Source organism: Serinus canaria, chromosome 12 (assembly GCF_022539315.1).
Source record: "Serinus canaria isolate serCan28SL12 chromosome 12, serCan2020, whole genome shotgun sequence".
NCBI lineage: Eukaryota > Metazoa > Chordata > Aves > Passeriformes > Fringillidae > Serinus > Serinus canaria.
The window spans coordinates 20,483,056-20,614,988 of NC_066326.1; the positions used below are offsets into that span (position 1 = coordinate 20,483,056).

General features: G+C 44.6%; 1 protein-coding gene across 5 annotated transcripts; it reads right to left on the minus strand.

The window, feature by feature from the left end:
- Positions 1 to 4,066: 4,066 nt before the first annotated feature.
- Positions 4,067 to 100,361, minus strand: WNK2 (WNK lysine deficient protein kinase 2). Of its 5 annotated transcripts, XM_050979256.1 has the most exons (27): positions 99,657 to 100,361; positions 66,008 to 66,180; positions 64,805 to 65,025; positions 61,514 to 61,671; positions 54,463 to 54,551; positions 53,448 to 53,667; positions 49,450 to 49,738; positions 47,155 to 47,351; positions 46,449 to 46,592; positions 44,079 to 44,273; positions 42,570 to 43,055; positions 39,316 to 39,630; positions 36,472 to 36,521; positions 35,666 to 35,831; positions 35,469 to 35,585; positions 35,149 to 35,316; positions 34,896 to 34,941; positions 34,687 to 34,803; positions 33,219 to 34,246; positions 31,519 to 31,570; positions 31,016 to 31,071; positions 30,251 to 30,942; positions 29,532 to 29,746; positions 27,841 to 28,056; positions 19,596 to 19,849; positions 6,667 to 6,811; positions 4,067 to 5,320 (listed from the first exon to the last, which is right to left on the minus strand). In XM_050979256.1, the coding sequence occupies exons 1-26, from the start codon at positions 100,359 to 100,361 to the stop codon at positions 6,674 to 6,676; spliced, it is 6,507 nt and encodes a 2,168-aa protein (XP_050835213.1). In that variant the 3' UTR covers positions 4,067 to 5,320; positions 6,667 to 6,673. The 5 variants fall into 5 exon arrangements, with proteins under 5 accessions (XP_050835213.1, XP_050835214.1, XP_050835215.1 ...); XM_050979257.1 differs by lacking the exon at positions 6,667 to 6,811 and having other exon boundaries at positions 4,068 to 5,320; XM_050979258.1 differs by lacking the exon at positions 6,667 to 6,811 and having other exon boundaries at positions 5,200 to 5,320; positions 19,651 to 19,849.
- Between the last annotated feature and the right edge of the window lie 31,572 nt (positions 100,362 to 131,933).

The window sequence follows — 131,933 nt, forward strand, 5'->3', positions numbered from 1 at the left end:
CCAGCCTCCCGTGGTGGGGCAGGACTGAGGTGCTTTGCCGAGGTCCTCCCCCAGGCATTTTGCCACCACTTTCTTTTTTTACCCAGCAATGCACAGACTCAGAAACTAAACACAGTGAACGCGTTCCTGTCCCGAGCAAAGCGGTGATAAGGAATGCAGCACAGCTGCAACACACTGGCTCTCAGCCTTATCTTAGCAGCTCAAAAGACATTTTCAAAAGACCTTTTCAATTTTGCAAGGAGTTTTCTGGGCAATTAAATGATCAGTGAACTTTGCTTGGTGTTAAGGTACAAAACTCAGCCAAGGAGCTGAAGCGGAGTCAGACTGGATATTTTGGAGGACAGCAGGAATCAGGTCTATCTGATCCCACATATTAGAAAAACAAGGCACAGGGAACAGACTGCTGCTTTCAATTGACTTAATTAGTTTATACACTGAAACTATGAATAAAGGGGCTGTGCAGAGCTTTGGCTTCAGTAGTAACCCTGCAACCATGACAACAGCAAAGCATTGCTGATCACCATGACAAAGAGCCGAGGGCTGCAGTCAGAGAGCCAGCTCCGGCCCATCAGGCATTCCGTGTGAGTGGAAAAACCCACCCTGAAAAACAAGCCCCGAAAACCCCACCCTGCCACTGCTGTACTCCATGCTCTAGTTCTAGTCCTCTGCAAAAATCAGTGTTTGGGAACAGGTTTGGGCAGCTCACACATGTCCATGTCATTTCATAAACAGTAACAGCAGTATCTGCTGAAGCCAGGATGTAACACAGAGGTTTCTTAAAAAATAGAGATTTGAATAGTTGGAGGCCAGTAACAGAATGCTGCACCCCTGCCTGCCCCAAACTCCCAGCCTGTCCTGGCACAGGGGAATTCTCCAGGCTCCAGCCCACATCTTGAACATTTTGTCCTAGATCTGATTCAAAAGGACAATAAAAAAATTCCCTCTTTGCTCCCAACCCTTCCCTCTGGTTCACTCTGTGGTAAGAGACAGGCTCAGCAGTGAGTTGGCAGCCCCAGGGATGACACTGTCACAGGGTGCACGGGCACGCACCCCTCCAGAGCCCAGAGTACCCTTTCCTGCCCTGGTGCTGCCATGGAGCAGCCCCAGCTCCAAGAGCAGCCCCTTCCCCCAGGGTGGGCACAGCCCCTTGGGATGCTGTAGCTTTGCACAACAACGAGCAGAGGAAAGAAAAAGGGGGAACTTTGCTTTTTCATCTGGAAAACATCATCTCAGGCAGTCCCCACACCGGGGTCCAGCAGGGATCCTCTGGCCCAGCTGAGCCCCCCACCCCCTCACCCACTGGTGGCCAGCACAGTCCCACCTGCCCTGCACAGGGGCCATCACTCCTGGGGACACTGTGTTTGTCACCAGAGCCTGAGCTGCTGATACTGAGCACAGCCAAAAGTTTACCCAGAGAGATTAAATAAAGAAAATAAACAGTGCTGTGAGAAAGACATTGAACTGAGGCACTTTCCCAAGAGGACCAACTCCACAGGTGTGCAAATGCAGATGATGCACCCAGGGAAGGGAGGTAACTCAAAGCATCTCAGAGGTGATTCAAAACTGATGGAGAGCCCAGCCTAGCTCCAAGAGGGTCCCACAGCTCTGGGACCCTCTTGGACAGGGCATAGCCCCACTCTGGGCATTTCTAATTCAGCTGGAGCTGGACACAGGAAACCTGCTCACAGTGTCAGCTCCAGCTGAAGTGGAGCATTTGTGTTTTTGCTTTACAGCAATTGTATTTTCCCATGGAGAAACCATCCAGGCAGGTGATTTCCAAACAATTTTCCCTGTCTGCTTTTGTAATAAGAGGTGGTAGAAAACAGTGAAGAATAATCATACAATCACAGAATGGTTTGGGTTGGAAGTGACCTTAAAGCTCTTCTAATTCTAACCCCCTGACAGAGGCAGGGACACCTTCCAGTAGGTGGAAGGAAATAGAAGGAAAAGGACAAATAAAAGTCTCCAACTGCTGAACTCTACAAGTTGCATGTTCCTTTCCTTGTCTTTGCTCATCAGTAAACAGAAATATTCTGCATTGTTAATTGTCAGCTTCTTCATAACATCTCTCACTGTTGAATAAATATAAAATAAATACTGCAAAAATCCTACTGCAACAGCAAATGGGATACTGCCAGTGATTTTCAGGGTGTTCATCACTTCTCATGTGTGAGAGCAAACCCACATGGAGGGTGTTGGGAGGAAGGTGTCTTCCTCCAGATGCCTTCTCCTCTCCCTGCATCACCAGCCAGCATTGGGACACAGAAAGTTCATTCTGCCACCAATAGGCAGTACAGCAGTGCAGAGCTCCACTGATGCCAGTTTATGGGGTTTTTTTTAAAAAAAACAACAATGCATGCTCTAAGAAGGATAATAAACACGAGTTACCTCCCAAAGTATTCCCAAACAAAAGGTTTAGGGCTGCAAAGCCCTATGAAGCCCCCAAGCCATCCCTCTCCCAAAGCACACACTACTGAATCCAGCAGCTCACGTGCCATCAGCAAACATTTGAGAATGATGTTGCTATGTTTGACATTTTTAACTGGCTCTGCATTTCCATGACAGTATTACAAGCCCCTGGAATCCCTGTTAGCATCCAGCAGCCTCAAACATCTCCACATGCCCCCAGGTGTCACATCAGTCTCTCACCAAATGTATTCCTTCTTTTACCTTCCAGATATTCTCCTGCTCAGACAGCTAAAGCACTGTGAAACTGCACAGAAAACAAACCATTTAAACATCCTCTAAAGTCTTACAGAAACTGCAAAAATCCAGAGGGGATTTGAAACATTTCCAGTCTTCCCTGCCCCTCAAAATCAGAAGCTACCCAAACACTTCACTGCTTCAGCAGCCCCTGTGCTTTTAACATTTGCAGGAATTTCCTTCCACTGCCATAAACTCCCAGTATTCACATTCCTTCTTCTCCAGCAAGGAGGCTGGGATGAAATATTGGGATCACAGAATCCTGGATGGTTTGGGTTGAAAGGGACTTTACAAGCCATCCTTTTACACCCCTGCCATGGCAGGGACACCCTCCACTATCCCAGGTTGCTCCAAGCCCTGTCCAGCCTGGCCTTGGCCACTGCCAGGGATCCAGGGGCAGCCACAGCTGCTCTGGGCACCCTGTGCCAGGGCATCACCACCCTCACAGGGAACAGTTTCTTCTTAGAATACAATCTAAATTTCTCCTTATTTAGTTTAAACCCGTTTCCCCTCACAGAATAATGGGGTGGATTAGAGGACTCTTTCAGTAGTTCATCCCAGCAGAGCTCAGGGACCCTCAGCACCTCCAAACTATCAAGCAAGCAGCAAACACAGGGGTGCCCTCCCAGAGGGAGCAGTCCTTCAGAGGAGAGATTATCCAAAGCCAGGTGGGCTGGGCAGATGTGGGGAGCAGCCACCAGCCAGGGCTTGCTGCAGCTTCCACTCCTGAGCTTTAATCCTGGTGCTAATCCTTATTTTTAATCTGAATATTAATAGAATATTTATAAAATGCTGATGTGGAGACAGAGGCCCCTTGGTTTCCTGCAAGTGTGGAGGAGCTTAAGGGTCTGTAGAAGCAGTGAAGAGGTTCAGAACAACCGATGAAGGAAGTTCTGGACCCCAGGAGACTCTGCAAGTGATTTCCCTGGAGAAAGCCATCTTTTAAACTGGGGAATAAAAATCTGAGACAAAGGCACAGTGCTTTGTTTCTATGATCACTGGAGTAGTGACTCATTCCTGGAGAAGCACCATGGGGACATGACACCCCTGTCTCCCCACCCAGCAGGGAGCTGCCCTCCCAGCCAGGGAAAAGAGAACAATCAGAAGAGAAACAGGAGGATGCCCCACTCACCTGGGTCTCCCTTCTCCCCCCATTAGGGAAGGGACAGAGGTTGGTACTTCCTATAAGCAGGGAAGCCCAAGGCCAGCAATGGTTTAGCACTTAACAGTCCCTGCTCCTATGCAGGTGATCCACTCCATTTCCTCAGAAAAGGACAGGGCAGAAGGCACCCAGCGAAGCAGAAAATTAACATAAATATGTATATTTTGGCTTGGGGCTTAAAAATTCTGAATTAACCAAGTGTTTGAATGGTTCTGGAGCTTTACAAGTACCTCCACCTGTGCTCTCCTCACCCCTGCTGGTGGATAGGAGGGGCCATGGTGGAAAGGAACTAGGGAACAACAGCATCAAAATAAGATTTATTATTTAGAATCAAGATTTGGAAGAGACAGACATGGCAGATAACAACAAAAAAGAACAGCTGGCTCCAGCTGCAGGGAGGGCAGTACCGAGAGGCTGACAGGCAGGGCAGGCTCCTGTGGTTGTGGCATCAAAACCAAGAGAAGGGTGAGAACAGGCTGGACTGGGAATGCAGGAGGAGCAAGGGAGGCCCATGGGTGCAGAGGTTTTGGGGCCCAGATGTGAAAGCAGGAGCAGCATTTTCCCACTTCTCAGGACAATGCTAACCCAGATTTCTGAAAAACAGGTGAGTAGTCCTTGGATAAATGGTTTCTCATGAGATTATTGCTATGAATGACTTTGTCCATCACCTCGGTCCAGGAGACACCTGAAACCCACCACCAGTGAGCCCAAAGAAAGAAACCTCCACTACATCGGTTTAGATCACTGAAGGCACTTTAGAGTCTTAAAAATGGCTCCAATTACCCACTCATCTTTGGGAGGACTTTAGTCTTACATTTAAAATCAGCAGTGACTTGAGACTGTATTTAAATCTGGCAGGAAAATGTGGTCAATCTATGAGAAAAAGAGAGAGGTAAAAAGGGAAGTGACAAGCAGACTTATCCTCTGGTACAGGATCCGGAGGTTTTTAACTTGATTTGAGTAGATTTAAAATAGAATACCTTTAAAAAAGAACTGTGAGAAATTTAAATGGAACTGGAACTTCTCTTTCTCATATGCATGCCTAGTTTATCACTTGGAAAATTGCTTAAAGGACAATTAACTATGTGAAACAAAAAGCATTTGAAGGAGTGCCTCCTCCTCTTCCTCCTCCTCCGTCTTCTCTATCTGCTGCTCATGGAAAGCTGGCTCACAACAGAAGGGAACAATCTGAAACAAAATCCTTTTCCCCCAAAATAATTCTCCTTTATTTTTTATTGCATAACATTTTTGTATTTCCAACTATAAATAAAAAAAAATTATTAGAAAGAAGTTACAAAATAGCATTGAATGGACCAGAACAGCACAGAATTCCTCACACATGATAAATCATTTCCCATCTTCCTCTTCCTCCTCCTTGGCCGCGGTGGGGCCTTGCGCTTGGCACCGTAGCTGTGGGGGCCACGTGTCACTCACTGATGGTCTCATTTTCAGAATCTAAAAGAAAAAAATCCACATATGGATTTCACATCTAGGAAAACCCAAACCAAACCCAAAAAGGCCATGTGAGCTAGGGCACCTCAAGTGTGTGAGAGGTGCTGCTACCAGAGCGCACTCCTGGAAACAGGGACAGAGATGGGCACTTGTGCTGAGAGCTCAGGTGTATAAACCATTCTTTTGGTGGCAGAACCTCAGCACCTCACCGGGTCCTCAGACCAGAGCTCTCATTCCGGCGGGGGGAGAGCCAGGCTCCCAGGAGGCAGAGATGGAAAGAGCCAGCAGACAGCCAGCGTTTGGCTCAGTTTGTTGGAGGAGGGGAGATGGATGTGAGGCCGTGTGCAGTGTCAGAGGAGGATGGGGTTGCCCAGGCAGGTCATGGCACCATCTCCACACGCCTGCAGGCTTGGCTCCCTTGTCCCATAGAAGTGAGCCAAGCTTTGGATCACAGGATCACAGAATGGTAGGGTTGGAAGAGACCTCCCTGCAGCATCCCTGGGATGCTGTGCCCCACGCTGGCAGGGATGGGATCCATCTGCTGCCACAGGAGCAGAGCACGGGGAAGGTGCTTGGACAGACATGAAGGGCACAGCAATGACAGGACCAGGGCAAAAGGCAAGGGAGGTGCAGAGAGCAGCACAATCACTGAGGCAGCAGCAGCACAGGGTGTCCCCTTGTGTCCCCAGCCAGCACCACATGCCCACCACCCGTGCTGGCCGTGCTGGGGATGCACTGGGGGCCATGCACCCCAGACAGGCTCCACAGACAGAGAGACAGACAGACAGACACGTGCACGCTGCTGTGGAGGGGCAGCACAGACGGGTCTGATGGAGCAGACGCCTTCGAGAAGCGCTGAGCTCATGCAGGGAGTCCCTGGAGCAGCGGGGGAGGCAGGGGACGCGGGGGACAGCACACGGTGCAGACACTGCCAGCATCTGGCCCAGGTCCTGCTGGGTCTCTGTGGTCTAGGCTGTGTGTTTGTTAGATGCAACCTCAACTTTCTCCCTCCTGTATTGCCTGCTCTGCCTGTTCATGGGAAGAACTGACTTTTAAGGGAAGGAAAATCATGTCTTCCTCATAATTCTTCCCCGAGCTTCTGATCAACGTCAGCTCTGAAAATCTTCCTGGATCCACTTCAACACCTGCTCATGGTGGCTAACGAGCATTTGGCATAGAGTTTCATCCAGGAAAATAGGACAAAATTAACTATCTCCAGGTAACTGGGAAAAAAGCATCTGGCAATAGTGGGTCAGCCACAACACCCAGAACAGAGACAGCGCCCCAGGCACTTAGCTCCCAAAACAAACCCCCACAGGTGCTCAGCCATGGGCAACCACCCCACTTACTTCAGGCTCAGTCAGCCTGAGCTTTTCCAGGCTGGGTGGGCAGCAGTGCTGGAGAGGTCGGGGAGAGAAGGTCCCACGAGTTTGCTTGGTGACAGCAGAACTGTGGGAAAAGGCAGCCATGGCACACCCTGTAGTTGCTGCCTAACTGGGACAAAGATAGCAGATTCAGTCTGTCTAGTCTGATAAACAAACTAGAAATGCTGAGGAACTTTTTACTTTATTTGCAAAGTCATTGAAAAAAAAAATAACACCAGTGTAAATATTTTTTAGGGCTATTTTATGTCAGACCTGAAGAATCCCCATTTGAAAAGGACTGGCAGCTGGTTATTTCTTTCTAAATCTACATTTTTACAAGGTGTCAGGGCCCTAAATGCCTCACAAAAACTGCAACAGGCCCAGAGAAGTCCCCTGAAGAGTGGCTGGAGAGGCTCTCGCCATGTCCTGCTCTTCAAAAGTCACAGTGCCAGAGCTGGCGCCCAAGTGGTGCCTCAGTCATGAAAGGCAGAGTGTAGGGATGTGCTCCTTTCTGAGGGGAAATAAAACAATCCTAACTTTTACCTCTGCCTTGTGACTACAACAATGTGCTCAATATTCACCATGCATTCATCCTGTTGCACAGAGAAATTCATCCAAGTGCTCCTTGCTCACCAAATTTGGAAAAACCAAGAGCTTCTCACAAGAATTTCACTGTTGCAACAGATACTTAATCAAATCATAGGGCATTGTCTATGCACAGCTTCTCCACAGTGATCAGGTGAGCCCTAAAGCTTCCTGAGACTTTGTGTGTCAGACTGAAGGCTCGACCCATGCAGAGCCTAAACTCCTCATAAGAAAATTATTTAAAGAGAGAAGTTTGATAATCAAATATAGATCCACGCGCATAAGCAGAAACAGCCTTGATAGCACACAACTGCCCCTGAGAAGGAAGCAGAGAGGATCACATCATTCCCAACAGCAGCCACCTCCTGGTCCGAGACTGCCTTCCACCTGGATCAGGTGTAAGTGATCTCTGTGCTCACACAACCACTGCTCACACAGTCAGCAGTGCAGCACATCCAGACCCCTCTAAGCAACAAATTCCTTCATAAAGCAGAATTTGTAGCCTGACAGCCCCTAAAATCTACCTCATTACACTGCACTTCTGGAGCCTGGCAGCAGCGTGGTTGGGGCTGGAGCATCCCAGTCCTGCTGGATCTACAGGGATCACTCCACAGCCAGAAATGTTGCCCCTGCCAAAAGGCACACATGTGGGTCACAGCACAATTCCCACCAGATCAACAAACTGGTTCATTTCTGGGGTATACGGACAGGAAACTGACTGTCAGGGATAAAATAATAACAGAAGTCAGCACATCAGACAACTCCACTGAAGCTGAGTCTGCCCAAGCACCAGCCAGGTGCCCAGCACCACGAACCACTGAGGTGCTCCTCAAGGACTCAATCCATGATAAATTATCATAGCCAGAAATAACACACAATCATGGTTTTGTTGTTTTATAAATTCAATCCCATATCAGACATTCATCCAACCATGACAAGAAGAGTGTGAGCTCCCTGTCGTATACTCTGTAGAGAGACCATGCCCACACTGCCCCACAGGAATCACCCAAAATCAGGACAGAGGAGGGCAGAGGAAGAACTGGGGAAGGCAAGGAAACCTTACTGCACATGACACGCAGTCAGAAAATGTTTCATGTGTGATTGTCTCTGAGCCAACAATTTCAACAGCATCCATGGAAAACTTGATGGGAACTAGCTGGCAGCAAGGCAGAAAACAAGGCAAGCTTTTGCCATAATAGCTCCTATCTGATGATTAACATCGATCTCACTCCAAAAGCTTTGAACCTTTTCCTTCATTGCAGTGGGGGTGGTGGGGGGAGTGGGGATGACAGGGAAAGCCATACTGACATCACATACATTTTAGAAGGGAGACTTCTGGTTACAATTCTCCAAAGCCAACTTCCAAGGCATTTGTGAGGACAGATGATTTTCCTGCTCAAACATACGCAAACTGAAAAAAATCAACATGGACCCACAAAACATCCATGGGGCTTCTCTGGAAAAATTCTGCATGTTCCCAGACCTGACAGTAATGCACTGGGATTATGAAAACGGCTTGAAGGGAAAGAGCTACCATTGGCAAAGCCAAGTTAAACTAATGATTCAAAGTATTCGTGATCTCCTTCCACAAACACCAAGCAGCTTCTTCCCTGGAGGAAGAAGCTCATTTCAGGAATCCTGTCTCTTAGCCCCTGTTCCCAACACAAGTAACTATGCAGGAGCACAGAGAATGCCACACCTCACCCATTCAGTCCTTTGTCTTGCCCTCAGCTAATGTCAAGGATTTCAGAGAAAAGTAGAAGGCATAAATGGAGCAGTATAAAGACAGATATGGAGTAATGGTTAAGTAATCACAGAGCCCCAGAATGGTTTGAGTTGGAAGGGACCTTAAAGCCCATCTCATCCCACTCCTTGTCCTGGGCAGGGACACCTTCCATCATCCCAGTTTGCTCTAAGCCCCATCGATCCTGTGGCCTTGGACAGGATCCTTTCCAGGGATGCAGGGGCAGCCACAGCTGCTCTGGGCAACATGTCCTCTTTAAATTAACTTCTTAAAGAATTTTTTTTCTTTTTTAAAGGAATTTAAAAAATATTCCCTCTTTAAAGTTGTGGACTGGAGACCAGAGTTAAACATGCAAACAATCTGCAAGAGCCAGTGCTGCATGATTCTTTTGAGTGAAATCTGTTCCAGGGAGGTTGAATCCAGATTTGCAAAAGAGCCTTAAACCACTGCAGTGTTTCTCCCTACCATCTCCAGTGCCCAGCTTTGCATCCCTGTGGCAGATGAGCAGTGCCAATGGCAGCAGCTCCTCTCCATGTCCAGTCTTACTCCAAGCAAGCTGGGAATGCATTGGGAAAGCAGGATGTGGTGGTCATGCATTAAGATACTCTATCACCACATAAGGCAATCAGAAGGCCAAATAAAAGGCACACAGGCAAACTTCAACTACTTTCCTAACTTTCCAACTGAAAACTGCAAAACTTTCCCACTACTGGGTGAGTGACTATGGGGGTTAAACATTTTTTGAAGACTTGTATTAAATTTCTATTAGTGAACAACTGAAAATCAGAGGATCTGTGAACTCCCTCATTGAAACCTGGTATTTGAAGCTGAGCCTCTGTGCATACGTCCCACATGTCCCCGCAGCACTGTGCTGGCTGGGAATGTTGGGCGATGGCAGAGCTACAGGACATGCACGACTGGAACCAGCACTGCCAGGAATTCTACCAACAGTTTTTGACCCATTTGCTACATGTTGAAGCAATATTCAGTCAGGAATAAAATGAGTTCAATTCTGGGATCTCTAGGGGATCTTTTTAGGTGCAGCATGGACCCGTCAGTTCTGTCTTACTCTTGGCTCACCTTTTGCTCAAGAAGTTGCTCCATTTATTTAATCTCATGTCATTTGCTTAATTGCCACCTAGGTCAAAGCATCCTGTGACACAATCCTCACAGCCGAGAGCAAAAAAAACATGGCTTGAAGTGAACAGCCAGAAAAGCTGCAGCCAAGAGGGCCATCAGGAAATTAAAAATCACGAATACAACAATGCCAGCAACACATTCGGAGCTCCTGCTTGGCCCCAGTGCAACAGGTGGTGCACACCCCGCAAGGCCCTGGAAGCAGCATCCATGCCATGCTCCCCAGCCACCCCACCTCTCCTGGGAGCACAGCCATGCAACGCAGCCACCGTGGGGCAGACGGGCACCAGCGTGGACCAGAGACTTCCCAACCAACATAGCACAGACAGCAAAGCCACATCATGGAGACAGAAGCAGGAGTGTTTCACCTGCATGCCCTTCTCTCATTTCTCCTGCAGCCTCACTCAATGATGGTGACTGCCAAGAGGGTGCTGGCAACAGGACCGAGCTTCCTCACACTGAAATAATGCCAGGATCCTTCGGAAGGGCTTCCCTAGTGTTTGCAGCTCAGGAGAGAGTTCATGGGCCTCTTTCCCACCTACCAAACCGAGCATCCTCATGAGCAGCACCAGCAGCCCTGAGGGAGCCATGTGCTCAAAGGAACCAGCTGAGGCTGCAGCCCCTCTGCTCTGCAGAGCCCAGCCCCAGGTAGGGCTCAGGGCTCAGTGCCCCGAGGTGCCAGCATGCACCCCGGGCACTACTGTGGGGAGCACCCAACAACTCCTGCAGGCACCACATCTGCTCCTGCTACACAATCCAGGGACAAGAATGAGTCTGGAAAACAAACACAGAGTTACCTGGAACAGCTGGAAATTGACACTGCTCTATGTTTTAGGAAAACACTGGGTTTTTCACACCATTTTCAAGCACAAAATGTTTATTTTTCTTTTTATTCTATACAATTTCTTGGGGCTTTTAGTGCCACTGACTTTGTCAGTATACAAGGGATGGACTATACAGGCAATAGCAACATAAACTGTAGGATTCAGTGTGAGCCGAAGGGAACCCGGTGTGAGAACATATTTTCCATGTTTGCTCATGAAGCATACTGACATAAATCTAAAAAACCCAAACAAATTAAAGATACATGGTACAGAGAACAGAAATCTCTTACTGCAGTAAGTATTTTGCCCAGGCAGAAGACTCTGCATAATTGTCTATAAAATTCAATTCTAACTGAATTGATGGAATATATTCAAAGGGTACAAACAAGGTAATTTAGACAGGTATAATGCTTGAAGTACAATAGAACTATACAATTCACAGTTTGGCAGCACAGGACATCTCTGCCCCTCAGCAGAGGGCTACAAAATGTTGTTGTGGGGCCTTTGGGTGCAGCCACACCTGGGTCCTGTGCCTGTAATGCTGCCCATGGTGCTCAGGGAAGGAAGGAGACTTACCATGGCAAACCAGCTCTAGTGGTTACCTTGTGCCTTTACACTAAGTGCAGGTGGAGGCTCTATGCACAGTAAAATAGGAAAAAAGCAACTTTCGAACAGGAGAGAGGTGTCCATGCCACCTGGAGCACAAACTGGGTAAAAATAAAGATAAATATATAAATAAATAAATAAAAAATTCCAAACAGAAGGTGGTGAGACACCAAACCTGAAGTGTCAGATATGAAAAAGAACAGCTTCACATTTTTATTCTGTTGTAGCACGAACACAGCTGGCACACCAAGGAGCAGACATCGCCCTCAAGTGCAGTGGCTGGAGCAGAACCTGAACATGTGCTCTGCTCACACGGGACTCACAGCCACCTGCAGAAACGGTCTGCTAGAATCAACAGCTCCATTACTTGTCTTCACTTATAGAACATGCATAAGCTTCTGAGTTAACTAAATTATAAAAGCCCACAACATTGGGAAAGAAAACGAAATCCAGTGTGCTGCTGATCCAGAGGAAAACAGCATTTGCTGCCTGTTACAGAATTAAGTCGTCATCTACAGCGACTTTACCACAGGCTGGGAAGGAGAATGGAGAGCACTGCCTGAAGCTGTTCCCCTGTCCTTGTATCCACCTTCCTTAGATCACTCTGTAAATGCTCCTACATTACAATGTACACTTCACTACTCCTTGTACAAACACCAACAATTTTACGATCAGTGCATCGAACAAGCATGTCAAACAAACCTCACCTCACAATTCTTATTTCTAAAAGCTTCAGAATTCAACCCGTTAATAAAAACAAAGCATTTACAGCAGAATGAAGCTGATGAGGAGCATCAATTGTAAACCTGCAGTATCTTTGAAATAAAAAGACCTCCAACTCACAAGAAGATTGTAAATAAAATACACCTTTCAAATAATTGTACATCTCTTTCCAGCTGGGACTGGAAAGCTGAGATTCAAGGCACTGAACTCCTGCAGGGTTAGTACAATTTGCTAATTATCAATTCAAGTACAATGATGTTAAGGATCATAAGTGTGAAACAGAACACATAATAAAGTGTCTTCAGCAATGGGACAGAAGCAGGTATTGCCTTGACAACAAATGATCTGTGGTGATGCTGCCTCACAGTGATTGCTTATGCAGGGTATGGCTGTTTCCAGGGCCCCGCCTCATCCCACACAGACCATGGCATGTACAGAGCAAACACTCCAATGTGACGGCATCAAAGCCACCGGGACCCAGGGCAGGGCCACCCACGGCAAGGACGCCCACTGACAGGGTCACCCATGGCAAGGTCTCCATGGGATAGTCCCAGCGGGAGGGTCACCATGGCAGAGTCCCCATGGCAGGGTTCCCGTGGCAGGGTCCCTCGCTAGGTCATGCGCAGCCGCGGGCTGGCGGGCCGGGCTGGGCGCTGCAGCGGCACCGGGTACATGCGCAGGCAGGTCCGGCCCAGCGGCGAGAAGCGCACGATGCCAGGCCCTCGGACCAGCCCGGGCTGCACCACCGGCCCCGGCCACGGCACTCCATACACAGGCGAAGGGAACACGGCTCCGTACTGACAGAGAGGCATCACGTACGGTGTCACCGCGCCGGCCAGGGCAGGGCCTGGCACGGGCACTGGCAGAGATGGCGCAGCTCCAGGAGCTAATCCTGTGGGCATGGGGCAAGCCACTGGAACGGGGCACTTGCTCCCCAGTCCTGTCCTTACCGAACTTACCTACAAAAAGAGAAACACAAGAAGTCTTGCTAGAGGGCACTGCTTTTCCCGTGCCAGCAGCACCCCAGCCCAACGCCGGGCCTTGGGCAGCTGCGGGCACAGGTACAGGGGTGCCACAGTGTCCCTGGGGTGTCTTTTGGACTCATTTCTTTTTTCCTTTTATACTTTTGTTGGGGGGTTGGGTTGGTTTTATTTTTTTTTTTTGGTTTTGTTTTTTTAAAGACAGACTATTTGGCATTTAATAAAAAAGGCTGACATGAGGCAGAGGGGAAAGTTACCTCAATATAACTTCAATCTTTGAGAAGACAGGAAGCATTATTAAACAAGTGAAAATTAACATCCTTACATGTCCAAAGGAACTCAATGTTAACTTGTGCATGAAAGTAAATAAACTTCACTAAATGCAGAATTAACCCAAATCCCATGCTCTACTAGCCAGCCTCAAAAGAACTTCAAAAATTCTAGCCCCTATTTCTGTACAAAATTGTTTTTCACCCAGCCACAGGGAGCAGAGGTTGGCAAGGGTGGCAGAAGACCTCTCGCGGTGCTCACTGCCTGGCGCTGCCGCTGTTCATGCCAGGTGAAACAAAGCCAGTGAGGACACAGGGCTGCTCTGCCTCACAGGCTGCCAGGAACAATTCCAGACGGTTTTCTAAAATTATATTAACGTACACTTCGATTATTCAGCTTTCGCATGCAAGGGGCGGAGAAAGAGCTCTCCTCTCTCAATATGGGATGGCAGAGCTTCCCAAATTACACACTCCATCCTGCATGACACCATGACAATCGTTTGCTACCCCAACGGATTGCAGAATTTCATTACACTTTTCATGTCACAGAATTTACAGCTCCCTGCCAGAGCTCCCACCAGGCAATCACCTATTTATGGCATAATGAAAAACAGGTGTTATTTAATTCTGGGAGTCTCCCATCAATATGATATTTCACATTCAATTGATAAAACTGGTATGAAGGTGAATTTCAGCAGAAAAAATGGATATATGTTTAAGGTTGTGTGGGATGCTTACTCCATGTTTGTGATTTTTATTTCTCTTCTCAATTAACAATAAAGATCACAATGTCCCCCAGGATGTCCTACTTTGGGGCATTAACCTCTGTTCCAAGGGCAATTTTAGAAAAATATGGGACTATTTGATATTCTCCTTCACTTCCCCATCTCTCATTCTCACCTGAAACCTGAATCTGATGGTGAATGGTGAACTAAAGGAGATGCTTCAGGAACATGAATTTTACACCAATAATGTTAAAAACCCCACCAAAATTAACAGAAACCAAAGAACGAGAAACAGAGGAATCAAGGATATATTTTAAAGACCTGCAGACTTCTGTATGCTGTTATTAGATTCTTGTTTTAGCATCCTCAAAATGGTGGTTTCCACCGAACTAAGCACCTGTGAGGAATGCCAACACATGTTTGCGAAAATGCTGCATTTTGGACAACACTCTCAGGCATGTGTGGGGCTGTTGGGATGCCCTATGCAGGGCCAGGAGTTGGACTACACTAGCAAGGGATTATTCAGTGGCACAAAAAATGTGAGGTGACATTTTTGCCCCTTTTAAAAATTAATTTAAAAAGGTTATTTTCAGCTCTTTTAAAGTACTGAGAAATCTGACTCATTCCACTTCTGAACTTCTTCCTTCTCAGCTGAATTCCTCAGTAAAGCAGTGGCTGCATTTAATGCTACATATGTGTGACCAGAAAAAAATTGTCATGCCCCAAACCCAACATTACATATACACATTAAACCTGATAATGTCACAACAAACACACGTTAATGGTTTAAGTTTTTTTCCTCTACCTTCCTCCTATGCTTCAAGTGAGGTAAATACACACTTTAAGAGCCATGGCACCTGGCTCTTGCATCTTCCTCTCGGCTGGAGCCTCTTGTGTATGGCCTTTTTTAACCAACACCTTTTTAACCAGTTCTGATTACTCAACACTAATGGAGGCCACCTCCTCTCCTGCACACACCCAACTCTCCCTGCACTGGCAAACCTCTGCTCTGAGCACCTGTACATGTCCCTGCAGGTACCAGCCACCAGCTCCTGCTTCCCCCACACCTGCCTTCTTCAGACAATTTTTCCTTTGTGGCTGTTTTTCCCCTTCCCCCAAATAATCACACAAACTCATTTAGAATACAAGAATAATACATACACAGAGAACAACATACCAGAAAACAATGGTAAAAATGAAAAAACTTCACAAGAAAAAACTAGGGTAGTTCAAATACCCCAAATCTGTTGTTTGGACTTGTTATAATTTTTCCTGTGCTCTACCAGGCAAACTTCAAAGTGCTACTACCCCCAGTGATACTCACAGCTCCAGTACTGTCAAACTACACAGCCAAGCACTGGGTGTGACTTACCAATATCATAAATACTTCTGGGTTTATATCACAACAGAGGAAACCAGGTAATTCTGTTGCGAAAGCTGACCATAACTATCACAACCCATTTGAAAAGGCAGGACTTAGACAATTTTTCTTTTGCTGGCTACCCCACTAGCATCAGTGTTTTCTTCTGGATGGACCAGCTATGGCTGAAAAAAAACTGAGTCACAGGGCAGAGTCAGAGCTGGCTGCCAACACGAGCTGGTAAGGATGATAAAAGAGATGGATATCTCTTTTATCACTTCTGTCCAGTTTGTAGAAACCCCAAAGCTTTTAGGCCCTTATAGATTCATTTTTTATTATTTTCCCAATCCAACAGAGAGGAAAGACACAGTGAAGGGGCTATAGCTTGGTTTTGGCATCGTGGCCATGTCCAGCCCAGCTGCTCCTGGCAGCACACCCAAGCCCACAAGTCAGGAAATGCCAGCAGAGGTTCAGATGCTGCTGAAGGTGTCCAAGCTCCTATCACCCAGTGACACAGACCTGTGTGTTTTCACAAACAACCTCACTATGCACTGGAAACACATTTCAGCCTTTTTGGAGGTAATGTTTTTTCTGTAAAACCCATGGAGCTACACACAGCATGGAGAACAGAAAACATTTTTGGCAAGGCCCTCATTCTCAGGCATCTTCAGATAGTGTCTTTAAGTACACAATATTCAGTATTCTTTGCACAGAAGGCAGCTCATATTCCTAAACTTGTTCCTTGACTATTGCTAACCAAAATTACCTGTAAAAATGATTATTTCATCATATCTTTACAAAGATCACAGAGAAAAATCACTCAGGCGGTTTGACCTCAGTTCTAATATTTCCTACTGCATTTCAAACTGCTGCTACTGAAAATCTACCTCCATTTCCATGCTTCATTAAACCATTTGAAAAGGTACATTTCAATGCTCCTGTGACACAATTGGATGAAGGCTCCTCCCCCTTTGAAAGGTCTCCCTCAGAATTCTAATATGATCAACTGGGATTTGTAGGCAAATGGACTGGTAACTTCCATAGAAACAAAGCAGAATGTGAAGTTTTCCTTTATATGCCAATTACATTATTGCTGTCTACACTTCTGATGGCAGACGATGAAAAGAAAACCACTCACTCTTATTAAACACACTTCCAGTTTCTCTTCTATTTCCAGCCTTCCTTAAAGAGTAGCTTTCACTTAGTTAAAAAAGAATATATTTTATTCACAGCAAACAAGTTGCTGCTAGTGGTAGAAGAAGTCTTGAGTAAAAAAGAGATAACTCAGGGAAGTGAGTCCTTTCCAGGGGGAAAGGGAAGATTTTGAGTCAGCCACACAACTGCCCTGCATATTTATAACAGTAGGTAAACAGCAAGAGAAAATTTTAAAGTAAAAAATGTATTTTTCTATTTAAATGCATAGTTAACATTTTGGGGGGTTTTTTTGTTTGTTTGTTTAATGTGTTTTTCATCGTGGGGCAACTCCCTTCACTCCTACTCCTGTATGAAACCCTTTAGGGAGGCATTTCTCTTTACAATAATCCCCAGAGACAAGGCAGAAGTGAAGGTACAGATCCTGCCACCCCCAGCCCCTCATTTGTGACCATCACAAGGGACCACTTTTCCCAAAACAACAACAGCTTTTCCCAAAACTAAACCCATGTGAGACAGCCCACCCTAATAGCTCTGTACTAGTTTGTTCCAGTTTAAAAAAAAAAAACACAAAAGGCATAAGAATCACCTTGTTTCCTACTTATCCAGCCTTTATTTCCAACATAAAACCTTATAACCTTCTCTGATGGGCTGGAAATCTGCTTAGTGCTCCTTATTCTTTTCTTGTAAAGGCATTTTTGATCAAAAGAGGTGACAAAAGACGGTGTTACCAGATGAACTGAAGAAGTACAGCCTGAGCTTCAGATTCTCTCTCTCGGAAAGCTATTTTTTCCATCCTTTATGTGATTTCCCAAGTTCTTTTTGTCTTTCCAGTTGACTCAGTTGTGATTCACCACATGGCCATCTCCCCATGGAGCTCATCCCTCCAATACACAGGTCACTTGTCCAGCTGTCCACACTAGGAGTTCTCTCATGCTGCTCCCTTCCTCCTCCTTTGGCCATTTCTCTCCCAACACCATGCATCCCTCTTCTCCCTCAACTTCAATTTCCCAGTTAGGGCCAATTTCAGAGGGTACAAACAGCAAAACAATGCTGAACTCCCAAACCAACCACTTCTTCTATATCATACTTGCCACCTGCAGCATCCTGTGCCATCTTTGTGTCCAAAACATTCAACAAAAAGTACACCAGCAGTGTTTGCCATCTGCCCTTGCATCTCTGCTGCAAGCATGTGCCAGCACGGTCCTTACAAGGACTTCATGCCCCAAACCACCCCAGGTCTCACCCACCCAGGGCTCCAGCTGATGCCACTCTTCCACACAACAAGGAACGATGCAAAATGAAGAGCAGGGAATCCCAACCTCTCCATGCTCCTGGTAAATCACCTCCAAAAAACTTCAGTCAGCTCTGCTGATTCCCTGGAACAACTGCCATGGTGGAGAAAGACACAAACCCTCTAAGATCCAGTCTACTGAGACAGGGACATTCCTGCTGCTCTTACAGTGATACGCTGCCTTCTCCACAGGCTTCGAGACAGAGACACCAAAATTGCAGGAGGTAAAATCAACCCTGAATTGATACTGACAGGTGACCACTCATTTATCCAGAGATACAGGTGGGCAAAACATCCACATCTAATACTTCAAACTTCTGCAGTGGTCTCAGGGGAAAGACACCAAAATGCTGCAAAAAGTGTATCAAAAGAAGTAAGAAGTGACTTAACAAAATCTGTGCCCTCCCTGCCTCTTTATGGAAATCTTTAGTTTGGGTTTACTAGCAGCAGCTTTAACTTATTTTAAGAAAACTGTTAGGGTCTTAAGTAGACTTTGCTTACTTCTGAGCTGGTTAAAGCATTACTGAGTAAAAGAATTATTTACTGACTCAGGAAGCAGCAGGTACCAAAGCAGACGCACTGGTGAGGCTCCTGCTTTGGTACATTTCACCTCACCAACAGCTACAGAGCTACTACTGCTACAGGATTTTTTCCTTCTACATCCCAAAAAGGCAGTGGTTTGCTATCCAGATCTAGTTCTCTTGCTCTTAGGGGATTACAAAACAGCTCCTCACTGTTATTTTCCTCTATTTTGGCTCAATTTGCAGTCTTCCAAGAAAATGAACCCAGGAAAAATTACTAGTCAAAGAATCTCCAACTGTGAGGAGATTTGGAAACCCAGACCAGGGTGGGCCAGAATGGTGAACTAGGATTCTGGACGTGTGCTCATTTCTTGCTGTGCTGCCTCTGTATCAGCCCTCAGCAGCACTGAATGCAGACACGATGCCCCTGCAATGGCTTTGTCCTGCTGCTGAGAACAGAAAGGGAGCAACAGAGGCTTTCCAGTTCCTTATTTGTTGTAGGATACTTTGACAGCATTTCGGAGGATGATAATGTCCAACAAGCAAGGGTCAGCACCCTCCCAGATGTCCCCTCTCCCAGCACAGGACTCACTCCAATTCCACCCAAACAACGGTTCCCAACCACAGAGCCACCGGCCCCTGCTCTGAGGAAGGTTAATATTAAAGATCAAAAAGAAAACTTTAGGAATAGTTGAAACTGAAGTTGAGCAACTGATGATAACAACAGGAGTATTGCTCTGCATCGCTGTTAATAAGCAGTTTGGAATTTTAAAATATATATTTATATATATATATATATATTGCTGCCCATATACCCCTTAAGATTATTCCAAAGGACAATTAAAATTGATTTAGTACTGAACAAAAAGAGCTGGACATTTATAGAAAGCATTTATCTGGAGTAATTTTAGTCTATGTCCTCCTCCACATCTGAGTTTTGCAAAGGCTGTCAGACACATAGCAATAGGTATGTCCTTCAAGGAGGGCCACTTACTCCACATGTCTCATTCTGCGTTTGCATGGGGTTAGCCTTTGGCTCCATGTCTTGCCTTTTTTGGTTCTGCTTCAGTTGGTTTAAAGAAGGTTTTGTCTGTGCAGCTCCAACAGTTTTGCTCGTCCACTGGTCCACCAGCTTGTGCAGGTCATCTGTGAACGTCCCTTTCTTGTTGTTACTGTTGTTGGCCTGAACCTGCGGCGTCGACTGCGGGAGGGGCTCAGGACACGTCACCAGGCTGTTGGTCGAGGATCCTGGAAAATCACACAGAGAGCTGAGATGGTGCCTCTGTCTTAGCCCTGCAGCTCAAACCCCTTCTCACCTACTGCCACTCCAGTGGTGGCTTTTCGGATTTCTAACCCTCCCCCCTCCTGGCTGCAGAACACCTTTGCTTAAAGAAATGGTCCAAGTCCAATGGGTTTGCATTTTCTATCACACCATGTTACCTTGGCTACTAATTTGTCTTGGGTGAAATTAGGGACAGGGAGTGAAAGCTAGGAATGCCGCCCCATAAAGCAGACATCCCATAAAACATCTCCTCAGACACTACCATTAGGAAGAGGGAGGTGGGATGTACTACTAACATTGCAAGCATTTATAAAATTAATTTACCATTTATTTCACTTGCCTAAGTTTACTGTCCTCCTGGAAAAATGTTATTGTCACAGAGGTTAGAGGCAGGGCTGGTTCCTGCTCCTCTGGGAGCCCACCACCTCTCTCGATGATGCCAGGACCATTCACATGGCTATTTGTGTATTTTGGGGGAAAAAAACCCATCAGGACCATGAAAGTATAGAAGAGAGAGGAGAGGCTGTAGTGGGCAGGGTGACTGTTTGAGACAAAGATAGAGAACTTTTGGTATAGATAAAAGCAATCAGGAAGAGTCCTGATAGAGATTTAATTCTGTATGTTCACTTCTTTCTAGAAGAACTAGTAAAGAAAAAATTTTTGTCCTTTTTCTGCTTAGTGACTACGAGTCTGACACAGCAAGCTCAGCAGGGGACTGCAACTGAAGGAGTCTGAATCTGACCTAAGCAGAAAATGTAAAGTAACTTCTCAGCTAACATACTTGAGACAACTAAAGATTGGAAATAAAGACCATCTCTCCAAGCAAAAAGTTCACAGAACTGTAGTAAAATGATTGTATAAGCAAACATGAACATGGAGTATTTTCTCTGTTAAACAGTTACCAGCCAATGAAACCAAGTACACTAATTAGTCCTACAGTTATATAAAATACATTAATAACCTTTAAATGATCATGCATTCAACCTGCAATGTCACTTCTAAGTGAATACTGCTCAATTCCTTTTCCTTCACTTGGGGTAAAAGTGAGAAAAGTAAGGATTTTTAGAAGAAAGCTCTTCAATTGGTGTTTAATATTTCATGCAGCTCAAGGGGGCTGGAATGGTTTTAAGCAATCAATTCCTCCAGCAGAGAACTGCAGTCATATAGAGGTGTGTATTTCAGAGACAGACACTGGACCCAGTTCCCTGGCCGCATGCGTGCACGGTCTCACACACAGAACACCACGACTCTCTTGCAGCATGCAAGGTTCCCAAGACATCATAGCACATGCATTACTCTCAGAGTATCACAATTTATAGTCTAGCTTCCGGTAAGTGCATCAGCTCTCATTATTAAACAACTAGCTTTTAGTAAAAAATAATAATAAAAAAGCAAAGAACATCCCATGCCATGAAGGAAATACTGAGAAACAAAAACGGGATAGTTACTACTACTGTGATCTTTGCCTAGACATAGTCGTTTCAAGGTGGACCCTACAAGGTAAAACAATACAAGACACACAGAATTAGGTAAGACTAAACACAACAAATCAGACGGACAAGCTTCTGTACTTTTAAGCAATCAAAAAGTAGTTATTATGCAAGAAAGGACAGACAAAGTCAGCAGTTCAGGTGAGTAAAGGAAGCCTAAATAACTGGACAGCTCAAACCTTTCTTAATGTGCAGCCATTCAAAAGCTTTGGGAAGTACCACAACATGCCAAAAGCAAGGGCTCGTGACTTAAAGATGCATTTGTTTGGGTTTTTTTGGTTGGTTGATTTTTAAATTTTTTAAAAATTGATTTTATTTTCCTTTTTTTTTTCCAAATTGCCTTGGCTTCCTAATAGAAGGTTTTGATTTGTTTCCTATTAATGCAGGAAATAATGTCAATTTAGTTTGTGATTGGAGGCCAAAAATGCTTTCAGGAACAAGTCAAGCTAGTCTGGCTGCAAAGACAAACCATAAAACAACCCTAAAAATCTTGTTTTACAAGTCCAAAAAGATACATTGTTCTGCAGGTCTGAGGCCAATTGTTTCCAAATAGTTTATTTGTAGGATTTGTGTCTAAATGTGAGACTCTGAACTTCAATTGAATGGAACTGTGAATGAGTTTCCCTTATGACTTGTCCGAGTGCAGAAAAGTAATCCGTCAGGGTAGCAGAGTTTTAATTTAACTAAACTACTTGTTTTTTTCATTATTGTCTCGTTCCACCATTTATCATGATTTTACAGTTTGTTGACAGATAGAGTGCCAGAAGTGTGCCGAGACCCCGACTCGATCTTGCCAGACATCGGCACCATTGCTATTTGGGTGCCAAAATTTCCTGAAAGGTATTTTGGACTTGATAAGAAGAATATTGTTATGGCATGGGGGGAGATGAGTGTCTGACACGGGCTACGGTGGGTTCATTAGAAAGAAGCACTTGAAACCATGAGCAAAATCAGACTGGGGCAAAAAAAGTAAGATAGAGGATGATGTGCTTTTTCTCTAGAGTAAATAGTAGTGTAACGTTTTGTTACTGTGCCAGAAATGCAGCTTTAAACTCAGAGATTGCAGGTCCAGGCTGACAGAGGCCCCGAATGAGTCTTCAGAGGAGTAGGAAGCGATTTCAGTCAGAGACTGAGGAAGAGAAAGTAAGGAAACGAGGGAGGGAGGAAGTAAGGGAGAAGAGATGTTTGTGCTTAGATATGGGTGACATGAGGAACAGAGGACTGCTTTGAAAAAATTTCTTATTATTTCATATAGTTCACATGGATTTCTATCCTGAGAAATTCAGAAGGACATGACTACAACAACACAAGCATGACCAAGTTCAGTTCTTATCTCACAGCCCAGATAGCAAACACAGCCACATTCACAACTCAACCATCTGTCTTGTATTCTTGTATCTTCTGCTCTCTTTTCCCTCCAATATACCTTACCTTGCCTATCCCAAAGTAAGCTACTAATTCACACAACGGAAACAAGTCCCCAGGAGGGCAGTGGCCATGGCAGCAATCCTAGAGGCTATTTCCTGCTATTTCCTGCAGCAACAGGCACTTCTTAGCACAAAAGGGATGCAAATGGAAAGCACCTGCCCGCGAGAAAAAAAGCAGGCACCTGAATGCAGTACATGCTCAAATGTGTGTAAAATCACCTTCAGTGCCAACCCCTCTGCTTCTTGCACAGCCAGGCACAGGTCCCAGCACCTCAGGTGCCAAACCTGACCTGGGGAAGTGACAGAAGCAGCAATACTCAACACACACACAAAACACCTGCATGAGGGGCTCCAGCTCTGAGGAATATCACAGAAGAGTCAGGCACCGAGAAGAGACCTGCTACTTCCAGCAGCATCACTCCAGTGTGCGGCTTGGGAGATGGGAAACTTTCCCTAAGCAGTGAGACTGCCTCAAGCAGGGATTGACAGTTATCAGCCATGGCTGGTTATGAACTCAAATTCAATTAAAAATTCACTTTATAGATCTAATTCGCCCAATTAATTGTATTACTGATAAAATTAACATGTTTAAGAACAGTAAAGTTAGGGAAATTAATTATAATTAAGATTTAATGTAAGATTGTGAAAGTTCAGCAGAGCATTTTACCTCCAATTCCAGATCTCTTATCTGAGGAATTAAGTACCTATTATACAGAACAGAAAAAATCCACTGTCCCATATTTGCACTAACAGCTGCCAAAAAACTGGCAAAAGCTACAAAAAATGGAAATGGCAATAAATGGCTAGACCATTTCCATAATTGCATATGCACATACAGTATATGAATTACTACAAACCCGGCAAAAATTGCATTACACAAGATTCCAAGCCTAAGCCAAATGGAGCTTTGAAAATTCCACTCACAATCAGTGAAAAGCCTTCCCTAGGGCACCCTTGCAGTTTAACCCAGGAAAGAACTCAGGATAAAATTATGCCAAAGCCCATCAAAAATATTTTATATCATGAAACATACAAAGGTGAAGTCAATATTGGACATGGATCAAAATGTCCTGCAGAACACTGTGAAAGTGTTCGAGTCCAATGGATCTTGTAACCAAAACAAGATCCTTGTGATACTGTCTTTAATCCATCTGAACATTTATTTTTAAAGTTGCCAACTTTTCTGCCAGTGCAGCAGGTCTCCTGCTGGCATATCCCACCTCGCCAAAGGGCTGGTTTTCCTCAACCACGCATGCAGATTCGGAGCATCTCCGAAAATGCAGCAGTGTTTCCCAACAGTTCTCAAACAAAAAAAAAACCAGGGAAACTTTGACTTATGGAATAGACCCAGGACTCTGAACTGTCTGGAGGTGCCACTGAGCTGCTGGCACTGGACAGTTATGTCCCAGCCCTGTACAACTGCACAGACGATGGAATGCTACCTTCAACGGTTTGGGCTGGAAGGGACTTTGAAGCTCACCCAGTTCCATCCCCTGCCATGGCCATGGGCCTGGACACCTTCCACTATCCCAAGTGCTCCAAGCCCCCTCCAGCCCGTCCTGGGACACTTCCAGGGCTGGGGTATGGATGCAAACATGTTTAGCACTTAATGCAAATGCTTGGCTTTGCCTGCCTGCTAAGCACACTGATGTCCCTTGCAGAGGGAAAGGAACATGAGCCACCTGGTATTGCAAGATCATCACCTTCAAATAATAGAATCAAAGGATGGTTTACATTGGAAGACCTTAAAAGTACATCCTGTTCCAAACCCCTGCCACGGGCAGAGACACCTTCCACTAGACCAGGCTGCTCCAAGCCCCATCCAGCCTGGCCTTCCTTGAGCACTGTTTTTCCTGAGGCTTCAGACACAGCTGCTCTGGATCCCAGCTCCACAGAAAGTTCTACTGTCTGTCCTGCCCACTGCTGTCCCAGCCCCAGCCACCCTGGGGAAGGACAGGAATGCACACAGCCCCAGTCCTGCACTCACACACACATCCCACATGCTGGGCTCACAGGAAAACAAGCTGGCATAGCCTCCTGCCCCACCAAACCTGCCCACAGCTCTGTCATGGGGACCTGCCAAGTTCCTCAGGTGAGAGGCACCTCAGGTGAGAGGCACCTCAGGTGAGAGGCTCCCCTGGCAGCCAAGCTGTGCTCTCAAGACTGGGACCCTCTGGGGTGACCTAGGATTGCAGTGTCACTTTAAGTGCCTGAACTGCACCCATCTCCTGGTGTGACTCAGGGATGGGGGAGGCCAAAACTCCCCCAGTACTTGCCCAGACCCTGAGAGAGAGCACATGGGTTGAGAACAGAAAGCAATTAGTCATGCTGAGTTATTTAAGCATGAGGAAACTTCATGATTCAAAGGATTTACATATTCCCTTGGTTTTATTCACAACATCCATGCACCCAAAAATTTTAATACGCTGGTTTTTATTATTTTTACCTTTCACATCCTACTGAATAATAATTCCATGGAAGATTAATGAAACATCTTCTGGGAATTACATGTGCAGAAGAAATTACTGTGGCCACTATAACACCAAACAGGAATATTTGGGAGCTGAGAATTCTCCCCAGGTTCTCAGAAAAAATCCCTAAATGCAAAACTGTCTCATGACATCACCAGTCATGAAAAGCTTACATGATTATAAATTCTGTAAACATCAGTCGCCTGAGTGTTTGTACTTTCAGGGAGCTCAAACAAAAAAAAAAAAATTGAGATTATTTCTTAAACTACAGTTTATTCATAAAATTGGGAGGAGTGTATTGGAGTGGTCTTGTGCCTTTGACCTGACCCACTTGGATAGTAATGAGCAGTGCAGAACTCCAAGGGGAGATCTGATACTACTGCAAACCCATAGTTATTTAACCAAACACTTTCTCAAAAGTGTTTTCAGCCCTTCTAAGGTTATATGTAAGTGGCCTATAGTACCTGTTCAGCACAACATATCTTTATTGTACAAGCAAAATCCGTTTGCCTAAAAAGCAGCATCTACAATTGGGTAAAAAAGTCTAAATTTCTTCATTAAATAGCTTGGTATTGTTTGGTAGAATTGCCAATTACTTTAGAAGTCAGACAAATAGGGTACAAATAGAAGGTGCACAGTTATTTGAGACAAAACTCCGGGATCCTAACAATCCATTTCCAAGTATCATCTGAATATCTGATATTGCTTTTTATTTATTTATGCTTTGATGAACTGCTAATTTGACTTCATCTCTGAGGTCACATAAGGTCATAAGAAAACAAACTGAGTCAAGTGCTTCAGCCAGATCAGCTTACACAAAAAGTTGATGGGACTCTCCCTTAGAGTAACCAGATCTTCCTGCGCCTTATGATTCCATAAAAAAATTGCTCACTTAAAGTAATTAAAGTGACTGCATGGGGAAAAGCCCACCTGGGACAGAGATTTGGAAAGAACTAGCTGGAGCACTGTTGTCTCAGCATTTCCACATGCAAAGAGCGGGGAAAAATTAAAGAAAATAGAGTGGATATAAACAGTACTGTATATCGAGTTAATACAGCCCTTGTATGGAAGTTATACCCTCCAGTGACCTTCTAGAATTGTATCAGCTTGCTACATGCATGTCTTCAGAGTCCAAACATGTGTGAAAGAGACCATTCGTCTACAGAAGGATGGATTTCGTTTTGTTGTCGCTGGAACCAGGACAGCAGACATGTATATTTGCCACATTGCAAATAAAATTACTTCAACAGAAATCACATAAAGTACAAAAGCTTTGATAACTCCAGGGTAAAATTTACCATCAGGCTATATATAATAAATGATGAGATCTTCCACACATGCTTTTGGTGCTCAGGCATGAGCCAAAAGCAGTGCAAAAAAAGCTTTCACATGAAAAATTAATATAAATAAGGTGTGTTCATGATGATTACTTAAAAGAAAGAGAAAAAGAAAGAAAAGATGGTTGAGAAAAAGGGGCATCCTGCCAAACATATTAGAGATATAAATCATGGAATTGGAAAAAGGGGGTAAAAGAAAGATGGACTGTGATAAAATACAAAAGAACAAATACAAACAGATGGACAAAGACACAGGTCCACTGAGGAATCTGGTACGAGGTTTGCTACTAGATTTATAGGTCACTCTCTCAGACGTTTGGTGGAAAACCGTCCAGCCTGTAAATGAATATAAAGGGAAGAAAACAAAGACACTTATAAAGTACAAGTAGCTGTGATCAGATGTCCTAAACCATCAGTCAAATCAGCTTTGTTAGTTAAACCTCCACATCTCCCCCTTAATTTTGCCAAAGAGGAGCAAGTTCACTGACCATACACAAAGGATGCAATAACAGCAGAAGAGGACAGATAGATATTTTGTAGATTAGTTTGGCAGGATGTGCAATGAGAGGAAGGTATTTTAATCATCATTGGAACTTCCCATATGCATGGCAACAAGATCAGTCAAAGCCTACGATGGGGGCAATACACAGAGGTCTCAGAACTGGGGTCATGGGAGCACAGTCCTGTGGCTGGCACTCCATTATGCACAAAGTGAACCCCTCATAGAAAGGAAATATAACTTGGTCCCCTGGGTTTGGTTTTCTTTTAATTACATTTTTATTTTCTCTCATGCCCAAGACGGTTTGGTAGTTTATAATGAGGAACTTGGGGTCTACTGGAATGAAGGGGCTAAAAAAATTAAACAAAGCAAACGCTCTCCTAGCCTTTTGTATCTTATTTGTTTTTCATTCATTTTTTCTCAGGAATCTGTAAGGCAGACTCCAGAGAAGGTATTAGGATAAAGCCACTGCTGACAAAACTGATAGGTATTTCTTTCCTAAGAATTAGGGATGTCTTGGGGCATGCCTTCTCGAGTGCTGGTAACACTCAGCAAGATACTTAAATTTTGCTCTTCTGACAATACTGCAATGCTCTTTTTAAGCATAAGCCAGTAATTTGGATTGCCAAAGATTCACATTCCTCTATCACTCCTAAAAGTTCAAGCCTAATGGAAGGGAACTAATTTTAGCATGTGCTGGAAGATTCACGAAACAGGCAGCAGGAAGAATCACCTTGGCCAGAGCCTGTGCTGGCGTCAGCTGCGTCGGGGCCCAGACCGGAGCAGATGTCGGAGGACAGAGAGGCTTTGACAGAGCAGGGCTGCTGGGTCTGCACAGCCTTGCCCAGGGCAGGCGCTGTGCTGGGAGGCACCGTGGTGGCTTCGGGGAAGCCCGGCTGCGAGTTACTGCTTTCTTTGAGGGGCGAACCTTTAGAGTCTGAAAGGTTACCTGAAACAGCAAACAAACACAACACATGCAATGGTAAAAGCTAGGAAAACTCTGAATAAAAAATCCCTGCCTAAAAATAATCCATATCTTGACCCCAAGAGGAACAGCCGTTCCCCATTCTGATGCACTGGATGGAGCACAAACTTTGGGGATAGCCTGCACCAGAAAATAATCCACACCTCCTATCGCTGATCCTGCTTCTCCAAGAAGCTCCTGGAGCAGTTTTGATTTTTACAGTTTCTCCTCTGTTTTCAGGAGCCTCAGAAAGAGCATTGCTGGAATAAAGAGAGCTGCTGGGGTGCTGAGGAGGAGGATGAACACACAGAATGACGAAGCAGGACACAGAGGTCTGCTCTCCCACACCAAAGGTGAAATGAAGCAAATGGAGAAGAAAAAGTTGCAGCAAAGACACAAGGAACTTTTTATTTATAGTTATTTGAGTATAATTGTCATTGCCACTGTCAGATGCTTCTACTGATAAAATCATGTAACACATGATTGCAAAGGCATTTTGGTTTTTAAGCCTCTTTACCTGAGATATTTGTGTAGACAAAAGACCAGATAAAGACGTTTATCTAGATATCTACAGATAAGTATCAATATATAACTATCTAGATAGATGTAGAAGCACAGACAGTATCAAACACTGCTTCAGTCCCTGTGGGCAGGAACACTCAACCTCAGGATGGGCCACAAAAATTATTGCCTCTGAATATATCTGTTTTTCCCAACTCAGCTGAAATCCTCCTCAACACCCTGTCTATAAAGATTGATGCAACAAAACTCAAAGGGGCCCTATGATGCAGTAATATTAAAAACAAGAGCCACCAGTTTTGACATAAAGGGTGAATGCTGCAAAAGCTGTTGCTCCCCCAAATAACAGCATGAACTAAGCTGAAGAAAAATTTTACATATTCTATTCTACATTTTGCTGAAGAAATAGGTACTAGGATTTATCAATATTTCCCAGGTAAATTATATTTTTGTACTTTTCCAAGAGATAAAATCTCAGGACTGTTAGTGCTGTGTGGAAATCTCACACCACTTCAGATGGTCAAAGCATCCACCACAGTTTTGTAAATGCTTTTAACCTCCCATCCTTTGGGGGAGCAAATGCAATCTTTTATATATGGCATCTTGGAGGAAAAAGGAAACAAGACACAGTACCTAATCAATGCAACATAACAGCATCTAAGAAGTGAATACAAACATCAGTAAATTGCATTTGAAGAATGGAGGAGATGTAATCAGGCTGTTTTCCAAATTAAAGTGGAATATTATTCCTCTGCCAAGGACTGTAGGCAATGCAGAGCAGGCAGGTATGGCTTGCCACCATGACCTGGGACAAGCCTGTCCAAAAGCATGCCAGCTTAAAACCGACAAAAATTCCATCCTTTCCAGAAAACCCACACATCACACAGCACAGCCACGACTGAGACAAGCAACAGGAGAAGGGAAGCAGCCAGTGTACCTACTTGTGCTTGATGTTCCACTCCTGAGCTGCTGGACCAGAGGGTTTAAGAGCTTTCCGGCTTTCAATTTGTTTTTGCTGGTTCTTCGGCGCCGGCCGCTCGGAGGGGCAGAATGAAGGAAGCCCAGGTTGGGAGGAAGGGGTTTCCCCAGGCGAATATACAGTGCCTCTATCTCATTCTTCTGCTGTGTCTGCAGCTCAGCAATCTCTTTCATATGCCTAAAAAAATAAAAGGACTGTGCTAGCATTATATTTGATAAAGCACCATATCCTGACTATGTAATTAATTGTAAAAGAAGAAACAAAACAATTGTTGGTTATAAAACAATCAGCTGCTCATCCCTAAGTATGCAAAGCTACAACAATCTATCTGTGGTGACTCCCCATCCCTGGAAGGAGGAGTCTCTGGCTCCAAGGCCAGGTTGGACAGGGCTTGGAGCAACCTTATATAATAGAAGGTGTCCCTGCCTATGGCAGCAGTTGGAATGATCTTTAAGGTCCTTTCCAACCCAACACATTCAGGGATTCTATGAGGAATTCTTCTAACTGGAACTGGCAGAGAAGGCAATGCACAGCAGGAAGGTGGGGGAAGGTCCTGGCATTGCCTGATTTGCCCAGAACCAGTTTACTCCTTACAGTTCTGCTCATCTTATCATCATAAGCTGAGCTGCTGCTAAGTACAGCAACACAAGCTTCCCTTATACCACTTGCAACTCAACATACTTTTCTCTTAGGTTCTGCAACTCTTTCTTCATATCAGCATCTTCAAACTCTGAGTCATTGTCACTGCTCATGTAGGACGACTGTGAGTGGAAGGACGTGATGTTGATGGTAGGAATCTTCGCACCTTGCCCGTTGGGTGACTCTGGGCCAGGGGAGCCACCTCTGGCAGACCTCTGCAGAAAAGCAGCTGCTTTTTTGATTAAGTCTGTGGCTGTGCTGCTGCTGGGGGGGGAGAGCTGTGCAGCTGCAGCAGCTGCCAGCTGCCGCGGGAAGGGCTCGTCGGCGGAATCGCTCGAGGCCTGCTCGCACAGGACGTCCACGGACGAGGCCGTCTGGAGCCTGCGGACAGCAGCCTTCATGTCCGGGCTGGAGGGCAGCTCGTCCAGGTACACGTCTGGGGGGGCTGAGAACCTCAAGCATTGCGGTGCTGCTAAAGTTAATTCGTCCTGCGTGCTGATGACTGAAAACCTGCCAATGGTTTTGGCCGGCATGCCGCTCTCCTGAGCCTCAACCTGTTTTCCATAGGAACCAGAGCCCGGAGAACCATCCCTGTGGAAGTTACTCATTGCCCCATCTGCTGTCACTCGCCGCATTACGCTCTCTGCGTGTGCGGGCGAAGCCATCCTCTCTGCCTCCTCGCTCCTCTGGAAAGTCTCCATCTGTGGAGCTGTGCCTGATGATGAAGGTGCAACCTGGCAAAAATAAGAGAGCTTAACAAAAGGAACTGTAACAATCAAGCAGAAAACTGCTCCTAGTTCTGGTTACCTGAAGGAGGCCTTTTGCTGGAACAGCAGGAGCTGGAGCGATGCTTGTGGCTGGACCTGATTTAAAGTTGGGAAAAAAATATTTATGTCTGGAATGCTTTAATGTAATAAAAGCCAGTGTTTCATTGTGATAAACTGAAGTGTACCACTGAGGAATAATTTAAAAACCCGATCTTTGTAATACAGGATTAAAAATGCAGGAGGCAATAGCAATGGTAAAATAAAATATCTGCAGGTTGGCAAACCTAGTGATGTGGGGAATTCAAATAGTAACAGATGTGTGCAATTTCATTACTCAGTTAAAAATTTTTAAGAAGAAAAACAGAAGAAGAATTAAACCTGCATGGTACATTGGGCCTGAACTATTCTGATGTTCTTGGTGTCTCAGAGACACACAGGGCTGCTGGACATGGACGGGCTGTTGCCCCAATCCCGCCACTGACACCCACTGACACCAAGCAGGGATGGCTGGAGGAGCATTACCTGTTCTGCCTGCCGACCCACCTCTTTCCTGTGAGGGATGAGCGCTCACACCAGTGACTTCTGGCTTGTTCAACTTTCAGTAAAAGGAAAAAAGAAACACAATTTCAGTCTCACTCACAAAGCAGAATGTGTTCTCCTTCCCTCACTTCCCCCTTGCTGCCCTGGCACTACCAGAGAATATGGAACTATTTCACAGTGCCTGTGGAGGTGGCCTTCAAGTCTTGCCTCCAACTCCCCCAATTTTTTCCTCCTTCCTTGAAAGAAATAAAGCAGTGGCAGCATCACAGTTGGAACTGCAGCCCTAGCTACTGAAACCCAGTATATTGTATATACACACATGCTTGGGGCTTTGTTCTGGTTTGCTTTTCCAGCCAGACTGTACGTTCCTCAACTGTATGTCTGTCTTCAGAAATTCTATGTCTCTTTCCTTACTGGCACAGATTTTAATAGGATGAATTCCAATTACTCGAGAGACAGACATAGCACCTTTCACAGAGCGAGAATTTGGTTTGCTGTGGAAAGTCATTTATCATTAGAAAACAACATGCTCTAAAGAGTCACTCCAGTACACAGCTTTCCTGTACCACACAGCACCTCTCAAGCAGTCGATAGGAGTCCCTCCAGCTGATGTTACACAGAACAGGCTCAGCATTGCTAGGGATGGAGTTTCTCCAGAAATGCTACTTTTGAGTAAGATATAGAATCATAGAATGGTTTGGCCTGAAAAGGACTTCAAAGCTCATCCCATTCCCTTCCCTGCCATGGACAGGGACACTTTCCACTATCCCAAGTTGCTCCAAGCCCCATACAACCTGGCCTTGGACACTGCTAGGAATGGGACAGCCACAGCTTCTCTGAGTAACCTGTGCCAGGGCCTGGAACAGACACTGATCTAGCACAGTGTGCTGCAAATCTGATGATTTTATAAACTTGGAATTTTATCTGAAAAAACCTAACATGGGGGCTCAACTGAGAAACCACTGCCCCTGACTGCCTGCTACCTATTTCCTTAGAGGCTTCCGTGGCAGTCTTGCTCTACCACGCTCAGGAGAAGACAAAAGAAACTATAACAGGACACAGAAGAAACTGCTTCCCATGGAATGTCTGCCTTTGGCTGCAGCATGTGGACAAGGCAAAGGGTACTTGAAATGTTTGCTTTATCCAAGTCAACTTCTAAGGCAGTAATTGCAACCACTGCCATTCATTTATACTTAAAATTGAAGCAAAAATCCCCTTCATTAGAACTTTAATGACTGTACCACGCATGTGTTTTACATTCTTAAACTACAAAGAAATTGACATATTTCTGCCTTCTTTGGACAGGACACAAGAGGAGATGAATTAAAGTATTATACCGCTCCTAAACCCAAAGGGAAAGTCTGGCTTTCACTAACAAGCATTTCTGAAAAACAAGTTGGGATGCATCTGACAAGAAAAATTTAAGTGAGCTTTCACGCTGGAAAGCAGCCAGCAGGCAAAGGTAACACACCCCGGAACAGAGATATGAAAAATTTAGGGAATCAAAAGATCTACACATGTCCTACCGCAGGAGAGTGAGTCTTGAGCTCTGATTTGGGGCAGAACAGAGATATGAAAAATTTAGGGAATCAAAAGATCTACACATGTCCTACTGCAGGAGAGTGAGTCTTGAGCTCTGATTTGGGGCCAGCCCTACAGGCTGGCTTTAAGGAGATGAAGGGCAGAGCTGCTGGGAGACTGACCAGCGGTAGGCAAGGCAAGGCCTCCGAGGGCACGAGGGGCACCAGCGGCTCAGCAGCAGCTTTCACCTCCTGGCCGGTGTCAGGGATGCTACAGCCTGGTTCTCTCCCATCCAACGCTGCGGCAGAAGCTTGTTCTTCAGGAAAAGGGGATAAGGTAAATTCACTGTCGCCCTGCTCAGGTGGCACAGAGGTGTCCGGCGTCCCCGCTGATGCCGAAGAAGTCGGAACATATTCCTGGTACAGCAAATTGCGCAGCTTCTCATCAAGGCTTTTAATTGTGTTGTCCACGAAGTCCACCCTGGGGGGGCCCTCGCCATCAGACTCGGCGGTGCCAGGGGGGTTCTGCTGCTGGAGCAGGCTGACCCCTGACCCGGCCACCCCCGAGCCACCCTGCGCCATCGGCAGCTGCTGAGATGTGGCCAGCGGCACCTGCGTAGGGCTCTGGAGCTGGGATCCCGCCAAGGCCAGGGCGTCGGGGCCGGCGGCCGCGGGGAAGGGCTGGCTGCCGAAGGGCCCCGCACTGGGCTGGCCGCCCTCCGGCAGGTGCGGCCCCTGCGGCGCCGGCTGCCGCTCCAGCACCGCGGCATCTGGAGGCGCAGGCAGCGGCCCCGGAGCTGCCGGCGCGGCCGCGGGCGGCCCCACGCTGCAGCAGGCGATCTCCACGTCGGGCACGCACACCGGCTCATCTGCCTGCGGCTGCAGCTGTGGGGCCGGGGCCTCGGGGGGCTCCTCCAGCCCCGCTTCTCGGGGGGCCTGGGGGCCGGGCTGGGGGAACGTCGGCTGACCTCCTCTGGCCACCGCAGGTTCCACGATACTCGGGGCAGACGCCAGCAGGGCTGGGGCTGGGAACTCTGGCTGGCTTGCTATGCTGGCAGGAGCTGCTACAGCAGGAGCTAGTGCCAAGGACGGGGCGGCTCCAAGGGGGCTGTCACTGACCCCTGTGTGCAGGGGAAGCTGCTGGTCAGCCCCAAGCCCAGGTGCCTCTGTCACCGCAGAGCTCACCGGCTGGTCATCTGACTGCTCTGGGTCTAGAGAGAACACAAGCAAAAGGTGAACCTTGAAAGGAAAGGAAATCACTGCCAAGCCCCCTGGTCAGCTGCAGGGACAACCCACAAGCAATTCCCACCAGCAAATAGCGGTTATGTACATCAAACGAGAATTTTCAGATTATGCAAATAATATTTCACTGAAAAGACACTGTAGTGATGAGAATTTCAGCTACCCTGCAGCATAAGGTATAGCTAAAATACTGACACTTTACTGAAAATCAGATAAAGATTCCCAATTTGGTTCAATGCCAGAAACATATGTAAATGCACGTGCACATGAAATGCACAGCTTAACAAAAGCCATCATTTTCTTCCTGTGACTAAATCAAGTGAAACCATCACAGCTGAGTGAGGTGACGACAGAAGAGAGACAACACAGCAGCTCAGCAGAAGACATTTTCTATAAAGTTTGGAGATACCTGGCCCTTCTGTCTGCTGGGCACTGGGAGGCACTGGGGGAGAAAACTCGGGGGCATCTGTAGTAGGGTTTTCCACCACTGGACATATAATAAACCACCTTTTTCCAGTATGCAAAACTAGAATGAAAAGAAAATTACAAGTAAACATATGAATTTCCATTGTCTCCAGATCATGACTTTGTCTTAGTTACACAGCATGGCACTCTTACCATTTTGCTGATACACAGGTGTCTTCATTTGAGACTGACGCTTCTCCTGTAAAGAAACAACCCAAAAAATAGCTGGATCAGTGCAAGAGGACCAGCATCCCACACATATTGTAAGGCTTAACAGAGCAAAAGCATTATTTTTTTAGTTAAGAAACCTTTTTACTTTTTTTAACACAAGATGCAAAAGTTAGTTAACTATCTGGCTGTTAAGAATAAGGAATCAAACTAGGTATCTGTATTTAGCATTTCTTACCTCGCTTACTTCCAGCCTATCTGCATCTTGTTGGGGACTTGTTCCCTGGTCAGAACTTCGCTCTCCTTCTGTATCCTCACTGAGCATATCTTCTGCTTTATCAATGATATCCTTCATTTGCTCAATAAAAGTCTCTTTTTCACTTTGCAAGATGAATTCATTCTCCACCTAGAAGGCCACATCAAAATAAAGGGGAAAACAGACATTTTTTTATGAATGCCTCATTCCATAGCTGCCAGGCAGCTCAGGCAACAAGCACACACAAGAAGATGCCTGAAGCAGCTGGGAGCACTGAGAGCCCATGGGCAGACATATCTCACCATGTAAGTAGCAATTTCCTCCGGCGCGTCACCATCCAAGTCAAATTTGAACGTCACCATTTTGTGGTTATGGGTTTCAAGCTGGCACTCCACCATCTTATCCCCTGTGTTACACACCTGAATGCAGAGATTAACAACCCTTATTCCTGGCAAAGCCAAAGGAACCCTAGAGATACCCTCCAACAGGTTCTACTTGCATTTAATATGGTCAGTTTGGGTCTGTTGGACTTCTCCTGGCGCGAACGAGCACGTGTGGATTTCTTATGCTTCTTTGAAGATTTTCCTTCTTGCTTTCCACTTCCTGTTGCTCCTTCCAAGCTGTCACTCATCTCTCTGCCAGAAGCAACATCTGGACTCATGTAGCTTCACAAGAGAAAGGAAGAACAGCCCCAAAATAAAGGCAGAGTCACACACAGCATAGTCATGCATCACACATAAGCTTTAAGAGAGGCTGCAAAAAGGGGCACATTTGCACTTTTTTTTGGCCCAAACTGAGTAAACTGGAAAATACTCAGGGAGTGAAGGGCACAACTCTACACCAGGCACATACTCTGGCTACAACACCTACCAAGAAATTATCTATTAATGTTTCTGGCAATAACAAAACAAAAGTCTCATCACTCTGAATATATCCCTACATCCCCTAGTCCCTTCACTTAAGGGGCCCTGACAGTCCCTCCATGAACTGCACTAGTTCCTACTTTCCTAAGGTGAAGTTTTCTCAGGTCCTGTCTTTCTGCCCTCCCAGCAGAAGGGCAAACAGGTTAGGTTTGCTGTAGAGGGAGGAAAAGAGAAGTTCCATACAGCTGTGCATACACCAAGGCTAGGATGCTGCACCCAAACTAAGGAATTAAAAGAGCTGCAGGGGCCAGAATAGGCACACTGCACACAGAACACTGTCAGCTTCTCCCTAGACATGCTCCCAGTCCTTCTCCTTCTGTTCATGTCAGAAAAAACAGCCTCCAAAATGCAAGCATTTCTTACGCCAAAGAGGTGATAATACCTTTCGCAACTCTGGGACAGAGCTTGGAGTTTGTCCTGTATTGCCAGATCCTAAAATGCAAGAAAAAGTAGTTTAAGCAAACACATTATATTAGCAGATGAAAAACACCTTTAGGAAAGGGTTGGCACCAGTAACTCTAAAACCATTCTGCTTAACCAGTTCTTGGAACCTAAAAGTAAAATAAATGTCCTCTTTTACCCTTTCAACATCACTGTTCAGGGCACCACTTTCTCAGGCAGAGACATTAACCTGCCAGCTCCCTTCCTTTGTCCACAGCAGATGAGATGGTGAAACAAATAAAACAGTTCTCACCACCATGGCAAAACCAGACTGAGGGACAATTCCACATCAGCACCCACTGTCTTTTATTTTTGAATGTATCTGTATTTTATTTTTGAATGTATCTGCTAATTTGGCTCATTGCTTTACATAGTTTCCTGAAATATGCTCAGTATTTTCATTGTTTTTGGCTTAGTGGGAAAATTTCAGAGGAACTTACAAACAAAAAAAAAAAAAAAAAGATGAAAATTCATCATTTAAGAACACCACCATCATGTTCTCTTGTCCTCTACATGAATTTTCCCCAAAAGTTTCCCTCTTCACTGGCTGCAGCTCTGGGACAGACATCATAGCATGATTTTCACATTGGGCAGACCCATTCTCATAGAATTTGTGACAATGCTGCAGGCCCTGCTGTAACAAACTTACCATGTATGCACAAAGACACACACACCTGTACAAGTATATAGCTGTGTATATACACTTGCACCAGATACACCCATAAATAGATATAATTTTATATGTATTTATAAAAACACATCTATAAAATCCTTCTATAGACGCAGAGCTAGAAACAAGCCCTTTGACTGCCATCGCTACACTGAGCACTCAAGCAGTGATGAGCTGGGGTTGAAAGCTCAGAGGGGAACTGGTCAACATCACTGGTTCTCTGCAGCTAACCAGCCAGCCCGACTCCTTGGCTGTAAACACCACACATAAGCCATGCCAAGCTCAAATGCAGCTTCAATAGAACTGCAACATCAGTGAACAGTGAGAACACAGACATAATGTATCGACATTATGGTAAAGCACTTAACCAAGTGCCTTACAAAACATCTTTTGCCTGACTGGTTCAGGTTGGTTTGGATGCAAGTGCTGCCAGTGCCTAAATACAACAGAAGAGATAAAAATGTCATGGCAGAGTAGCAACAAAATGTAGTGGTTTGATTATATAGACAGGTATGAAACTTCTCTTACACCCAAGGAAACTTTAGCAATGTATGTCAGAGAACCAGCATGGAGAGGATGTGGATTGGTACTTGCTTCATTTCTTAAAGTGAATGAGAGAAAGGGGTTAACTTAGAGATGACGTGAGAATGAAATTAGCAAACTAGTAGTTAAATGTTCTGAGGGATGTGAGATGTGAAGGACAGATGTGTGCCTCAGTGGCCATGAGCTTCGCAGAAGAACTTGTATCCCCCCTATCACAGTGCACAACAATGAGGTTTGTTCATATTTCCAAAATCTCTAATGGAATGGACCCTGCACTGAAGGCACCAGCACTGACTTTGCCATGAGTTGTGTGCATTCAGAAAAAAGACAGCTGGAGAAGGAATACCTTAAGTGATGGATATGCCTGACCCAGCCCAGCGTTTCTGGGGAGTCTGCAAGTGAAGCACTGCAGACAGGCTCTGCCATTCCTGCTACACTTAACCAACAGGATACAGACATTCACCAGGAAACATCCTACATCACAGCAGGAATGCTGATACAGTAAGAATTAAACTGCCATTGACAGACAGGAAAAATGGGGAACTAGAATCCATTTTTAGTATTAGCACAGCCCTTCTGGAGCATATTCTGGAGGCAGCATTGAGTTGTATTACCAATGGAATTTCGGGCTGCACTGGGGTAACAAGGCATCTGACAAGCCATGGAAACATGGGCAAAACCAAGAGATTAATTTTGAAAAAGTGAAATTCATACTTTGTGAGGAAAGATAATTCAGAGCAGAGACTCAAGAGGAACCACTCTGAATGCAGAATCACAGAGGGACATTTCCATCCAGGTGGAGAAAAAAATTAGACTTATTTCCTGAAAACAGGTAGACATGCCAAACCTTTCGTTTTGTTTTGTTAACAGGCAGCTGAAGAGAAAAATGTTCTGTGATGTTCTGTCAAGACTGAAGATTAAACAATTATGGGAGTAGAAAGAAAAGTCAAAATAGCAGACGAGGGGCTATTTCCAATTCTATAAGGAAAACAATAAAAAGCATCCTGTTTCTATGACCACAGAGAATTGGGAATGACTATCTTAAGAAACAAAAATCCCAGGGCTACAGCAGACATCAGGCAATACAGGAGGATACAATGCTAAATGAAATGAGAATAGGGCTCAAACTGAAGAGTATGAAGGGCTTCCACAATACAAAGACTCAGATTGTGAAGTAGTTTCTTAAGGCAAGTGATGGTTGGTTGAACAAGTGCTTGAGACATTCAAAACAAGACTGGACAGAACATGGGTGAAACTCTGCAGAACAACTTCTAACTCACCCACAGTGAGAATTTCTTGATTTCTATCTCCGTGCTTGTGCTCAGCTACAGACAAGGACGGGATTAGTCCTGCTGCCTCATGAATTCAGTGAGATATTTCCTGAGCTGCAATATGAGGTTTCATTTGGAATAGCCAATTATTTGCTGACCCAGAGCTGCTGGCATCAAGGAGCAGCGGCTCGACACACTGAGGGGATAACCTCTCTTGTGCAACAAGCCCACTGGTTCACACAGGAGTAACTAAGAAGATTACGGCTGAGGCTGGTGAGTTACTTCAGAGGAAGGACTCTACCTCTTGAGATGTCTCTGTGCCTGCCACGACAGCTGAGCAGGAAGCTGGGAGCTGCTGGCCCAGTGGCTGGGAAAGATCAGGCTGGAGCTGCAGCAGAGCAGAGGGCCGGAGAGGCAGGCCAGGTTCTATGGGGGCGGGCGGGGCAGCCGTGGCAAGGCTGCCATGGACCTGGGCAATGCCTTCGGCAGCGACGCGGGGCGGCACCAGCTCCGGCTGCAGCTGCAACGGCGGTGACATGACCATGGAGGGCTGCACTGGCAGCACAGGCACCTGGGCTCCAGCTTCCAGAGCAAACTGAGTGTGTCCAGGCATGGGCTGCAACACAATGAGAGCTGTTAGCACACATCTCTGCGCCAAGGGCTCAACACGTACGTGACAAGGGAGCAAAGTCACTGGTGTTCGTGAAGAAAGGATGCAAGCTTCGCAGTGAGATTGGGTTTGGATGCTCTCAGTAACAACTACAGAGATACACTTCCTATGAAATAACCAAATAAAAGCTAAGGATTCCTTCTCTACAATTATGACAAGGTGCATTGATCGCGTACTAGTTTATTAGTAGGGACAAATCCAGATTTTGTTAAGAAAGGAAAATTATGGAATTCCAGAATGGTTTGTGATAGATGGAACCTCAAAGCTCATCTCATTCCACCCCCTGCCATGAGCAGGGACACTTTCCACTATCCCAGGGTGCTCCAAGCCCCATCCAACCTGGCCTCAGACATTACCAGGGATCCAGAGGCAGCCGCAGCTCCTCTGGGAAACCTCTTCCAGGGCCTCCCCACCTTCCCAGCCAAGAATTTCTTCCCCATATCCTATCCCACCTGTCCCTGTCCTCTGGCAGTGGGAAGCTATTCCCTGTGTCCTGTCCCATCACCCCTTGTCCCCAGTCCCTCTCCAGTGCTCCTGGAGCCCCTTTAGGCCCTGCTGGGGGCTCTGAGCTCTCCCTGGATCCTTCTCCTCTCCAGGTGAGCACCCCCAGCTCTCCCAGCCTGGCTCCAGAGCAGAGGGGCTCCAGCCCTCAGAGCATCTTTGTTGCCTCCTCTGGACATGCTTTTAAGATCTTAGGTGATAAATTCATTCTCCTGAATACTTTTCTCTGCTTTCAAGAATTCCACACTGTCCATGCAGAGAAAAACACATTATACCCATAACCTAACTTAGGATATTTTAAGAAATCTGCCAGATATGGAGAACCAGGACCTGGTACAAATGACACAATTAATTCTTTCACTGAATATAGACCAGTGTCTTACTTCACTTTAATGCAGTTTACAAACTGAAGTCCTAACTTAAACCTTGATGTGCTAAGCCCCAAGGCCCCAGTCCTACCAACACGTCCATGTGGACAGAGGGAGTTTCACTTTTCTCAGTGGATTTCTCCAGTGCATTAAAATAACTCGAGTGCGTAAGCACTTGGTGGGAACCAGACCCAGGCGACAGGATGCCAGCTACCTTAGAGACTGGGTTGTTATTCTGCATAAGAGTCCTTTTGGGTTGTACATTTAAAATCAGAACATTCTCCTTTTAGGTACATCATGTATTTTTCCAGGGGGGCTGAGGTTGTGGAAAGAGGAAGAAGGAAAGAAAGAAGCATATGGAAGAAAAAAAGACATTTAGTACTATGTAAAAGTGTGCCCAATTTTAACTTTTTTTGAAGTATCATCACATAGAGACTTAAGGCTATTGGAAAATACACTAAAAAAAATAAGACTCAGATGGGAACTAGGCCACATGATTTCATTGCTGCATGCTCTCAGCAGGTTCTGGGTAAGAGCCGAAACTATTATTCCAGGTTTTAATGTAGATAAAAGTACAGACAGGATGTGCTTTACAGCACCTCAGAGTTACATGGGTGCCCGGGAGGGGGCTGTTAGACTGACAAGTATGGTGTAATACCACAGAAGGGTGGTTCAATTTTAAATCTTTTATAACTAGAATAATTCACAAAATATTTCAATGTCAAATCACAGAATATTCTGACTTGCAAGGCACCCACAAGGATCATCAAGAGCATCTCTTAAGTGAATGCCCATACAGATGTACCCAGCCAAAACAAAACTCAGAGGTGCTAAACATCAATTGCAAAACCAGCATGGCATTATATACCAGAAATACCTCCAATAGAAGTCTTCAAATCAAAACAATGTTTTTTAAAATATTCCTCTGCACATTGTAATAGCTATTTTTTATCCTAAATTCTTCCATATGCAATTCTTCTACACATATTTGATAGCTAATGACTGTGTCAGGATGGTTCGGGAACATCAGCTCTTGAGTTCTGGTATTTGCCATGCTCACTGTGTCCAGTGTGCTTGATTCCATTCCCTCTAAAGCCACAGGGAACACTGAGTAACATTCCCAAACTCCATGCTGCTGACTTTCTCAATGGTAATCCTGTACGAAATATATGGCTGAAGAGAGAAATTTAAAAACTATGTGCTGTTCTGAAGAAGCCATGACAGGTTGGGATGGGATGTTACAAATTTTAATTAGGGTGTTATGGTGAAGGGATGTGGCAGAATACAGATTTTCCAAATGCTTTATTAACAGGTTGAATGCCCTCTCCTGCTCTGGTCAGACTGTGTTTCATGTTGACATATCACAGATGTGGCAAGAGAAGTATTTACAGACTCTGTCAGTCCTGAGGCAGTTTCCCTGTAAATACTGCCTGAGGTCGTTTATGCTTTGTTTTTTTCAACGGGGAAAGGGTCTGCAGCTAGAATCCCTCCTTGCCCTGCAGGTCTGACAGTGCTCTTCCACAGAGCTTTCCAGAGTCCTTACCAGAGGGCCACTTCCCTTTGCCATTTTAAATATATTCTACACCAAAACAACTCCACTGCTCCCGCCAGCTCCCCTGTATTTACTGTGTGTACCCAGCAGCCCCTGCATCCTACATGGACCAGCTACAGGCACTGGCAAGGCTTGGTACACCCTCCTGACCTGGGAAAACCACAGCTCACACTTCCCAAGATCTGAGAGCAAGAAGGAAGAGGAAATTCAGAAAGCGCTCCGCTCATTTACTGTCCAAAGCCAGTTGTCTTATGCCCTATATCCTTGACAACCCCTGTCCCTGGCTGAGGATATCACCTGCTACCCCACAGCTCATAGCTTCAGCCACCACCTCCAGAACGGAGAGCAAGAAGTCAACAAAACCTCTCAAGAGCAAGGATTAATGTTGGCGAGGAAGAGAGCCCCAGGACGGGCAGTGCCCCGGAGCACCCTGCAGCGCACAGCCCCGCTCCCGGTGGATTTACCTGATGAGCCGGCTCGGGAGGGTGGATCACGCTCGGCTGCAGGGCTGGAGGAGGTGGCTGTGCCTGGGTCACGGCCTGGGAGCTCTGTGCGTGGTGGGGCGAGGGCGTGTCGCTGGGCAGCAGCGGCTGGAAGGCAGGCTGGAACACGGGCTGTGGCGGCAGCGGCGGCACCCCCGGCGGCGCCACAGCCAGCAGCGGGATGGTGGCTGCCGGCATGTTTGGCACCATGGGCTGGCAGGGCAGGACCAGAGAAGCCACGGTGGTGTGAGGCAGGTTGACGGCCTGCATGGGCAGCGCAGGGGAGTTGGGTGCCATGGGCAGCGTGGGGTTCATGGGCAGGCTGGGCAGAATCACGGCTGGAGCAAAGTACTGGGAGGGAGCAGGAAGGGGGGGCACATTTGCACCAGGGATGTCAGACAGGTTTGGAGGAAGGCTGTCAAGCCCTGCCAGAGGAGTAATTGCAGGAATGACAGGAAACTGAGGAATCTGAAAAAAATATAATATTGCATAAACTGCATCAGTGCTTTCACTGATGGTATAGAGCAGTTTCATTTGCCACACAAGTGCCTAAAAACCACCTGTGCCAGGAGGATAATTATGTCTGTTTGTTAATCACTTCCATTCATTCCCTGAGCTTCGCAAGCAGAAATAAAAACTGACTTACGCTTAAATCACTAGTAAAAGCAAAAAAAATACATTTGAGGGGGACGCTTTTATACCTCAGAAGCTTAGAACTACTTCTAACACCATCTTGAAGCCTTCAAGCAACATCCTAATTAAAAGCTGCTTTCATTTTAACAGAAATTAAAAGGAATTGGGCCAGACCTAACACAAAACTCTTTCATGCAAAATTAAGTGGGGCAATTTAAAACCTAGTTTTCAAACAAGCTGCAACTCAGGCAGCACAGAAGAGCCCAGAAAAAGGGTTTTTACAATCAAAACCTCCCAGTGATGGAGCAGACTGGCATCACGGCAGCAGCTTGCTCCTGCTCTTTGGCACAAGCTGCTTCACATTATGGTGTCTGTCACTACCAAACACAGCACCATCCACCTTCCTAGGCCAAGGGAAGGGTTTGTCCCTGCTCCAGAGAACAGACCCAGAACAGAACAATACTGACATGGCTGGCAGGTGTTGGGGGAAGTGGTGAAGTCAGGAGGTCAGAAAATAGTAACAAAAACAGGGAACTGCTCATGCCCTCAAGCCTGGGATGAGGAAGAGATTATGCCAGAGGGGACAGTGCAAAAGACCAAACCAAAACCACCCCCAAAAAATTATTGCCATTTTGAAACTGCGTTTAACTGCATGGCATAGAGTTGGGCATAAAGGAAATTTCTGATTCACCAAACAAATTAAAAAGAAATATAAAGGAATTAGGAAAGAGCAATAATATTCTTATCACCTAATTAAACTGGCATGTAGTCAAAATAGCCACACAAAACCTGCAAATCATGTTAATTATTAGCTGGAAGTTTCTCCTCAAATGGCTGCACTCACATGCCCTTCCTTACCTGGGAAGGGGCCACAGGTGGGAGCTGTGGCACGGTGGAGATCTGCAGGGGCTTCAGGGGGGTGCTGCTGGCGGGCATCTGCGAGCCCTGTGCTGGGAACGGCGGCAGCAGGTGGGGGGCTGGCGGCAGTGGGCACACGGGCTGGCTGCTGAGCACCTGCTGCAGGGAGGCTGCCTGCGAGATGGGCTGCTGCTGCTGTGGGGACAAGAAGGAAAAGGTTACTGCCTGTGTACTGCAAAACAACAAGATGGCTGGCCATGCACCCCATTTCTCCCCAGCTCACTGTCAGGACAGACCTGGTGCTTGGAGTACAGAATCACAGGCTCATTAAGATTGAAAAATACCTCTAAGATCACTGAGTGCAACCCCTAACCCAGCACTGAAAGGTCCACCATTTCCCCATGTGCCACAACAAGATGTTTTTTGAACACTTCACAGGATGGCAATTCCCCCACTCCCCTGGGTAGCCTATTCCAATGCTTAACCACTATTTCAGTGAAGAAAATTTCGCTGATATCCAACCTAAACTTTCCCCGCCACAGCTTGAGGTCATTTTCTCTCATCCTGTCCCTGTTCCCCGGGAGCAAAGCCCGACCCTTCCCTGGCTGTCCCCTCCTGTCAGGGAGTTGTGCAGAGCCAAAGGCCCTCCCTGAGCCCCCTTTTCTCCAGGCACGGAGCCTCTTTCCCAGCTCCATTCCTTGCCCTGGTCATGCTCCAGCAGGGACAGCTCCCAGGAGAGACGAGCATTCTTAATTCAAACACTGCACAGAAGCCCACACTTAAAACACATTTAAATGCAAGATATATTACCTAAAATGATAAGTACTAATTGTCTTGAAGAGGCTATTTGTAATGACTCAGATTCAGAGATTGTTCCACTTGGTCCTGTGAAATCCCCACGCACTAACTTACAAGATACAGTTGATATCCAGCTCATCCTGGCAAGCAGAAGTTGCTACATAATGGAGCAGGCATGGAAAATACAACACTTATTACCGGAGATACAATCAACCACAAAAATTGCAGTAAAAGCTAGGTTCCAGATATTTCTGATGTACTGTAGTGACAATGTCATAGCCAAAAAAGTAGCTTTACTTTTCCAGAGACGGCAGTGTTCCCCTGACCTGCCAGGGCTTTAGACAGCAGAACAGAGAAAAAGTTGCATTAAAGCTGTAAATCATCAGTAACAACCCCCCACATTTTATGTGCTATCAGTATCTTCTTCTTCAGTTCCTCTAATTAGTTCTGGAAATACTTAGAAAACCCTTCTAGTTCAAAAGGATGACCCTGAGGCATAGTCTGGCTCAGGGTGACTTACTTGGGATCACAGGGCTGGTGGCCTCACCAGGCCCTGCAGCACACAGAACCTCTGCCATCTCATGTTTTGGGAAAGATGTGGCATCTCCCCGGTTACAATCCCAACCGCACAGGAACTGCAGTGCAGGGGCTGGCCTGGCGCTGGTGATGGCACAGAGCAAACTGAGGGCCAAGGTGGAGGCATCTGACCACTGTCTGAAGGATGGAGGGGGCCCACCTGGGATGGGGAGGGGGGACCCCACGCACTCCATGGAGGAACTCCTGCAGGACCAAGCCCCAGCTCCGGGGTGGAAGAGCTGCGTGCCCACGGCACTGGGATGGAGCTCATAAAGCTGCCAGCTCCCAGAGCCAGCTCTGCTCTTGCACCTCAGCTGGGTTAATCTGCAGCTCAGACAGCTGCCCATGGTTCACCAAGGGGACAGAGGGCACTGGCACTTGTGGCTCAGCCACCTCCCACTCCAGGAGACATTGCATTACAGCAAGAAACCTGTGCTCAGGGAATGAAGCTGCTTCCTAAAACCTCCCTCTCAAATCCAGCTTGTGTCTTAAGAAATGCTTTTGAATTGGGTAAGGCACAGAGGAGGGAAAATATCCAGGTAGATTAGGTAACTTTGGCTTATTATAACTTTAGCAGCATAAATGCACAGACACCCAAATTGGAAAAAATATATAAAAGTTAGGAGATACAACATTGATTCCATATGTCTGATACACCAGTGCATATTGATGCAAGATCAAAACAATTCATTCTGTAGGTAAGTGAATTTGTCACCCTAATTTCCATTCTTCTGCTGTCCTGCCCTACCCACCTTAGCATGGACATTCACTGGACACTGCTGTCTCTGAGGAACACAAGTGCTCTGGGAAGTTGTGCAAAGAAACTTGGGACACCTTCCACTGTCCCTGGGTGCTCCAAGCCCTGTCCAACCTGCCCTTGGACACTTCCAGAGATCCAGGGGCAGCCACAGCTTCCCTGGGCACCCTGTGTGAGGCAGAGCAGCCACAGAGAAGGGCTGAGATGGACACGGCTCCATGGCAGAGCCCAGCTCTCACCTGCTGGCCAGCCAGCACGGGCGGCGGCGGCTGCCCCAGTGGGAGTGAGGCCACGGTGCTGGGGACCACGGGGAATGGCATCGCCGGCTCCTGGTAGTGCTGGGGCACCACGGCGGGCGTGACTGGCACTGCGGGCAGGACGGGCTGCGGAGGGACAGCAGCATGAGGGACAGACACTTCCATGGATGGAGCAATCACTGCTTCTCTGGGAAACCTCTTTAGGGCCTCCCCACCTTCCCAGGGAACAATTCCCTCCCAATATCCCATCCATCCCTGCCCTCTGGCAGTGGGAGCCATTCCTGTGTCCTGAACCTCCACCCCTTGTCCCCAGTCCCTCTCCAGTGCTCCTGGAGCCCCTTTAGGCCCTGCTGGGGGCTCTGAGCTCTCCCTGGATCCTTCTCCTCTCCAGGTGAGCACCCCCAGCTCTCCCAGCCTGGCTCCAGAGCAGAGGGGCTCCAGCCCTCAGAGCATCTTTGTTGCCTCCTCTGGACACACTCCAACAGGTCCCATGTACTTCCTGTGCTTTGCTGCAAAGCCACTAATGCCAACAGACCAATAAGGGACTGAGCAGGTCACTATGTGCAGAGGTGAGTGAGGAATACATACACACAGCCCTGGAACCCATACCCTTTGAGAACAAGAACATAAATGATAATATGAAATATGACCCAAGATACAGAACTATTTTAAAAAGCTTTGGACTTACTGCTGAGGGCTGCTGGTAGTGGCCGAGCTGGGGGAGGCTGTGGGGCACAGGCTGGCCCTCGCTCAGGGGGGGGCTGTATACCCTCTGGATGGCAGGAGGGACAGAGTCTGGCAGGGATGAGTAGACGACACTTTGCTGGCTGCTCTGTGAGTCCGAATAAACTGTGGAGCCCTGGCCACTGTCAAACGTGCTGTCAGCTGGAAGAACAGTAATTTTTATTAAAAGTTCAACAGCTCCCTGTGTTCAAGTGATGACCTTAGAGCAAAGTCACCATGGTTTATGTAATTAACATTTTTACTACTCTAGCTCTTTCTTTATATAAATAAATTATACAACACCAATGTTGTTCTCTACAAAAGGCACACACCGCTTCTTTTAAGCCTAAACCCATCCCCATGGATTTTTGCACACACTGATATTTCAGGCACTTTACTATATCCTTTAAGGGGCATAATGTTGACATTCAGAATAGCAGATACTTATAGAGCTTGTACGATAAAAGGTGAGGAAACCCCAACTGTCATGTTCAGAGCAGATCATGGGGTCTTTTAGAGTTCCATCTTCAAGGGATGCACTGACTTTAACACTGCTTTTATTTCCAGCCCTGAAAATTACAGAAGTCTTTATGCTGTATGACTTTGGTTCAGCAAGTCAGGCTCTGCTTGAGTGTAGTGCAATTAAGGTCAGACACAAACCCCTCGGCAGGTTCCAATGGGTTTGGCACACGCAGATCCGTGGGAGTTTCTCGTGGAGCATTTGTCCACTTAACCTATGGAACTGCACAGCTACAGGCACTGGGCAAGCACTGGGTCCTTTGGGAACTGGAAATATTGGTATTACTGACTTTAAAAAATCTTTTCACAACTTTTAAAATGTGTAAAATACAAGTGCCCAACTATGTTTGAGCCTAAGTTACTGCTTTCTTTACTTGAGAAAGAATGTGAGACAACCAGACTGCAGTTAGATGTATCCCAAGGACAAATAGCTTCTAATGGGGATTTAAAATTCTAAACCGAAAGAAAACTACAACAATACCATCTTACAGCTAAGCTTAAATACTATTTCTTTTCCCAACACCTTCCACTGTCTCTTTTTTCCATATTCTAAATAAAGTTTTACTTATTTGGCTTTTAAATAAGAAATTATTTTTTAATAGCACAAGATAACATTTCTCTTCAGTACTCCCAAGTTATTCCCCGAGCTGTTTCTCTTTTCCAAAACTAAACTCCCCTCTTTATTTATCCAATTCATTTCTGAAGAGCCAACATAACCCTACTCTCATGATGGGATTTCTGCTGCATTAACATTCTGTTTTATTACAAACAATTATTCAGGACCTCAACGGGGGAAAAAAAAAAAAAAAAAAAAGGGAGTCTAATGGTAGAATGCTAAAGTAAAAGCTGTGAGTCTGTCTCAGGTTTTTATAGAATGTATATTGCACACATTAAGTTATTAATTTCCACATTTACATTTAATGTCAAATTATATGAATAGGTGCTACCCTAATTTATAGAGGTCCTATGCTAAGAAAATGTTCAAATAATCTGATAGCAAATTGCCAAATAATACCAAGTTCTGGTTAAAAGTTAAGGAGGAGTAGGAAATAAATTGTGGAGTTTATATTTAGTATAACATTTTGCCAACTCATGGCCAGCACAGCCACAGGAAGCACAAGTCACTTCATTGCAGCACTAGAAACAAAGAGCCATAATTGCAGTGTTCCTCAAAGGAATTAGCATGAAATAAGTATATGATCCAAAAAAATGAAATGAGCTCATTTTAGCTTCAGATAAAAACCTTTGTGAATGTGGCAATATTGTGAATGTTAATCAAATGTAGCTATTTCTCATATCATGTAAAGGGATTTTTCCTGTACAGGTACACATGGATATTTCAGTATTTAAAGCAGACCTCGGTGTAGCCCTTTAAAAAATACCTGAATTGAAGCAGCAGCTGTCTTGCTAAAGGTAATAAATCTTTTACTTCAATGTGCTTACATTAAATGTGCTTACATTAAATGTGCTTACATTAAATGTGCTTACATACAAGTCCAGAACAGTAAAACAGAAACTCTGTGATAACTGTTTAGTAGCAAAATATATAGAGATATCTATATAATACTGTTTTCTTGAAACTTCATTGCTTTCAAAATTGTCATGGATCTGTCCCAGATCTTTGTGGGTTTTGAGCTACTGTGCAAAACCACCTGCATCAGTTCATCTGAGCTCAGGTCAGTGTGGGTTTCCCCCTCAGACATTCATTCCTGTGTGCCCACGAAGCCAGCAAAGGACTTACAGGCGACAGAGGTGACGCTGGCAGGCAGGTTCTGCTGCAAGGGGTGCTGGTCTGCCTCCGGCTCCTCGGGCTCCGACAGGATGTGGTGGCCCGTGTGTGACAGGTAGGTGACCTGGACCTGCTGTGCCTGCGGTGCCTTCAGCTTGTCCAGGCATTCCGAGTCACGGCGTTCCTCCGACTGCATCCTGGGCCAGATGCGCTCCCTCCTCCAGAGGATCAGCGCCACTCGGTCACGGATGGACTTGGCCACAATCTTGAGATCGTTCTCGTGGAAAAAGCCCGAGTCAATCTGCAGAGGAGCACATGCTTAGCAAGGTCCTGAGCACGTGGCTGGCATGCCACAAGCACACACACAATACTGGAACCTCTTCCCAACAAAGAAAACATCCACTTGAAACAACACAAATTTATATTAATTTATTTTTCACAAGAACAGGAACTCAAGAGCTTGATGGAGTGGGGTTCTTTCTCAGTAAAACTTCTATTCCTAATGCATTAAAAAACCCCAGGATGTAATGTCTAAGACCTGAATATATACTGGCTCTAATTATCCACCACTAAGCATCCATTGAGGAGAGCAAGTTTAATGGCAGATGGGTTTCCCTCTTTTTTTTTCTCCTTTTTAACAGTAAAAGAATAGACAAAACAGGAAAAAGAATCTCTAAAAAATGCACCCGGAGTGAGTCAAACTGCCCCTAAATCTGAATTTATTGTCTTAACCTGTCCAACACACAGTTATCCAAATTGCTCTGCTTAATAGCACAGCAAATCACGAAGGACAAGATGTTAACAGAATCATGTTTCAAATTAACTTCTCTTAAATAGTGAAGTCAGTCAGTATTGACTGACTTTCACAAAGAAAAAGCAGACTCTTCCCATTTGATGGAAAAGGGGATGAGGTTTCTCAGAACTCAACTGCTCAACAGATAAAATGGAAATTCATCTTTGTGTTAGTTGTTTGCATAATCTCCTGCAGTGCAGGGTACGAATTTTCATTTAATAATGAGGTACCAGAGCTCTGTCTGCTCTCCCTACATTCTTAACATTTGACAGATTTGAAAGCACTTACATCCATGGGGGAAATCTTGAGGCTTTCCTGCTTTGCTCTTGCCCAAACATAAGAGACTTTCACAGCTTAGATTTTAACTGTGAAAATTAAAATTAATGGGTGCAAAGCATCTTAAAACACAGCTTCAAGAGCTAACTTCACTTTCCAAACCCACTAGAATGCTTCCAGTTTCCTTTGCCCATATTGTTTGGGCAAGTGGGATTGCCTGACTACCAAAATCTCATCAGTAATGATAAATAATTCCCTGTACTCAGAAAGTCTCCTCCATTCTTCTCTTCCACAGCACACAAAGCAACAATCCGATGAAAGCACATGGCTTTGGTGTTTCACAATTCATAAGGACTAGAAAAAGACATTTAGCAATGAACATCCCCTTTTTCTGCCCCTGCAACAGCCTCAGGTTTGAAAGCATTTAATGGGCAGTCTCTTATGTACGCATTAATGTAGAATACAGATTTTTCAATTATTTAGGAATAGGTACAGTGTCACTGTAGTATGGGCACAATCCTTTTAAATATACTTTTCATGAGAATTATTTCCTTTTCAAAATAAAACATCACAACTGTGGACCAAGCAAGTAAGAGAACTTTGGAACTCCAAATATTTCCATCGATATTTAAATGTAAAATATAACAGTAAGTAATGGTACCAGAGCAATTTTTAAACTAAATGAGTTCTGTAATAATATATTGCTGGAAAAACATTGGACCTACTACAAACTAACGACAAGAAGACAAAGGAACCTGAATCCCTCCCACTAAACTTGGAGTAGATGGTGATGAGTTCTAGCAGAGCAAGGCAGCATTACCAAAATGAGTGCCTCCTGAGTAGAACAGGAGTGGTGATGACATCATTAAATGGGATCCCTAGGGATTTAGAGTCTAATAGGAACGTTTCTGCAAGCACAGGAACATTTCTGCAGGCACAGGAACGTTCAGACACTTGGCTCAGTGCTTACTGACCCTGAGCCTCCGTGACATTAGAACACCAAAGCAATTGCAGCAAAGACACCCTTAAAATAGGAGTTCAAGGACAATATGGTCAAAATGGAACACAGATTCCCTAACAAAACCCCACAATTATAAAAATACAGAAATTCAGCAAGTAAAACTTATCAGTTAAAAAATCCAAAGCTTACTCCTAACTCAGTGAATCCAGTTGCCTATCAAAGTTTGGGGGTGGGTGTCATCGTTTGAGCCTGGCACAATGCCAGTGCCCCCACGAGAACACCTACTTCCATGGCACCTACTGTGAGATATGATCAGAGACAGAGCAAAGCAGGCTCCAACTTAAGGTTAAAAGGAAAAAAACATTTATTAACCTACAACTACAAAGGAAGACACACAAAACACAATAGAACATAAGATGAAAACCTTCCAAAATTCTTCCTCCTCCCCCCACCAAATTTCCAATTTCATTGCCACTCTTCAGATAATCGATTCTCAGTCTCTCGAGGAGAGAGGAGTCCCTCTTGTGCCACATGACTTCCATGTCCAGTGCTCTCACCACTGCACATGGATCAGAGCTGCTTCTAGGGTTTTTCATTTTAAGGATACTTTGACCAGTTCCAAAGGGAGCACAGTCCTTCTCCTTTTGGGACACCTGTCCCCCCCAAATTTCACCCCCTGGGGCCAAGGGGTCTCTTGAACAGAGATCATCTTCTTCTTCTCTCTTCTTCAAAGCGGAGGGCACCACCACCACCCTCCTCACCCGTCGTCTCTGTTCACTCCTCCACATCACTGCACTCTCTTGGCTCTGAGCCATTGCCTCCCCCTAGAACGCAGTCTCTGTGGCACAGGAACACCAGTGGTTCTGCTGTGGCTAGACAAGAAAAGTCCAGCCCAAAGCCACTCCATCATCTCCTCCCATCTAGAATTTTCCTCAACATCTTCTCAATCTCAACATCTTCTCAATCTCATCAACTTCAGGAAGACTCAGCTTTTGCAAGGTTCTCATCTTCCTCAGAGGGGTTAAAAGTCCCAGGCTCCCTGCCAGTTTGCTTCATCAACTCCCACGCTTGGCTGCCCTGCTGGGCACCCCCCCCTTCTCCTTCACGCCGGCCGCGCTATCACAGGTGCCGGCTCTGTCTCTCTCTCCCTCTCTCCGGGGGTGGGGGGGGGGGGGGGGGGGGAAATGGAGGATGGCTGCCCGAAGCCCTTGCAATGTTCTCCTCCACCCTTGGGCCCAGGCCTGGCCTACCTCTCTCTCCGGCCACATGGCTCCCCTCCCCCCCCTGCCCAGCCAGATCTGGGCAAGGGGGGGGGTCTGCTCACTCTCAAGCCGGACTCCAAGAAGAAGCTCCCCTGGGAGATCACAGCTTTTAACCCCTGTGTTCTCAGAGGCGTATCCTGCCCTCAGTGGACAAACCAGGTGCCAACATTAAATCTGAACACTGATTGGCTTGCCCACACCATCACAAAAAACTTCATTTCCTTTCAAACCACGACAGTGGGGCAGCTGACCACACTTTCTCATCTACATTCCTTCTAAGGAACACCAACAGAAAAGATGAGGGAAAGTGTTTTGGAGAATTCAATGCAGAATATTTTGTGATTGAACTTCTGAACTTTTCTAATGTATTTCTAGCTGCTGTCTAGAACTAAACAGATTCCAAATAAATCCCAAGACATTCAACAGCCTATAGGAACTGGCAGAAGAGCGCGCAAAATATAAAAGTAGACCAGACCTCTATAGTCTCTAAGCTATGTAAACTGTGATTTCAGGCATCTGTTTTCAAACAATATGTTTCAATTAGTTGTTCCCCATTCACCCCTTTCTTGCAGTAGTCATTCCAAAGTCAATGCAAAGTGCCTAAACTGGACCTGGAGTGGTTCAAGTGAAATTACTTTACCCAGCTTGTTCCTGTTGTCCTTCGATATTTATGCACTACTTTCTATATATATACATTTTTATCAGAAGTGTATTTTACCATTTCTTGTGCAACATCATCAGGAGTTTCCTTCTCCAGATCAAAAGTAAACTCAATGGCTCCATTATCTTTGGGTTTTCCTTTCAGTTTCTTAGGATCTTCTACCCAGAGTCTTAAGGCAATAGAGGATTTCCTACCATGGTCTTCTTCTGCAAGTTCCACTCTTACCCCAGTATCTTCAGCAAAAAAGGCATGGCTTAATAAATCTTTAATTTCATATCTGCAAAGGATATAAAGAAGAATCAAACACTGCAAGTCAACAATTTTAGAAAGGTTTGTAAAAAGAAACTGCTATTGAAAGTGGAAACATTTACACTGTTTGGTGTTCACCCACAATGAATTTGCGCTCTTTCTGAAAAGATGTGGGATTTTGAAAATGAAGTGAAATTGAAAAAGTGACATTTCCCATTTCTCAAAGCTTTAGCAATATTCATACACCACAAGCACTTAGAGAAATGCAGATTACAGCTTTGTTCAACTTTTCTTAAGTATCTGAGCTTAAAGAGTACCAGAGAAGAGATTCTCTCTAAGCTGTCAGCTGTAGTCTCTAAAAACTGTATTTGTGAAAATCAGGAAATACTCAGCATGAGACAAACTGGCAGAGACCAGTAAAACATTAATTTTTAAAACAAAAGCTGGAAACTAGGAATAACGTGTCTCCATGTCCAGAGGGAAATGAAATCTGCTACCACACATGATAAATCCACCACATCAACTTTTATCACCCTCCCTGCCCACTACAGAATCTTCCCAGTGACATTTTTTGGACTGCTGAAAGAGAAATTGCAAGAATAACCTAGCTCAGCTCCACAGTGATGCTGAGTGGCTGAGACACAACAGCACTGCTTATCCTGACACTGAATGACAGGAAAGCAGGAAATAATTTAGATCTGCACTTCCATGCTACATTTTCGTCTGCACAGGGGAGACCCACAGACCAGAGCAGAAATCCAGACAGTTCTGAAATCCCTGCATACACGTTATTTCATACAAAACTTGATCCCTTGAAACAAACCTTTCTTCTTTGTTTTTGCAGATGCACTCCCCAATTATCTCCTTAATTTCAGGATCAGTAACTTTCTCAAAGCTTGCTGGCTTTATACCCTAAAAGCATAAAAAAAACCAATTTAATGTGAAAAAGAATTACATTATAACTCTTAATTAAGCATATTTTCTCTGCATTTTAAAGGCAACTCAACCCAGGAACTTACTAATACTTTGAAGTTGCTAGCCTTAATGCAAAACTGAGTTAAGGATTTATGGGTACTATACTTCTAAATACCACTGCACTTCAAAATTAATACACTAATTTGCACGAGCTCAGCTGTACACAGGGAAAGTATCCCTTTTTCTTTAACAACCTTTGCAAATTTTACCTTTATATCCTCTGGACTCTAAAGTGAATTTTCAAGAAACAGCTAAGTTTAAATTTCAAAAATAACCATTTTCTGAAATTATTCCTTTTATGTTTTTTCCTCAACTCTCAAAGCACTAAATGAATAAAGACAGATAATCACATTTTTCTTCAGATAGCTAGTACCGAAAATGAGTGAAAAATATCTTGGAATAGTCCGTATTCCTGTTTCCCACAAGTCTCTTGCTTTTCCATCACCCAAACAGTCTCCAACACATTCCCCTCTGCATAAAAAATTAAAGATTAACCCGAAAACCAAGCAGGGAAGTAGGAGACTACAACATCTCTGCATTGCTCCTGAATTTCCCAGGATATTGTTAGAAACCCCTTGGGAATATGTGATAGAGCAGATGCAACCTATAAATCTAGTTAAATCTCTGTCAAATGTTAGCATTTTTGCTGGGAACAGATTTGGAACAGCAACCTAGGAACATGACCTTTCAAGGAGAAAAACCAACTACCCACTGCAGAAGAAAACTCTGGGAATCAGAATCAGCATCCCCACATCCATGTATACATTCAGTTACAGGTGACAAGTGGCAACACAAGAGTTATTCTTTCTATTCTTGATGTCCAGCATAAATCACAGAATTAATTGATTCCCTTTTAAAAACATGTTATTACCTCTACCTACTAAACCAAGATGCACATGAATGAAAATATGACAAAATTTATTTGAGAAGAGATGATGCAGTTGGACCTTATCACTTAAGGACACAAGTACTTCCAATGAAGTCAATGAGAAGAACAAAAAGGGAACACAATTTCCTTTATCTAAAAAACAGAATGTGGTTAAGCACGTAACTGAATGAGAATTGAACATTTAGCTCCATTCAAATCCTTTTAAAGTCTCACTCTGAAATAACAGTAAATAATGGCTCATGCAGTCACAGATAAGGAGCCCTGCAGAGTGGACTTGTGGCTCACCCAGTGGATTAAAAGAAGAAAAAAAGTATTTTCAAAGAAGGTCTGCAAATAATACACTGAATTAAGTATCGAATAATTTTTATGGATGAATTTCAGTGAGGGCTGGAGCCTCTTTCAGAATTTCTGAATATTTCAGCATCAGATTATACTTTTCTCCTTTTATGAACGTTCCGTTGTTATTCAAGCCTCAGATTTTATTTCAAACTTTATTAATTAATAATTTTAGATCAATAACCCCCTATTTGGCTTGAAATTACAGCATGAAATATATAAATTGTAGATTTTGAAAAAACAATAATAAATATACAGAACAGTCACTCAAAGACTCAGCTCCTTGGTTTTGCTTCAGCAGAAAGCTGCAGAGATCCAAAGAAACCCATTTTTGTGAGAACAAAACAAAATAATCTGGCTGGCTTGCTATGACCCACTAGAAAGAATTATTTGCTTAAGCAAACCTAAATCTCACTGATGAGACAAGGGTTCAAATTTTGTGTATTAGAAAAATGTGTCAAAAGGCATTGGAGTGCCCGGGCTGCAAAACCCAGGCTGGCTCCAATGTGCCATGGTGAGCTCTTAGGAGAGCTCTGATACCTGAACCAGAAATGAAAGAAAACAAAGCACCATCAAAATGTATTTTCAGCAGGACTCCTCTGTACCATAATGCATCTTTAAGCTACAGGAGTCTATTGTGTTCTCCATCAGGAAGAAGGATAAATCTATACATTTTAATTCACTGTTGTTTGCTATGAGAAAACTGATTTCCATATTAGTGTGACACTCTCCAGGAAGAAAGCGTAATAAGATCCAATAAAGGCTTTAACCTGAAGAGAGACAGGTTTAGATTAGACATAAGAAAGAGATTTTTCCCTGTGATGGTGTGGAGGCCCTGGCACAGGGAGCCCAGAGCTTCAGATCCCTGATGACTGGTTCCCAATATTGACCTTACAAATTGCTTCCACAAATAAAAAACAGCAACTCTTCCACCAACACTTTATTTTCCCCATCTATGGATGGAACACCAACTCCTCTCCAAATATCCATTGTGTTAATCTGCTGAACAGCTAAGCTATGAGTAAATTACTAAAACAAATGAGGACAAAAATTGTGAAGTACTGAACAGAGCTGATTTGGCAAAGTGTTTTCTCCCTATCCCTCTGCTATAGGATGCTTTTTTTCCTCACTCTTCATTAAACTCTCCAAGGCCAGCTCAGTGGGATGCTGCAAACCCTCCTTTGCAGCACAGTGCCCCTGACAATGAAGGGGGATTCTATTTGCCATCAAAGGGCTCATCTCATGCACCTAAACAAAAGCCTTCTGTCTTCTCTGAGCATTCCCAAGGAAACATGGCACCAAAATTCAAAGTGTATTAGCCAAGAGATTACCTATGACAGTTTGAAAGCTGTACAGCCTCTTATAAACTAAAATAAATTCCACCACATGTGAAAGGCAGGGCTCACTGGGTGGCATAAGGGGCATAATGATAATACAGATTCCTTAAATACTGAAATATATATACACATATATAAACAAACAGCAAAACGAGAGATCAAATTGAGACCTTCTCTGTACCAAACAGGATGATTTATTCTGACTCCCTCACCACCACTTATTTCCATTCTCTTCTTTCTGAAGAAATTAGATTTGTGATCCACTGCCCTCCAGTACAAGACAGCTGAGTCTACAGCCAGACACACAGAGAAAGAGTTGCATCCTTCATGCTGAGGGAAGAAACATGCTGCTTATTCTGCAGGGTCTAAAAACAGCCACTTGCCATCTTCCATCAGCAGAGCACACTTTGGAAGAGCAGCACGTGGTGCTCTGAAGGGACACAGCGAATGCCACACAAGTCACTGGCACGTCTGACCCACGTCAATCAGTGTTCTAGAGGCTTTCCTGGCCCCTAGAAGTGCCCTTCCACCCCAGAGTCAGCCTGCTCTGGGCTACCACTCCACCTTCCATCTGAAGGTAATTCTAGGCTCATGCACCAAAAAAGGTGAAGCCATGTTTCCAACTGAAACTGCACCCCGGCACACACTCTCTGAAGTCAGTGAAATGAAGGTAAAGCTCTCAGTTTTACCAGGATTTTGTTCTATGACATCACTGTGTACAATTATAAACTCATCTCTGTTTCCCTCCAGAATGGTGCTCCATCTTAATGCGAAGCTAAGAGGGTTACCTGCAGATCCTAAGATCTCCAAAAGCCACAAGAAGTCCATGCAATGACACTGACAGCATTATTTGCCTGCTGTCATTGTGCCACAGCATTAATTCTGCCTGTGGGCACTGTGGCATACAGCCTGCGTATGCTTAGAAAACCTTCAACAGTTGATGAGAACAAACAATATGAAAGCTTTACATGCAAACCAGAACACTGTCACAGGGTGGGTTGTTCTGAAGCACAGGCTTGTACCACTAAACCCAAGGAGATGGCCAGGAACTCTCTGGAGATGCAGCTGCTCTGCTGTGCACTCTGCAGCACATGCCTAAGAAAACACTAGGCTGGAGCAGCCTGGGAAGGTCACGGATTCTGATGTTTCATCACTATTGTCTACATCAAAATCACTTGGCAGAATGATTAAACACAAAAAAAATCTGAATAAGAAAAACCATCAAGTTATGCATGAAAAATGAGATTATGGCATCAGAATGAAGGGCACTGCAAATATGCTGGCCAGGAAATCACTTCAAAGTGAACTGTGGTAAATGTGGGTTGGCCACACTGCTTGGGAAAGATGTGTTTTCTATTTATGGTACATATCCATTTTTGAAATGTTTACACTCCATCATTCAGGCTGAAAGGGCAGAGAGAGGTGACAGGTTGGAACAAGCATGTCTTGGCTGGCAGAGAAATAAGCCCCTCTGCACATTCCCAAACATGACCACCTCCTTATCCTGGAAAACTGCAAACATACAGGCAGACACAGAAAACCAGGAATGCAAAAATTAAAGCAGCAATTTAGCCATAAGAATATAGTCAGGCAGAATAAAAGGTCACTGAAATAAATTAAGTATAATAATCTTACACTACAGACATGCAGAATGTGACATATGCTGAAATAATGTCTCAGAAATGTAATGTTTACATTTTCTACACCAGTAAGGATGACCAACATGTGTGATTTGGACAGCCGCGACTTGAGGTGTATCTCATGTCCTAGTACCAGGCAAGGGCATGGTAGAGTGTTAGGACACAGAGTAGAAACTACTGAAAAGATATTATAGTGGCAAAACCCAAATCATACCCTGCCTGTGCTGGGCAGCAGAGGGAATATATCAGCTCAGTGGGACCCAACAGAAGGCAGGCAGTCTAAACTTTTTGTTGGTTGTCACTCCTCGATGCAAACTCTAGCCAGCAATTCCAACCCCTACGGATGTTATCAATACCTCTGGTAGTCGCCACTACAATGCTGAGCCCAAGACAGGAAAATAAAGTTATTTTATTTTATACTTTTTAAATAAAGGCATCAGGCAGCTAGACACAGCAAACACATTTCACAATGCACTGACCCTCAATTTAAACACTAGAAATAGTATTTATATTTCTAGTGCAAAAAAGCCCCAGCTTCATAAAGAAGCAAATGTCCCACTGAAAAGCTGCAGCATTCAGAGGTTCTGCATCCTCTCCATCCAAGAAGGTCAGAGCCACCTTCTGCTCTCAGTGAGAGCCCCAAAACTAATCTAATACTGGAAGAAAACAGTCTAATTCAGCCTCTTGGTTTCAGCCTACATTCCATTTTTGACTATATTTCAGTTTCTAAGCCCCAAGGCTCGCACAAGCTGCTGAATCACCAAACTTAACTCCTCCTCCAAGTGATCTGAGAGTTACTTTGTCTCTTTGTAGTCACTGCCCCAGCTTAGGGCAGACCCCACTGCATGGTGCTGGCTCACGACCCCACACCCCAAACTCCTCCACCTCCTCCTCAGATCCCACAGGCCACTCACGCTGCTCGGAGCAGGGTCCCTTCTGTCAGCAGCTCCCCTGCAGATGCAGCTCCGCTAGAGAAGCTGTTGAGCCCACTAGAAGGTTCCTCCTGGGACAGAGGATCTCCCCCAGGACGAGGCTCCTCCTGCACCCTCACCCCCCCAGAGGTCCACCCCCTGCTCCTCCTTCCTGCCTGACAGTTGTGCAGCTCATGGCATTCGACAGGGCTTTCTCCACTCCACAGGGAGCTGGTTAACCCTTTCCTTGGAAAAACAGTATTGCCAATTTTGCCATCTCAGTGCCTTTGCTCCCACTGCTACTACCCCAGGTTCAGATGAAAACTGCACACCCTCTGTGCTGGTACCTGATGCTTTTGTCCTCAGCTTTCCCTGCCAGACAGTTCTGCTTCAAAAATACCCCCAACAAGGACCTGTTAACAGCTTCTTCACCACTGCTTTTTCTATATGACAAATATCATCTCCCACCTCTCTGAAGCTGCCAGTATAAAGCCAGTTTTACAAAACTATAATAATTTACCATCTAATCCTGAGCTGTGTAAATGTTACTGCCATAGAAAACAAGTTGGCTCAGGCTTCCATCAGTGTTTAAAACAATGGCTACCTAAAGTCTAAAAACTGAAATATAACATCTAATTAGGAATCCTCTGATTAATTATTATTCTTTGCCATCTTGAATATTGCTTTGATAAATGAGGCTTAGGAGCCTTGCAAAGCCTTAATTACCAATATTCCAGATGGCTACGAGGTGTGCACACAGCTTCTTCGGGTACATGGAGCAATGACGAGCTCGATGTTCTCCGTGGCTCCAGGTAGACATACACCTTCCCATTAACAGCAGCTCCTATGGTGATACTGAGTACCTGACTGGTCTCGCATGCAGGACATGAGGCTACAGAGCCTGAAATTAGAAGAGCGTCTTGTAGCCACTCCATGAAGCCCTAGAGTCCAAGGAGGTGTACCCATAGCTGCCCACACTGGTAGCATTTAGGCCGTACCTGAAGGACCATACCAAAACAGAGCCAACATCCCCTGTGCCAAAGCTAATAAACACTGTGATAAAGAACCATGGAATAACAACATGGAGTAACCATGTGGGTCTAGAATCACAGAATGGTTTGGGTTGGAAGGCACCTTAAGGACCATCTCATTCCAACCTCCCTGTAATGGGCAGGAACACCTTCCACTAGACCAGGTAGCTTCAAGTCCTGCCCAACCTAGCCTTGAATAACAGGGATAAAGGCAAGGAACTCCCCTGAGCCATCAAACCCATTCCATGTCTCTGAGAAGCTGCAGCATGGTTTGCAGCCAGCCCATGGTGCAGAGCATGGTCAGCAGCCAGCAGATCCATGGCTGCACACACTCACCTCCCTGCAAAGCCAAGGGAGCTGCTACAGCCACAGGATGAAGATAACTGCACTGCTGAGCAGTTTTTGAGGCCTTTTGTGGGCTTTAAAATTATTTCTGAGTAGCTCTGGGTTGAAAGCAACACTCTAAGAAGAATTCAACTATGACGCATCAGCCCATAGGGCTGTATTTCTGGCCGATGGAGATAAAATCAGTGACAAAGATAACTGAAAATATTTGATGCAGCTGCATCAAAACACACTTCAAGTGTAGAATTGTAAGCTTACACATAAGCCTGAAACAGATTTGTGCAACCCAGAGCTCAGATACCTCAACTTCGAGAATGCAGTATACACTTAGCGGTACCGACACCTCATCAAAATATGCTTTTGAATCTTCCAGTGACAGGATCCAATACCAATAAAGGACGTGTACTCACACAGGTTACTTTTCGGTAGATTTGAGCAGCATTCTGGCATTCTGAGTAAGGGTATTCTGAGGTAGCCATTTCCAGCATGCACATTCCAAACGCGTAGACATCCACAGATTCATCATAGTGTTCCTCGTACATTTCTGGGGCCATGAATTCTGGTGTACCTACACAGACATACAAAGATAATGTTGATTTTTTTACAGGAGTCCAAATGGCTTTAAGCACAAGATTTTTCACCTGTGAGAAGTGTGTCCATTACAACTGTGTATAGGTGCATGCAAGGATATTTCAAAAGAGCTCAAGCATCCCCCAGGGAGGAAATCCAACGTCAATGTATGCACTTCCACGCCCATGGCTTGCTGACAATAATCCAAAGCGGAAAAGCAGGGCAGAGGGGAAGCAGAACGGAGGGGAGGGAGAAGGAAAAGAATGAAAAATTTCAAAAATGAACAAGAAAATGAGCTATGGTACATTTCCTGCCCGTACTGAAGTGATAGAATGGTTTCTGTCTGGCTGGAGAGAAGGCTGTATAAAGGGCCAGGGAGCTGAAAAGGGAAGAAGAAAGGAGAACCTTCACTCTTGCTTTTATCAGTGCAAATTAGCATTTTTGTTTCCTCCAGAGATACAGAGTAACCACCAGCAGGCAGACAGCACTTTAGAAGCCAGTAGTATCACAAATCACCTAGAGTCATGCACAAAACATCAAACCTAATTCTGTCACTGGTTTAGTGGGACAAATCAATGAGGCTACTCACAGAACAAGGTCCTACTCAACAGGAATTAGGATATCAGGAATCTGATGCAACTCAGTAAATATGAAGTGAGGCACTGGGAGACGCAGCTTGGGGACAAGCAGCAACCTCAACACCTGCAACATTTGCTCAGCAAACTACTCTGAAATGGGGGGGGGGGCTTACAAAGCAAAACAGAAAACTATTAACATTTGGGTAATTCATTCCAGGAACTGTATCTCATACTGTAATTAATTTATTTCCTTTCTACATAGAAAAGATGAGGAAGAGAGATAAGTGCAATGGTGTGTCAAGGGACAGTAGCATCAAGCTGTTGGGATGCCAAAAAAAGTGCAGCAGGTCTTGGACCATGAGAAAGACCCAGATAAACTCTGCCTGTCCAGCCTCAGCACCCAAACTGCCCCCAGCCCTGGCAGATCCCATCAATGCTTTGTTTATGTCATCACTAATCAGCAGCAAAAGCGTAACTGTAATTAAAGTAGCATTGTTAACACTATTCAGCAGCAAAAGCACAACTGTAATTAAAGTAACAGAGAATCAGAAAAAGTAGTTCTGGCATATCCTAGGATGGTTTCGATTGGAAGGTACCTTAAAGATTATCCCATCCACCCCAGCCATCTCACCCCCTGAGAGGCTGGGACACCTTCCACTATCCCATGTGGCTCCAAGCCCTGTCCAGCCTGGCCTTGGACACAGCCAGGGATCCAGGGGCAGCCACAGCTGCTCTGGGCACCCTGTGCCAGGGCCTCACCACCCTCACAGTAATGTTTCTTCCTAATAGCCAATCTAAATCTCTCCTCCTACAGCTACAAGCCATAACCCAAGTCCCTAAAGAAACTGAGGGAAACTTCATACCTGAAGGTGTCCCAGGCCAGGCTGGATAGAGTTTGGAGCAAACTGGGGTAGTGGAAGGTATTCCAGCCATGGCAGACAAGATGATCTTTAAGACTTCTTCTAATTCAAACCATTCTAGGATTTTCTCACTTGTCCTAAACTCTTTTTAAATGGCAACATAAAGGACAACCCTCAAAATTAGGGTCTGCTTTTGCACACATTTCTGAAGTAGACTCGACTAAATTCACGAACAAGCATTTCTGTAAAATTAATTTTGCAAAATTCAAGATTGATCTCTTCCCTTGTTTATATTCTTCCACCTTGTCCTTCCACCTCAAAGATACTCATTCCTACAGCCTTATCAAATCAGCCAGACCCGTGTCATGGAGGCTCAGTGTAGTTGCTCTCTCTGGGTGTTTGTTACAGCTGTCACCAAGGCAGAGGCTGCTGCTCAGAAAGGGTTAACAGCTGCCACAGGAAATTATTTTGGACCTGCTGCCCTGCTTAAGAAGGAACACGATTCAGCAGTGAATCTCATGAATTACAGAGCATTTAAAAAAAATCACTGAAAAAGTGATAGCAATAGTCTAAGAAGCAAATGGAATACTTGGCATCATTCCAAAACAGGACAAAAATGACATTTTCCCCCATTCCTTGGAGTGGAAAGGAATACCTACAAGCATCCTTCAACATAACAGCTCAGCTAAACGTGAAGCTGTTAAGCACCCACTCAGCTGCTCTTGGCAGGAGCAGGTTTGCCCTGGCTGGGCTCCCGCAGAGACACCGCAGTGTGCTGATTTCATCCCTTCCAGCCAATGTGAAATGCAGCTACTGATATGCCTTTAGAGCTACTCCCTCTGCAGAGGGGGCAGCATTACTCATCACCAGTGTCTCCAAGCTTCCTTTATTCTCTCCTTGGAGCAGTACTACTCATGAAAATTATAAGCTCAGTTTTATTGCCAAAATGAATGGAGACACTTTGCCAGCATCCTGCAGCCCTTACAGTATCAAATTCCTTTCAGACATGAGTGTATTTTGATGGTGTTCTGTTCGTAACTGATTTTACAAAAAAACTGTATAAGTATTACTAGTATTCTTAGCAATACTGGTATTACTGATGTTACTCCTTGTATTGGTACTACTGATACTATTCCCAGTATGGTATTACTGATATTGTTCCCAGTATTAGTACTTCTGGAATTATTCCCAATATTGGTATTACTTATATTATTCCCAGTATTGTTATTATTCATGTTATTCCAATATGTCCCATGAACAATTGTTACCCTGAAAAAAATTATTTTAAGAAATACTGACCCTCAACAGAGAAAAACACCACCAGTTACTAGAAGTTAAAAATGAGAGAAACTTAACAAATATAAACAAATACCAGTTCATCAAAAAATCAATGAAATTAAGCAGACCCACAGCAGCCAAGTACATAACTGAAATTTCTGCTGTTTTGACTTCACTGGTTCTGGGCTCCCCATCCATTAAGGATGATACAGGAGGAAGGAGAAGAGGAAGTTATGATACCATTACTTACTGATTCCTATTTTTATAGGGGTATAGGGGCAACAGTCCCAAACCCACTTTAACTTCCACTACCAATCTGCAACTTAAAAACCGCTAATGCAAAATGGGAAAGGAAGATGTTAAATAGACAGCCACAATACTGGCCGAGGGAAGCCAAGGAGAACATGAGCATTACCTATGACACTTTTGGCAAATGAAGCTCTTTTGAGTGTTGCCAGACCCAAGTCTCCTATTTTCACAGATCCAGTTGGTCCAGTAATAAAAATATTATCACATTTCAAGTCTCTGTGAATTATTGGAGGAGTTCTTGTGTGTAAGAAAAGAAGACCCTTCAGGATTTGCCGACACCAACTCCGCAGGACTTTAGGTTTCATCACTTTAAACCTCTTCAGATACCTGGAGCAAAACACACACACAAGTAGGTATAAAGGAAGTGAAAATATTTTGTTAGAGATTTGAGGGGCTTTATCAGCATAGCTTAATTTTTCTGAAACTCCACTATGAATAAAAGCCCCTTATTAGATGCTACAAGATCAGCACAGAAATATCCCAATATTGAATGAAATAGATCTTTCCAAAGGAGGAATTAGAGCATTCAGTTTTAGGGAGGGTGATAATAAGCATTTTTGGTGCAAATACAACAAAGTATTTTGAAGTCTAATCTTTCAGTGATTTGTTACATGCAGAGAAAAGCTTTGGAATATGTTCATATATTTTGAATCAGAAGAACACTGAAGTTTAAGTTTAACCACAAACTTAGACCTTTCTACCACACACCTGCATTTCTTTCTATTTACCCAAAGCGCTGGTTGGGAGACGACATTTGGGGAAGATGTAGGGACTGCTAATGCACTGGCAGAGTAGCACACTGGCTGAGTACTGTTCCCATTGAGGCTGAAAATCTGTTCCAGAATTCATGCCAACTGCTTTATACCAGCCTTAACAAGACTGTCAGTACCAGAAGATATTAATTAATATTGTTTGGGAGATAACCTAGAGCACCTTCAGATTCTGAGAGACTCTACCATTCAAGTGCTATTCCATTTGAATTCCCTAACAAAACATGCAAATACAAGCCCAAAAGCAGGCGGAAAACACACCCTGACAAATCCAAACGTCACAGGCGGAAAATGAAACATGCCAGAGAACAGCTTCGAGTTGCATAACTGAAACAGGGAAGCAGGCAGAAAGAGATGGAGGCCAAAATTCTGCCCGTCAAACCACTGCGGTTCAAATGCAGGGACAAATGACAGGCACCAGAGAACAGCTCCATTTTTTGCTTTTATCTGGAGATGGCTTTTTTCAGCATACAAAAGTAGGATTTTGCTATAAATGTCTGCTGCTATTCTTAGCCCCTTGCCAGGAGTACAGTACTTACGTCTTCAGCGTTCCAGAGGTCATCAGCTCGGTAACCAGCACGATGCATCTTTTGCCTTTTGCACAGGATTCCCAGAAGTCATAAAACCTCACGATGTTTGGGTGCTGTAGACCTTTCAACATTTCTGCTTCCTCTTTAAATCTCTGCCTCTCTACTTTTGTGAGTTTTCTGTCCTAAAAGCCAAAATGAGACATTATTATTAGTGATGGACAAAAATAAAGGCCCTGCATTGCCGGGGTATTCAGAATTTTAGATTTGTTTTATGCTTATGTCAAGAGCAATTATAAAATCTTTTATGTAAGAGAGCAGCAGCATTATGAACAAGGGCACTTGGCCTAAATCCCACATCATGAAGACAAAAAGATGCCTGTGTTACGCCATGCTCATGACAGCACTAATATTTCAGGCACCATGAACACACCCGTGGCATGATGGATCAACCCTCAGCTATTTCTTTATGTTTGGGTGTCAAGAGGCTCCTCATCCAAGGGATTAATACCCACAGGATGCCATTTCCAGGTATGGATGTTCTCACAGCCAGGACAGCTCGCACTGCCCTCAGCTGCTCCTGGGATGCGCTGGTACAAAGCATCAGCTGAGGTCCGTGTTGCTCACCACACTGGGTTCTGCAGCCCAGTCCATCCTGTTTACCTGAGGCTAAATTAAAACCATGTTACCTTCCAAAAAAAATCCAAACACATCAATTTTTTATGTCTTTGCTGTTCTGCTTCATTTTAGAGACTTTTCCCTTCTTTTTGGTAAAGGAAGTATGTGCAGCTGTCCTTCAGCTTCTTGCATAGGCTGCATATGAATGGAAATTCTTTAGATTAGAAATGTGAAAATGTCATGTTCTACTACTCCAGATCTCCTGGGGAATTTCAGGGCATTTCCCACAAGCTCCGGGCTGTGACATGACCCTGTCCAGAGCATGCAGAGACTCTCTGTCTCTCCCATGGCTCAGAAGAAGCTCCAGGGCTGTGTGGACCTCCCCAGCACATGGACACCTCAAACAGGCAGCCTGGACACTTGCTCCAACCTCTTACGATGATGAAACAGAGCAGCAGGGGAGTTCCACCCCAGACCCCACCATCATGCCTGCCTGGTTTGCCCCCCTTGGCCAAAGCACTGCCCACACATGCCCTAGAAATTGAGCTTTTGGGATCTTTAGAAGGTGCCCTCACTCAGAAAGCCAAATCACCAAGATTACTTAGTTCTTAGTTATATTTTGACCTCAGACTTCTTTCTTTCCTCAAGTCAGTTAGGCACATCTATAGGAGCTGCACTCCTATGCACACAGAGTGAATTAAATGGGAACACAGCTGACTTGTAGCCAAGATGCAAAAGAATCAGCCACTGCCATTTCCACAGCCTGTCCTCACCCACAATCCCAGACAGTTCAAGACGGGAATGAGAATTCCCATGGCTACAAACACTTCACACGGAGACTTTATTACAGGAAACACAGGGCTGGAACCATGATTTGGCTCCTGGTGGATGACAAAACCCTGCCACAGTGCTGTGCGTGCACAGGGGAAGCATTCCCATTGGTCCTGGGGCTGTTCAGGGTGCTCTCTGTTCACTCTGAGATCCGTGGAGCAACATCAGAGTAAACCCTGCCCAAGCAGCAGCAGCAGCCCTGGGGCTAGGCAGTGCAGGATGCCTGCAGTGACCCGGCCTGGGTTCCCAGGGCAGGCAGAGCCCCCCATGCCCCACAGGGATAGCAGCACATGGAACACCCACAGCCGAGCCAGGCAGAACCTCTGCTGCTCTGCACCAGCTGCCTTTCTTCTAAAGCAAAAAAATAAAGCCAAAAAAAAAACCAACAAAAAACCCAGGCTGTCAAACAAGTCAGGCAAGAAGAGCCACAGAACTGCTCTCAAATCCGTCACTTCTTCCCTACTACTGAATTTCCTTCTAATTTAAAACTTGTAGAATAAATCAGACACACTGCTGCTGGGAAGGAGAAGGAGCAAGTCCCCGTTCAAGGCAGGAAGAGCAGAGTGGGAGCTGGCAGAGGAAAGGTGGCCACATAGATCCAGCAGATTTGCAAATACTTTTCAATTTAAAAAAAAAAAAAAAAAAGTAATACCATAGTCCTTGACTCTCATTTCCAGGTTTCTGAGCACTGTGAGAACTTTTCCACTGCTACTTTATTGGTAACTTTTAAAACTACCCTTCAGCACACAACCATATTCTGTATATTCTACATATTAAAAGCAGGATCATTTTTGGCAACTGCAACAAAGTGATTCTGGAAGGTAAATGCGTGTTTTATTTGGAATTACAGTAGAAAAAAATGTGGATTTTCTTCATCAGATTGATGAGAAAGCATTGAGCATTGCTGGAGAATTGAGCATTGTTTTCCAGCTGGAGAGGCAAGGCAAGGGCAAGGGCAGAGCAGCCACTCCTGCAGCTGCAGCCTCCACCACGGGAGGGGTCTCTGGTGCCATCAGGGCTCAAGCAGCCTTCTCAAAATTCCTCCAGGCTGAACCTGACACAAGTCAGGTTCAGCCTGGAGGAAACATAGGCTGATTCTGATTTTCCTGGCAGAAACATAGGCTGATTCTGAAAGGGCTTAAAGATTGAAGTGCTTTCTACTCTGAAGCAGCAGAAACACCTGTTTAACTGCATGACTCACTCAGGGTTTAATCCAAACCCAAGAAACCTTCACTGGGGTTAGAGACACTCATTCCCCATCATATAATCCACACAAGGCAAAATGTCCTCATCCTGAAGCCAAGGGTGTAAGCCTGAAACTACCTCCAGGCATTACATTTTAACATAACAGGATTGTTTGGAAAGGTCATGAAAAAGAAAGGTGGTCATAGACTCATGGAATAGTTTGGGTTGGAAGGGGCCCTAAAGATCATTTGGGTATGAGGAAGAAACTCTGCACTGAGATGGTGGGCAGGCCCTGGCACAGGGTGCCCAGAGCAGCTGGGGCTGCCCCTGGATCCCTGGCAGTGCCCAAGGCCAAGCTGGATGGGGCTTGGAGCAGCCCAGGGCAGTGGAAAGTGTCCCTGCCATGGCAGGGGGTGGACAAGATGGGATGTAGGGTCCCTTTTAAACCAAACCATTCATGGAATTTCCGATTAGCACTTTAGAGCCTCAATTCTGGTAAACCCCACGCTCATTTAAACTGGACTAACATGATGTTTGCAGCAGGAAGATACAAAGAAGTGAATATCCTATCTATAACAAAATTTCTGCTAATTCAACACATGTATGTTCTCTGCTTCTCCCTACTCATCACAGTCAGGGAAAAAAAATACTTCCCTCTGTTAATACAAATTTTATCCCTTCATTAAGTTTCTTATGGGGAAAAACAGCTAAGACAGGAATTAGTAAGTAAATGTGTTAACAAAAGGAAAGGGAAAACTTACTAATTAAATTTCTGGAATGACACTCAAATTAACAGCAGGAACATATTCAGTTAGTCATCCCCAAGCATCATTTCCGCCAGGTTGTAACATATGGGCTCTGACTAAGGATCTGAAAATTATACAAGCAGGAGACTGCCTTTCACCTGAGCCTTCGGAAGATTTCCAAGACTAACAAACACGGTCAAGTTTCTTGCCTAATTCCTTGCAAGGAGGAAGCTGATCTGGGAATGAACTCCAGCTCCCCACCATGAAGAAAGGGGCTCTTGCAAAAACTACATAAATTTTTCACATTCAATGCATAGAACTGTGTAAGAGCAGGGTCTGAAGTTTGCAACGGGTGTTGCAAACTAGAAAGTTGTGCTGCTTTGCAGTTTCACAAAAATTTTTAAATTTTCTCTTTTAAAAGTCTTGAATTTTCACTAATGTTAAAAATTTTTAACTACTTTAAACACTTGGATATCTTCCCTGCTTCCTGTCCTACGGACTTCTGTGTCCAGCTGGCATATAAATACTGTTTTCTTAAAAGTTTTGTGTTTTGTTTTTAAATTCTTAAACTGACATAGCTGCATTTACTGATGGTTATTTAATTTTCTCTCATTTTGAACAGATGAAGGCCTGACTGTAAGGCAAGTAGGATCATTAGGTCAGAAATGAGGGCAGGGCTCACCTCCATCATGCAGAAGCCTGACCCATGCTGGTGACGAAGAAAGAAAAACCAGAGGCACTTCTGAGCCAGGAACAGAAATCAAATACCTACATCAGCAGAATGAACATCTGTTCAGATCATTCCATTTTCACATCTGCATTCCAAGCACCCACTTTTGCTCATGTACCGCAACTACTCTTCTAATCAGCGATGGCCTCAAGTGTGAAGTCAGCCACAGGACCCACTGCCAGCTGTCTCCTGTGGAACTGTCTGTTGGCTTCCTGTGGATTTATGGACAGTAGCAGTTCTGCTTTCATGTACCAGCCCTACATCTTTAGTATTATCCTGCCTATATGATAAATGTTTAATAGCATCCAGGACCTTTCATTCCCACACCCCGTATACTCAGTTATAAGCACTTATCACTTACAGCAATCCTAGAGGATAAAACCCCCTCTCTGTGAACAAACAGTAGATGCCATGAGACAACTTGCAAATCAAGAAAGAAGATTTTACAGCTTCATTCCCTATTAGAATCCAGCCAACATTCTTCTTCAGTCAGTAACCCCTGGCCAAGTTACAGCCTGCTATTTGTCAGCGGCACTACTGAAGTGCAGGCAGGTTTTCCCAGGGGGAACTCATTTTCCCAAGGCATAAAAGCAGTCCTTGTCCCCTTGGATACTCACAATTCAGTGAACAGGAGCTATGGAACAAGCTGAGGAAGATTTACTTATTTGCCTGAGTCATTGCTAGAAATCTATGGAAAATTAGGAATTTAATTCAGACCTTTACGGCTAAATTTGGCACAGGAGAAGAGGCTGAGTGTGCTTTATTGCTGGATGCAATCATAGCTTGCTGCTTTCTAAATTGATCAAGGCATACCTCAAAGCCTTACAGCAGAGGAACAGTGGGATTCACGTCTTCTACTGAACCTCAGAACTTCAGCAGCTCATCCTGCAAGGGCAGGAGGAAGGGGAATGAATATCCCAAATCTCCAATCCCAAAAGAGCCACAAACACACCCAAGAAACGCAACACCATGGACAGGCCATGCATTTTAGAGGTGAAAACCTCTGTACACCACAGGCAGAGTGTGTTTTACAGGTGAAAACCTCCCAACATAACCACAGCACGACAACCAATGCTTAAACAAAAGAAGTTCTTGTCACAAGTCATTAAATTAATTTCAGGTAGCACCTCCTTAACTTCCTTCATTACCAGTGCTTCATAGGTTCCACATAAGCTTGTGACTGCAGATGACATACCAAAACAGTTCTCATTTGCCTCACAAAACACCTTTTTCAAAGGAAACTCTGAAATCAATTGTGAAAAAAGCTCCAGGACACCAGATCCCCCTTGAAAGAAAAAGCCCTAACCACAAAAAAAAGACTCTAGGCATGTAATGAGAGCCTGGTGTTTCAGTATTTTCCGGAATCCCATCTGAGCCCAGCATTTACTGAAGTTTAAGCAACAATTGGCTGTTTTTTAAAAAGCATTCTGCTTCACCTACCTGCTGTAACCCACAAACACAGTAACTGGGCAGGTAAATTACCCTCATTCCAGTGCTGGACTTGTCAGCACAGGAGGGATGCTCCAGCTGTCCCCTGGAGGCTCAATCCTGGGCTGGCCAAGAGCAGGTGTGGAGAGACATTTCAGTGCTGCTGCCTAACATATCACCTTCAGAGAGGTGGAGATGGGGGAGAAGAGCCAGAGAGAATCCACTGCCCTTGAAGTGCTGTGCTCCCATTGTGTTTTAATGTCACCATTAAAACCTGTCTCAGCACCAGCCCAGCAGCAGAGTGCTCATGTGCTGAGATAAGCCATCCCCTCTGTGCTTCTTTCACCTCACCTCCTTACTCTAAAGAGTTTGCAAATTAACTTGTTATATAGACATGAAATTCCCTTATATTTTCTGGTCTAGTGGAAGGCCATGGGGGTTGGAAGATGATCTCTGAGGTCAATTCCAACACAAACCATTCAAGGATTCTATGATTCTCTTTGCTGTGCGTTTGCTACAAAGACACGGTGTCTTTCCTAAAGAAGACAGATGCCACCTCTTGCCCACCTGAGAGCCTGCCAGAGAAGCCCTACACCACCCTCTGCAGCCTAAGAGGAGGCACCAAAACTGTTGTTATTTACCCAATGCTACCAAACAGCATGCAGACAGTAATGCTCCCTTGGCCAATGAGCTTCACCAACCAAAATAAATACAGTGCAAAGAATTAGCAGAACAAGCAAAGCTTGATTTAGCTTTGTTCTGGCAAGTTTAATCTTGGGGCAGCATTCAATCCCGCCTTTCTTAGAAACAGCATCTTCATCCCATTACTGCTACCATTTCTCATCTAGTTATAAACTAGCAATTGCATACTTCAATCTGTGGAACACTCCTAAAGTGAAATATTCGTACCAGTGAATTAATCACAATCCACCAGGAACCCTAAGCAGGCAATAGGATGCCCAGTTGGTCCAAGATGATGGCTTAGGAATGGTACTCCCCAGTTAAGTTCTCCCAATGAGACTGTCCAAGACAAATGCTGCTTTCTCTCACTCCTGTTTCCCCCACCCTCTGTGGCAGGATGGAGAGTAGAATATTTATTTTCTGACTCCCAAATAAAGCCCTTGGACTGTGTTCCATTCTTCAGTGAACCTCAGGTTAGGCAGTCTTACCAATCCTAGAAGATGCCCATGGAATAACCCTTCAAGCATTGTGATGCGGTCCCTGAAGGGTTGGTAGTCTTCAACTACACACTAAGTACACTTATTTTAGGAAACTACCTCAAGTTCAAATTAGTAAAACAAAACACCACAAACCCACAAAACACCCTAAGATTCCCCACCAAACAGACAGATGGATTAAACCGTAGGTGAGATTTTCAGAGTTCCTCAAATCATCTTTCCTACACAGCCATGAATATACCTCTAATCTGACTACTCTTCTAAAAAAATCACCTTGTGTCACATAAAAGCAGCACTAAAAAGCCATTTCTCACTTGATTCTGTGCTGAGCCCAGGAAAGCACTGAGCATGAGGAGATCCCCTTGGCCACTGAACCACAGAATCCCTTGAGTTGGGAAGAACCCTCAAGGATCGTTGAATCCAATGCCAGCCCTGCCCAGATCCCCCAACAACCCCACCCTGGGCATCCCTGGCAGCACTGTCCAAATACTCCTGGAGCTCTGGCAGCCTTGGGGCCGTGCTCATTCCTGGGGAGCCTGGGCAGTGCCCAGCACCTCTAGGGGAAGAACTTTTCCCTAAAATTCAACCTAACCCTGCCCTGGCACAGCTCCATGGTGTTCACCCAGGTCCTATCACTGGTCACCAAAAGGAAGAGATCAGTGCCTGCCCCCTCTCCTGCCCCTCAGGAGGAAGTTGCAGACCACAATGAGTTCTTTCATCGTCACCATCATCATCACCATCATCAGTCTCACTGGCCAGAGCTGCAGCAGCTGCCTCAAGCTCTCCATGCAGAACTTCTTGTACCATCCACATCCTTTATCACCCCAATGACTTAGCTTTATTGAACTGGACATATTTTATCTTGTTCCCAGTGAAGAACTGTCCTAGTGCCAGGCAAGCATGGAAAATTTGCCCACACAACATTCACCGTAAGTTCAGCATCTCAGAAATTTTCATGTCCCTGTTTCCATAAAACATGCAAGACTGACCAAGTTTATATGTGCCTTTATACAGACACACTGAATTTAATTATACTGAGGGACAGAAATGTAAAATAGCTGGAAAACAGAAAAGTGATGGGTCTTTGCACAGATCTTAATTTAAACTCCAACAGTGGCTCAATGAATCCTGGAGAGAAACTTTCTCAGTTCTTCCCTCACACTGCAGCCTACTAAGCTCCTACACCAAGTCATTTAATGTTTCTGTGCCCACATTTTGCATTTCTAACGCACACAGAGAAAGGATAAGGAGCTCTTCAGTGCACCCTGGAGATCTGTGGAAGAGCAGCACCCTAACTCTCGGGGGTCTCTGGGGTCAGGATGACCCCGAGATGTGTCAGAGAGTCTCTTTTCCCAGCCCGGCAACTGAAGGAGTCAGGATTCTTCTGTTCTGGTTTTCAAGGTTGTTTATTTTCTGTTATCTATAAAATTCTTTCCCTAACCTGCTGAGGTCCGTTCAGCTGGTCAGTCAGTGGCACACTCCCCGCCTTCAGGGCAGTGTTGCCTTTTTATACTAAAAACTGCATGTACTTTATTTACAATAATTTTCCAATACCTATCACCAATGTTAGACAGTGTGTTCCTACTCTAAACCAATCCAAAAGTGCCACCATCACCCAGAAGATGGAGGCCAGGAAGAAGGAAAAAGAAGGACAAGGCACGCCTAAATTCCTCCATCTTGTGACCCTAAGCCCCCGTTCTAAAAACCCCAAAATTCTACTTTTCACCCTGTGGCAAACTAACTATCATTCTACTTAAAACGTTTGTGGCTTGTAATTCCTCATATAAGGTTGGTAATTTTTTCCATTGGTCAAAATCAAAGGCACAGGGGTCTCGGGCTCTGTGCCAAGGTCTCTGAGCCCCCTGGCAGGGACTCAAGCCATCCAGGACAGCCAGAGGGATGTCCTGGGTTCCAACACCTAACCAGCAGTATTGATAGCTCTTCTCATCCCACCTTGCTTCTAGTTTTAGCTAAGGACCTTTGAGGGGAAATACAGGAAAACATTCCTTTAAAATAATTTGCTCTTTCTGTTTTGAAGAAAACATCCTTGCAGAGGGTCATATAATTGCAAATACCCAACTCCCCAGGTAATGTCCAGTGCCAGGCTGGACAGGTCTTGGAGTGACTTGGTCTAATGGAAGGTGTCCCTGCCTATGGTAGGGGTGGAACAGGATGAGCTTTAAGGTCCCTTCTAACCCAAATCATCCTGTGATTCCATGATTCTATAAACTCCTGCACCTGAAAAGTCATGAGCCTCAGAAGCCCTGAAGCTGCTACAGGAACACTCTGCTCTTGTTCCATCCCTGCCCCACAGCATGCAGCCCCCAAGAAAGGGCCAACTGCTTACTGCTGCTGCTGGAGGTAAATTCAAAAGAAAACATGAGTGGGAAGAATATAGCGTGGAGACGAAGGAAAAAGAAAATAGCCCAACTGCCATAACTCAAAAGACTGGATAAGCATCCAATGCTTGCCAGGCTCTGGGAAATCGAGGAGAGGGACCTTTCACTGTCACAAAGCCACTCTTCAGATTGGGGTACCCCAGCTCCTAAATATTTAACAGAGCTATGTGTCTGGAGTTTAGAAAGGTCTTCCTTGTGAACCTTTTTAAGTGCTATAAGGAGCTGTCACTTCTGGTGCATTCCTAACACCACCTGACAACCTGTTAGAAAACACTCCAAGGCAAATGCTGCACTCCCAGACAGAATACAGTCATCACAGTCTCCCATAATGGTTAGGAATTAAGCTGAAAGCATCCTTTTTGTAACAACATAGTTCCTTTTTCTTTATTTTCCCTCCTGCAAAGCTTGACATTCTATAGCCCTGCTCAAAAGAATAACAGGAGCTTGTAAACTAAAACATACCAATAGTTAAAAATTGAACTCCCCATCCCTTGGACAGTAAGGTATGAAAGGGTAATATCAACATGAGTATGTGAGAAACAGATCTGGGCTATTTTCCAAGGAGATTATATGTTTGGGTTGATAAATATAATAACATTGATACAACAAACTCAGATTTCTGCAATGCATTTGCTTCACATTAAGAATTTCAATGAAACAGAAAAGATCTGTTTACATTAAATAATTAAAAATTGGGTAAGCAATAACATCCTCAACATCCTTGAGGATTTTTCATGAGGTTTTGCAGGGCTCAGGTTTTATTCTAACAAAGTGATTTGAATTTTTACAAAGAACTGTGGAAAAAAATCTCATTGCTAGTAACAAATGAGACACTTTAGAAAGAATTAGGAGAATTCTGCAGCATAAAAGTGACAGGACACAAAGAGGGACTGAGCTTCCCATGTAATCTGCATGTGAGCAGCCCAGCAATGCTGGGGCTAGACAGCCAGTGTGGCCATGGACTGATCCCAACAGAGCTGGGGATGCAGCACAGGGCCTGGACAGCCAGCCTGGCCATGGACTGATCACAACAGAGACTGAGGTACCCTCCCACTGAGAAGAGCAGCTCTCAGTGCAGAGAGCATGGTGCCCCTTAGCACAGACCCTGATTTAAGGATGGGCTGTGAGAACCAGCAAAGCACTGGGCCATACTGTCCATGCTGAGGAATTCAGGCTGAACAGTTTCTCTGAGAGTGTCAGGGATTACCAAATTCACTGAAGAAACTCTTACAAACCAAGGCACATACAGGAGGCTCAATCAGACAGCCACAGAAGTACTTTGTAACTTGAAGTCTGTGAAACTATTCTGCTACAGGCCCCCTTATGTTACAGGACACATGACCTTGGCTAAGGCCCAAAATACTAATTCAAATGATCATTACCAAATGCAAACAAGCAAATTCAAATCTTGGCTAGACACTACCTCTGAAAACAAAGTCAGCAGCGCCAAATCTAAACAAATGTGAGTGATGCTCAGTCATAGGAGTCCCTGCAGCCTATCATGACAAGAATTTGAAAACCGGATAAGCAAAAAAAACCTGACAAAAACAACCCGTGTCTTGTACTTGCAGATTCCAAACTGGTGGGCACAGACACATTCCTTATGAATGTTGGTGTGTTCAGCTTTGATCACAGCTGTATCATAATTTAAAATCTGTGGCCTACAGCAGTATGGATTTTACAATGTGATGGAAGAATTATTACATGGACTGTACCTAACAAACAACATTTGACAGAGACTCTATGGAAAGCAACAATAATCAGGAAAGACTACTTTTCATTTTCTGAAAGATTTCAAGAACAGAATCGCTGAATGATTTAGGTTGAAAGGGACCTTAAGGATCATCTTGTTCCCCCAACCCAGGCAGGGACACTTTCCACTGTCCCAGGCTGCTCCAAGCCCCATCCCTGGCCAGGGATCCCATGCCAGGGATCCAGGGGCAGCCACAGCTGCTCTGGGCACCCTGTGCCAGAGCCTCACCACCATCACAGGGAACAATTCCTTTCCCATATCCCATCCATCCCTGCCCTCTGGCAGTGGGAGTCATTCCCTGGGTCCTGTCCCTCCATCCCTTGTCCCCTGTCCCTCTCCAGTGCTCCTGGAGCCCCTTTATGCCCTGCCAGGGGCTCTGAGCTCTCCCTGGATCCTTCTCCTCTCCAGGTGAGCACCCCCACCTCTCCCAGCCTGGCTCCAGAGGGCCAGCCATGGGGCGGCTCCAGGGCCTCCTCTGGATCGCTCCAGCAGCTCCACAACATTCTCCAGTAGAGGCCCCAGAGTGCTCCAGGTCCCATCAGAGGGGGAGAATCATGTCCCTCAACCGGTTGGTGACACAGCCCAGGATCCAGATGGTTAAAGAATACTCAAAAGGCTTTCAAATAGGAAAACTAGGTTTTGGGAAAGAACAGCCTGGTAGTTTGAGCTTCATATTCAGATTTCATGGAGTAGTGCAAGAAGATAGCGTTCACACAAACTATCTGCCAAAAAAGGTTTGTTGTATGTTTAATCACATATTGTTTCCTACATTCATAAAACCCAATACAAGTTAGAAAAACATACGGAAACCTGCTCTGTTCTCTCTCTCTCCTCAGCTGTCAGGAAAAAAAATGCAAAAGCTGACTTTATCAACTCCCTTAAGAGGTGATCTATAGAGATGACACTGCTCTTGGCTACCTTGACGTGCACCTACACAAAGCAAACAAAAAATCCTTTTTATTTGGCTGTTTGACTTCAGGCACACTAAGGTACTATGGAACTGAAGAATGCACACCCAGAGAGACAGCCCAAGAGAAGGATTTGCCCTCTATCAATTTAAGTAAATAAAAGGACTAAAGTCTCCTCAAACTAGACATTTGAAGAAAAGAACAGTAGTGCATACAGATGCCATATTAATTGGAGTGAACAGCACATAATTTGATTGCTTGGATTTGTTTTCTTGGGGTTTTTTTAAGAAAATTGTATTGCCAGCGAAATGTAGGATTGAACAACCACTGTGTTCAATACACCTTAAAATGGTTCAATCCATCAATCCATAAGTAGCATTACTGGTACATACTTTCGCCAAGAAGTTATTTTTAAAAATAATTCCTTTTTCCGCTGAAGATGGATCTCTTTGCTCAGTAAAACTTTTTAAAAAACAAAATACAGCATCATGAAAAACATGACTAGAAGTTTGGAGAAATCATCTAAGAACTATGCCTAGTTTCCATGTGACTTTAAAAGGTTCTGAATTTATTTTTTTAACTTTACAAAATTCAGGTGCTTCATCTCTCCTTAGAGGATGAAGGCTTTTCTATTAATAAAGACCAATCAATATAGCCATTTATGATTGCAAAGACTGGTCTCTCTGAGGTCCCTGTGATTGCATAGAATAAAAGCTTTTTCTGACTGTGAAACAACAGCCTTATTACTACTGAAAGAGAAAAAGCAATTGGAGTAAGACTTTTTTAATTACCAGCAGTAATGGACACCCACTGTATGGAATTTAAATCCTGGGACTGTGTTTCCCTCAGTCCCCACGATAAGTGACAGGTGAGTACATGAAAGGGCTTCATCAGTCAACAAGTTATTGTGCAGTCTTGGGGAAAATGGTACTTGTACAGAAAAATGAAAGCACAGATGTCTGCAGTGTCGCCTGAAAAAAAGCAAGCAGTGTATTAACCATGTATCACCAGTACCTGCCTCACCCTGGGAAAAAGAAAGGTTATTGGATAGGACCTTGCAGGAAACATATCCTTTTTGAATATTGAAGAGGAAATGCAGGTAAGACACCATGATAAATAGCACAAGGCATGAAAATGTCTTAAAAGCTTACATAAGAGGGCAGGGCTGTCATTAAAACTCACTGGCACATCAAAACCCAAGGCAACACACTTGCTTGCCATGGACTGTACCCAAGTACGAGGCACACACAGCAGTTTGAGTCCACCTGAAAGCCCATCTGAAGTCAGGAACAGCAGTTTTTGCTTTTCTTCACAGCTCATGCTGATGTGTAGTTGGGGAGAGGTACAGAAAAAGTTCAGAAAACAGTTTAAACAAAAGGGATTTGTTTGTTTTTTACATCACTATGCAATTTGGCAACTCTTTATCCTCATGTGCACACACTATCAATGGGCTTCACTCCCTGAAAGCTGCCAGGGATTTCTGGGCCCTCATACTCCTTTCCAAACAAATGCTTTATTAGAGATAAAGCTGTGCACTGCTTTAGTGTTCCCTTCACATCCACACCAGGATCACAAAGGGTTCCACAGATGCTAATTTTGCCAGGTCACAGTTCTGCAGGAGGAGAGAGATGCAGTGAGAAATGACCACCAACCTGAACCCACCTGGGCTGCCCCTCTCCATACAGCTTCCACACAGGTCCATCCCCAGAGAGGCAGAGATGTCAGCCTGAGCCCATCCTACGAGTATCATGACCCAGAGCAGGCTGGACTGACTGTGCGTGTACAATCAATTAACACACCCACACCTGAGAGCTGGGCTGAGCACAGCCTGCCCACTCATCTCAAATCCCTGCCAACCACGCAGGGAGCCCTCAATTTCCTGCACAAAATGTACAGACTCATCAAGAGGAGATGCCCATGGAAATCTGGCCATTTGACAGCTCTAGTAGCCTCACAAGAAATATACAGGAGCCCTGTTTTCTTCCTCCTGGTGCTTACCATACCTCCAAGCTCTTAATTCCACAAACCACTACCCTGTCAGTAAGCCAGGCAGCACCAGATTGGACATACAACACTTCTCTGACTAAACACTATCTGCTTCGTGTGCCAAAGAACAATTCCACTCACAGCCAGACAGCACTACTCTCCAGAAGAGTACCAGTGGAAGTGATTCATGCCATTATTAAATAATACTGCTCATGTTCTACTAACAGAAGCACAAGGACCCACTTTTGGTTACGAAAACACTGACAAGGTCCACTGGTTTAATTTTATCCTGAAATGGGAGCATATGGAAAATGGTGCCCTAGGGAATAAAGCTATTCTCCTCAACAGATGTTCTTGCCAAAGGAAACATTTGGAAGGAAAGCAGGTGTGATTGATAAGATGGTTCACAACTGTAAACCTTGGCCATAGCAGCAACACCATTTCCATTTCATTTTGGGCTCTATCAAGAAGAAAGAAAAGCAATTATATTACCATAACAGAAAGGGAGGAGGGCAAACACACACTCAATTCTGTGTCCTTATAGAAACTATACTGTATGTTAAAATAATGCCTAGTAAAAACAGTAATAATTTAATAATCTTTCCAATAAAGTGTTATTGTTTCACAAAAAAACCCCTTCAACATATGCATACAACAGTAACGAATTTAGAGCTGATTTACCACTACAACAAATCAGATTAGTTCTTCTTTTGTTATTACTGTCCCTCTTTTCCAACCTTAAGTTAATAACCAACAATTTCTTCTAGTCTACCTACTTGGATGCTTCACTAAATACACACTGAGCCAGGAACAGATCTACCCTCATGATACGAGGTTTTGTGGAAAAGCAAGCATTAACCTCAGTGTTTTAGCATCAGCCAAAAATGACACATTAACATTTCACTGCTTTTGAGATTTAAGTGCTGCATTTTTCCTCTGCTATGACCAAACCCCACCATATATGCTGTGACAGTACTAGCACTAGCTCGACACTTTCAGATTATGCTGAGAAGAAGGTAGCAAGACACTTGATACAGCATCCTTGGGGCGACTGTATTCTTACAAACAGTGACCTTGGCAAATGCTCCCAGACACAGCATTTCTAGAAGATATCAAGATAAGGCTCCTTCATTCTGCAGGATTCTGTATGATGTCCAGGTACCCTTGCAAATTAAGTCATAGAAACACTGGTTGAGAACCTATTTTCAACCCTGCCATTAAGGAAAATAGGAAAAAGAATCACCACTAGTAGGCTATTTAAAACAAGATCAGAAAGACAGCAGGAAACATCAACACCTACTGGGAATGCCCTACCATAACTTCCACAGTTCTAACAAGGAAGGTTGGTAAAGTAAGGATGACAATATTAGTTCACATATGACCCCATCACTTTGGGCAGGAATCCCAGAGGAATGGCAAGACCCCAAGAGCCAGGGCCAAGCATCGATGCTGCCCTCCTTGCTCTGAGGCTCTGTGACAATCTCTGCACACTGAGCAAGTCACACACTCTTCCTGTGCAGAGCAACATTTTGCTTAAAACCAGTCCAATCCTCCAGTCCTGGATAAACCACTTTTAATCAGGCCACATCAGTTTATCTCTGCTCTCAAGTTCAAGGCTCCACTGGCATCAGATGCTTGGGTGACTTTTCTGATTCTGAGCCTCCAGCCATCACCAACAACTCCCAAGAAAAATCAAATCTATAAACAAAAGTGTAAATGCGCAACCTTAGAGGCACCAAGGCTCATCAGCAGAAAACGAGCCTTTTGCCCTGTTTCTTTTTAAATAGGAAGCACTCTCGGGAAAAGAGAAATCTTTGTGTTTACCAGTACATTCAAAACTCAAGGATTCCTGCAGGAGCAAACCTGACATAACTTCAGGATAATACAGATCTTTAAAAAAAAAGGCAAAAACTTGCAATTCAGAAGCAATATGAGCACTTAATATATTTACAAATAAAGTGTGTGGGGGTATGTTAATCTTTCTCTTTCTGAAGTTTCCACCTTCACCACTACAAGGTGTTGGATAAAATCTAAAAATTTTGACAATATGTTCCTGACATTTGAAAAAAGAGACAACCAGTAGCACAAGATCTTAGAAGAAAGAGCTTTTTCTTGTGGAAGCCTCTTACATGAGAACAATCAAAGTCAAGTGCAGAACATGCCAGATAATCAATTTTGTTTGTAAATTTAGGAACCTTCATATTAAAACAATTAGATTTCCTGTCAGGTCACTGCTAAAGCAAAGCTGTGCTAAACCTTTACTCCTCCTCGTTTAGTTGGCTTGAAGCCAGTCGTTCCCAAGCCAACTTCATCCTCTAGCCTTCACATTTTGCTTCCTTATAGTACCTTTTCCCCGCCTTTGCCTTTCTACAGTTATTACAGACCTCTTGGCTTGCCAGGCTAACTGAGCTAGGGTCCAGCCTTGCTTTAGAAGCAAGGTTCTCCTTTCACTGACTCACTCTGGTGGCCCTTCGTGATATGTTCTTCTGTTTTAAAGACAACTGTCAGGGCACTCCCTGCACCCAGACAAGTCCCTGCTGCTCCTGGGTGCTTGACTCCTCTGCAGCAGAATAGGAATGATTTTTGGTGACTGGCTGTTATTTGCAATTGTGCACCATAAGCCTTAACACAATCTCAAAGCAGTTCAGCCCACTGTTTATGAAATGCAAACAGAACTTGCCAACATCTCAGTTCAGGCTGGCTCCTTACCAAACTAATCCAAACTTAAAATATCAGTGTGCTGGTTGAAATAACAGTGCTTACAGGACTGACCATATCAATGTCAGTGCAAACCTTGTGACACTGAGTGTGTGACCAATGCCACGGGACAGAGTAAGAGAATTGGAGCAAGTGGATCTGGAAGTCACCAGGAAATACGTCTGCTTCCTTGCTCCAAAATAGGAGCAATGATTTTTACACTAATCCTGACAGACCTGCACACAGCTCCAGAGAGCCTGCCTAAGGAATATTTGTCAATGCCTAACTACTCTTAGTTAGAAAGGTCTCCCTGCTCTCTAACCTACATGTCCCTGGTTTCATTTTGAGCCCATTAATAATTTGCCTGTACATGGTGGCCAGAAAGATTCATTCACTGAAGTCCTCCTTTAAGAAAGTGTTTGGGTTGTTTATCAGATACTATTCTTCAAATGGACAAACCACCTCTCACTATCAACAACATACCTGAGATCTCTCTGTGCTGTCATAACCATGTGCTGGATTCTGAAGGACCAGTTCCACATCTTTCTTGAAGTGAGATGCAGGCAGTGGTTTGCACCAGTAGCCTGTGGCCAGTTATCCAAGGGAAGTGCCCAACATTTTGTACAGCAAGGTTGGGGAATATCATCTGAGAGCAGAGTCCATGGCTCACAACTCCCCTACTGATACATGTCCCTGCTTTTGGGAAGAGCAGAGCCCCAGCAGGTGTTCAACAGATTCTTAGGTAAAATGAATCTGAAAAGCAGGCATTGCATTGCAATACTCAGTACCAGCTGAGGTTAATGTGAGTGCTGAGACTTTGAGCCATAGGTTTAGTTTACCTCTGGGATCAGGTACACAATACAGCACTAACTCATTTTCTGTAAAACCTTTTGGGTTTTGGTGCACATGGTCTGCCTTAGAGCCATGGGACAAGGCACTCCAAAGGCAACAGGCACTGCAGCATTTGGGATATTAATCTTTCAACAGAAACAGCTTTTCACAACGGCCTGAAGAGGTTCATACATCCCTCCTAAAGCAACACCTCAGAGGAGGAACTGCAACCTCCTCTCCCAGCAACTGTGTTCATAGGCAACTGTGTTCACCTGGGCCAGCCCACTTGTGTACATCTCCCTCCACCCCACTGCTCTATGCATGTCGTGGCTGCTGTCACTGCCCACCATGGCAAGGCAGGTGGCCAGGCAGACAAAAAAGGTGCTGCTCAGAGCAGCAGCCAAAGAGCAGCATTGATCCTGCATCCCACCTGGTAGGCAGAGAAAGGGCAAGGACTTTCTTCACAATTCACTGCAAATGTAATGCAAAAGGAGAAAGAGTAATTCAGGCAAAATCCTACCCAAAGGGACAAAATCCTCCAAGCCCCACCTCACACTGAAGATTCAAGCCAGCTCCACTTAGGTGAAGGAACCAAGGTGGGGGGGGATAAGAGAGAGGGGGATAAGAAGGCTTCCCTGCTCTGACTGCATATTGCCGGCAGCTCCTGAACTGTGAGCTTGTCCCTTTCCATAACCATCCATTCCAATATATCCCAACTCCTCCCTCCTTCCCTCCCTCAGTCATCCTGAGTCACCCTTCTTGCAAGCATCCATTCATTTCCTTTGTCTTCCCTGGTAAAACACTTGGAGTGCCATCCCAATTTTCTGCTGCACTGACGTTACTTTATTATTTACCTCCCAGAAAAAAAAGCCCAAACCCAAAAAGCCAAGCAGTCCAACATGATTTCCAGCAGTAGCCAAATTCAACCTGACACCAGCTGGGGGTGTGTCAGGTTCCAGGCTACTGCAGAGTCCCAAGGATAACCCGCCCATGAGAAATCAGCTGGGCAGAAAGCCCCGGCATGCCCAACAAGACAGATGCAGAACAAGCAGGGTTCACTGATCTTAAGACCTTGATTAACTCTTTCCCGAGCTGCATTTTCCCCTCTGCTGTGTCCAAACAGTAGTGAACACTAGGCAAACATTTGAGATCAAGCAGACCAATCAGTGTCTGCAACAATCCCATTCCCTTTGCCCTGTGTGCTGGTGTGGAATGCCAAGCTCACTGTTCTCCACCACTCACAGTTTCACTGCAGACAACAGCTCTTGTTGTTCCTCATGCCCACGTTGTGTAACTGTGCCTCTGCATGTGGACAGAGCTCTCCATGACCAGCTTGCACTGCATTGCCCCATGTGCATTTACAGCAGTTTAGAGAGGAAGGAACATTAGGAACTCTTTCCTATGAATCCTTCTTGTCCTCAATAGCACAGGCAATCAAGCAACAACCTGTGCAAGAACAACTTGTGCATGGGAAGAAAAGGCCCTAATGGCAGACTGACCTGCAGTCAAGTCTGCAGTCACTCTTTACAAGAGGCTCTGTTACAATTCCCTGTTTCCAATCAGCTCAAGTTACTCACGCAACAAGCCTGGCAACAAATGAGATAGGACAAGAGGAGATGGCCTAAGGCTGCACTAAGGGAGGGTCAGGTTGAATATCAGGAAAAAATTCTTCACAGAAACTGTTGTTCCTGCCCAGCACAGTGGTAGAGTCACCATCCCTAGAAGTATCCAAAAAATGCATGGATTTGGCACTTTGGGACATGGTCTAGTGGTGTGGGTGGTGCTGGGGTGGTTGAACTTGATGGTCTTAAGAGATCTTTTCCAACCTTAATGTGTCTGAATCTGTTTGCCCATGCCAGTTAACAGAACAGGAGGGCAGTGCCCACAGGGCCCCCAGGAGCCTCATGGCCATCACCACCACCCACTGATCCCATTACAGTTTATCTTCCATCCCCAAAATACCCACACTGGTCTTGCTAAACAGATTTCACAGCAGGTAACCCAACAAATCCTTGCGTTCCTGCTCTGCCCCATGACCCCTGCTTGGCCAGACCGCTCTCCCTGAGCTGCTGCCCTACAGACAAAGCCTGGTCCCATGGAGATGCCCCAGCCCACCCTGCACAGGGAGAACAGGGAGATGCAGAGGCCACACAGGGAGACACACCTGCAGCCATCTCTGTCCAAGTTTCATTTCTGATGATAAAAGAAGATATCTGAATACATTCCTCACAAGATAGCCTCAATTTCTCAGCAGCAGCTGAGAACTACTCTCTGTCACAGAAGAATCTGCTCGATTTTTTCCCATATTTTTAACTTCAGACAGAAGATCTTTAATTAACAGCAGAGTATTACATGGCACAACCAAGTCTTATGGTGCACCTTGCATTCATTATACTAAAAGCTTGATTTGACATGCAATACTTTACTTAAATTGTTATGTAAAGTGAAGAAAAAATTTCCTCACTCAATTTAATTTGCAGGCTCTTGAGATAGAAATTCAGGAATACTTCAACCTAAAAAATTATGCAAGACAGATGGAGAGAATATAAACAATCTCTTCCAAAAAAATAGGTGTGCACTTAAATCCAGAACAAAAAATACCTCTTAAGTAACTCAGCAGAGCTTAACTAACTTAAAATAGGACTTTGAAGAAATTAAAGGAATAGGTCTATTCAAAATAAATAAATATTTTCTGTGCCATTAGTAACTGAAATCCCTTACAATAGGGAAACCCATTGCAAAGAACAATTATCTGGAAATAGACAGATGAAGCACAATGAGTTATCCCATAAAGCCCAGACAGCTTCTCTTAATTTATTAAAAACTTAGAGAATAAAACTAAACCACATTTAAAGGAAGCCACCACAGGCCCATACAGGTTAGTTTAGAGGACGTCTCATTAAACTGAGAGGAGGATATAACTAATAATTTTCTTATTGTGGCTTTTATATGTTGGCTGCTGTTCCAAGGACAGATTAAATACCACGGCTGTTTGGTTGGATATCAAATTAAAAGCTCTGTGATGACCCTTCATTCCCAATGAGACATTTTGAGTCAGTTTTTCATTTTTAAAAAAATCTATTAACTACGCAGTAGGTTTTCCAGAACATTACCCTGAATAAAAATAGTTTCAAATGACACAGAAGAAAATAGGATAGGAAACAAATACGTCAACAGAGGTTTGGGCTATGATTCAATTGAGAAACTTCCCAGATGTGCACCCTGTGGGTAAGCAAGGGGAATCCTTGGTCTTGCTATGACACACCTGGAGCCCTACAAGCATCAGACACCAAGAACATGCACCACAATATTGAAATATTTCACCTGAAAATAAGATTTTGCAACTTAATAAACACACACAATGAATTTCTTCTAAAAATCATGTGGGCTTGGCCTGGAATAGGATTCAGTATTTCCAACTTTCCACTATGCAGGTGATAAAGGTAACAGACCAGTCCCAATGCACAGCTTCTGAAAGGAACCAGGAAATACAAGGTGAAAAATAAACGCCCTTACCTACTTAACATGAAAAGGAAAAAACTGAACTATGCCAGGGTAGTTTCTATTTTAATTTCCATTAGCTTTCCTAGAGCGGGAGAAACTCAAGTGAGAGTCAGAGAGTTTTCTCCCCTGAAAACTGAGACAAGGCTGGTTGAAGAGATTTTTCTTATCACACCCCTTTCTTACTAGATAATTCCATGGGACAAAAACACATTAATTCCCCCTCTAATAATATACATGTGAAAAACATGTTATTAAAAGAGCGTTGCAGGCACTGGCCACCAGCATGCACTCCCAATTCCCGGCTACCAACACATAGCACAGGCCACATCAATCCTTCTCACTATCCCTTAATTCTAAATCCAGAAAAATTCTCCTTACCCTTTCCACTCTTTCAATTAGCCTGATTATAGAAATAATCTGTGAGATTTCTCACTGCAGTGTGAAGAACTAGAGCAGTGGGCAGCCTCCCTGGCTATTCAGCAGCAGCATCACACTATGCCGAGCCTTTCATCTGAAAAAAAGCTTGGTGAGAGCTTTAGATGAGAAAGTTCTCAGAGACCACACAGTTTGTGTTAGCACACTCAAAACAAACAGAATATTATCTACTGCAAATAGCATTCTTTTACCAGAACATGTTTTTTTAGTCTGCAAGGCCAAAATTCAGGTAAAGTACTTTAAAATAATTTCTGTGATATCAGCTGGGATCCCTTTATAATAGGGATACCCATTTGGTATCCCTATTTTATTCTACAAAATTAAAAATACACTAAATATTCCAGCTCTTGTAGATTATGTTAGTCTACAAGATTAAAAATGTACCAGTCGGAGCTCTAAGAGGTTCTAAGTAGCTGTAGTATAATTCTAGATCTATTAGAAGAGGATGCTCAGAAGGATTCAGCAAAGGACTTTTTGCAGCAGGAGGCTGAATTAGTCTTGCCATCAGATCCAGCTGATTTTCATAAAAGTCAATGGTTTCAATATCACAAAAGTGATAACAATAAAACATCAAGATCTAGACATGGATCACCATTCCATACAAAAGCCCAGACATTTTCAAGATGGGAAAAAAACTTGTGAGTCATGAAATGATTCACTTAAAATATTTTAAAGCTTTGTTTTCAGAAGCTTTCAAAATCAGAACTGTCATGAAAAATTTATTGACTGCAATGAAACAAGAGGTTTAGCACAACCTTCAATGGAGCTGCAATTCCATTTTAAACCCCAAATTTCCTAACTTTCTAGCACCTTAGAGTATGACAGTGAATGTTAGCAATGTCTCACACACAACACTCAAGGGAGGGCTGATTTCTCAGCTGCAGAGTAAAGACACTTCCAGATGTTTGTAAAAGCCTTAGGCAGAACTACCTAACCAGTTCACAGTCCACCTAAATGACTCCAGGCACTTTTAGAAGAAAGCACCTGAGAACTCACAAGCCAAAGAAGATTTGGCTTTTTTTCTTAAATCATTCAACCTACCAGAAGCACATTACCTATTCTATTATGAATGCCATGTACTGCAATTAATTTTCAAAGCCCGTTTGCTTCAAAACACCTTTTAACAAAGAATAATCCTCATTGCCATAATCTCATTTACTAGTTATTAAATTCAGGAGGACACTGACAAATTTAGATTCTTGTATTTATGTCACCTGTCCAAACACTTTATTATGGTAATTATTCCACATGTCTGTGTGGTCTTTTAAAGTAATGCTCACATACTTCTTAGGGACAAGCCTTAAGCAAAGCCCAAGAATACAAAGGGCAAATGCTTGCCATGAATATGGAAGAAAACAGCAATTCAACAGTGAGACCCAAAGCAACCTAAATCAAGTCAAATCACTCCACAGACATCTTTTTGGGGATTCCACCTCCACTTGCAGTGTTGTTCCCAGATCTACCCCACATCAGCTATTAAACAAGGTGCAACACTAAAAAATGAAGCCAGAGAGCAGCTACAATGTTCCTTAAATCAGCTTCATAAAGAAAGGCAGAATTACCAGAATATTCTCTGAAAACCAAAGGAAGCATTTGAACCTGTACTTTTCACCTCCATATCTAAGCTTAAGTACAGTAACTGTTAGAAACTGTTTCTTTTTCAACTTTTTTTTTTTAACTAAACACCTTAAAAACAGGTGAACAGGCTTTCATGACTAACTATTCATCTGACTTAGACCTCTAAGACTAATTAACATTCCAGCATGTGTAAGATCTTCCAGTTAAACAAGCCCATCCATTTTTTTTTTTTAGTCACACAATTAAACACTTTGCTGTGTCACAGATTATAGATTAGTGAAGGATCCTCCAAGAAAAATACATACAAAACTACTGGGAGTTTGTTATCTTGTATCAACTCAAGAAGAGCAAGAATTCTTTTATGGGACAAATTGTTCCCTGTGAGGGTGGGCAGGCCCTGGCACAGGTGCCCAGAGCAGCTGTGGCTGCGCCTGGATCCCTGGAAGTGCCCAAGCCCAGGCTGGACAGGGCTTGGAGCAGCCTGGGACAGTGGAAGGTGTCCCTGCCCTTGGCAGGGGGTGGCATGGGATTTTATTTAAAATTTATTTAATTTAAAATTTATTTAAATTAGGCACCAAGGACTCCACTGACAGAGAATTTCATTAGTTACCCTGCTGCCAGAAATCCATTAGATAATATACCCTATACATCTTCCAAGGCACAAAGGTCACAGTTCACAAAACATTACATTGTTATCTCTTTTTGTATTGAAAAATTAGCTTTGTGGAAATGCTTTAATGACTTCTTTCTCTAACAGAAATCATAAATTACAATTTCAACTCTAAAACTCGGAGATACTGCAAACATGATAAAGCCTGCAAAAATGCACAACATATATATGGAGCCTTGTTTTTTAAAAAAGCACTTCCAGCTACTTGCAGAAGCAGAACTGCAGTACCAAAGCATCAATAAAGCAGGCAGAAAGATAACTATCAGTCACTGCTAAGAATCAGAAACAATTATTGCACAAGACGTTATAAATTGCCTTTGTATCTTGTCTCACTAGGTGCCACCCTATTTTCCTTTGCTTCTCTGCAAATTCTGATTTCTCTCTCAGGTTCATCAGGATGTTCAGACCACCAGATGCTGTCCCAGCTGTCACTGACTGATAGTCCCAAGGCTGCACAAAGCAGTGCCCAAGGAAACACCGTGCACAACTGGGAGGGTCTCTGGTGAAATGGCATCTCATCAGATTAATCATAGGAGATAACTTAATGCAATTGTTAAGATGCCCCTCTAAAGAAAAATAAGGAATGTGAAAAAAGGATAAGTGTATATACCCTGTGGCAGTGTAGAAGGTGTTAAGAGCAGAATCGTGTCCTTTTAACTTTTAGAGGGGTGGCAGAAGACAGGAAAGAGAAGGAATGATAAGGAAAAAAGTCACTTAAACTGCTTATTAAAAGTCCACAGGAAAGCTTTTGTGAGGTAGCATCCATTTTACTAATAAAGCCTTCCTAACAAGACAGTTGAGGGTGATGAGGCACTGACACAGGTAGCTCAGAGCCCCATCGCTGAACATGTTCAAGGCCAGGTTGGATGGAGCTTGGGACAACTTGGTGTAGTGCAAATTGTCCAAGCCCATGGCAGGGGACTGAAATGTGATGGTCTTTAAGTTCCTTTATAACCCAAACCCTTCTGTGATTCTAAAAATGTCAAAGGCAGGCAGGAAGGGGCTGTTGAAACACCCTGTAACTAATCCCTAACCTGTAACAAAGCCAGACCAGCGTCAGTCACACCTATCACACCCAGAGAATGTGGGGTGCAGTAGCAACACTGGATTTAATTTTCAGGGCCCAAGTTTGTAAAGTGTGTATTTTTCATGTGTCCTGCTTGGACACAGCCAACTTTCCCAGGCACAGATCTTCCCATTCCAGGCACTCTCCATCAGCAGCTCCATGCTGAGAGATTCCCTGCCAACATGGCTACAACGCCAGCAGTGTTAGTTATAAATGGGGCTGTCATTCAGCAACATCACAAATAAAAGGAAGAAAAAGTCTGGATAGTATTTGTGTGGCTAAAATCAAATCCCCAGTCCCCTCCTTGTGGCAGTTACTTTTGAATACCCAGGCTTCATTGCACCAAGCGTCTCATTTCACACTGAATAGCCTCAAAACACAGCCATGCAGCAAACATTCTTTGAAGCCCACAGGTGCATAGGCCTGAGCTTGTTATCTCCTTCCCTCAAACAAAAAACATGGTTTATATATACTATAAAAAGTATATCCATGCTTCAGTAAATGATGCTGTATTTAAAGTTTTAGTGTTACTTAGAGAAAGAATTGCTCTAATAGTTTTGTAGCTTTACTGGTTAAAAACTTGTCATTATATATTCAACCAAGTGAACAGATACACATTTTAATCACACTTTTTAATCACTAACTGTTTCTCATGGTCAGGGATGTCAGCCTCTCATCAAAGCCTTCCATGTTAGCAGCCCCTGTGGGGATGTTGTGTACCTACTGCATGGCAGGAGAATGGGTTCTGACAGAGTACTCATGAGTGAGGACAGAAATTCAAGCTGTCAAGTCCTAAACATAAAAATTATCATTTATTCCAGCAAGTTAAAGAGACATTTCACTTCCCTCTCCTAACCAGTTTTTTGCTACAAGTTTCTTCTTTCTGTACTTTGAAAAAAAGGCTTAATCCTCTGGCTCAGAGAGGGATTCAGAGCTGCCTATAGCCTACAGGAAGCCGCAGTGTGCCTCCACAGCAGTATCTGGTATCACGTGGGAATCTATCCAGTCGGCTTAATTTAACATGAGACTGTAAAAATAAGGCATAAAATTGACCTGGGTCCAAATGAACTCTGCTGAAGGCACCTGGGACTCTGACAGCCAGTCCTCAGCTGCCAGCACACTGAGGGCTCTGTGCCTTTCCTCAAGGTAAGGTGCCTGCAACAGCTCCAGCCTCCAGCACACGCCCCAGATGGCTTCAGCCTTGAAATGTGCACCCCCCACCATGTATGAGCACAGCTGGAACTCAGAAATTAACTCTTCATCTGTTCCTCAAACTGCACATCCATCACATAGAGACAGAGCTGAGTGATGACACCTACTCTCCTCTAACATGACACCTGGAAGAGGTATTGCCCATCCTCCGTCCCACAATGGCCAAACTTAGATTAAAGAACTTACACCAGGAGGGGAGATTCATTCCCAGCTCCCCTCACATGTGCAAGGCTCATTGAAGCCTTTACCAAGCCATCTTAAACTACTACCCTTGCAGCTAAGGAAAGAGGGAGGGGCACAGCTCCTGCAATTTCATGCTTTGAAAACAGAAGAGTCCGTCATTCTTAGCAAAATAAGTGTTATAACTGAGATAAAAGCAAGTCCATTTCATTAGTGTGACACTTGCTTTATTATCTACAACTCTCCAAACACACACTGATATGAAAGAGAAACAAAACAAGTTCAGATGCAAACAACCATGCCTGTTTTCCTTAATTAATCAGCAAAGCCTAGAACAAAACAAGCCTATTTTGATAATATTTGGCTCTTGTAAAACTACTGATTCCAGTGTTTCAGCAGAGTGCTGCACAGGCCAGCAGCAAAGAGCTACATCCACTGGAAATGTTGTGTTTACCCACCCCCCCCCCCACATTCTGAAGCATTCTGTTGGAACAGCAGGACTGATTCTGCTCTGTCAAGCACCAGAGCTGCACCAGCTCTGGCCAGCACAATGGGGCACCTGAAATGCTCCTCTAACTGAAGCAGTTCAGCATCAGGAAAGGCAACATGAAAAAGCTGCTTATTGTATAAAAATCTGGAATAAACACCACAACTTTAATCCATTGAGCACGCGCTAGTGAGAGAAGGGAACATCCATCTCAGAAGCAGATAGAGGCAGGGCCTGGTCCAGATAGTATTTGTGTGGCTAGAATCAAATAAATCAAATCCTGCTTCTGTAAAATCAATACTCAGTTCTTAACACATGAGGTGACCAACTGTCATCTGTTCTTTTTAATAAAGAATATTATTTTATAGAATATAGAGCAAATTTTATCATCATTCAGCTAAAGACAAAAACCCTTTTTCCATCTGTTTAGTCTGACTGGGTTTTAGGCAGTTTAAGCATGCGAGATGCACTGACACTGCCTTTGGACAAGCCCTGTTAATTCAGGAATACAAAATATAACATTGCCATGCTCGGTTCTGAACCACAGTTTAGAGGCTCATGCTTTGCAAAAAAGTTAATGGAAAATACTTGACAGTTCTCCAAAATTACATAAATACATAAATAAACAAAAAAATCCCCAAACAAACAATAAGGCAGCCATCATCCATACAGGTTTACATTCAAATTTTCTGAATTTTGAGGAAACAAAAGGCCTTAAAAATAGAGAGAGATTAACTACATCAGGACTTCCAGAATCTGAAAAAGATATTAATTAATAGCTTTGGCAACCAGCTACTGTACAGCCTCCCCTCACACAAAAGCATTACAAAACAGGACTGGTGTGTAACAAAACAAAATGCTCGTTTCCTTTTAGGTTTTCACTTTTTTTTTTTTTACAAAAAATATTAATCTAACCAATATCTAAAACTCAAATTAACTTTAGTAAGGTGGTGCTGAGATACATCACAGGATCAAATGCCATTCTAAGAACATTTAATTTTCCTTTAAGAAGGTCAAGAATGAAGATCAGATTGAATTCACATAACATGGCTGAGTTCGAATTCCCTGCAGTGTTACTTGGCCCTGCCTTCTCCCCTTGCTTTTCCTCAGAGTTCATGAATAAGTGGTTTATAGCTCTCTGCAGCAAACCGAAGAATAGATGGTATTAGGTCTACAGTTACTCCTTCGATGACAGTTTAAACAAGATGCACATTCCCAGAACACGGTCTTTCATTTTGCCCATTACTCCCACTGCACATTTAACCACTATATCACACAGCCCTATTTCTGTACTAACACTATACAGTAAAATCATTTTCCAGTGGGTATAATTTTTTTTAAATAAAGCATTTCGGGGATTATGATGAACTGACAGCACAGGTAAGACCATTCAAGACCAAGATGGAGCATTTCCCATAAAATACAATTCAAGATGAGTACAGGTATAAGCTTACTTATATTTCTTTAAGGGATGGCGAGGAGACATCACGACCCCAAGACTATCTGAACATCATGTTAGAGTCACTCCAGAAAGTTTTCAGTGCACATTTTTAACCATCTGATTTGAAACTCAATCCAGCTTCACCAATTGTTACAGACAACCAGCTGGGAAATAAGATGCTTCCTAAGGCTTAGAGGTGTTCAGTGACATGTCTCAACTTTTATTCACAACACAGGTGATGGTAGGGGACAGGGGAGAACAAGCAGGACTTGTGATCCACTCTGTGTCCCAAACCCCCAGTGTCTTTTACAGGACATGGGCATTTGCATGTGAAAAGAATCTCTCAGAAGCTATGCAGCTAAGTCTGAATGGACAAAATTCCCAACAAGCACACTGTTTGGGATAAGCATAATGCCAGAATGAGATATGGACCCGATTCCTTCAGGGGATGATGAAACTTTAATCAGGGATAGAGGAAGTTGCTTATGGTTTGAAGATCAGTCCATTCCAGAGCAAGGGACCAGTCACACATAAAAGGGGCTTTATTTTGTGGTTTATGTAAAAACGGGGTTGAGAAGAATGTACAAGTACTCTTGTACGGGTGTAGAGTCCAGGCAGAAGCAGCTGCAGCCAGGCAGTGCTGGAGAAGGTGGCTATGACCCCTCCTGCAGGATAGCTGACCTCTGCTTCCCAGGAGGCAGGAGGGAAGCACGATCAGGGAGCTGCTCCCTCCTTTCAGAGTGACACAGGAATAGCAAGGTACTGGACTGAAGGTTGCTTCCACTTGACTTATCAATACCACAAAGAAAATCCTCTGCTGCCCTTCTTGGCCAACCTCAGTTTCAGGCACATCAAAATCAACACTGGGATAGCACCCATACTGTCCATAAGAGTCACTTGAGGGAAAAGATACATTTCCAAACAAATACACACACTTAAACATGAAGCAAACCAGTTCTGCTTCCACATGACCCTTCTGCATATTCTCCAGCTGCTATCTGCAAGCCCCTCCTGTTGCAGCACAAGAAGAGTCTCTTCCAGTAGGAGTGCCAAGTGTCACACATCTTGTGTAACACATCTTTGGCTGCCCTTCCCTTGCACCTACGGCCTGCCCAGGCATCACACATCAGCACTTAGCTCATATTTATGTCTCTCCTGGCCAGCAGACCCAGTCCAGAGCTTAATGCACACACAGGTAAGTGTCCTCCTGCTGGCCATCAACAGCCACATCGCAGCAAATCTAAAAACCAAACTTCTCTATTCTCACTGAACCCACACGCACCACTGCAGCGGGCTTCTGAGGCAGGAGCCCCCCTCCTCAGCAATGCTTTCACACCCAACCCTTACAGTCCTACCTTCCAGGAGACACTCTTTCAAACCTCTGTAGCATCTCTAATCGTTCAGACTACCAAAATGCATTAACTCCAGCAGCCAGCATCTTTTAGCACATCATTACCATTGCCTCCAAACTCCTAAACCTCTGTTACACCCTAGCCACAAAACATCACCAGTGTAAACGTCACTCACGTCAGACTACATATCAATTGCAAGGATCACCACAGTGACAGTTTGCAACATCAACTTTTTCCACCCCCCCCCATCAGCTGTGGATATGAGATGACCAAAGGGACCAGAAATATCCTTTACACCCGGCTCTGATTTGAAGTAGTTTCTTCTTATGGCAGCTGGACCCACACACTTAGCATGAAGAGTTTTACCAGAATTAAGGGCACACAACCAACCTTGGTCACAATGTGCTCAAAGCAAAAGAAAGGAGCCTTATGTGATTCACAAGCAGAATGTGAAGCCTGACCCGGCTCTATTTCATTTACTGAATTTGAGAAGCAGTCTATTAATAGTTCACTACCATATCCCTGCCCTGCTTCTCCATGCCAGGGCAACAGCTCTGCTAACAAACACCAGTGATACAGGCACACATTTTCATACTGACACTGTAGAACACAGCTAATCCAATTGTTTCAATTAAAACAGAAGACACATTCACAAGAATTAACTGGAAACAGACAAAATTGGTCTTGAAGTTCACTTAGTGTGAGCAGACAGCAATACCAGACTCAAGCTTTCAGGTATAGTCTCTGTCTCTTTTCTTCTCACAGATTTTCTAAATTATTCTGTTCATTTACACTACAAAGTCTATCTGGCCAATAAATTACCAGCACAGATAGTAACCTGCTACTGTTTTGACATCAGATGAATGCTGCCAGCCAGCAAGGACACTAACAAAAGCCAAATTACCACACTACTTGAAATCCTGGAGTTACTACCCTTTTCAGAAAAAAAAAATATGGAATTTGGATACAGGGGCATAAGACTGTGATGATCACCAGGCATCTCGCACCTTTCTGCAACAGCAGCATAAGACAAAAAAGCCCAACCTTTCCCTGTTTCTCAACAGAAAAAATTAAAATTAAATACAATGGTGGTGTTCACAGTCCGAGCAAGAACCATAAAGTACAATGAGGCCTCTGCATTCCACAACATCAGGTCTGACTCTTTACAGAGTCCTTATATATTCCCAAGGGGAAACATGATGGGATTTTGAAACCATTCATCTAACTAAACAGAATATTTGGCTTGCAAGCAGGGGAGTGGCAAATTCATGACCCAACACTCTTCTCAGGAATGCAACACTGTAATACTGTTATGCCAAAACCTCACCACACAGCGATTGTACTCCATCAATTAATATTAATTATAGCTTCTAAAAACCTTGGAATGCAAACCCTTCCGAAACTGCAAGGGCACACTAATCCTGCTCTAGCACTTCAGCTTCATGAAGGAACAATAGCCTTATTTTCTTGCTAGAATTCAACTACAGCTTTCACCTCTTCAAACAGGTCTAAAGCCCAGATCATTTAGTGCTTGGGTCCCGCCCTAATCAGAGCTATGACTTCAGTTCTGAACCCTAAAGCAGTCTTTTCAATGAAATAAAGCCACTGAACAAGAATGGCTCGCAAGGCCTTTGTACAGATGGACAAAGACACACAGGCAACAGCACAAGCGGGCTGAAAAACCGCTGAGCCAGGACAGGATTAATGCCTGCATGGAACCTCAGTGCTGTCCACTTTTATTTCCCCGCTCCAAGTGGAACAAGAACAAGAGCATCTCCACAAAAAATACTACAGGTTGCAGCAATTTTTCCACAAAATGCTTTGGCCTGAGTTCTGATGGTGTGTGAGGCTGCAGAGGAAGGCATTTTGTCTCCAACAGCATGGTGATATGATGGCTTCCACTCACCTATAGGTAACTTCAAATTTGCACAGAGAAACACCACAAATCAGGGCGGATCTAAATGACAGAGCTCACAATAAAAAATTTAAAAAAAAAAAAAAAAAAAAAAAAAAAAAAAAAAAAAAAAAAAGACAAAGCTCCCCAACAGCCATGAATATAGTGATTTACTTGACAGCACCCTCTGAATGTTTTCCTTAAAATTACCCAGCTGAACCCAGAGTATTCTACAACTCAAAGAGACGACACAGCCATTCACACCTTCTCCCATTGCCTCCTCCACGCAAATCCAGTCCAGAGGTGCAGGCTTTAATCCTGTAGTCGTTAAAGGCTTTTGTCATTCAATCAGGCTTTCCCAATCCAGACTCAAATATTGGCTTCCAAATTCTCATACCATCTAGCATTACCTTCGGCATCACTCAAAACTGCACACAGTCGAGTTTAAGGAGACCCAGCAGCCCCTGCCTCCAAGGGATTCACACCAATTTCTCTAAAGCAGCCAAACAACAGTTTTCTTTCCACAATTAGATGCCTAGAGCAACGCCTAGACGCCTGTATCAAACGGAAAATATCTAGCAGCAAGATCTAATTTGAGCCGAAGCACATATAGTGAAAACTAATGGGAATGTGAGCACTATACAGATTTCTTCACACAAAGTCAGTATAAGAATTCCTAAATAAGTGTAATTAAGAATATGAAGGCCATTCACCAGGTAAGAAAGCTTTCGCGCTGCAGTTTTCCCTTCCCAGTCTCTTCCTTAGGTGTACATGATCCAGACTAGCACTTACAAGCAGTGTTCACCAATACATTTGGCAGTCTTTGGTCGTTAAAGCTGCTCCATTACAGAAAATACGTGGAAAATCCATTTCTGTCAATCCCCCTGCTAGAGCACTCTGAGAAAACCTGGCATCATGCTGAATTCTGGGTCTGTGCTATGGCTCGGCAGCGATGGGGCTGGCCTGGGCAGCATGGACTGACAGGAGCAGCATCAGCCTCTTCCAACCTGCCCTCCAGCAGCACCCCAGCCACCATCCCTCTTGGATTTCAGGCTGCTGAAGCAGAAGCCTTACACACTCCGGATTCAGTTCCCAGCAAAGCCAGACAAAAGCCTAGGCCTGCCCTCAGGCTTTCCTCCAGCCCCTCTCTTTTAAATACACTTAACAATCCCCCAGACGCCCCCTTCCCCACAAACCCACCAGGACCCCGGGGCCGGAGGAGAGAAGGGTTCAGCCCCTCACCACCAGCCCTCCATACCTTGCCTGACTGCTGTGTCTCCCATTCTGCATCCCCATCTGATAAAACCGGGGAATGCACGACTATGAAGACTGAGAAGTGTTCCCTATAATTCCTATTAAGAGAGCACTGCTGCAGTGAATTATGATTATGTTGTGTAATGAAATCATCAGAGAATAAAGACGTGGCTGTACATCCATCCCCAGCTACCCCAGACATCCAGGAGTAATTTACAAACAGATTGGGCAACATTAAAATATAAACAACCAACAGCTCAGGCATACAATAACACGTTATTTCCATATCCGTTTCAAATGCTCTTTGTAGGCCCTAAAGCTCAGCCATCCAATGGAAGTTTAAAGATCCCAAATTATAATGAAGAGTTAAACCTCCTTTCACCAAGTTACAGAGTAACTCAGGCTGAAAATAAAACAATATTAATTCTGTATTAGGTTTTTCTCCTAGATAGGTCTCATTCCAATGGATGATAACAAAAGTGAGGTAACAGGCACTGTAAGAAAAAAAAAAAAAAAAAAAAAAAATTAGGCATGTATTACTATGATTTTTACCAAAGGCTACAAAATCCATCAAGAGCAGGGTAACGGCATATCTAAACCTTCGTTCTCTTTAAATACTACTGGATGACACTGCTTCATTCTGAAGATCTAGAACTTTAATGTAAAAATCCACCTTTCAAAGGTATTTGGACAGATAAGTCTTTGACCTAACCAAAGTACTGCAAAGGTGGTACCTAAAAAAGGGCAAGCACCGGGGCACATTAGGAGGTTTGATTCACCAGGTCCTGGTGAATCAAATTCACTGGTGAATTGCAGTGACAATTTCATGGCAGGGGAGAGGGAAGGTCGGGGGGAGCAGCTTCTCAGTCTTTATGAAGCCATAACACAAAAGGAAATTTTCCCCCTGTAAACGCACTCAAATTACTGACTGTCGATGTCATTTTAACCGGGAGCTGCTGCCCCGAGAAGGGGCTGGGGCCGGGCCGAGCATCCCCGCTCCGCCCTTTCCCACGCCGCGGGAGCCACGCGTGACCTTCGCTGCACCAGGCGGGTCCTGCGCGGCCCCCGCGGCGGCAGCGGCGCCGGGCCGAGGGGGTTAAGCGTGGGAGGAGTGCACATAAGGTGGTGGATCCGGAGCCAATAGGGATATTGCGCTATAGTTAGACACTGGATTCTAAGCGATGGTGACCATAAAGGCTGCTCATGGCTGAGCTGCTCTGAATGACACCAGCACGGTGCCTTTAGTTCCCGGCTTATAAGGCAGAAAAAAAAAGCACAGGAAGATCAGCTAGGCTTACCTGCAGTTCACACCACGCGACTTCCACCCACGTCTCCGTGTCCAGACCCTTGTAGACCGTTTTGAAGGATCCCCGACCGAGTTCAATATCAAACTTTAGGAACCTGCCATCCGGCGAGGTGGCAACCGCTTTCATATCAGCCTCCTCCTCGGGCTCCTCTTTCTTAGCCTTGCCCTGGTCCTTGGCAGCATCCTGCACCTCTCTCCGCTCCGCATCCTTGCCTGGCTCCTTCTGCTCCTCGGCGCCCGCGGCGCTGCCCGCGGCCGGCGTTGCCCGCGGCTCCCCGGAGCACTCAGCCTCCCGGCCCGCCGCCTCCGCCGCACCCTGCCCCGCCTTCGCCCGCTCCGCGATTATCCTCCTGGTTTTGGGGAGCAGGATGATTCTCCGCTGGTGCTCCGCCTCGGGCAGGTCGAAGGCGGGCTCCTCCTGGTCCGAGTCCACCACGCTCCTCCGCAGGAACCGCTGATGGACCAGCTTGGGGTCTCTGGAGCCGGGCCCACGGGGCAGCGGGGCGGGGGCCGGCGGCGCTGCAGCAGCGTCCGTGTCTGCGGCCACCCCGCTCCCCCCGCCGCCGGGCCCATCCATGTTCACGCCGGTCTCCGCGGCCGGGGGAGCGCCGGGCTCGGCAGCCGCTGGAACCCCGCCACGGCCGCCGCCTCTGCCGCCCCGCCAAGGTGCCGCTCTGGCATCACCACCACTTTCCATCCGGGCCGAGGGCTCAGCACCCGCCGCCGCCCCGGCCCGGGGGAGTCACCGCGAGCCGCGCCCGCGCCGCCACCTGCGCGGGGCAGAGCGCAGCCCTGAGGCGCCGCCACGGCCCGGCCCGGTCCCCGGGAACCTCCCCCGGCCCCGGGGCTCCGACAAGCCGGGCCCCCGGGCCGGGCCGCGGGCTCCCCCCTGTCCCCGGTGCCCGGCAGGGGCGCGGCCGAGAGCGCCAGACGACCGGTGCAGCCCCTCACCTGCGGCGGGCCCGCGCACAAAGGCGCGGCGGGGCCGTTACTTACGTGCGGAGCCGGGGGCTGCCGCGCTCAGCGCCATGCGCGGAGGAAGGCGGGCGGCAGAGGAGGGGCGGCTCCGCCGAGCGTGCGCCTGCCCGGGTGCGCGGCGGAGCCGGGGGAGCCGTTGCCGGTGCGGGGCTCCGCGGCTCGGCTAGGCTCGGCCCGCCCCTGCGCCGCAGCCCGCCCCCGCCGCAGCGCCGGCCCTGCCGCGCCTCCCGCTCCGCGCCCGGCAGCTCCGCGCCCCTGCCCGCGGGCGCCCTGCGGCAGCCCCGCCGCGCCCCTGTCCGCCGCCGCTTTTTTTGTCAACGGCAGCGCTCCCGGGCAGCGCCCATTTAGGGCACCGGCGCTCGGCGGCCACCAATGAGGCTGCAGAGGGTGGGCGGCCGCCCCTCGACCTCGGCGCCCGCTCCCCCACCCCGCCCGGCCCCGCCGCAGACAATGGGAGGGCTGCCTCGCTCCGCGTTCTGCGACGTCCGCCCCTCGGCAGGTGGCCCCACGTGCCCGAGAGCATCCCCAGAGATCGTCCTCCCATGGCATCCTCCCGACAGGCATCCCCCAAGTGTCTCACCTCCCGAGCATCCGCCGAGAGCATCCACCGAGAGCCTGCCCTCCACATCCCTCCCAGAGCGTCCTCCGAGTGCATCACTCTCAGACATCTCCCCTAAAGCATCTCCCCGAGCGCTCAGCGCCCCCGCAGGTGTGGGATGGGTGCAGGGCACGGGCCTCAATTCCCTCTGTTTTCTGGATCCAGGAGGTGGCCGTGCCAAGCAGCCGATTATCACGCCTGCAAACGAAGGGAAGGTGACTTGAAGGGAACTGAATACTCTTTGCACACAGCATCTTTCAGCATTCCTCAAATGCAAAATGTGACCAGGGACCGACTCACATGTGGCCACTGCAAACACCACACAGCCCACCAATGTACTGCGTGGCAGGTCACAGCACGTGACAAGCCTCGCAACCTTGGGTTATCTTTTTTGTGGTTTTTTTTCTTTATTCCATGCAGTTCAATAATCACTCTATGGATATTGACCCCATCATTCACTGTGACCAACACTTCAAATTAGTCTAGATAGAGGGAAACTTTGATATCAACACCCATCTGTGCTTCAAAGAATCCACCTGGAGCACTGCCTCCAGTTCTGGGGGCCTCAGCACAAGAACTGTTGGAGCTGGTACAGAGCAGGCCACAAGAATAATTGGAGGGCTGGAGCCCATCTGCTCTGGAGACAGTTTGGAAAACCCAGGGGTGTTCACCTGGAGAAGAAGCGCTCCAGGAGAGCTAGAGAGGGGCTTTGGACAACAGCCTAGAGGGCCAAGACAAAAAAGAATGGCTTCCCACTGCCAGAGGGCAGGGTTAAATGGGGAAGGAATTCTTGGCTGTGAGGGTGGGAAAGTTCTGGAAGATGTTTCCAAGAGAAGCTGTGGCTGCCCCATCCCTGAAAATGTCCAAGGCCAATTTGGATGGGGCTTGGAGCATCCTGGATAGCGGAAGGTGTCCCTGCCCATCGCAGGGTTAGGAATGAGATGGGCTTTAAGATTTCTTCCAACTCAAAAGTCTGTAATCTATCCTTAGGTGAGGTCAGAGATGTGGGACACTGGCTTTGCCAAAGGCTGTGCCCTGTAACAGCTGTGACATTTCTGCTCTGTAAATTCACAGAAGGACTCTGGTTGCCACTACGCCAAGCTGCTTTCTCAAGTGTTAGGTTCATACAAACATACCATATGTTTTTGTAATTAAAATTTAAATAAATAAAGAAAAATAAAAAGAGAAGGTTTACCAAGTAATTATTCCATGAGATTTCTGAGGGAAAGGAAGTTGACTGTCAGGCAACCATAATTAGTTCTTATTTTAATTAATTAATTTTCAGTTAAGAATTATTTTAAAAAAAAACCCTTTAAAATAAGAAACTAGATAGTTATTGTCAATAGAATCACTGGTGTTTTATTTTTACAAATCACACTTCACTAATTATGCAGCCTCATGGATGCATTTGATCTTTCAGTGGTTCGCATTTTGAAGTGTTCAAATATCAATGATATTTCTAGGACTTGCAATTGTGGCATGAAACATGGATTTGTGTGCTGTATAGAAACCCGAATTCCCAAATATTAGTCCTGTATGCTGGGCTCTGCACCTCTCTGCACGTGGAGATTTGGTACACAGAGAGCAATCTGCAAGAGAAAGGAAGGGAAGGGGAAGAGCTCTGACACCTTCTCCTACTTATTACATAAATTGACCTAAAGCTCTCTTCAGAGCAACAGAAATTCCCACTACCATGTAGAAAAAGAATAAATTTCAGGGTAATGAGGGGGCTAAATGTAGCTGGCAACATTTCACTTTGCAGGTGGACAGGATAAAATGGGAATATTCTAGAGCTGACTGAATATCAACCCCAAAACTCACAATCAAGAAAAATATGGGGGGGGGAAAGGAGACTAGATTTCCCTGTCTGCCAGGCCTTGCCAGAAGAAAGAGGGAATCTGTACACCCTCAGGTATAGGGAACATCCCACCCCTGCCTCAGGAACATACACAAGCACTGCCATGCTGCGCCAGTGTCCCCTGACTCCTTCCCAGGGCTCCAGAGATGAAACAAGACCTGTTCTCACAGCTGAGTTTTTGTGCTGTTCAGTGCCAGCCACATGGTGCCCAGGATTCTTCCTGTGTCCATATGTCTACTGAAAACTTAGCAATAATTTGCATGTCACAAACTTAATCATGACCCACTATCAAGTGCTCTAAGTCTGTTACATGATGATCTTTAATATTCTAAAATGGAAAGAAAATGCTTCTTCCCAGATAGCTGTTTGACCTTTTCCATGCTGCCCTGTGCCTGCTTCACATGCCCAGGTGAGTGAGCTGGGCAGATGTGTGACAGCACAGGGCACGGTGGGACTGGGCTCCACACCCCACTCGGGCAGTGCCACAGCTGCAGAGTGGCGTGACACAGCGTGGGCAGCTCTGGGGCTGGCCCCAGTCTGATCCAGCATTCCAAGGCAGCAAACAATGGCCCATCCCAGCAGAGGGATGCCACCCAGTAGACAGAGAACTTTTCCTCAGCCATCAGGAGCTGTCATTCCAGCCTTCCAGGGTGTCAATGACCACAATGGACACACAGCCATGGAGGGATCCAGTGCCCAGTTCTGCCATGCCCTGTGCTCAAGCAATCCCAAGCCAGTCCCCTGTCCCAGGCTCATGCCTGATGGGTGAGGAATGCTCAGCAGGTATATGGGGTGGACTGCCATGACACCCAAAGTACAGACTGGCTCACTCTTTGTTTCTGCCATCAACCCAAAGCCCCCAGCCCTGGGAACAGTCACCTGCAAGCTACATTTCCATAAGGGAGAATGTCTGTCCTGGGCAGGGGACCTTACACTGGAACAGGCTGCACAGAGAGGGTGTGGAGTCTCCCTCACTGGGGATACTCCAGAGCTGTCTGTGGACACAATCCTGTGCTCTAGAATGACTCTGTTTGAGCAGGCGCACCAGGTGACCCGCTGTCGTCCCCTCCAACATTCTCCATCCTGTCATGAGCTATTTTATGGGGTTGCCTTTACTTTCCTCTGTTTACCCAAGACAGAAGCCTGTTATCGATTTTCCTGCTCACCTGTTTCAGCCTGTGCAAGCCAGCAGACACAGAGACACAAGGATGTTGTTGTACATCAGTGTGCTGTGTTACCAAAGGGCATGAAGAAAGATGACCAGTTGCAGTTTTCCTGAATATTGGATCATCAACCATCATCAGAGCAAGCTAGAAGCAGCTTCACCCTTCAGAGCTGACTTGTATGCAGATGGCACTGGAAATTATAGCACGTTTCAACTAACAGGCAGCGAAGGTGCTACCTCAGATTGTGACCTTAATCAAGCTTTTGAATTGGAGAACTGCTCCTTGCAGGAATGAAAGCCAAGATGCTCATCCCCTGGGTGAAGTTCTCTCTCCATGCACAGTGCTGAGTGAGACACGTCACCCCAGAGCACAGATGGGCATTTCCACTTGACAAGCAGATTACTACATGTCTGTCTTAACTTGCCTCACTTCTGGCAGGAACAGTCAGTCACTCACTGACACAGAGCAGGACAACTTGTCCTAGTTAATAGCTAGTGTTAGTTTTAAAAGGGAGAAAAAGAACCATTTTCACTTAATAACAGCCCTTATTTTCCTTCCATGTTTGTTAGTTTCGAGTGAGAAAGTTCGGTCCTGTTCAACCAGCTTGACTTTCAGGTTCTCAGATACTGAGAAATTTTTTATTTGTTTAAAATGAGAGCTCGCAGGAGACCATGGAAACCTCTGTACTGGCCTCCAGTTTTCTATTAACTCCACTTTTTATATAATTTATGACCGGACTGAAATCAGGTCAAACACCTACTGAGAGCTACTTTCAGTTGCACCCAGGGTATGGTCTTATACCTGCACATGTGCTCTGGGCCCTAATGTAGTGCTATGTAGTAATTGTTTTTTCTTTGAAAGAACAATAATGACCATTTAAAAACCCAGCTTCACAATATATTCTCCATTAGATCTCCTGTGTTCTGTTCTAATAATTTGTTTATAGAGACTATAGATACAGTGGTCCAAGTATCATAGAATCCTAGAATCCTAGAAGGATTCAAGGTCATCTCATTCCACCCCCTGCCAGGTGCAAGGACACCTCCCACTGTCCCAGGCTGCTCCAAGCCCCATCCAGTCTGACCTTGGACACTGCCAGGGATCCAGGAGCAGCCACAGCTTCTCAGAAAACTTGTGCCAGGGCCTCCCCACCTGTACAGTGAAGAACTTCTTCCTAAGTATCAGTTGATCTGAAGTTAATGGTTGGACTTGATGTTAAAAGTCTTTTCCAACCTTAATAACTCTGATGCTATGATACTCAGTTATTGAGTTAATACAAACTAATCACAAAGGTGTAAACAAGCATCTCTTTATGTCAGAATGATGGATGCTGTTGGCAAACTCTCCTTGCAGGTCAGGGAGCCAGGCAAGGGCAGGGAGTGAGCAGTGCGAAGGTGTGTGCCACTCTCCTCAGGAGGGGCTGGGCTCCATTTATCTTTCTTTGCCCTGCAGTGTGACACTGGTACAACACATCATTCTAACATGCATGACAAGCTTAGACAGAAAAAAATGTTCCATGTTTTTAATTCCTACAGATTTTAATAGGCATAATAATATGCCACCACATTACCTCTAAGATTCCGTAAATAAACAATCTTAATGGTGCTGCACAGAAGTTAATGGGCAGTATCGTCATTGCTGTATGGATTTATGAGGTGTGATTGCTGCTCCCCAGCCCAGGAGCCAGCTGTGCCCATGGAATTGTGTTCAGGCCTCCCTGGAGGGCAGCTTAGTCAGCAAAACACACAGTTATTTGACAATTCCATTGAGCATTATCTCTCCATGCCACTCTACGAAGGTGAGGTTTTTTTCAAACAGGCAGCCTGTCATCTTTCCCACACCAAATCTGACCAATGATGAATAGTTGTTTTAAAATTACTGTGTAATTCCAAAGTTTGTCCTTAATTATTTATCTGCTTTTCTTTGCCAGGAAACAGTGGCTTTCAGCCTGCCATAAGCCCAGATGAATGACCCAATTAATTTCCAAGTGCTCCTGTATGGCCATAGGCATTGCAAGAGTTCAAAGAGTAGATTGGGTTTTTTGAAAACCTCTTTCACCTCTTGGGCCATTTCTCGCTATGATCCCTCAGGTACCTTTATAACGAAAACAAAATAGATGGAAAGGGCAATGTAGGAATTAGATCAAAACAAGGAACAGAAAATAGACTAAATCAAGGAGTTGAATGTGACACTTAATAGCACGGTTAGGACTTTCCAAAATGTTATATATTTAAGTTGAGCAAGTGAATACCTTTTACTTTTTAGTTTTAGCATGAAACTAAATTTTATCAATTTTATCATTGAACACATTGTGTTACAAAATATGCAGATTAAAGACATAATGACAGTGCCATTATTCCTCTTAACATAAAAGATGGGGCATAAATTCTTATAATTCAATAAGAACATCTGCTGATTTGGTCTCCATGCAACGCTGCTCATTACACTGAGCTCCTTGATCCTGGCTTTTCCATGAACTAAAGAAATGGTGAGAGCACAAAACCTCAGCACAAAATCCTCCCTTCATGCAATGTGCATTTAGTGACAGGCTCAATGTCACAAACGAGTTTGAACAAGTGCTGTGCTTTGCTGTGAGGATTTCACCCATGTGCCTGACTGGTTCTGGTGGCTCTGAACACACCACTGTGAGGAACACCCAAAAGTCACAAGTACCTCTACCATGGCATTAACCAGAAGTTAAAACAATATTTACAAAGGTTAACCACTTAGGTAATACAGAAACTGTGTCACACACGGATGGCAATGAAAGACCTGTGGAGTCAACACCTGTGCTCCAAAGAGCCTTCGTCCTCCACCCTCCTCATGAGAGTCTCCTCTTTAGTACACTGACACTTCATTTTTAAGAGCTTTTAAGGAAGCAGCAAACACCACTGGCTTCCTGAGGGGAGTTACCACATGGACACACAGAGCTCCAAGCCTGTTTAGGGGTCACAACAAGGACAAGGAACCTTTTGGAGTCCCAAGGTGACTGGGATACATGACATCTAAGATACATGACCAGGCCTTTCAGCCAGTGCTTACTGCTCTGCTGGAATCATTGGAAAGCAGGCAGTACATTTGGGATAAATAGGTCTATCCATGGACTCAGTGCTCAGAAATGGAGTGTGGGCTACACAGGAGAGGTGGTCTTGTGTCATCTCCTACAGTCGCATGCAGTTGCTTAGTATAATGTTGCTCTTCTCTCCACTGGATCCCCTGCAAACATCTGAAAGAGCCATAGATTCAGTAAAGTTGGGAAAGCCCTCTAAGGTCATCGAGTCCAACCATTAACCTAGTACCACCTTAATCACCAGTAACCCAAGTGTCACATCTACACATCTGTTAAATCACTTTAGGGATGGTGACTCTGCCATTGCCCTGGACAGCTTGTGCCAGAGCTGGACAACTCTTTCAGTGAAGAAATTTTCCCTATTACCCAATCTAAACCTCCTCCAGGGCAACTTGAAGCTGTTTCCTCCTGTCCTGTCACTTGTTAGTTGGAAGAAAAGAAACCCCCATCTGGCTACACCCTCCTGTTGGGGAGGTGCTGAGAGTGCCTCCCCATGAGCCTCATTTTCTCCAGGCTACCTCAATTTAAGCTGCATCACCCTTTTGGGCAGAATTACATGTGTGGGGTTTTTTCTTGTAATAAGAATTAGTGGAGAGCCACTGGTGCATATATTGCAGAGTCACAGCTACCTCTGGATTGTTTTTAGAGGTCCTAATAGAATTTCACTCTTACTCTTATGCCTTGTAGAATAATAGTCCAGAAGAGCATTGATATATTACCAGTTTTCAGTATTTGATGAATAAGTATGGCACATTGCTATGTCAAAATTTCCTTCTCATCTGTCAGTCCAACACAACAAAGAAGAAATTGAGAAATACCACAGTATAATGAAGCTGCAATTACTGTTTCCAGTTCCCAAGAGGAAGCCAGAAAATCCATTGAAGATCCTACCTCAGACCACAGACAATAGATTCCAGGACTGAGTCCTTTGTTCTTTTTTTTCCTTCTTCCTGACAACAGGAGAAGGCTGCACATGATCCCTTGATCTCGGGACTCTGCCAAGACAGTTGGCATCCTGCATGAGGAGGGTTTAGGAAGAGCCTTTGAGACCTCTCAGTTACAACATACCTCCAAAAATAAAAGCAACATATCTCACTTTGGGTACCAAACACCAAGGCCTGGAGTTCAGGTTTGGATGTTAAAGTTCAGTGTTTTCAAAACATCAGATATCATTCATTGGTCAGTAGTATTTGTCTGAAAATTTAGAATAAGGGTTGGACAAAAATACAAAACTAAAACTCCATAAGATTTGCAGAGCAACTAATTTATACTTAACAGCAGATAGTTTAGATGACAACAGAGTGAAATTGGTGTAATGCCCTGAATTTCCAGGTAGGCTCTAAACACAAGATCTATGTCTGAGCTAAGGTCCCAGTTCTGGTTTAATTGCACTGACTGGCCATTGATTAAAATAAAGTAAGGATCAGCATCTGATATAATAATTTTCCAGTTTAATTGTGGGTCTGCTCACTGTGCATGTGCTTGTTGAGTAAAAACATGCACTCAAAAGAATGGGAGGTCTCCCATCCAGATACATCCCAAAAGTCTGCAAGGGAAATTAAAACATGATTTTTAATCTGAAAAATTAACCAAACATGACATAATTCTACCCATCTCTCATCCTATATATCATACATTCAAAGGTCCTAAGCCCATATTTTAACTTTTTCCTTGAAATTAGCACACAATATATTTTATTGCTTTTGAGAAGAAGAGATGATTACCAAAGTCATTAGCAGCTAGGCACCAGCACCTTGCTCATTAGAATTTATGGTTTACTTTCTGAGCATGGATTTGGCCCGTTTTCAAGACACAGTGACATCTGGTTGTGTAACTGAAGAGTAAGTTTACAAAATTATGTATGTGAGAGCCAAAATCACTAAGCTCCACCAAGTGGCATAAGAGAGAAGGTGTTGCCATAACGTTAAAGCATTAGATGGTTTCAGAGGAACTGATTTCTCTTTATGCTGCCATAATTCAGTCTGCAGCTACCTATGTTCTCTAACTTGTACATGGCAGGTGAGTAGAGCATTGAGGGAGAGATTCCCTCCAAAATAATTATTATCCACTATTCAGCTTGTGATCCTGCAGTACAGATCTACTCATCCATCCCACGGGTTACCATGGAATCATGGAATATCCTGAGCTAAAAGGGAGCCATAAGGATCATAAAGTCCAACTCCATGTGTGTCTGTATTTTGAGCTGTAGACACATCACGTCCTTTAAAATGTAGACCATTAGATAAATATTACAAATAAATATGAACAGAAATAACCAGTTCCTTGTTAATAGAGTGTATATTTGTCTACTTCGCTCTACTGCCAAATATTTCAGTGATCTTCTCAGTTCAAAACCACATATTAAGAACACCTGCATGTTACAGGCAATTTTGACAAACATGTAGTAAATGTTTTTCATGCAGAACTGCTGGTTGCCAATTCCACTCCGGTGTCATTACACAAGTTTTAAGTTAGAATTGGGTTGAGTTCAAAAACATGTCTGCTTTTTCCAGGTCTATCAGCTGATCTGATAAAGGCCATCATTTCATCCAGAAGAAAAACACCCAACAATCTTCATTGCACAGAGCTCCAAGGATGTTACTTTTAGAATCCCTTAACATTTTAATGTCAACCCTAGCAGGGTGTTCTCCCTCTCAGTGAATCATTCAAAATTGCAGTGCTTCCCCAGAGCAAAGACAGAGGCTGAACATACTATGGGAAAGGTGCCAACACCCTGGGACAGGTCCCATAGTGAGAGTAATAATAAAACTTCACTCCAACTACTCATAGTACCCTTATCAGCAGTGGTTTGGGGGATATTTTACCCTTTGTTTATTTTTAAGGGGACCATTACATGTCATATAAGATGTTTTAAGTTGTGAATTTGACATGGGAAACAAGCCAGATATGCTTTGGTGTGCCCAGAGCACAGAGGGAGAGAGCACACTGGAGAAATAAAAGGAGCAAGTAGTGTGCAGTTCCCTGACTGGACTGGCATGATGCAGTGTGGGAACAGGAAGAATGAAGCCACCACTGCAGCCACCAGGCATCTCAGGCTGCTGGCTGGTAATCCCATCTGTCTGGGACTGTTGGGATGACAGTACCACCAGCCAGGGAGGAAAGAAAGAAAAAACCGAGAGAAAAAAAACCCTCAACAAAACAGCCCGAAACAAAAAAGAAGGAGTGAAAAAAATGCAGAGCTGGATGATCCTTGTGGGTCTCTTCCAGCTCGGGATACTCTACAGCTGTATGATTCTATGTTTTATCAGTGTCTTGCTAGTCAGAATGACTTAATCTCAGTTAAACCCTCCAAGCTATCTAATAATAATGTTAGATTTTAATCTTTTCTCAAGATAATTCAAGGTATTTTTCTCTCTCTCACATATTACTTGTCTCAGTAATGTCAGGACTGACATTAAAAGAGCTTCCCTAGCACAGAGGAGAAGCTATTACTATGTTCCCAGGGTTTAAAGATGAATGTCTTTTAATATAAAAGTTTCCTAGCAACTTGTCTTCTGAGCCCAGAATGTATTCCAGAGGCAGTGATGCTTTCAGTGTTGTCTCCATCACTCCATCTGAGGCAGTCACTGTGCTCTGCTGCCATTCCTGCCTTCACAACCCCCAGTATTACAGAGCAGCAGTCTCCTCTCCCTAGGTTCCTCTTCTCACTGTCTCCCACTTTGCTCTTACACGTGAAAATATCTACCCACCCTTGTCTAGTGATGTGTATCTGTTGCTTTTCTTTGATGTTCTGAGGGAGCATCTCCTTTTCCCTCACTGAGTATCAGTCTCCTGAGTATTTCTGGCTCTCACATTGCTTAGACTGCACATGGTTCAAACTAGGCAGCCCTTTTATCTGTGTTTGGAGAGCTGTGGACAGCTGAAGGATGGTCCTGGACCAGCACCCACCCACCTGCAGCACCACAGTCTTCAGCATTGTGCACGAACACAGACCAAGAGCAGGGAGCAGGAGCACCTTCCACATCAGGAACTGCATCCCACAAGAGAAATAAACATGGGAAATGGCTTAGCAAACTGGGTTTTTTATATGGTTGGGGAAGAAAAAGGAAAAGAAGAAGGAAAGTAAGAAGGAAAGGAAGAAGGAAAGGAAGAAGGAAAGGGAGAAGGAAAGGAAGAAAGAAGGGGGAAAGGGTTATTCTGTAACTCCTTTAAATGAACCAAAAGGTTATGCCAGGCCACTAAGTCTTGAGAAAAATCCTTTGGAGTGTGGGTGTGGAGACTCAGGTCTGTGACAAAAGGTTCTTCTTCCCAGGAGCAGATCCTGACCAGACCACTGCCCTCTCTATCCAGGATTCCCCTCTCATGATCAGGGATCTCCAAGTGCTGAGAGAAACCACAGGGGAGGGAGGGCACAGGTAGGGAGATGGGATGCTGGGGAATTTGTGAAGGTTGAGAGAGGGAAAAAACTTGCACGCATGACTATTTCTTGGAGGAATTGGGCCCAAATGCCAGGATTGTAAAATGCAAACAGACAATTGTCTGGCAACCTGAAAAAATACTAGAAATACCAGTAGTGTTTACTGCTCCTCCCCTGGAAGCAGGGAGTGCCAGCAAAAGGCATGTTAAGGGATCAAACACAAGTTACACAGCCTCAGAGGGAACAGTGCCTTCCTCACACTGAGGTACAGGTGGTTCTCAGCAGCTGAGGGTGGATGTCACAGAATCATGGACTGGTTTGGGTGGGAAGGCACCTTAGAGCTCATCCAGTGGTTTGGGTGGGAAGGCACCTTAGAGCCACCCCTGCCATGGCAGGGACACCTCCCACTGCCCCAGACTGCTCCAAGCCCTATCCAGCCTGGCCTTGGGCACTGCCAGGGATCCAGGAGCAGGCCCAGCTGCTCTGGGCACCCTGTGCCAGGGCCTCTCTACTGAGCTGTCTGTAGCTTGGGCTGGAAGTGCAGCCCTTTCTGGCTTTCACAGCTGCCAGGAACATTTGAGGATGTGTGGCATTTAGGAACTATACAATGTGCAAAGGCCAAATAATCCAGATCCTAAAGGGACATTAACTTTGCCCCGAGCACTTACTGGTCTCAGAGGAATAGGAGGGCAGTGGGATTTCAGACAGTTTCCTGCTAAGTCAGGCTGTTCCAGCCCTGACTGCAAGGAGGCAGGCTGCTAGTGAACACTCTACACAGCAGCATGTAGGAGCAACATCTGAGCTCTTTTGTGATCCCTTTCTCACTTATTGCAAAAACATACTAATGAAATTTTGCAAACACAAGGGTAGGAGAAGCAGCTGAGATACCACACTGTCTGTGGTTTTGTGATACAGCATTTGCTTTAATGCATTCCTCCACAGCAGGTTGCAAGACTGAGTTAGAGAAGCTTCAAAGAACATTACTTTCAATTTACTCAGTCCCTACAAGGAGAAATTAATTTGTAATGTCACAGAATACATCTTGATTCCTTCATTTCACAGCAGTTCTACAGTGCCCCATCCCATTAAACGAAGGTGCCTCACAGAAGATGTGCCAGCTCTGAACCCTGCAAGGTGCCACAGGGAACACAAAGCCAGGAGTCAATCACTGGCACACAGAGCTCTCTGCCAGGGGCTGGACAGGCTTTGGAGTTGCCTTAGAACAGGTAGAAAACCTTCTTTGGGTTAGTTTATAACACAGGTCGTCCTGAAGCTGTAGGGAATATACTCTATACCTGGACCTGATCTTGTTATCAGCCCTTTAATGTTTGCATATTATGGGATCTCTAGGCTGAGGAGCCAAAGATGCCCAGAAAGATTCTAACACATAGTTCCTTGCAAAGGGAACCACGACCTCATCCCACCTGCGTTGAGAATTCATGCACCTGCCTCAGAGATTTCTTCCACAGGCCAATAAGGAGTTGAGTCCCTTTTCTTTGATTAGGGCAAAAGTGAAGCAGAAATGGCTTTAGAGGAAAAGTTCTCTTTGTGCATCGGGGGCTGGTGGAGGAGAGAAAGGCTCTGCATTTCCCTTTGACCCCAGAAATCAGACCCCAGACACCTCCATTTGGGAGCCAGTGCCAAATTCCTTGATGCTGAATGTTACCAATCCAGCAGCATTCTCACAAGAGACAGATTTGGACTTGGCAAAGAGGAGGCATAACTGGGATTCCTCTGCTGAATGTCAGGGGTGTCTTACCCTCTCCCTTCCTCTCCCAGGGGACTGGGCTGCAAACCAGCTCCTGAAGAGTCTGTATTTTTCTTGTTTCTGCTAATTCTGGGATAAAAGGGAAAATTTAGGTTCTTGCTGTGGGAGGAAAATATTCAGATAACCTTTACAGCATTGATTGCAGCACACACAACCCAAGCTTAAGCCATATGTTTTCGTTTGTCTCACAGAGCACACTTTGCACACTCTCCTCTCTCCTTATCGGGTTCTACATCTGATGCACTTTATTTATAGACATCTGCCTTTCTCAGGCAGTAGCTCTGGCCCTTCTCACTCTCCACAGCTCACTGACAAGAGGCTGCAGTCAGGGGGTCTCTCAATCTCTTCTCCCACATAAAAAGTGATGGGACAAAAGGAAACACCCTCAAGTTCCACCAGGGGAGGTTCAGGCTGGATATTAGGAAAAAAACCAAAATCACTGAAAGACTGGCAAAGTATTGGAACAGCCCTGGGACAAGGTGGAGTCCAGGGCTGTTCAACATAAGAGCAGACATGGCACTTTGCAATGTGGTTTAGTGACCAGGTTGGGTTTTGGCTGAAGACTGGCTGACCTTAGAGGTCTTTTCCAACCTTAAAAATTCCATATTCCATGATTCTTCAGAACCATGAGTGTTACAGCTTCTATTCCATAGCAAAAGCTAAACAAGCAAAGGAAAAACACTCTGCAGCCCAGGAGTGCTACCCTTCACATCTTACCAAAGTCACAGTAAAGAAACAGCCAGAAAAGATGGGGTCCTATCGTGCCCTAAGCTCATATTCCTCTTCTGCTACTTTAAGTGTGCAAGTATCACAGAACCAAGAATGGCTTGGGTTGGAAAGGACCTCAAAGCCCATCCAGTGCCACTCCTGCCTTGGGCAGGGACAGCTTCCACTGTCCCAGGTTGCTCCAAGCCCCATACAGCCTGGCCTTGGACTCTGCCAGGGATCCAGGGGCAGCCACAGCTCCTCTGGGCACCCTGTGCCAGGGCCTGCCCACCCTCACAGGGAAGAATTTCTTCCTAATATCTAATCCAAATATAGAGATGTTCCCCCTTGTATTAACACTATCTGCCCATGTAAAAAGTCACTCTCCATCTTTTCATAAGCCCCATTAAGGTACTTAAAGGATGTATCTGCTCTCTTTCACTCATGCAGGAGTAGAAGAATTCCCTCACAAACACAAACATAATAAATCCATAATGAGCTGTTATCATACATATTGTTGATTCCCTTCTTTAAATCTATCCTCTGGATTTTAGCCATATACCCAAAACTACCAATAACATATCTTTGAAGTTCTGCTAACATTTTGTTCTTTTAAACAAACTTTTGAAAGCAGGGCATATTTCCCAGCTCCCAAGCCAACCTTCCAGGGCAGAGCAAGGTATCTCCTGGTACTTCCAAGCTTTCAGTGCTATAGAGCTGTCACAGCTGCTCAAGAGGACCAGTCCTGCTTCAGCAGCAACCATGGACCCAGCCCTGAGGGTCCATGTAGGACCGTCGGGTATCTGCCAATTTTCCTTCCTGTTTGGAAGGAAAGCAGGAACATGCTGATCCTACTCTTACCTCATAAAAAAAATGTGCTGAAAGTCCAGTTTCTGATCCCAGTTTTGCTATGCAAACTTAATTCCCTGATCCTTATTTTTTTGCAGATTCCTGTCCTTTCTTAGCCTCATATTTTTAAGGCTTCATTTCTTTTTGCTTATAAACTGTGTTGCTCTAAAGAAACACTTGTGATGAACTAGAGGAGGAAAAACCAGTACTCATAATGCCCACTTTCTTCACAGTTTTACGCGGTCTCATAAATATTTTTGGGAAAGCTCTTTAGTGCTGTTCCTGCTCTCTGCAACTGAGATGATAGCAAAGCACGCAGAAACTGCTCTGGGAACAGAGGGGACTGCCACTGTGATGAGACTGCTGTAAATCCTAACTCCAAAACCATGCTGCGTTGTAGCTGCTTGAGAAACTATTTTGCTCATTGCAGCAGACCACATTGCCATTATTAGTCAGTGCAGTTATTCCTTCCCCATGGGGCTAGAAAACTTTAAATAGCAAAAAGAATAAGTATAGGCAGCAGTCGAGCAACAGAATATTAAAAAGGTCATATGAAGTGCACGGCACCAAAATATTGGAATGGCTGTATTAGAAGATGGAATTCTGATAACAGCCACCCAATTCTAAGATAATACTAGCACGGAAAACTAGCACAGAATGTGAATTTGGGAACAAGAACTGTTTAAAAGACAGAGTTTTCTGTAAAACTCAAATTCCTTTTCAGAATGTCAGATAAATTCTGTAAGCTTTATTATCCTTTTATCAGAGGTTTTAATGATGCTCCATTATATGAGAATGCAGCAGGATGAAGAAAAGCCTCAGTTATTCTGTTTGACCCTTCACTTTCATTTCTCATTACGTACTCCACCCAGGCCCTGTGAAGCTCAGTAAATCCTGTGCATCCCCACAAACATGAAAACACACCCAGCTCCCCACTGCTAAAGGATCAATCCATAATAATCATGGGTGCAACCCCAGGGAAAGAGTGGAAGAGGAAGATGTATAATTGCATCTTGGATGAGAAATCAGTGGTTCATGAGCTCATCTCTCTGGGAGATGGGACCAAGCTGCTGAGTTATGGATCATTTCAAATTATGTGCAGTGTCTGCTGCTCCTGAACACCAGAGTGGCTTCAGGCACGCAAGACAATCTCAGTGTTTTCTTCCAGTACCTTCCTGGAAAGGAAGCCAGTTTTCAAAGACTTCAAAATCTCTGCTATTTCCATAGCTGAAAGAATTGGTTTGCCTCTGGGATTTTCATCTGAAGACTATACATCACCTTCGGGCTTCTGTCAGAGCATCAGAGATGGGGACAAATCTGTGTTGCTACTGGAGACCAAAGCGAGGTTTCAGTCCTGGTTTCTGGCAGCACCAGGTGACAGCACCCAGCAAACACAGTCCTCAGCTGGAACAACAGGCATCACCTGAATGTCACCTTCTAGCTGGGCAAAGCATATTGGTATCAGACACGGAAGTTTGAATTAGACAGGGAAAAGAAGTCTGTAGCTTTCACAGTTAAATGCCTGAGCAACAGGTTCATGGAACTGTGAGCCTGTCACTGGGAATGAATGAGGGTTGGCTGTGCTTCAGTGCACACTGGAAAGTTAAATCTGCAATTTTCATTACATTTGTATTGAAGGGTATGAGGATGGGTAGGCCCTGGCACAGGCTGCCCAGAGGAGGTGAGGCTGCCCCTGCATCCCTGGAAGTGTCCAAGGCAAGGCTGGACAGGGCTTGGAGCAGCCCCGGACAGTGGAAAGTGTCCCTGCCCATAGCAGGGGGTGAAAAAAAATTCTCTTTAAGGTCCCTCCAACCCAGACCTTTCTGGGATTCTATGACATGTAAATAGGGTGACCCCTGCAAATAGGGTGACAGCTTCAAGAGGCTGAATGTGCTGTCCTTTGACAGACAGGAGCTGAGGGTGGCTCACCACTTCACCTGGGCACAGCACCACCTAAACATGCTGATCTTACTCTTTCCTGCCTGGGAAGTCACTCCTTGGCCACCAAGTTAAAGCAGTTCACAGCATTTGGTAAAACTTAGAATATACAGCCTAAACTGGCAAAAGCCCTCATTTCTACAGGACATTGAACTCAAAGCCAGCCATGGCTCAGGATGGTGGAAAATGCTGTGGGAAACAACTGAGGATTTGAATGAGGATGCCTAATTTTCATTTGGCCTTCCATACCTTCTTTAACAGAGTCTTTAGGTGGCTTTATAGCTCGGCTTTTGTAGGAAACAGGATAAACAATGTTTCTGCTGGTACTAGTTGTGAGTGGGTTTTTAATAATTTACTTGCACTTTATAGCAAATCATAATAGTTTTCAAATAGTGTCACCTCATAATATCATTCCGTCTTAAATACTTCTGTAATCAAGGGTGCAGTGCAAAAATCCCAAAGATCTTAGAAGCTGGAAAAGCAGCTAAAACATGGGGCTTTCAGGTCATGCATCAGAGAGGCACTCTATTTTTTGGCAACATTTGACAACAGGACACAGACCATCCTGTACTGCATTTCGTTACAAGTTTGGACAAATCTGAATAACAAAATCTGTTGCACAAATTTTTATCTGTCATGCAGATGGACTTGCAAAGCTTTTCAGAGGTTTGCAGAAAATATTTGCTAAAAATTAAATAAAACCAGCTAATAAAATATTTTTATTATTATTTTAAAGCAAAAATTCTCAGTTCTCCCCTTTGTGCAATATCCTGTTACAGCTGGATCTTTTTCTATTTCATTTTGTGGGGCAGAATTGCACTCTAGAAGGCATTAGGGCAATACCTCAGTACGGAATTTTCAAGCTCACTCTTTTAAGCATTTACATTTTCTAAAGTGTTATTCTAGTTTTAGCAAGAGACTCCAACTTCAGTAAGTAATTGAAACTCTATCTGTGTTCAGTAGATAGAACATCCCTTATCTGAGCCACAGGGGAGCAAAAATAAACTTTTATTCTCTGCACTGGAACCCTGAATTTGGCTCTTTTCAATGATCTTGCAGATTATATTCAGAATTAACTATTCAGTGCCAAATTCTGCTATTGGGTTCAGGTCCATTTGATCTAATTACTAAATAATAGAAATATCAAAACAATAAAAGATCAGTTTCAAGTGTGTCCTATTTAAATACATCTGCTTATCCCTACGGTTGTTTATATCAAGGAAATAATAGAATTAGTGCAGTAGACATTGGAGCTGCATCATAGCAAGGAAACCACCACTGCTTGGGAATGCTTTTTCCCAATGTGACGTATGAATTAACACAAAACCCCACCTTCCCAAACAGGGCAGCTGTGGGGTCTTCCAGAGCTGGAAGAGCAATAAAGGGAACAGAGGTTCTGGGAATGCCATGGAGAAGGACAGTGCCAGCACCAGTAAAACCACAGACTCACAGAATCTTCTGAGCTGGAAGAGCCATCGAGTGCAGCCCCTGGCCCTGCACAGACACCCCAACGATCCCACCCCGGCTATCCCTGGCAGTGCTGTCCAAAAGCTCCTGGAGCTCTGGCAGCCTTGGGGACATGACCAGACCCTGGGGAGTCTGTTCAGTGTCCCAGCACCCTCTGGGGGAAGAACCTTTCCCTGATGTCCACCCTAACCCTCCCCTGGCCCAGCTCCAGCTGTTCCCTGGGTGCTGTCTCTGTCCCAGGTAGCAGAGATTGGAGCTGCCCGTCAGGAGGAGCTGCAGTCCCTGGGGAGCTCTGACCTCAATCTTCCCTTCTCCAGCTGAGCAAACCAAGTGCCCTCAGCCACTCTTTGTAGGCTCCCTCCAGACCCTTCTCCATCCTGTGTCCCTCCTTTGGACACTTTCTAATGAATTTCTTAAAAATCATCACACAGTGTCTCTCTGACACAGAGTAAGAGACCACAGGAACAGAAATCTTCTCATGCAAGGCAGATGTCCTAAAGGCACTCAGCCTGCTTTTATGAACATTCTCTGAAATGCTTTGTAGGTAGTTGTACAGCATTTCTGTAGGTAGTTGTACACTATCAGCCTATGTTTTATCAAGTATGACACAAGCTCTGCAAAGCCTGCCTGGGGCAAGGCTGGGCTGCCATGGCTCTCACAGCCCAGGACAAGAGAAAACAGCCAAGGCTAAACCTTCCGCAAGCACATGGCTGCATTTAATGCCTCTTCCAATATCTTAAAATAGCTCTATTTGCTTTTCTTTTGTCATGACACTTGCTTCATTTTGCGGGCTGGAGCAAGAGTATTTCTCACTTGATTAACGTCCCCCTAGCAAAATGACTTATAAATAGATATAGAGTGAGTGTTGCTGAAGTCGAGGGCTTGAGCCTGTCTACCACTTTGGGTTTCATAACCATGAACATGCTGCTTTCCAAAGCTTCACCCTCCTCTTTGCCATTCTACTGACTCAAAAATAGGCCTATGTTAGGTTTTTTCATAACCACCATATGGTGCCTGGAAAACCTTTGGTACATATGCAGTTCCCTGGGGCTTGCTCTGGATTTAAGAAGTAGATTTCTGAGGATGGCAATCATTTATGGCAGCTCAAGCAATTTTAGGGGTGCTTTTTTACATCTTTTCTAGTACTTAATGTTTGTCCAGCAAAGACGCAACAGCTGAAGACAAGTGGCTCCTCAATGAAACTGTGTATTGCCTTTTCAATACATCAGATTTGATGTCTCTTGATTTAAAACACTTGCTTCTGCAACCAAAGTACACAGAAGTGTGAGATTTCTCTTCAGTCCCTAAGCACGTCCCCTCTGACCTGTACACTCCCTGCCTGCCATTTGTCTGGCTTATCTCTTACCTGCTTTTCTCAGTAGTTTTTATTTTAAAAATCCTTTTGCAAACATAATTGAAAGTTGTACTGCAGGTGAGGCTGTAATGTGGATCTCAAACAGAATGTGGTTACATTTGCTGTGGCATTTATCTAGATTATTAACCATCTTCTCTATTTTATGATATGACCTCAGCCACACTCTGATCAGCTTCCTTTAATTTCATCTCTGCAACATCTAGAGATGCTTCAAGTTTCTTTTCTATTGTGTGTTGTTTTTTATTAACCCCAAATTTTATCCATTTTGTGGCTTGGTTGGTTATGTTCATCTGAAGCCTTAAGGTTTTATCTATTAAAGGAAATTTCTCCTTCAAAGCTGTGATGTGAGTCATCCACATTTGCTTCCTTGCCCTCTTTGCTCTAACGCCTTCTGCAGTTTCTTCTGTTCCAGAGATGAGAATAATTAGTACCCACTCTTAATTTTATAGCTTTGGAGTATACTATTTTTGCTAGAATGAATATTCCCCTTCTTCTGAATGTGTTTTAACACAGCTGAAGGTAGGTGACTTGATCTGAATAAATTAACAGCTAAACTTCCTTACAGAACAGACCAAGATGTACTTTGATGAGTTAACTCATTATTTCCCATTTTTTTCTGGAAACTGGTTTTGACCCCTGCAATGGAAACAGAAATATTTAATAATCAGGTCACCTTCTCTAAACCACTGAAATCTCAAGAACATGCTTCAGATTGTGCTGGCCATTTGTTTTGGGGAGACTTCTGCCCAATTTATCACCCCAGGCCTTTGATCAACATTTTTCAAGTATCTAATAAGCTGTCATTAATTACAAAGAAAATAAAAATGAGATCTCACTTTCATTATGAAAATTGTTTAGAACAAATACAACAGCCTGAAATTAATCTACAATGAATGTAATAAAACCCCCAAGAGATTAACTGAGCACTCTCATAAGCACTGATTTACAGGAATAAGTCATTGGAAGTAGGTGCTTTTAGACAAGACCCATTAGACTCTGGAATTTTCATTAAACACATTTCAGATGTTAGCTGGGAGAACAGTTCAGCAGATCAGCTCCTCTGGCTGAGTTAATTATTGTGACTTTGAAATCCACAGTCAGTTTCAGACATGGGGATTGACCAACTCTTGCCTAATGCATCCACCTGGCAAAGCACAGAAACAGGCTCGCAGTGCAGAACCCCCCAGCATGAGTGACCCTGGTGAGTAAATCTGTGCAAGAGACAGCTGACAGAAACAGAGTAGTTTAGAATGTTGCAAGAATGGATTAGAGATGTGGGTTAGTAATGAACAGGGCTGGATTAACAGCTGGACTCAATCTTAGGCGGCCTTTCCAGCCTTAGTGATTCTTTGATTCTGTCCCTCCATGTGTTGCACAGACTGGGCAGCAGTAACAGGGGCTCTCCGTAGCAGCAGGCACAGCTCCACCTTAACCTCACATGGGGACAAGAGCTCCCCACCAGAGATTCCCTTTGCTCAGGTTCCACCATCCACACAACCAGCTGGAATTCAGCAAAGGCACCTTTCCCATTTGTTAGATGTTTTTTCTTTACATTTTCCACTTGGGTAGTTCACACACCTTATCTGGTGGAAACACGCTGCACAGAGGAAGCCCTCAGCCAAACAGCAGAGGCATCTCCTTGTTAAAGCAAACAGTATTTTGAGAAACCTAAGACCTTAATTGCTATAATAAAAACAAGCAGGATAACCCACAATGCCGTACAGTTGCACTTGTGAAATAACTTGCAGTTTCTAACCAGGAAACAACAGAAAGGAAATGCTACAGACATTCCTGCCAGTGCTGCAATGGGTGTATGCCTCACTGGGCCAGACTCAGCACAGCGAGCAGCAGCTGCCTGTTTGAAGCAGGCTCTCACCCTGGGTCGCTAGGTGGTTCCTCACTATCATGAACCAGCAGCTGTGGGAAGATGCATCAGGATCCTGCAATCTTTCTTCCAGGTTTCAGCAGTTTATAGGGAACCATGCTGATTCCAGCTACTCATCCTGGAGCTCAAGTTAATGAACATAACAGCAGACAGAAACAGTTTCAGACACAGAAAAATAAGGAAAACCAGCAGGGAAACACTAATGGGGAGTTAAAAGAAAAACTATGGTCAAGTTTTTTTTTTACTGGGTCATTATTTCTGCTGTCAGAGAGGACATACCAAATAGAGACAGTTCGAGTGCAACTGCAGAGAGGTGTTGTTTTCTGCTGTAGCTGGATAAAGACTCACACCATCCAAAACCACTTTCTAATGCCAATAACACAAATAAACTTATGTTAACTTTGTTCAGACCTTCCTTCTTCAATACAAACAAGTTTCTTCAAAGGAAGAAGACTCAATGGCAAGAGTTAATGGACCAGGCAATGCCAGTTATATATCACAGCTAAGCTGTGAGGGAAGCCTGGTTTGAGGCTCATTTCAGTGAGCTGTGCTTCTTCTACCTGCACATTCCTTTCAACATGGTCTGAAGGCAAGGCATGAAACAGCTGGATAAGATGTGCACATCAGGTGAGGGTGCTGCATGTGTGGAGTGGCAGCAGTAGTTAATACCTCAGCTCCCTTACCTTTTCTGGCAGCTGAGATACACAGAATCTGAGATAGACTTGATAAACCTTATTTAAAAACCTGACAGTAAAAAAGTATCTAAATGCAAACATGTAAAAAAATCAAAGTTTGATGGTAGTGGCTGCCCACTTTTGTGACTCTTGAGCTAAAATTAAGGTATGGGTTGGGAAAGGCTTTAAGGGGGAAGGGCTTTAAGGCCCTTTCCAACCTAAACCATTCTGTGATTTTATTCGTCACAGCTGTAAGCCAAGTAAAACCAAGTCAAGTATCATGGCACTAACCAGCTAACTGATAAAAAAGTAAATTTTAAGAATATTGTCTTCTTTAGCATTAAAAGAAGACTGTATTAGAACGCATAAGGTACTAAAGCAAAGTTGTCTTTATTAAAAACTAAGCAAGGGTTTCTTGTTAAATTTAGACTAGATCAAGAGAGAGAGGGTTTCTGCCTGTTTTCATCACATTATTTTTTACTGGCTATGTTTTTAACAATAATAGGACACCCTAGAAAGGATGCAAAGAGCAGTCAGTGGTTTTCACTGAATGCTGTGACATTTCCAGAGTACTCTGAATGATTCAAATAATGAAGAAATGTGATAACTTCTGGGTAAAAGCCCTGTTGGATAGTTACTAGCTGAATATTGCTTAAACACCTTTTGAGTGTTAGGCTGCCTAAGAAGGGATGAAGAAGGGAGTGATTTTGCTACATTCCCACCTTGCTCAGCCAAGGACTGGATGAGATACATTTGCTTGGAGAAAAACAAAAGAAAAAATTTAAAGAGCAAAAGAAAAAGCTCTTGGATCATTAATTCTGATGCATCAGAATTAATGTTAATTGCAGTTTCCTGGTTAGAAACTGCAATTAATAGTTCATTCCTGACAGTCAGAACGTATTAAAACAACCCAGTGTCATTAACAGCACAACATCCACCACTTCAGGATGGTTGCATTTTCCAAGCAAATTAAGGCCCCATTTTGTTGTCCTCTTATTGCAGGAGTTCCATACTGTTGTCTCCTTATCACAAGAGTTCCACACCTGCTTGATGTTCTCATAGGCAGCTCCTCAGAGCACTCACTCTTTCTTCTTCACAAAGCAGCCAGCTGACTCCAGCTCCCTTCCAAACCACCCACCCCACTGCTTTATAGCACTCTTCTTCTCATTGGTTACAGCTGTGACCTCTTAAGGTCAGGCCTGTTCCTAACCTTTGATAATTGGCCCAGCTGCAACTCCTTAGGGGTAAGATTACCTTCTACACTATATTTTCTTATATTCTATCCCCTTACACCATCTAGCTTTACCTGGATACATCATTCTAAGGATCCAAAAGGCCTTCAATCGAATTACAGCCAATTTAAATACGTTTCTTCTTATCATTTCTTAAAAGGTTTTCCTAGAGGCGTGAATTTTCCAGATCTGGTTCAACTCCTAAAGTTTTTAAATTACAGATTCAAAAGGAATTTAGGCAGATTTTTGAGCTCCCTCCTGGAACCCATCTGTGTATCTTTGTCTTCTCTGTGTGCATCCTGCATTCTAAGCCCCCTTGACAGAGCTGTCCATCTGCTCTCCACGTTCTGAGTGTGGTGTGTGGGGCCTTTCGGAGTGCAGTGCCATGGGAACAGCTCATGGGCTTTCCCTCTCCAGGCTCCCAGCAGAGCTGCATGCTCCTCTCCATCTCTGCAGCCTTCCCCTGGGGTCTGAGCCAACCTCTACTTCTCTATTTTCTCACAGACAAAGACAGAAAAATTTACTTTGGGGGCAAGACTTCAGAACTAGACAGAGTTGTTGCTTAGCTACACACAGGCATTTATATTTGTATCGCCTGTCAAGAGGAAAAAAGACAACTCTATTGGAGTAGCAGGGATAAAACAGCACTGTGGAGAGGTCACCCAGCCCAGCCCGATGCTCTGAGGCAGGCTCCTCAAAGCATGCATCACTCCTGCCAAGTTACATGTTGTTCCAGCCTGTTCTTAGTAGACCTCCAGTGGTGGATAATACACGTCTCACAATGCAGGCCAGCGGCCAGGGCCCCAGTGGAGGATCCTTCCTTCAGACCAACAATGGTCCTTTTTATTCTGTTCTGGCAAACACAGAAAGGGATTTCTTCTATCCCATAGATCAGGCTAATTCTCTTGCTTGGTTGGCTTTTGCCAGCTGAGCTTTGAAGATGCCCAATAATTCTAGTCCTACAAGAGTGTTACGAGCTGTTCTCTGACGAGCACATCATCAAGGATAACACTTGAATGGTTTTTAAATTGTTTCTCTTAGTCATAGAATTAAAATAAAAATTAAAAAGAGGCAGAAGAAACAGTACAAGCTTTAGACAAATATAAAAGGAATGTTTAGACACTGTGAAAACCAAGGGCAAACATAATTACAGACGATGTTTCACTGAGAGCATGACTCATTAGAGAAGACTAAAAAGAACACCTTAAACATATATATCTAACTGTTTGGCTGATAATAAAAGTGATAATTAAAAACTCCAGACACTTCAGGACTCCTCAAATCCCTCAGATTCTTACATCCAGAAATACAAATCAGAGCACATCCTCTGGTGATGCACAGAGTGTTCCAACTCCCCCAGCTGCCAGATGGCTGCTGCAGCAGCAGAGTGTCTGCACCTTGGGCAAAACACATGTGCAGACCTAAGGGATGGTGGCAAACAGGAGCTGGTTGTAGATATGGCTGGTGTTTGAGTGGTCATGAGCCCCATCAGCCTGTGGTTGTTCTCCTGGCTGTGAACAACCACGTGCCCCAGCAATGCTGGGTGTGCCGGTAATCTCAGACAGCAGCCAGGGGAGGTACTTCCAATTCAAAGAGATTTGAAAAGGCCATTCCCCCCCCCCCCCCCGCCAGTATGCTCACCTGCACCTGTAGAAGATTACTGGAAGCTCAGTATGTCACAGGACATTCTGTGTTCCATCACAGAAGTGGTTTGAGCCTGAGTATTAGCAATGTCTTGCCAAGATTGCAAGGAGCAGGGTCATCCCAGATGTGCACAAGGACACAGCGGCAGCATGGTCTAGACTATGGTTTTGCCTGGTGTCGTGGTTTGAGAGGAAATGAAGTTTTTGTGATGATGTGGGCAAGCCAATCGGTGTTCAGATTTAATATTGGCACCTGGTTTGTCCACTGAGGGCATGGATACGCCTCTGAGAACACAGGGGTTAAAAGCTGTGATCGCCCAGGGGAACTTTCTTTTTGAGTTCCGCTTGGGACTGAGCAGACCCCCCTGCCCGGCCAGAGCTGGGCGGGGGGGGAAGGGGAGCCATGTGGCCAGAGAGAGGTAGGCCAGGCCTGGGCCCAAGGGTGGAGGAGAACATTGCAAGGGCTTCGGGCAGCCATCCTCCATTCCCCCCCCCCTCCCCAAGAGAGGGAGAGAGAGACAGAGCCGGTGCCTGTGATAGCACAGCCGGCGTGAAGGAGGGGGGGGGGGGGGGGTGCCCAGCAGAGCAGCCAAGCGTGGGAGTTGATGAAGTAAACCGGCAGAGCCTGGGACTTTTAACCCCTCTGAGGAAGATGGGAACCTTGCAAAAGCTGAGTCTTCCTGAAGTTGATGAGATTGAGAAGATGTTGAGATTGAGAAGATGTTGAGAAGAATTCTAGGTGGGAGGAGACGATGGAGTGGCTTTGGGCTGGACTTTTCTTGTGTAGCCACAGCAGAACCACTGGTGTTTCTGTGACACAGAGACTGCGTTCTAGGGGGAGGCGATGGCTCAGAGCCAAGAGAGTGCAGTGATGTGGAGGAGTGAACAGAGACGACGGGTGAGGAGGGTGGTGGTGGTGCCCTCCGCTTTGAAGAAGAGAGAAGAAGAAGACGATCTCTGTTCAAGAGACCCCTTGGCCCCAGGGGGTGAAATTTGGGGGAGGACAGGTGTCCCAAAAGGAGAGGGACTGTGCTCCCTTTGGAACTGGACAAAGCATCCTTAAAGTGAAAAACCCTAGAAGCAGCTCTGATCCATGTGCAGTGGTGAGAACACTGGACATGGAAAGGGACTCCTCTCTCCTCGAGGAATTGAGAACTGATTATCTAAAGGGTGGCAATGGAATTGGAAATTTGGTGGGGGGAGGAGGAAGAATTTGGAAGGTTTTCATCTTGTGTTCTATGTGTTCTGTGTGTCTTCCTTTGTAGTTTTAGGTTAATAAAAGTTTTTTTCCCTTTTAACCTTAAGTTGGAGCCTGCTTTGCTCTGTCTCTGATCACATCTCACAGTGGGTGCCAGGGAAGGAGGTGATCTCGTGGGGGCACTGGCATTGCGCCAGGCTCAAAGGATGACAATGGAAAAGCAATGGAAAAGAAAAGCAAAACTTGACATTTCTTTACTGAAAAAGTGATAAAGCATTGGAACAGGCTGCTCAGGGCAGTAATGGAGTAGTAAGGCCAACAGGTAAGGCCAGCTTTAAGGTTCTATAATGCCTGTCTTTTGCTGAGAAAAGTGAAAGAAAAGGAAATCTGTTGATATCTGATCACTGAATAGATGTATTCCAACAGGATTTACATGAGCACCCACATACACAAGATGTTGTCTGATGTGTGTAAATGCAGGTATATAAAAATAGATAAGGGAATTGATTAACTCCTGCAGCAGTTTAAACCTTCCAGCTATTAAAAACTTCAAAAAGGCAGTGAAATTGCTTAAAAGTTCAAGGAAAAGCTACTTTGCAGGTTTTATTATTCTGCATTCAGTCCAAGAGCATTGCAGAAATCTCAAGGCATGCCTAGAGAGACATAACCATGCTGGTAAAATAACCTCAAGATGCTTTTGCGGAAGCCTGTATTATGCTATGTCCCTGAAGTCCCATCATCCCATGAAGATAATGTTTCCATAATGAAATTGCAGCTGCATGATATTACCACTATTGCATTTTAAGAACACATACTTAACTGTATAAGAGAATGAACAAGAGCACTGGAAAAAGCCATTGCACAGTAATCATACTCTAGGCAATTTTCTTAAAAAAATTTTTTAAAACCCAGCAACCCTGATTTTACAAAAGTTAATTGCAGAGGTGAAAAAATGTAATGGGAGGCATTAGAATTGTGCCACAGTTAAAACATAACAGTCAGCGAGGCAAATTATGGACTGCTTTTAAAATTAATATCAAACACCAGCACAAAAAAGCTAAATATGTGAATGTCTTGGCAAAAATTCAGCTCTTTTCTTAAAATCAAATGTACAGACTCCTCTTTGGAGGGTATAATGTATCCTTTGTGCCTCTGCCTAGCAACAGGCTGCCTGGGGCTGGATGCTCTCAGAAGGGACACTCCTATTACCCACACCTACCGTCTCTTCATATCTTCTGCTGGGTTTTTAGGGGAAGTCAGTCCTGTTTCAGGTTTTCTCCACACCCATTCTGTCTGAAGCAATGGTGTAAGGTGGGTAGGCCTCAGAGTTCTTACATTAAACAGGCGAGTGGTGAGCTGTAGTCTGTCACTGCACAGTTATATTCACAATTACTGTCTCACACTCAATGTTGATTGTGTTTACTGACAAGACCTGTCTTGTAAATGATGACCAATGCACCTAACGGCTTTAACTTATTTATAGGACTGCACAAAGGCTTTAGACTCAATCTTTGCTCTCATATTGCCAAAGGCTATAATTAAATTTTAATTGACAGCCTGAATCCACCCAAGAGTTATTTCCTCATCTCTCCCAAAGGCTTGCAGGGTGTTGTTCCCTGGACCTGGCTTGCACTTACTCAGAGCTGAAAAGTGCTCACAGGAGCATCAGGGTTTTTACCAAGCTTAATTCAAGCCCCAGATCTAGAATAATGAGTAACACACCTAACCTTTGTCTGAATCAAAGGCTTTTCCATTTTATGTGATGGATTAGAATTCCTGAGGATGGTGGCCATTCCCCATGGGAGGGCTGCTAGCAATCCACCACGTACTTGCATGAACGCCTCCTACAGCTCCAGTCTGAACAGAGAAACCCCTTGACTAGTGGTCTTGGACCCTGTTTGTCAATGATGAGGTTTGATAAACTCTGTAAAGAGGATATCTTTGCTCTTCCAGCCTACACCTCAGCAGAAAAAGACCTGGTTTGCCAGAACCAAAGGTCACCTTTGCAGCTGGGGTTGGAAGCTGTGGAGTCTCCCCCAGAAATGAGGGAAGGAAAGCACTGACAGAGGAGAGCACACATGAAGGTATTTGTCTCTGTACATGTTTACTTAACTTCATTTCCATTCTACACAAAACCCTCTGCCATCCAAAAACACCCCAACAAGACCCCACAGCAATACAGATTTTAAATAAGGGGTTTTTTTCCCCACACAGGCTGTGAAAGTCAATGGGACATTTGATTCAGGCACTATGTTTTTATTCTGGAAGCAGCCTGGTTCTCCCTCCTGCCAGTGCATATTATTCCTAAAAGAGACTACCAGCTAAGAAGGGAAATCCACAGCTAGAGACTCCGTATAAACGAAGTCAGAAAAAAGAAAAGCTATTGTAGGCAAGAGAGATCAAACATGCAAGCTACATAATAGGTATCAAATGTCTTTTTTTTTCATTTTTACATAAGCATTTTTATATGTTTTATTGCAGTCTTGGCTCATGTTCAACACAGAAAAAGCTCACTGCAGGATTTACTTCAACTTTGAAAAGATTTGGATCAACTCACAAAAATACAGGCTCTCTTTTCACTACAGAAACACAGAACCATAGAATGGGTCAGGTTGGAAGAGACCACAGTGGGCTCACCCAGCCCAAATGCCATGTCAGTCATCTCCCTAAAGTCACTGGGAGCAGTTTCCCATAACAGATGCTGAGTACACACAAGCATGACAAGCAAGGAGCTCACCCACACATCCACAACTTGGAAATCGTGTTGGTAGCAGCTCCTTGCCCATGAGTGACTTCACCTCAACAATCAGAAGTGTTTTTAAAGATGCATCAGGAGGATTGCTCTGCACTGGCAGACACAGGAATGTTGTCTGGCAGCCAGCACACACAGCTGTGCTCTGTACCACAGTGCCACCTAGTTAGGATATAAATAATGAAGTGGGGTAGGTAGTTTAACTCTCTTTCCAGTACATTTTTCAGTATAGCTATTACAGAGATAATGCCTTGCTGTGCCAGGTTGTTTCTCAAATCACTAGCCCCATGAAAAAGCATTTTCAATAATGTTTGCATATGTCTGCAGATCTTCTCCTTAATTGGGCTGTTGGCCCTTCCAGTAACACTTAGGTGCTTTTCACAGAAAGTCTATAGTGAATTGTGTTTGAAGAGAATGGTCCTAGATATCCTTGAGCTTCTTTAAATCAAAGCAAGCTGTATCTCTGAACCTGAGCAGATACACAGAGAGACACAAGAAATACTTTTTAGATCTTACTCTCCTTTTGCTAATTCAGTGGCATAGCAGAAAAAGCTGCGCAAAAGTCTACCATTGTATTCTAGAATCATACTTCGAAAGACTAACCTCAAATGTACTGTCTACAGGCCTGCTTTACCTTTACTAAAAGCCTCTTGCTTCCTATGAGTAATTTCTGAAGGCATGTTTCACCATACTCTTGATTTTTGGCTTCTAACTTGACCTGGAAACTGAGAGCAGCTTCCTTGTTTCAGTGCATACCCAGGCTCCTCAGCACAGCAGAAATCTCAGGGCATCTGATGGCCTCAGCACAAAGCTGCTTTTTGTTCTGCCTATCTGGACCCCACTCGATGTGATGGCATGCCTGGTCCTGCTGCAGGGAAAGCCTTGCACAGCTCCATGGCAGATCTGCTCCCAGGAAAACTCTCCACAGGCACAGAGGCAGCAGTTTCCCCCACAGCCTTCCCAAAAGGGCAGAAATCCTGGACCTCAGTTCTCACTCAGTATTACATACAGACAGTTTTATTACTTTCTTTGTTTGCAGCTGCTTAACCAGGCTTTAGCTCATGATTTAAAAGGGCCCCTTATTTTGATTATTCAGGAATTTTAAGAGTTTTGTTAAAACCTTTGTGGAAAACACACCAGCTATTTTCAAACCGTCCCAAAGGATCAAAGTAGGTCAAAGAACTACAACATGCAATTGGTTAATTTGTGCTCATTTGGCTCTCTGGGGCTGGGGTTTTTTCAAGCCTTGTGCACTTGTCCTTAATTGTACTTTCAATTAATTCCTGAATGGACAGTAATGCTGTCTACAGCGAGGCACACTGCTTAAAAGCAAACCAAATAATTTCTTGGGACCATTACTTCAACATGGTAACATAAGCTTGTATTTTGTGCCTTGGGCAGCATCAGAATAAACTGACTCAGAGCACTGACCAAAGATGCCCTTTCCTACTGCTTTTGACAGATTTATTAAAAAAAAAGAAAATTTTAAAAAAAAGAGAAAATCTATTGTGGGATGGTCAGAGAAACTGACAGACAAGCGTTGTATATACTTAGTGGATTAAATTTCCTTTAATAAACTGGAGCCATTTTAATAACAATAATAGACTCCTAGATGTTGGTTTCCAACAATTCATCCCATATAACTGTGCAATTCCACTTTGCATTGTTTTGTCTATGACTTGGAATGACACCATCTAAAGGCAGGATGTTGGGAGGATTTACATTGTGAACTAACCTTCAGACCTTGCCCTAAGGTTACCAAAATAATTTAAAATTCCTGGAAAGCCACACTGATCCCATGTCTCAGTGAAAATGGAATAAATGTCTAATTTCTTTTCCTAACAGCTTTGCTGTTCTGCCAGAAAAGAACAGGATGGATCTCATTACCTGCTAGTTCATACACATACCTCTTATTTTATCGCATTATATAGATGCTTTTAGGGGTCTACCAAAATTAATAAAGATGCACTTGACTCTGTCTAGTCTGAAAAACAGTAAGGAACACTTAAAAAAAAATAGTGATTTTTGGAACCAGGATAATAAAGTCCAAGTTGGTGTGTAAACTTGGTGTATGGTCTTTGAAATTACCAAATGGATCTGACATAAAGATATCAAAGCTGAAGTTTTCAGGAGTTTTAATTCTGATTTCTTTAATACATTAAGACAAAAAATATTTGGAACAGATATGTAACCAGAAACTGACACCCCTGAAGTTGGGACAATTGGACATCTTAGTTTTCCTACAATATTTTCAGACACGTGGATTGGAAAACAGCCCCGGTTTTAAGTTTTTCATGCCCATGCCAGTTGTGCTAGGTTTGGTAGAAATGTGGTTTTAGGAGGTAAGCGACCGACCAGTAGCAATTAAATACATCAGAGGAGTTTTACCTCTCACACTTTGCATTTTTCCTGACAGGAGTTCTTTAATGTCTATGCTCAAGGTATTAATGGTTCACTTCCCATACAGACAGCACCATTGCAGAAGCATCTGCCAGGGAAATTGGCAATGTTACTCATCCAGAAAGAGACTAAACATAATTGTTGTAGTATACGATGTAGATAATTCATGCTTTGGAAATTGTATAAAAATTATGAAGATACAACCATGCATCTGACCCCCATGGCCAGAAGCAGGGCTTTTCATTTTCAAAAGATTTCCCTGAACCCAGATAAAATCATGGCCATTAACGAGTGAATGAGTCTTTTCCTGGGTGATCAGCAACCATCTCCCAAGA

Coding starts and splice junctions, on each gene's coding strand:
- WNK2 (XM_050979255.1), bottom strand. CDS start 100,361: ATGGAAAGTGGTGGTGATGCCAGAGCGGCACCTTGGCGGGGCGGCAGA. Junction 34,942..35,148: donor ATAGGCTGGAAGTAAGCGAG/GTAAGAAATGCT, acceptor GTTTCTTTACAG/GAGAAGCGTCAGTCTCAAAT. Junction 19,850..27,840: donor CAGCACAGGCTCTGGCCAAG/GTGATTCTTCCT, acceptor GTGATTTTCCAG/GATCCTCGACCAACAGCCTG.